The sequence below is a fragment of the Marmota flaviventris genome, chromosome X, assembly GCF_047511675.1.
Source record: "Marmota flaviventris isolate mMarFla1 chromosome X, mMarFla1.hap1, whole genome shotgun sequence".
NCBI lineage: Eukaryota > Metazoa > Chordata > Mammalia > Rodentia > Sciuridae > Marmota > Marmota flaviventris.
In genome coordinates, this window is record NC_092518.1 from 47,211,472 (window position 1) to 47,355,650 (window position 144,179).

The following is a 144,179-nucleotide window of genomic DNA, read 5'->3' on the forward strand; positions in this document are numbered from 1 at the left end:
TTAGCAAACTTACTGTTTATACTATAGACAATATTTGAACACATCATTTCTCTTTATTGTGACAAAACTTTAGACACCTTAATAGGAGCTATTTGGTTTAAGGTTGTATATTGTTTGCACTGGGTGCTGTTAATATTGGTTTCCCCCTTTAAAGGTGAGGTACTGGAAGCATTCAGGGACACTATAAGACTACAGGGTAGAAACTATACTGCCTCAGATCCATACCACTAGATGGAAAGACAGACAAATAACATGAAAAAACAAGGGAATGAAGCACTTCAAACAAACCAAGATATTCCAAGAATAGAATCCATAGACAAGACAGTAGAAGAAATGTCAGAGAAGGAGTTTAGAAGGTACACAGTTAAACTAATCTTCAAAATAAAGGATGGTATCAGAGAGAAGATAGAGGAAGTGAAAGATCACTTCAATAAAGAAGCAAAGATTTTTGAAGAGGCAGATCTTCAATAAAGATTCCAAAAAGGAATCAAGGAGAAATCCTCAAAATGAAGGAAACAATAAACTAAAGTAAAAATCCAATGGAAATTATCACCAACAGACTAAACCACTTAGAAGACAGAACCTCAGGCAATTAAGACAAAATATATACTCTTGAAAACAAAGTCAACCACACAGACAACTTGGTAAGAAACCATGAATAGAACTTTCAAGAAATATGGGATAACATGAAAATACCAAATTTAAGATTTATTGGAATAGACAAAGCTGTGGAGATACAAACAAAAGGAATGAACAATCTTTTAAATAACATAATATCAGAAAATTTCCCAAACTTAAAGAATGAAATGGAAAATCAATTACAATAATCTTATTGAACTCCAAATGTACAAAATTACAGCATACCAACACCAAGACACATTATAATGAGAATGACTGACATACACAATAAGGATAGAATTTTAAAGGCTGTGAAAGAAAAAAAACATATTACATATGGGGGAAAAAACCAACTCGGAATTCAGCTGATTTCTCAACCCAGACTCTCAAAGGCAGGAGGTCCTGGAATAATATGTACAAAGGTCTGAAAGAAAATGGATGCCAACCAAGAATTTTATATCCAACAAAATTAAGCTTTGGACTTTAAGATGAAATAAAAACCTTCCATGATAAACAAAAGTTAAAAGACTTCACTGTTAGAAAGCCTGCACTACAGAACATACTCAGCAAAATATACCATAAGGAGGAAATAATAATAATAAAAAACAGCAAAGGGAGGAACTACACTAAAGGAAAGGACAATCAAAGGAGAAACTAAGTCAAGTTAAAAAACAAAAATAAACCAAAATGAACAGGAATACAAATCATATCTCAATAATAATCCTGAATGTTAATGGCCTAAACTCATCAATCAAAAGACATAGACTGGCAGACTGAATTTTTAAAAAGACCCAACAATATGCTGTCTTCAAGAGACTCATCTCCTAGTTAAAGATATCCACAGACTGAAGGTGAAAGGTTGGGAGAAAACATCACTCACGTGAACTGCATAAACAAGCAGGGATTTTTATCCTCATATCAGATAAAGTGGACTTCAAGCCAACGTTATTCAGAAAAAATAAAGAAGGACATTTCATACGCTTAAGGGAATCAATTGTACATCAACAAGACATAACAATCATAAATATATATGCCCCACACAATGGAGTATCTACATACATCAAACAACCCTTCTCAATTTCAAGAATCAAACAGACCACAACACAATAATATTGGGTGATTTTAACACACCTCTCTCACCACTAGATAGATTTTCCAAACAAAGAAACTATAGAACTAAATAGTATAATCAATGACTTAGATTTAACAGACATATATAAAATATTTCATTCATCATCAAGCAAATACACTTTCTTCTCAGCAGCACATGGATCCTTCTCTAAAATAAACTATATGTTTGCCACAAAGCAACACTCAACAAATACAAAAAAAAAATAGAAATTCTACCCTGCATTCTATCAGATCACAACAGAATGAAACTAGAAATCAATGATAAAATAAAAAATAGAAGCTACTCCAAAAATTGGAGACTAAAAAGCATGGTATTGAGTGACAAATGGATAGCAAATGAAATCAAGGAGGAAATAAAAAAATACTTAGGGGTAAATGACAACATCGATACAAAATATCAAAACCTCTGGGACACTATCAAGGCAGTGCTAAGAGGAAATTTCATTGCATTGAGTTCAGACTTTAAAAGAATAAAAAAGTCAACAAATCAATGACCTAATATTACATCTGAAAGCCCTAGAAAAAGAACAAATCAACACTAAATGCAGTTAGAAAACAGGAAATAATTAAAATCAGAGATGAAATCAATGAAATTGAAACAGAAGAAACAATTCAAAAAATTGACAAAACAAAAAGTTGGTTCTTCAAAAAAATAAATAAAATTGATAAACTGCTACAATAACAAAGAGAAACAGAGAAAAACCTCAAATTATTAAAAATTGTAATGAAAAAAGTAATATCATGATGGACACTACTGAAATACAGAAGATAATTAGAAAATATTTTGAAAATTTATACTCAAATAAAATGGAAAATCTCAAAGAAATCGATAAATTTCTGGACATATGATCTTCCCAAACTGAATCAGGAGGACAAACACAATTTAAACAAAACCATTTTCAAGCAGTGAAATAGAAGACTCCATCAAGTACCTACCAACTAAGCAATGCTCATGACCAAATGGCTTCTCAACCAAGTTCTACAAGATCTTCAAAAAAGAATTAACACCAATACTCCTCAAATTATTCCATGAAATAGAAAGGGAAGGAACCCTTCCAAACTCAAGCTATGAGGCCAATATTACCCTGATACCAAAATCAGACAAAAACACATCAAGGAAAAAAAAACTTCAGACCAATATCCCTGATGAACATAGTTGCAAAAATTCTCAATAAAATTCTGGAAAACTGTATACAAAACATACTTAAAAGCTAGTGCAGGGTGGGATTGTAGCTCAGTGGTAGAGTGCTTGTCTAGCATGTGTGAGGCACTGAGTTCAATCCTCAACACCATATAAGAATAAATTTTAAAAAAAAGTATTGTGTCCATCTATAATTTAAAAGTATTTTTTAAAAATTTAGTGCACTATAATCAAGTCGTGTTCATCCCAGGGATACAAGGTTGGTTCAACATACGGAAATCAATAAACATAATACATCACATCAATAAACTTAAAGACAAGAATCATATGATTATCTCAATAGATACAAAGAAAGCATTTGACAAAATACAGCACCTCTTCATGTTCAAAACACTAGAGGTCTGGGGATATAGTTCAGTGGGTAGAATGCTTGCCTCACATGCACAAGGCCATGGGTTCAATCCCCAGCACCACAAAACAAAAAACAAACAAAAAAAACACTAGAAAAAAAATCGATATTAGGAACATACCTCAACATGGTAAAAGCTATCTATGCTAAGCCCAAGGAGAACATCATTCTAAATGGAGAAAATATGAAAGCATTCCCTCTAAAAACTGGAACAAGACAAGGATGCCCTCTTTCACCACTTCTATTTAACATAGTCCTTGAAACTCTAGCCAGAGCAATTAGACAGATGAAAAAAATTAAAGGGATATGAATATGAAAAGAAGAACTCAAACTATCACTATTTGCTGATAACATGATTCTATATTTAGAAGATCCAAAAAATTCCATCAGAAAACTTCTAAAACTAATAATGAATTCAGTAAAGTAGCAGGATATAAAATCAATACTCACAAATCAAATGCATTTCTATACATAAGCAATGAGTCCACTGCAAGAGAAATTAGAAAAACCACCCCTTTCAAAGTAGTCTCCAAAAAATGAAATAAAATACTTGGGAATCAATCTATCAAAAGAGATGAAAGACCTCTACAATGAAAACTACAGTACAATAAGGAAAGAAATTGAAGGACATCTTAGATGATGGAAGAATCTCCCATACTCTTGGATAGGCAGAATTAATATTATCAAAATGGCCATACTACCAAAACAATTATACAGATTTAACGCAACTCCTATTGAAATCCCAATGACATTCCTCATAGAACTAGAAAAAGCAATCATGCAATTCATTTGGAAAAATAAGAGACCAAGAATAGCCAAAGCAATCCTTAGCAAGAAGAGTGAAGCAGGAGGCATCACAATACCAGAACTTAAATTATACTACAGAGCAATAGTAACAAAAATGGCATGGTATTGGTACCAAAATTATTAAGAATACAAGCAATAATAGATGTTGGCAAGGATATGTGGAAAATGGTACACTCATACATTGCTGGTAGGACTAAAAGTTGGTACAACCACTATGGAAAACAGTATGGAGATTCCTTAGAAAACTTAAAATGTAACCACCATTTGATCCAGCTATCCCACTCCTCGGTTTATATCCAAAGGACTTTAAATGAGCATACTATAGTGACACAACTCCATCAATGTTTATAGCAGCTATGGAACCAACCTAGATTCCCTTCAATAGATGAATGGATAAAGAAAATGTGGTACATATACACAATGAAATATTACTTGGCCTTAAAGAAGAATGAAATTATGCCATTTGCAGGTAAATGGATGGAACTAGAGAGTATTTCGCTAAGTGAAATAAGCCAATCCCCAAAAACCAAAGGCCAAATGTTTTCTCTGATAAGTGGATGTTATTCCATAGTGTGTGTGTGTGTGGGGGGGGGGAGTGAGTAGGGAAGAATAAAGGAATTTTGGATTATGCAGAGGTGAGTGAGGAGGGGGTGGGACTGTGGGGATGGGAAGGATGATAGAATGAGACAGACATTATTACCCTATATAAATGTATGATTACAATACTAGTGTGACTCTGCACCATGTACAGCCAGAGGAATGAGAAGTTGTGCTCCATTTGTGTACAATGTGTCAAAATACATTCTACTGTCACATATAACTAATTAGAACAAATTTCAAATTTTTAAAAAATAAAAAAGAAACTGTAGCCAGGGCAACCAGGCAGGAGAAGGAAATTAAAATGAAAAAGGAGTCAAATTATCTGTTAGCAAATGACAGTATTTTATACTTGGAAGATCCAGAATTCTATAAGCAAAAGACTTCTAGATCTGATAAATTCAGAAATATAACAGAATATAAGATCAGCATAAAAAGTTATGCTCTATTTGTGTACAATGTGTCAAAATGCATTCTACCATCATGTATAACTAATTGGAACAAATATAGAAAAGGTCAATGAGATCTAAAAACAACTTACAAACTGTTAAATGAAATTAAAAGATAATACATGTTATGAATGAGAAACTCAGCAGAGACAGAGATTTTGAAAAAAGAACAAAAGAGAAATTGGGGGAATGAAGAGCTCAATAACTCAAATAAAAATACAGTTGATAGCCTCAACAACACAGTAGATCAAGCAGAAGAAAAATACCTGAACTTGAAGACAGGTCGTTTGAAATATCCCAGTCAGAGAAAAAAAATAAGAAAGAATGAAGAGAGAATTCAAGCCCTTTGGACACCATTGACTGAACAAGTATTTGCATTTTTAGAATAGGTGAAGGTGAGGATGAAAAGGACATAGAAAAATTATTTAATGAAATAATAGCAGAAAACTTACTTATTCTTGGAAAAGACATGGATGTCCAAGTACAGGAGACTTATAGGAACTCAAAACATGACAAAGAATGATATTCACAATGACATATTAAAGTCAAACTGTCAAAATTGCAAGATGAAGAAAGAATTATAAATTTTGAAAGAGAAAGTTGCCAAGTCACATTTAAGACCATCCCTATTAGACTAATAGAATATTTCTCATCAGAAATCCTATAGCTAGGATGGAATGTAATGGTATATTCTAGGCCCTGAAACAAAATAATTTTCATCCCAGAATACTATATCAACTATAGCTATCCTTTAGAAATGAAAGAGAAATAAAATTCTTCCAAGACAGCAAAAACTGAGGAATCTCACAACAGAACAGCATTACAAAAGATGCTTAAGGGGATCCTACATTCAGAAATGAAAAAATTTTGTTCCCATCATAGAAGTATGTTAAAGTATAATTTCCACTAGAAAAGAAGATACACAAAAGATAAATAGAATAATATCAAATATTGTAAATATAGTAAACCATCACACCACAAAAATTAACAGGAAGAACAAAGATTATTCAAAACAAGTAGAAAAAAACTAACAAAATGACAGGAAATAAGTCCATATTTTTCAATACTAACACTGAATATATATGGAACAGATTCTCAAATTAAAGAACAGAGACTAGCTAAATGGATTTAATAAAAAAAAAAAAGAAAGAAAACATGACCAAATAATATACTGCCTACAAGAAACACCACCTGGGCTGGGGTTGTGGCTCAGCAGTAGAGTGCTTGCCTAGCATGCGTGAGGCACTGGGTGCAAATCTCAGCACCACATAAAAATAAAACAAAGGTTATTGTGTCCACCTATAACTAAAACAAATATTTTTTTAAAAAAAAAGAAATACCACCAATAAAGATATATATACTGAAAGTGAAAGTATGGAAAATGATAATGTAAGTAAATGGAAAACTAAGGAGAACACGAGAAGCTATATTTATATTCGAGAAATTGACTTTAAGAGGAGACAAAGAAGGTCACTGTGTAATGATCAAGAATCAATTCATCAACAGATATAACAATTGAAATCTATATGCACCTAATGTTAGCACCTAACTTTATATTTAGAAAAACACACACTATTAGACCTAAGGGGAAAGGTTCTAATACAACAGTAGTGGTGGACTTCAACACTACCACTTTCATCAATGTGTACATTATCCAGACAAACAATCAAAAAAAGGAACATGAATGTTAAGCTCTATTATAGATCAAATTAATCTAACAGATATTTACAGAACATACAACAATTGCACCATAACACTCTATTCATTAGGACATCGAATTTTCTTTAGAATAGATTATATATTAATGGCTTAATATATGAGGCCACAAAAACGTAATAAAAATGCTTACATAATTGAAATCATATCTTGCATTTTATTATCACAATGTAATCAAACTAGAAGTTGACAACAAAAGAAATCTTAGAAATTATACAAATACATGGAGATAAAACAAAAACATGTTTGCATGAACAATAACTCACAATGGAAAAAAGCATACTAAAACTTATGAGATACAGCAAAAGCAGTACTAAGTGGGAAGTTTATAGTAACACATGTTTACATTAAAAAATGGAAAGATTTCAAATAAAATTTTGATGTATCTCAAAGACTTAACAAAAATAAGAACAAACCAAAGCCAAAACTAGAATAATGAAGATTAAAGCATAAATGACCAAAATAGACAACAAAAAATACAAAAGGACAATGAAACAAGGAATTGGATTTTTTAAAAAACATTAAAAAATTAACCAAACTTTATCTAGACTACCTAAGAAAGAGAGAGAAAGAAGAACCAAATAAATAAAATCAAAGGGGAATATGGAAACCTTACAACCAAAACCACAGAAATACAAATGATCATTTGGGATTAATATGAAAAAATATATGCTAACATATTGGGAAACCTGGAAGAAATGGAAAATTTTCTAAACACATATGACCTGCCAATATTGAATCCTGAAAAGAAAACAAAACAAATCTGTGTCCCGTCCGGCAGGACACATCAACGTGGGCAGCGAACCTAGATGGGGAGGAATGAAGGGACAAGAGACACAGAAGGATGACAGCAAGACAGGAGTTCTGATCAAGCTGCAAACTTTTATTGTTCACACAGGGGTATTTATATGCTGGGGATGGGGAAGCTCTCTTATCGGCAGTTGCTGGATGTCTGCACAAGGTGAGATAACCGCAGGATGTTTCAGGAAGATAGGTTTCAGGAAGATAGGTGGCCGCAGGATGTCTCAGGGAGATAGATGGCTGCAGGGTGTCTCCCAGGCAGGATGTCTCCCAGGGGGCTGTTTCTTGTAAGTGTCAGGCTATTCTTTGAAGGAGAATTTCCTTCTAGCCCCTGACAAATCTGAATAGACCAAAACAAATAATGATATGGGATTAGTATTTAAAAGATTCTCAAGGGAGATCAAAGATGGTAGATAAGAAGAGCCCCCAATATCATAGCTATTCTATGATTGTGAATTGAAACAGCAGTCCTGCAGCAGCAAAACTTCAGGAAAATGTGGTAGGTGAAAACAAAGGTTTCTAGAGTAGAAAGAGAATAAATAAAAACAACAGATGGCAGCAGTGTCCAGCAAGTGGTAGCTCGGTGGTGAAGAGAAACTCCCCTCCAAGGAGACAAAAGAAATTCTCCCATCAAGTTTAAAAAAAAAGAATCTCTCGGTCCTTCACAGTCACAATCTGAGCAGAAAATAAGCTCAGAAAAAGCAAGCTGAATTGGTGTGGAAGAAAGCCCCAGCAATCCCCAGAGGAGACAGTTAAAGGGGTGGGGAGGAGCCAGGACAGCTTTAAAAGACTGCTTGTACTTCCTAAATGGTAGACTAGAAATCCCAGTTAACCTTTGTTTCTCATATTACCCTCCCTATTTCTCCTCCCCTACCCCATGTTATAGTTTAGCTATGAGGTGTCCCCAAAAAAACTCATGTGTGAAACAATGCAGGAAAGTTTAGAGGTGGTGAATTGTTGGGTTAAAAGCCTTAACCTAATCAATACATTAATCCACTTGAATGTATTAACTGAGTGGGGTTTATATTTTGTCCCTGGTGAGTGGAGTTCTCTCTCTGGGAGTCCTTGAGCTACTTTCCTGCTCTGCACTCTTCTGCCATAATGTTCTGCCTCACCCTGGGCCCAGAGCAAAAATCCTCAATAAACTATCAGCAAACAGCATTCAAAAACATATTAAGAAGATAATACACCATGACACACTGGGCTTCATCCCAGGGATGTGAGATTGTTTGAACATCCACAAGTCAGTAAACAAAATTCACCACTCAATGGAATTAAGAATCATGCAATCGTTTCAATAGACACAGAAAAAGCCTTCAAGAAAATCTAGCATCAATTAATGTTAAAAACACTCAAGAAATGAGGGATAGAAGAATCTTATCTAAACATTATAAAGCTGTATTATTCATCCATGAAAAGGAATTCAATCAAGTCATTTGAAAGAAAATGGATAGAACTGGAAATCATTATGTTAAACAAAATAAGCCAGACTCAAAAGATGAGTAATGTATGCTTTCTTTCCTGCATACTGGCAAGGGGGTGAGAAAAATGGATGATATGAAGTAGACCTGTAATGTAGAAAAAGGGGATCAGGTTTTAGAGGAGGTAAGGGTAAGTATCAGGGAGTGAGATTGATCAAATTAGTTATATGCATGAGATTGATCAGATTATGTTATATCCATATAAATTATGTTATATGGATATGCCATAATGCAAACCACTGTGTTCTGAAACAGGTAGGCTCTTGGGGGAGAGAAAAAGAGATCCTTACTAGGTGGAGACCAAAGTCTATGTGCATGACCAGCCATACTTGTCTTTTTAGTTAGAATGAACAAAACCTCTAGTGTATGCTTGTACCAGATCAACTAGAACAAAACATAATCAATTTATGTCACCAGATTCAAAGATCTACATAATGTACCCTCAACTGATTTATGGCTACACTGCTTAACCAAGGAGAAACATTCTGAATACCAAATAGCAAATTATTAACACAGGATTTGATTTTCAAAAAAGCTTGCCTGGGAACCTTCGTTTTTCTTCCCAGGAAAATCCTAATATATAGTTAGAGAGCTCAACCCAGTTTGCATCTCTCCCTTCCCTCCCCTCCCCTCCCCTTCCTTTCTCTTCCCGTCTCTCTCTTCTCTTTTCTCTGATATTGGGGTATATACCTTTACTTTGCTGTCTTTTAATAAATCTTTGCTTGTGTCTTGCTTTCAACTTTTAAATTCTTTTCTGCAAAATAATTCAAGAACTCACTTGGACCAAGTTGAGGTCCCACTGCTGCCTTGGAGGGACCTCTCAGATCCCTGTCTGGTGACAGTTAATATGCATGAAAAGAATAAATAAATAAAGTACTACAGTGGTAATGTAAAATTAGTCTTATATATGGTAATTTGGGGCTGAGGTTGTAACTCAGTAGTAGAGTGTTTGCCTACTATGTGTGAGGCTCCAAGTTCAATCCCCCAGCATCAAAAAAAAAAAAAAAGAAAAAGAAAATGTTAGGCGGGGTTGTGACTCAGTGGTAGAGAACTTGCCCAGCAGGTATGATACACTGAGTTCCTTCCTCAGCACCAGGTAAAAAAATAAACAAGGGGCTGGGGTTATGGCTCAGTGGTAGAGTGCTCACCTAGCATGCTCGATCCTCAGCACCACATAAATGTAAAATAAGATACTGTGTCTACCTATAACTTAAGAATAAATATTTAAAAATAAATAAAGTTTTAAAAAAGAAAGAAAATGTATATGTATTTATATATAGAAAGTTAGGACTACATGATATACTAGCATCTGATTAGTTTGGTTAGCATTATTTGAAAATAGACCAGCAGCTATTACTGACTTTGTCAGTAATGTGAACATATTTGTTTAAAAACCACATTTATTGTTATAGCTAAAAGGTAAATGAGGAAATAAACTTATTAACTTGGAATTTTAAATTTGGTAAGAATTTTACATAAATTTGTTTACTACACTAAAAATAATTTGGAAAAATTTAAAAATTGGCATTTTTGCAAAATTAATTTAAACATTATCTATAAATAAATGTTTTCATATGTAAATGTACATATACACACTTTACATACATACAAATGTATTTTGTACATAAAGGAGTTACTATTTATTCTATTTTATGGATAATGACACTGATAATTAGAAAGGCAGCTTAGCCATTTGAAAGCAAGCCACATGTGTCCTATATGAGTGATTATTCCATTATATCCCAAATGGCACTCTTTCATTCTTCAGGTAGAAATGAGCATCTACTGTGTTCTAGACTTTGCATTCAGCACTCTAAGATTCAAAAATAAATGATTTCACTCATCTTTCAAGGAGCATATAATTAATCCAGTAAGGGACACAAACAGGGAAATAGATGATTAAAATACAAAGAAGTACCATGTAATTTCAAGGATGTAAGAGCACCAGGAAGGGAGCGCACCTGACTGAAAAGAGTGGTTATCATCAAAATGAAAACAAAATTTAAAACTTTTCATAGAACTCTTTGGGACCCAAGTATATGTCTGTAGAGCACTAGGTGTCCTCAAATTCTTTTAAGTAACGAACCTAGACAATAGGAAGTATAGTATGAAACCCTGAGGGATTAACACCAGTAAATTTTCATACTAGTAAAGAAAAAGGGAGGCCAGAAACAAGGCTTGACTGATTTGTATCTCAGGATCAGACTACAGCAGGCCTCAAGGTATATGTAGAGGTAAATGTAGAAGTATTTAGTACAAAGGCCATTAGCCCAAGTTTCATATTCATAAAGGGCTTCAAGTTTTGACATTTCACATGATCTACAAAGGTTATTGTTACAGATACAGAAATAAAGAGATATCAAACATTTAAAATATACCAAAATTTTTATAAACTTGTTTGACACTCCTTTTCCCTTTTTTCTTCCATTAAATATAATAAACAGAAGACTTGAGTTTCTCTTCAACTCTAAAAAGCCTTGCATGCTTGCATGAATTAATTTCTTCATTTAACAAACACTTAATCACACTCTTCATATGATTTAGTATACTTGATTTTGTAAATTAGACAAAGCATTTACATTTATTTTTATTTGTTTATTTTTTTCCAAAATATTTATTTTTTAGTTGTAGTTGGACACAATAGCTTTATTTTATTTATTTCTTTTTATGTGGTGCTGAGGATTGAACCTAGGACCCCACATGTGCTAGGTGAGAGCTCTACCACTGAGCCACAACCCCAGCTATATTTATTTTTAGATATAAAACATGGCACCAGAGACTTCTTTTCAGTAACGTGGAGTAGGTATGCTCTATCACTATTCTAGGGCTATTGTAATAAATTCCCACAAAATTGCTGGCTTAAAACAATAGAAACTTATTCTCTCAAGAATCTGGAGACTAAGAGTCTGAAATAAAGTTGTTGGTAGGTCAAATCTCTTTCTGAAGTTTGTAGGAAAAAAATCCTTCCTTGTTTCTTCCTAGCTTCTTGTTGGCCCCAAATATTTCTTTGGCTTGTGGCAGTAGGACTGAATCTCTACCTTCATCATCACATAGCCTTCTTCAATGTGTCTATGTTTGTCTGTGTTTCCTTCTCTTTCTATAGCATCATCAATTATATTGGATTTAAGGCTCACCTTAATTCAGTACAATCTCATCTAAACTAATTACATTTACAAAGACCCTCTTTCCAGACAAGGTCACACTCTGAGGTTGCAGATAGACATGAATTTTAGTTGTATATTACTCAACTCAGTAGACATACTTTCCCCCATCAATCCCATTAAATATGACTATAAACCCTGTACTCTAAAAAACAAATATGACCAGACTCTGAAAGGAAGAGAAGGCAGGCTGGCTAAGATTAGGCAAAGAGTCCTTAGATTTGATACCAAAAACAAAAGCCAAAGAAGGAAATACTGCAATTGAACCTCATTGAAATTTAAAACAAACAAACAAAAAAAAAAGCAAAAAAAACTTTTGCTATCTGAAATTCCCCATCTGAAGAGGATGAAAAGACAAATTACAGACTTGGAGAAAATATTTGCAAATTATGTATCTGATAAAGAGCTTATTGTGTATCTGATAAAGAGCTTGTGGTGGTGGTGTTGTTAGTTAGTGGAATTACCACTGATACATTCCAAGCCCATTTTTAGTTTTTATTTTGGGATAGGGCCTCACTAAGTTGCTGAGGCTAGCCTAGAACTTGTAATCCTTCTGTTTCAGCCTTCTGAGTAGCTGGGATTATAGTTGTGTGCCACCATGCCTTGCTATAAAAGTTATTTTTTTAAAGAGAGAGAGAGAATATTTTTAATATTTATTTTTCAGTTTTTGGTGGACACAACATCTTTATTTTATTTTTATGTGGTGCTGAGGATTGAACCCAGCGCCCCGCGCATGCCAGGCGAGCGTGTTACTGCTTGAGCCACATCCCCAGCCCAAAGTTATTTTTTTAAATGGCACTGTAGCTCATGGATAACTTAATTTAGTATTCTCCCTGGATCTGAACAGAATGTGTGACCAAGGAAATAAAAGGTGTAGCTTCATTTAAAGTTCTTTATTAGGGGTTTGTTTGAATTTGGCGGTGTGGTCTTCCCTATACTAGGTCTTAATATTATCATTAATAAACCTTATTTTTAGAGAAGCTTTAGATTCATAGCAAAATTGAGCAGAAAGTACAAAAAAGTTCTAGAATGCCCTCAATTTCCACACATGGAAAACTTCCTCCACTATTCATATCCCCCATCACTGTAGTACATTTACTAAAATCAATGAACATATGACATATCAATGAACATATCATTATTACCCAAAGTCCATAGTTTACCTTACAGTTTGCTCTTGGAGTTATACACTTTATAGCTTTTGACAAATATATAATGATATGTACCCACCATCATTGTAACATACAAAATAGTTTTAGAGCCCTAAAAATCGTTAGTGTTCTGCTATTCATCCCTCCCTACTTGGTAACCACTGAACTTTTTACTGACTCCATAATTTTTACTTCTCCAGAATGTCATATAATTGGAGTCATACAGTATGAAGCCTTTTCATGTTGGGTATTTTCACTTTGTAATGTGCATTTAAGGTTCTTCTTTTCATAGTCTGCTAGCTTATTTCTTTTTATCACTGAAAAAATTCCAGTGTCTGCATGCATGACAGTTTATTTATCCATTTACTTACTGAAGGACATCTTGGTTGCTTCCAAGTTTGGTAATTATGAACAAAGCTGCTATAAACATCTATGCAAAGGGGTTTCTGCAGAAATAAGTTTTTGACTCATTTGGATAAAGACCAAGGAGTGTGATTGCTGGATCATATGGTAAGAGTATATTCAGTTTTGCAAGAAACTGTCAGAGGCTGGGAATGAAGATGGTGTTGAATGGGGAGATTATAATCAAGGGTACAAATCTTGAAGAGATAGGAGGAGTGCTTTTGAAAAAAAAAATATGAGATATATATTGCAAAATAAAGTGATCATATTAAATAGTGAAGTCTTGTACATTTCCCAATATGTAAAAGAGTAAATTTCAAATAGAACTGGCAAAGTGTCCAAAAAAGTAGCTATGCTATGGTGGCATGCTCATCAGAAGTGAATGAGAGCTCCCATTGCTCAACATTCTCATGATCATTTAGGATTGTCTGGGTATTAGATTTTGTCCATTCTGGAAGATGGGATGTGATGCCTCATTGTTTTTTTCATTTTCAATTCCCTAATTACATGTGCTGTTGAACGTATTTTCAAATACTTACTTGTCATCTGCATATCTTCTTTGGTGAGGTGTCTATTTAGGTCTTTTGCTCATCTTTTAATTAGGTGTTCATTTTCTTATTGTTAAGCTGTAAGATATATTCTTTGCTTTAGATATCAGTGTTTACCAGATGTGTCTTTTGCAAATATTTCATCACAGTGTATGTCTTGTATTCATTCTCTTGACAGTGTCTTTCTTAGAACAGAAGTTTTTATTATTTAATTTTTCCTGGCAAAAATTATTTTATTTTTTTCCATATTTTTATTGGTGTATCACTGTTAAACATAATAGTGGGATTTGTTGTCAAATATTCGTACATGCACAAAATATAACAATATAATTTGGTGAACCTCATTCCCCAGTATTTCCCTTTCCTTTCTTTTCTCACACTGGTCCCTTTCCTCTACTCTACTGATCTCCCTTCGATTTTCATGAGGTCTCCCCAATCCACATTTCTTTCCATTTTTTCTAATGTCCACATACAGGAGAAAACCTTCTGAGTTTGGCTTAATTGACTTAATATAATGTTCTCAAGTCCCATCCATTTTCTGGCAAATGACATAATTTCATTTTTATTTATGTCTGAATAAAACTCCATTGTGTGTGTGTGTGTGTGTGTGTGTGTGTGTGTGCCGCAGTCTGGCTGGGCACAAAATAACCGAGCCACCACACAGCCTTGTAGATTCAAACAGCAACTCTTTATTCCCGAACTCTCACTGACACTCTACCCACACTTCCCAGGAATACACTGCCTCTACCTGGCTCCGCGCACCAATTCTCTCAGAACCCCACGGGAACTCCAAAGGAGCAGGTGCCTGAGGCAGCAGGATACACCCTAATCCCAGCAGGATCTGCCCTAAACACGGAGCCACCCTAATCCCTGAGCAGGGTCACCTTTCAAACCAAAATGCCATGCGTCATTCCTACTTGGCTATGGCTCTCAGCATGTGTGTGTGTGTGTGTGTGTGTGTGTGTGTGTGTGTGTGTTTTCTTTATTCATGCATCCATTGATGGATACCTAGACTGGTTCCATAGTTTTAGTTTGGCTATTGTGACTGTACTGCTATAAACATGGGTACGCATGTATCACTGTAGTATGACTTAATTCTTTATTTAATATTTTGTTTTTATTTCTTTAGTTGTCAATGGACCTTTGTTTTATTCATTTGTATGTGGTGTTGAGAATAGAACCCATGGTAGGCCTCACACATGAGCCACAACCCCAGCCCGATGCCTTAATTCTTTAGGATGAATACCAAGGAGTAGTACAGCTGGGTCATCCGGTGGTTCCATTCCTGGTCTTTGAGGAAACTACATACTGACTTCCATAGTGGTTGTACTAATTTACAATTCATTGTAAATGTAAATGTTTTCCCTTTTCTCCAGATCTGCTCAGAAGTTTATTTTTAATGAAGTCCAGCTTATCAATTATGTCTCTGGTGGATTGTGCATTTTTGTTGTATCAAAAAGTTAACATAATATGTAAGGAAGGTCCTCTAGGTTTTCTCCTCTGTTCTTTTCTAGGAGTTTTATAGTTTTGCATTTTATATTTAGGTTTATAATCCATTTGAGTTGCTTGTAGTGACGGGTGTAAAGTTCCTGTCTAGATTCTATTAATTGATTGCATGTGGATATCCAGTTGTTCCAGCACCATTTACTGAAAAAACCATCTTTGCGCCATTGTGTCTACTTTTTTCTTTTGTGAGGTATCAGCTCAAGAGAGTCTTTCTAGGCCCTCTGTCCTATCCCATTAATTGTCTCCTTTTTCACCAGTACCACATTGTCTTAATTACTGTTGCTTTATAGTTAGTCTTGAAGTTGAGCAGTGTCAGTTCTCTAACATTGTTATTATCCTTCAATAGCAAGTTAGATATTCAGGGAATTTTGCATTTCCATATAAACTTTAGAATAATTTGGTCAGTATTCACAAAACATTTTGCTGGGATTTGGATTGGGATTGCAGTGAATTTGTAGATCAATTTGGGAAAAACTGACATCCTGGAAATATTGTCTTCTTATCTGTGAACATGGAATAGATCTCAACTTATTTAGTTTTTCTTTGATATCTTTTATCAGAGTTTTATAGTTTACTCATATAGGTCTTGCACATAATTTTGTAAATTAATGCCTAAGTATTTCATTTTGGTGGGGTAGTAATATACTTGACAATGTGTGTGTGTGTGTGTGTTTTAATTTCAACTTCCATTTATTGATTCCTGGAATATAACAAAGTAATTGACTTTTTTAATATTTTATTTTTTAGTTGTAGTTGGACACATACCTTTATTTTATTTATTTATTTTATATGGTGCTGAATATTGAACCCAGGGCCTCACAAGTACAAGGCAAGTGCTCTACTGCTGAGCCACAAACCCAGCCCCAAAGTAATTGACTTTTATAGATTAACCTTGTATCCTGCAATATTTTTTATAATCACTTATTAGTTTTAGGAAGTTTTTTTTTTGTTGTTGTTGAACTTTTCTCAATTTTTTTACATTGGGAATATTCTATCTGTGAAAAAAATAGTTTTATTTCTTCTTTCATAATCAATGTCAATTTATTTCTTTCCTTGCTTGCTGTCTTAGAAATTCCAGTATGTTGTTGAAAAGCAGTGGTAGGAGGGAACATCCTTGCCTTGTTCTTGATCCTAGTGGGAAAACTTTTATTTTCTCCCTGCTCCATATTATATTAACTCTAGGATTTTTTGTTTGTTTTTGTTTTCATTTGTAGGTGTTCTTTGTCAAAATGAGGAAGTTTCCTGCTATTCCCAATTTGCTCAGAACTTTTATCATGAATGCATGTTGGATTTCATCAAATGATTTTCTACATCTATTGATATGATTATATGCTTTTTCATTGTTAGCCTTTTAATGAGATGAATTATATTATTTAATTTTCAAATATTGAGCCAACTTTGCATACCTGGGATAATCCCACTTATTTGTGGTATGTAATCCCTTTTATACATTGATGGATTTGATTTGCTAATATTTTTGAGGATTTTTAAATTTTATCTTTGTTATTGAGAGATAAAGATCTGTAGTTTTCTTATAATGTCTTTGTCTACTTTTGCCACAAGAGTTAGGAAGTATTCCTTGTACTTCAATCTTCCATAAAAGAATGTAGAAACATGGTATGATTTCTTTTTTAAATGCTTGATAGAATTGACCAATGAATCCATTTGAGATTGATGCTTTCTTTTTGGGAAGGTTAGTAATTGAATTTCTTCACTTATCAAATTGGATATACAACCTGTGTGCCCTTTAAAAGATGAATGGATTAAAAAAATGTGGTGTATATATACACAATGGAATGTTACTCAGCCATCAAAAAGAATGACTTTATGACTTTTTCCAGTAAATGGATGGATCTGGAGACTATTATGCTAAGCAAAATAAGTCAATCCCCCAAACCATTTTTGTGGATATGTGGATGCTAACACACAAAAAGGAGTGGGGGAGAAGATTAGAAATTAGATAGATTAGATTAGAGAAAAGGGAATAAAGGGAAAGGAGGGCGTCAGAAACAGGAAAGACAGTGGAATGAATCTGACTTAACTTTTCTATGTATATATATATGAATACACCACAGTGAATCACCACATCATGTACAATCACAAGACTGGGATCCCAATTAGAATAAAATGTACTCCATGTTTGTATAAATACGTCAAAATATACTATGCTGACATGTATAACTAAAAAGACCAAATAAATAGCCAGGCATGGTGGCACAGGCCTGTAATCCCAGTGGTTTTAGAGGCTAAGGTAGGAGGATCGCAAGTTCAAAGCCAGCCTCAGTAAAAAGCAAGGTGCTAATCAACTCAGTGAGACCCTGCCTCTAAATAAAATACAAAATACGGTTGAGGATGTGGTTCAGTGGTTGAGTTACCCTGAGTTCAAACCCTAGTATCCCTTCCCCCAAAAAAGACAAAAAAAAATCGTGGGTATAGAGCTGTTCGTATTATTCATATTGTTCATACTATTATTCATTTCACACTAGAATTTCATACTAGAATTTTTATCTACTCTTTTTTTCTTAGAATGAGTAGAGTTTACTTGATTTCATTGATATTTTGAAAGGATCCACTTTTATTTCATTGATATCTTCTATTAATTTCCTTTTTACAATTTTGCCACAGTCTGGCTGGGCACAAATGCCGCAGTCTGGCTGGGCACACAATCACGAGCCACCACACAGCATGTAGATTCAAACAGCAACTCTTTATTCCCGAACTCACACCAGCCGTCTACAATCACGTTCTAGGGAAATCCACGTTCTCTGCCCAAATCCATGTTCTCTGCCCAAATTCCTCCACTGGGCATCTATCTCTCAAAAAATACTCTGAATCCCGTGAGAACTCAAGGGGAACTCAGGCAGCAGGATACGCCCTATTCCCAGCAGGAATAATCTTAAACCTTAAACCTGGAACCTAAACCGGGAACGCCCTAAACACGATTATCTTAAAACCCGGAACACCCTAATCTGCCTTGGTCCTTGAGCAAGGTCACCTACATTCAATGTCGCTGCAACATGTCAGCAACATGGGATACACTGGCAAGGAAATTGTCATACCTACTTGGCTAATGGCTCCCAGCACAATTTTATTTATTTATGTGATAATTTTTATTATGTTTTTGCTTCTGCTAAATTTTATGTTACTCTTGTTTTATTCTTTTTTACTAGTATATGCATTCAATGTTATAAATTTTGTCCCACGAAATAATTTTGCTACATGTCACAAATTTTAAAAAGTTTTATTTCACTTTTATTCAGTTCAAAATATTTTAAAATTTCCCCTGAGTTCCTTCTTAAATTCATGTGCTATTTAATCTCCACACATTTTGGAATTTGCCAGCTATCTTTATATAATTGATTTCCACTTTATTTCATTGTAGTCTTGAGAACATATATTGCATGATTTCTATTTTTTTACATTTGTTAAATGTGCTTTATGGGCCAAATATGTTCTATCTTGGTGAATGGTCTATGTGAGTTTGAAAAGCTTTTGTAATCGGTTGTTAGATAACAGTCTATGGATATAAATTATGTTCAGTTAATTGATGGCTCCCCTGAATTCAACTAAATCCTTATTGATTTGCTACTTATTGACTTCTTTCATTACTTTAAAAATATTAGTGATGTATGATTAACAAATAAAAATCTGTGCATATTTAATGCATAAATTTAATGAGTTTGGAGACAAAGATGCACCAATAGAATCATGACCACAATCTATTTCATAAACATGACTATTTCTTCAAAAAGTTTCCTCTCAACCATTTATTTTTTAATTAAATTATTTATTTATTTTAATTTGTTATACATGATGGCAGAGTGGAATTCATTTCATATTACACATATAGAGCACAATATTTCAAGTCACTAATTGTACACAAAGTATTTTCACACCATTCGTGGCTTCATACATGTACTTAGGGTAATGATGTCTAACTTATTCCACCATCATCCCTACCCACTTGCTTCCTCCCTTCCCCTCCCTCCCCTTTGAACCTTTTATTTTTTGCATCAGTAATTTTGCATTCTTACTAGAGTAGGTTAGTTATGCATAATTGGGGGGTCATTTTTACATCACATAAGCATGGAATATAATTTGTTCCAACTCAGCCACCAGTATTTCTCCTTTCAATTCCTACCTCCTTCTCCCTGTTCCTCCTGCTGGGAGCCATTAGCCAAGTAGGTATGACAATTTCCTTGCCAGCGTACCCCATGTTGCTGACATGTTGCAGTGACATTGAATGTAGGTGACCTTGCTCAAGGACCAAGGCAGATTAGGGTGTTCCCGGTTTTAAGATAATCGTGTTTAGGGCGTTCCGGTTTAGGTTCCAGGTTTAAGGTTTAAGATTATTCCTGCTGGGAATAGGGCGTATCCTGCTGCCTGAGTTCCCCTTGAGTTCTCACGGGATTCAGACAGTATATTTTGGAGATAGAAGCCCAGTGGAGGTGGATTTGGGCAGAGAACGTGGATTTGGGCAGAGAACGTGGATTTCCCCAGAACGTGATTGTAGACGGCTGGTGTGAGTTCGGGAATAAAGAGTTGCTGTTTGAATCTACAAGCTGTGTGGTGGCTCGTGATTGTGTGCCCAGCCAGACTGCGGCATTTGTGCCCAGCCAGACTGTGGCATTTGGCGGCTCCTACGGGGAACTTCTGAAGCTTGGAGGTAAGTGAAATTGCTCGCCCCTGAGGAAGAGCGAAAGAATGGGTGACCAATTCAAAAAACAATGTGTTATTGTTTTGATTTATCTTGTTTTTGTTTCAAGCTGCCTATCCCTAGAAATTTCTCAGGCAAACTGGAAAAAATGGTTGACTAAAGGTTTGAAGTTTGTCGGCCCTGAGGAAGAGAAAATTGATACAATGATTTTTTATTCCGTTTTTGTTTCATTCAATTTCGGCTTTGTTTTGTGCTATCTTATTGGGTTGCGTTATCTTTATAGTAGATTAGAAATAAGTAAAAAACAAACCGAAAAGATGTTAAGTAAATTGTTAGAGGTTCAGACCATGGAGAAAGACATTTTAGATCAAACAAAAGAGAAGGTCTCTCGAGCTAGTCAGACAGAGGAAGAAAATTTAAAGGAAAAGGGGTTGTTAGGAAAAAGGCCACAACAGGAGGCTGTTACTAACTCCATTTTATCACAAGAGGGCGTAATTCAACCAACAGCCCCACCGATGGAGACAGCTGAGTGGCCCTCAAACCCCGTAGTTGATAAATGGGATCCTGAGACAGGACCTCAAAGATTAGCATGCCCTGTACTTGAACAGGCAGGAGGGCAGCGAATTCACCGTGCATTAGATTTTAAAACAGTGAAGCAGTTAAAGGAGGCTGTAACAACCTATGGTCCCCAAGCTCCCTTCACGGTAAGCATGGTTGAGTCCATTACTAACTTGGACATGACGCCAGCAGATTGGGCTAGCATGTGTAAATCTGTACTAAATGGAGGACAATATTTGTTATGGAAGGTTGCCAATGAGGAATTTTGCACGGAGACAGCTAGGCGAAATGCAGCAGCTGGTTACCCTCAAAGAAATCTAGATATGTTGTTAGGAAAAGGACCTTATGAGGGTCAACGGCAACAAATTGAATATGATCCTGCTATATATGCACAAATAGCTGCAGACGCAGTAAGGGCATGGAAGACTTTACAAGGACATGGAGATTTACAAGGTCAGCTATCTAAGGTAATACAGAGAGCTAATGAACCTTACGCTGACTTTGTAGATAGGCTAATTCAAACGGCTGCCAAAATTTTGGGGGATACAGAACAAGCAATGCCATTAATAAAACAACTGGCTTATGACCAAGCAAATCGTTGCTGCAGAGAGGTTATTAGACCATGGAGACATGAAGATTTAAACACATATATTAAATTATGTAGAGATATTAATGAACAAGGGCAAGTCTTGGCAGCTGCAGTACAACAGGCTTTAGATGCCAGGCCAAAAACATGCTATGATTGTGAACAAACAGGACATTTTAAAAGGAATTGCCCCATAGGAGGAGGGTTTAACAAAAGTAGGTATCAAAGGAATAGAATACCGGGTATTTGCCCACGATGCCGTAGAGGGAGACATTGGGCTAATGAATGCCGTTCTCAAACCACCACAGAAGGTACTCCCTTATCAAAAAACGGACAAAGACCAGGTATTTATCCAAGATATCGTGGAGAAAGGCATCAGGCTCCATTGCCAAAAAACGGACAGGGGGGCCCAATGCTCCGGGGCCCACAACCACAAATATACGGGGCAGTGGAGGATCCCAGCAACACCATCAGGGTAGTGCCCAGGACACATTGTCCATTAAATCCCTCATCAGACAAACCCGAGGGAGTGCAGGGTTGGACATCTGCGCCTCTGCCAGAGCAGTATTAACTCCAGAGATGGGAGTTCAAATCATTCCCACAGGAGTAAAAGGACCTCTTCCCCAAGGAACAGTAGGCTTATTACTGGGACGTAGTTCATCTACATTAAAAGGACTTATGATAAGTCCTGGGGTAATTGATCCCGATTATGTAGGTGAAATAAAAATTATAGCTAGTTCTCCAAGAGGTATATCAGTAATTTCACCTGGAGATAGAATAGCACAGTTGTTAATAATACCCAGCCTACATAATAAATTTCCTAGTCATAGTGTAGAAAGAGGTTCCAGGGGATTAGGCTCCACAGGTGTAGATTGGGCTATGTTGTCTTTAAATTTAGATTCTCGCCCAATGCTAAAACTAAATATTCAAGGTCATGAGTTTAATGGGATACTGGACACAGGAGCTGACCTTAGCATCATATCTCGTCAAGAATGGCCAAAACATTGGCCATTACAACAAGCCACTCAAACGCTTCGAGGCCTAGGAGTGGCGACTAATCCCCATAGAAGTTCTATGATATTAGATTGGAAAGATCCTGAAGGATGTTAAGGAACTATACAGCCATATGTATTGGATCATCTTCCTATAAATTTATGGGGACGAGATGTCCTAGATCAATTAGGTTTGACGTTAACAAATAACATCAATCCTAATGCGCCCACTACTAGGGCTAGACAAGGCTTTAGGAAAGAAAAAAGATTAGGAAAACAAGGTCAAGGTATAGCAGCACCAGTACAAATAGATCAAGGAACAGACAGACATGGGTTGGATTTTCAGAAAGGGCCACTGAGACAATCAAAATTACTTGGAAATCAGAAAGACCAGTGTGGGTTCCTCAGTGGCCCCTGACTAAAGAAAAGACACAAGTAGCCCATGATCTGGTCAAACAACAATTAGCGGAAGGACATATACAACCTTCCATATCTCCCCATAATACTCCCATTTTTGTCATCAAAAAGAAATCTGGTAAATGGAGATTATTGCAAGATTTAAGAGCCATTAATAATGAGATGGTTATTATGGGACCTGCTCAATCAGGGATTCCTCAATTGTCTGCTTTGCCAAAAACCTGGCATGTTTTAGCTATAGATATTAAAGATTGTTTTTTTTCAATTCCAATTCATCCCGAGGATAGTCCACGTTTTGCATTTACTATCCCTGCATTAAATCATGAAGGTCCTGATCAGAGATATGAATGGAAAGTACTCCCTCAAGGGATGGCTAACAGTCCAACTATGTGCCAAATATATGTTAACAAAGCAATCCAGCCACTTAGAAATCAAAATCCTGAACTACAAATATTTCACTATATGGATGATGTATTATTGGCACATAAAGATAAAAACATATTGCTGGAATGTTATGCCACACTACAAACTTATTAAAAAATTATAATCTAGAGATAGCAATAGATAAAGTACAATTAAATTTTCCAATTAATTATTTAGGAGTTCTATTATCCTCAACCATGGTCCGTCCACCAAAAATTCAAATACGAGTAGATCAACTCAAATCACTTAACGACTTTCAAAAGTTATTGGGAGACATAAATTGGATAAGGCCTTATCTAGGTATACCAACAGGAGAGTTGGGACCTTTATTTGATATTCTAAAAGGTCCATCAGATCCAAATTCACCCCGCATGTTAACTCCTAAAGCAAGAAAGGCATTAAAAATTATTGAAACATATATGGAAAATATGCATTTGGATAGAATTGATATAAGTTTGCCTTTATTATTTATTGTACTACCAACAAAAAATATTCCTACAGGAGTATTTTGGCAAGAAGGTCCATTATTATGGATACATTTATCTTATTCTCCTAACACTATTCTTACTAGGTATCCTGAGGCTGTAGGACAATTAATACTCAAAGGAATAAAAGCAGCGAAGGGAGTGTTTGGAATTTCTCCCAATAAAATTATTACTCCATATACTATGGATCAAATTGATGAGTTAGCTAATGAGTTAAATACTTGGGCAATAATCATGTGTAAATCTAATGTTTCATTTGATAATCATTTACCATCTAATCCTTTGTTGTCTTTTTGGTCTAAGCATCCTGTAGTTTTTCCTAAAATGACAAGAAAAACACCTATCATGAATGCTCCAAATATTTTCACTGATGGGTCAAATAATGGTACAGCAGCAGTAGTTACCCCTGATCAAACTTTTACATTTTTAGTACCCAAACAATCAGCTCAAAAGGTAGAGCTTAATGCAGTTTTACAAGCTTTTTTGATGTTTAAAGATTCTGTATTTAATTTATTTTCTGATAGTCAGTATGTAGTTAATGCTATAGTATCTCTTGAAGATGCTGGTAGGATTTCCCCTTCTTCTACTGTTTTCTCTTTGTTTTCCACTATACAAAGTCTAATCTGGGACAGAAAAGATCCATTCTTCATAGGACATATTAGGGCACATACAGGATTGCCTGGAGCCCTTAGTTTAGGCAATGATTTAGCAGATAAAACTACACATGACATACATATTTTCTCTACATTTGAAGAAGCTACAAATTTTCATAAAAGGTTTCATGTTAATGCTAATACTTTACAAAAGCGTTTTAAAATAACTAAGGAAGAAGCCAGACATATAATAAAACAATGTCAAAATTGTGTGACATTTTTACCACAAGTTAATCTTGGAGTCAATCCTAGAGGACTGATACCTAACCATATTTGGCAGATGGACGTCACACACTTGCCAGAATTTGGAAAATTAAAATATTTACACGTTACAGTTGATACTTCTTCTGGATTTTTGATGGGCTCCCTTCATGCCGGAGAAAAAACTAAAGATGTTATAGCTCATTGCTTACAAAATTTTGCCACTGTGGGCGTTCCTAAACAGTTAAAAACCGATAATGGTCCTGGCTATACCTCTACCTCTTTTAAACAATTTTGCTCATCATTTGGTATTACTCATATAACAGGAATCCCATACAATCCACAGGGACAAGGCATAGTTGAAAGAGCTCATCAAACTATTAAAACATACTTATTAAAGCAAAAAGAGGGAATTGGGAAGGGGTATATATCCCCCAAAGATAAACTTAAAATAACGCTTTTTACTCTAAACTTTTTAAATTTGGATTCATCAGGACTTAGTGCTGCAGAAAGACATATGTATCCAAAAAATGTACATAAGCCTAAAGTACTTTGGAAAGATATTCTAACAGGACAATGGAAAGGTCCTGACCCAGTGATTGTCTGGAGTCGGGGGTCTGTTTGTGTTTTTCCACAGGGAGAACAGCAGCCCATTTGGATTCCAGAGAGATTAACTAAAACAGTCTCTACAGATCGAAAAGAAGATGATTTGACTCAAATCCATAACAGCTGATATCCAGAACTCCAGCTTGGCCATTCTTACATCTGCGACAGTGATTAACCAGGATGCTTTTTTCAATAGCTATTTTATTATTGCATTTTTCCACATCATAAGGTTCTATTTTTATTTTTTGAGCTCATACAAACCTAGGTTAATGTTTTTCTGATCAGTTTTATTTTTTGACTGTGGAGTTTTTAAACATTGCAATGGAGATTTCACCTAGGTAAAGCTACAAGGCCTTTACTATTTTCTTATATGTTGTACGTTTGTGTACACTCTTGTGTTTTGTGTTGTATGTCTGTATGTGCGTATGTCCATATTTCTTATATGAGGAGCGCTCATGAAAAAATGGATCCGAATTATTATTATTTTTATTCACGTGATTTAAATGGTTTAATTTAAATTAGGTAAACAGCTGTTAAGGATTGTTTTTAAAGGTGGTTAACAGATCTGTTTGTTTACTAGTTTAAATTAGGTAAAAGGCTGTTAAGGATTGTTTTTAAAGTAGGTTAACAGATCTGTTTGTTTACTTTCACCTTTCCTTTTCATTATATTTAATAATTCTTTTCAGGATAATGTCTCTTTAGCATCATTGCCAGAATTCCTATCTCCATCCCAGTGCCGGTGAAGAACTCAACAAGTAATGCTCAATCAAAGAGTCAACTTACTTTGGGAGGAAACGGATTTGGGGAGGAAATGGACATATTGATAGATTCCTCTGCTTTGAACTGCTTGCAGAACTTGCCTGGACTATGTAACTATCGTTTGGTGCAGCAAATTGTGGTAATGCTGGCATATCTTTGCTGATGGTGTCACTAGTGATGCAATTTTTATTTCCTTGCCAGCGCACCCCATGTTAATTGTGGTAGTGCTGACATATCTTTGCTGATGGTGTCACCAGTGATGCAATTTTTTCCCAAGGAGCCGTCAATTGGCTTGGTGTCGTGGCATTTCTGGATCCTCCTCCCTTCTGCTAGTGATGGTCTAAAATTTGGGGGCCAATGGCTTATGCTGGACCGGTAGTCAGTGACGGGTATGATCCAATTGCAGTGGTATCAACCTAAGACAGGAGGCTGACGCCTAAAGGTCAGTTTTCCGATGACGGGTAAGAACCATATGTTGAATTGGACAACCTACCAGGCACGGTCCATAAGCCACATTAACCTCACTCCCCCACTGGCACCAAGGCCAAATTTGGGGGCCAACAGAGGTGAGGCAAAGAACCTCACCCCCCCACTGGTGCATAGACCTATCCACAAGTATGGCTGTATGCTGGACCGGTAGTCAGTGACGGGTATGATTCAATTGCAGTGGTATCAACCTAAGACAGGAGGCTGATGCCTAAAGGTCAGTTTTCCGATGACGGGTAAGAACCATATATTGAATTGGACAACCTACCAGGCACGGTCCTTAAGCCACATTGCTTGTTGTTTAATTAATCAGAAGGGGGGAGATGCTGGGAGCCATTAGCCAAGTAGGTATGACAATTTCCTTGCCAGCGTACCCCATGTTGCTGACATGTTGCAGGGACATTGAATGTAGGTGACCTTGCTCAAGGACCAAGGCAGATTAGGGTGTTCCCGGTTTTAAGATAATCGTGTTTAGGGCGTTCCCAGTTTAGGTTCCAGGTTTAAGGTTTAAGATTATTCCTGCTGGGAATAGGGCGTATCCTGCTGCCTGAGTTCCCCTTGAGTTCTCACGGGATTCAGACAGTATATTTTGGAGATAGAAGCCCAGTGGAGGTGGATTTGGGCAGAGAACGTGGATTTCCCCAGAACGTGATTGTAGACGGCTGGTGTGAGTTCAGGAATAAAGAGTTGCTGTTTGAATCTACAAGCTGTGTGGTGGCTCGTGATTGTGTGCCCAGCCAGACTGCGGCATTTGTGCCCAGCCAGACTGTGGCACCTCCACTCTGCTGATATTCCTTCTATTTATTTACAGTTTTTTTAATTAGTGGTTTTTTTTTTTGAAAGAGTGAGAGAGAGTGAGAAAGAGGGAGAGAGAGAGAGAGAGAATTTTAATATTTATTTTTTAGTATTTGGCGGACACAACATCTTTGTTTGTATGTGGTGCTGAGGATCGAACCCGGGCCGCACGCATGCCAGGCAAGAGTGCTACCGCTTGAGCCACATCTCCAGCCCCTTAATTAGTGTTTTCTAGATATACAATAAGTTGAAATTCACTGTGGTATATTTATATATGTATCTAGCATAGTTTGGTCAATTTCATTTCACCATTTCTCTCTTTTCCCATCCCTCCCTCCCCACACCTATTCAATCCCTGTCTCTGCTCCATTGATTTCCCTTCTATTTTCATGGGATTCCTGCCTCCTCCTGCTTTTTTCCCTTATTTTAGTCAGCTTCCAGAGATGAGAGGAAACCTTTGACTCTTGACATTTTTATTTATTATCATTACTTTGTGATAAGACTACTTAACCTAAGGTCTACAATCTTGGAAAAATTATGTCTTCAAAACAGGTTGTTACTACAAGCATTATGTTCGAGTTTGTTTTCATGAGTTTGATTATTTTAGATTCATCATGTTATTGATATTATGTAGTATTTGTCTTTTTTCTGGTTTATTTAATACATACTATCTACCAGGTTCATCCATATTGTCACAAATGACAGTATTTTCTTTTAAATCTGAATAATATTCCATTGTATGTTTATATCTTTTTTACCTTTGAAATTCATTATGTTCTTTCTTATTTTAAAAAATGTATTCTAATTTGTTATATATGATGGCAGAATGCATTACAATTCATATTACACATATAGAGCACAATTTTTCATATCTCTGGTTGTATACAAAGTATATCCACACCATTCGTGTGTGTTCATACATGTACTTAGAGTAATGATGTCCATCTCATTCCAATATGTTTCTTACCTCCATGCCCCCTCCTTTTCCCTTCCACCCCTTTGCCCTATCTAGAGTTCATCTAATCCTCCCTTGCTCCCCCTCCCAACCCCATTATGAATCAGCCTCCTTATATCAAAGAAAACATTTGGCATTTGGTTTACTAGGATTGGCTAACTTCATTTAGCATTATATTCTCTAACTTCATCCATTTACCTGCAAATGCCATGATTTTATTCTCTTTTATTGCTGAGTAATATTCCGTTGTGTATATATGCCACATTTTCTTTATCCATCTACTGAAGGGCATCTAGGTTGGTTCCACAGTTTGGCTATTGTGAATTGTGCTGCTATAAACATTGATGTGGCTGTGTCCCTGTAGTATGCTGTTTTTAAGTCCTTTGGATATAGACCGAGGAGAGGGATAGCTGGGTCAAATGGTGGCTCCATTCCCAGCTATCCAAGGAATCTGCATTCTGCTTTCCATATTGGCTGCACCAATTTGCAGTCCTACCAGCAATGTATGAGTATATCTTTTCCCCAAAATCCTTGTCACACTTATTGTTGTTTGTATTCTTAATGGCTGCCATTCTGGCTGGAGTGAGACGAAGTCTTAGAGTAGCTTTGATTTGCATTTTTCAAATTGCTAGAGATGTTGAACATTTTTTCATATATTTGTTGAATTGTAATATCATCTTATGGGAGGTGTCTGTTAAGGTCCTTGGCCCATTCATTGATTGGGCTATTTGGTTTTTTTTTTTTTTTTTTTTTTTTTTTTTGGTGTTTAGCTTTTTGAGTTCTTCATATACCCTAGAGATTAGTGCTCTATCTGATGTGCGAGTGGTAAAAATTTGCTCCCAAGACATAGGCTCTCTATTCACCTCACTGATTGTCTCTTTTGCTGAGAAGAAGCTTTTTAGTTTGCATCCATCCCATTTATTGATTCTTGATTTTTAATTCGTGTGCTATAGGAGTCTTATTAAGGAAGTTGGGGTCTAATCCCACATGATGGAGATTTGGGCCTACTTTTACTTCTAATAGGTGCCGTGTCTCTGGTTTAATTGCTAGGTCCACTTTGAGTTGATTTTTATGCATGGTGAGAAACAGGGGTTTAATTTCATTTTGTTGCACATGGGTTTCCAGTTTTCTCGGCACCATTTGTTGAAGAGGCTATCTTTTCTCCAATGTATGTTTTTGGTGCCTTTGTCTAATATGAGATAATTGTAATTTTGTGGGTTAGTCTCTGTGTCCTCTGTTCTGTACCATTGGTCTACCAGTCTGTTTTGGTGCCAATACCATGCTGTTTTTGTTACTATTGCTCTGTAGTTTAGTTTAAGGTCTGATATAGTGATGCCACCTACTTCACTCTTCCTGCTAGGAATTGCTTTAGCTATTCTGGGTCTCTTATTTTTCCAGATGAATTCCATGGCTGTTTTTTTTTCTATTTCTATGAGGAATATCATTGGGATTTTGATTGGAATTGCATTAAATCTGTATAGTGCTTTTGGTAGTATGGTCATTTTGACAATATTAATTCTGCTTATCCAAGAACAAAGGAGATCTTTCCATCTTCTAAGTTTTTCTTCAATTTCTTTCTTTAGCATTCTGTAGTTTTTGTTGTAGAGGTCTTTTACCTCTTTCTTAGGTTTATTACCAAGTATTTTTTTGTTTGAGACTATTGCAAATGGGGTAATTTCCCTTGTTTCCCTTTCAGAGAATTTGTCACTGATATACAGAAATGCCTTTGATTTGTGGGTATTTATTTTGTATCCTGCTACTTTGCTGAATTCATTTACTAGTTCTAGAAGTTTTATGGTGGAATTTTTTGGGTCTTTTAGGTATAGAATCATATCTTCAGCAATAGTACTAATTTAAGTTCTTCTTTTCCTATCTGTCTCCCTTTAATTTCTTTCATCTGTCTAATTGCTCTGGCCAGTGTTTCAAGAACTATGTTAAATAGAAGTGGTGAAAGAGGGCATCCCTGTCTTGTTCCAGTTTTTAGAGGGAATGTCTTCAATTTTTCTCGATTTAGAATGATGTTGGCCTGGGCTTAGCGTACATAGCCTTTATGATGTTGAGATATATTCCTGTTAACCCTAGTTTTTCTAGTGTTTTGAATATGAATGGGTGCTGTATTTTGCCAAATGCTTTTTCTGCATCTATTAAGATGATCATATAATTCTTATCTTTAAATCTATTGATGTGAAAAATTACATTTATTGATTTCCATATGTTGAACCAACCTTGCATCCCTGGGATGAACCCCACTTGTTCATGGTGCACGATATTTTTGATATGTTTTCGTATTCGATCTGCCAGAATTTTGAGAATTTTTGCATCCTCGTTCATTAGAGATATTGGTCTGAAGTTTTCTTTCTTTGATTTGCCTTTGCCTGGTTTTTGAATCAGGGTGATATTGACCTCATAGAATGAGTTTGAAAGTGCTTCCTCTTTTTTCTTTTTCATGAAATAAATTGAAGAGTATTGGTATTAGTTCTTCTTTAAAGGTCTTGTTGAACTTGGCTGTGTATCCATTCGGTCCTGGGCTTTTCTTGGTTGGTAGACTTCTGATGGCATTTTTTATTTTATTGCTTGAAATTGATCTGTTTAAATTGTGTATATCATCCTGATTCAATTTGGGCAAACCAAGTGACTCTAGAAATTTGTCAATGACTTCAATATTTTCTACTTTTTTAAAGGGGAGAGAGAGAGAGAGAGAGAGAGAGAGAGAGAGAGAGAGAGAGAGAGAGAATCTTTTTTTTTTGTAGATGGACACAACACATTGCCTTTATTTTTATGTGGTGCTGAGAATCAAACCCGAGTCCCACCCGTGCTAAGCAAGTGCTCTATCCCAGCCCTCGATATTTTCTATTTTATTGGAGTACAAACTTTCAAAATAATTTCTAATTATTTTCTGTATTTCTGTAGTGTCTGTTGTGATATTTCCTTTTTCATCACGCATGTTAGTAATTTGAGTTCTCTCTCTCCTTCTCTTTGTTAGCATGGCTAAGGGTTTGTCAATTTTATTTTATTTTTTCAAAGAACTAACTTTTTGTTTTGTCGATTTTTTCAATTGTTTCTTTTGTTTCAATTTCATTGATTTCAGCTCAATATTTTTAAATTATTTCTTGTGTTCTACTGCTTTTGGTGTTGATTGTTCCTTCTTTTTCTAGGGCTTTGAGATGTAATGTTAGGTGATTTATTTGTTGACTTTTTCCTCTTTTAAGGAATGAACTCCATGCAATGAACTTTGTTCTTAGTACTTGCCTTCATAGTGTCCCAGAGATTTTGATATGTTGTATCAGTGTTCTCATTTACCTTGCCCTAAGAATTTTTTTAATCTCCTCCTTGATGTCTTTTTTACCTGTTGTTCATTCAGTAGCATATTATTTAGTTTCCAGGTGTTGGAGTAGTTTTTATTTTTGATTTTACCATTGATTTCTAATTTCACTCCATTGTGATCTGATAGAATGCACAGTAGTATCTCTACTTTTTTTGTATTCATTAAGAGTTGCTTTGTGGCATATTTTATGGTCTATTTTAGAGAAAGATCCATGTGCTGCTGAGAAGAAAGTGTATTCTCTTGTTGAAGGATGAGATTTCCATATATGTCAGTTAAGTCTGAATTATTAATTGTATTATTGAGTTCTATATTTTCTTTGCTCAGCTTTTGTTTGGAAAAAGTGGTGAAAGAGGTATGTTAAAGTCACCCAGAATTATTGTATTATTGTCAATTTGACTTTTGAACATGAGAAGTGTTTGTTTGATGAACATAGATGCTCCATTGTTTGGGGCATATATATTTATAATTGTGATGGCTTATTGTTGTATGTTTCCCTTAAGCAGTATGAAATATCCTTCTTTATCTCTTTTGATTAACTTTGGCTTGAAGTGTACTTTATTTGATATGAGGATGGAAACCCCTGCTTGTTTCCACAGTTCATGTGAGTGGTATGATTTTCTAAACCTTTCACCTTCAGTCTGTGGATGACTTTTCCTATGAGATGAGTCTCTTGGAGGCAGCATATTTTTGGGTATTTTTAATCCAATCAGCTAGCCTATGTCTTTTGATTGGTGAGTTTAGGCCATTAACATTCAGTGTTATTATTGAGACACAATTTTTATTCCCAGCCATTTTTGTTATTTAACTTGACTTGGTTTCTCCTTTGCTTAGTTTTTTTCCTTTAGTGTAATACCTCCCTCTGCTGATTTTCACTGTTGTTTTTCATTTCCTCTTCATATAATATTTTGCCAAGGATGTTCCCTAGTGCAGGTTTTCTTTTTCTTTTTTTAATATTTATTTTTTATTTTTAGGTGGACACAATATCTTTATTTTATTTTTATGTGGTATTGAGGATTGAACCCAGTGCCTTGCGCATGCCAGGCGAGCGCACTACCACTTGAGCCACATCTCCAGCCTAGTGCAGGTTGTATAACTGTAAATTCTTTTAACTTTTGTTTATCATGGGAGGACTTTATTTTATCATCAAAAAGCTTAATTTTGTTGGATACGAAATTCTTGGTTGACATCCATTTTCTTTCAAAGCTTGATATATATTGTTCCAGGATCTTCTAGCTTTCAGGGTCTGGGTTGAAAAATAGGCACATAAACTAATTGGTTCCCCCCATATGTAATGTGATTCCTTTCTCTCATGGTTTTTAATATTCTCTCCTTATTCTGTATGTTAGCCATTTTCATTATAATGTGCCTTGGTGTGGATCTATTGTGATTTTGTACATTTGGCATCCTGTAAGCCTCTTGAATTTGGTTTTCCAATTCGATCTTTGGTTTTGGAAATTTTTCTGATATTATTTCATTAAATAGATTGTCCATTCCTTTGGTTTGGAACTCTGCCTTCCGCTATCCCAATAACTTTTAAATTTGTTCTTTTTATGTTATCTCATACTTCTTGAATGTTCTGCTCATGGTTTCTTACCATTTTCACTGTAGGGTCTAGATTCTTTTCAAGATTATATATTTTTGTGATCATTGTCTGAGGTCCTGTCTTCAAAGTGGTCTAATATGTTGGTGGTGCTTTCAATTTTTTTAAAACTTTTAATTTGGTTTATTGTTTCTTTCATTTCAAGGATTTCTCTTTGGTTTTTCTTTAGAACTTCTATCTTCCTATTGAAGCGATCTTTTGCTTCCTATATTTGCTTATGTAGCTCTTTGTCAAAATGATGTTTTGATGCCTATATTTGCTCTCTTATATCATCCTTTAGTTCACAGAACATTTTAATTATGTCCATCCTGACCATCTTCTCTGTAATTTCTTTTGCTGTGCTGGCCATGGATTCTAATAATGTAGTATCTTGATTTGTTTGGGGCACTTTCTTTATTCGTCTTTTCATGTTGTTCACGTGTCTTCCCTTTTTAGCACTGTGGATCTGAGGCATTACCGTTTTTACCCTATAGGCTTATCGTGTCCCTGTAGGTTTCCAATACCTCTGTTTTGAGGGTTAGCAGATCCCAATATAAACAATATATCACCTAAAAACAAATAGTTGCTAATAGATGTTTACAGTTTGGTCACAATGTACAGAAATGGTGAATTCAATTATTATCTATAATATAATCAGTAGATTTGTAAAAGTGGTTATAGTTTCTGATGGTGGACAAATAACAGGGGGTGAGGAGTAGGATGATATGCTGAGGAGGTAGGAAATGAGGATATAGAGTTATTATATCTTAAGAAGTATGAAAGAGAAATCTAAAGAAGAAGGTTAGTAGCAGGAGAATAGAGAGGAAGTAATTTTGGGTGGACAAGTAAGATGGAAGACAGTAGAGTATAGAAAACAAACATATATATTAGGAAAAATAAAAAAGGTTGAAATAGTAGAAATTGGTGGGGGAAAAACAAAGAAAAAAAGAATATATATACAACATACCTGTAATATACTATTCAGTTGTCTCAGACCTTAATATCCTAATTCGTGCAAAGTACTGGTTTCACGTATCTTGGGGATGTGAGGGCGGGGAATAGAGAGGGAGAAGAAAGAAAAAAATCTCAAAGGAAGAAACAAGGATTGTTTTGATTGGAGATCAATATTTTTCCCCCTTCCCTTCTCATTCAATAGGTGGAGTCATCTATTGTTAGCTGGTATCCACATCCTCAGGGTGGTGAAGGTAACCAGGGAGGGAGGGTTGTTCCTGGGTGGAGGACACCTGGAAGTTGGGTGTGGCACCCGCCAGTGCCCAAGGGAGATCCTCAGGGGTTCCTTTTTTGGCCTGCTCCTGTGTTGTGAGCACGTGGCCTTAGCTCCTTATCTCACTTAAAGACCTCCCAGTTCCTGATGTCTGTTAGTCTCTAAACTTTATTACTCACACCCTCTCCCTTACTGCTTCCTAATAAGGGACCTTTCTCTCCAGGGCTCTTGCCTGTGGCACTTTGGGCACACTCAGCACTGACCCACTGAGAGCTGCTTTTTGGTTGGGCAGCTACTGTGGCGGGTTAGTGGCTGCTGGGGATGGCGATGGGGTTAGAAACTGGGTACCTGTCCTGGCGGAGTTCCAAAGTGGGAGTTGCCCCCAATAAAGATGGTGATGAAGGTGACCCAAGATGAAGGCGTTTGCTTTCAGCAATTGGGTGTCGGGTCAGGTGGGGGGAGCTGTGCCATGGTGTTGGACAATGAGGTCAGAGACTGAGTCTGTGGCATGCCAGGTGTGGCTGGCTATGTCTGTCTTCAGAGCCGGTGTGTTCCCCAGTGCAGGCTGGCTGCGGCAACTAGAGGAGTATCTCCGTTGCTGCAGAGTCCCAAGATAGAGGTGACTGGGGGAGCCCCATGTTTGTTGATGGGAGTCTGCACAGGAGCGGCGGCTGGAGATCATGTGCATGGGTAGCTGCCAGGTATCCTGTGGGGGATCTGCATCCGGGATTTCTGCTCAGGTGGGTGGCGGAAAGTTTTGCATGGGTACAGGTGCTGTTGGCCCCACAGTAGTCCTGCTTGGGCGAGTAGTCGGGAGACCTAATCCGACACTGAGCCCTGGAGCCCTGCATGGGCACGGAAGTATTCTCACTTCTTGAATCCCAGGTCATGGAGCAACACAGAATGCTGCCTCCCTCTGGCCCACCATCTTGGATCTCCTAGATCACATTTTAAAAATTTATTCATTAATGAATGAACATTTATGGGGCTTTCATGCCTTGGCTTTTGTGAATAATGCTGCAATAAACATGAAAGTGCACAGATTTCCATTTTCCTCACATCCTTGCTAACAGTTATCTGATGATAGCCATCTTAAGAGGTGTGTGGTAATATCTCATTGTGGTTTTGATTTGCATGTCCCTAGTGCCTAGTTGATGGGAGGCACCTTTTCACATACTTGTTGTGCATTTGCATATTATTTTTGGACAAATGTCTATTCAAGTACTTTGCCATTTTAAAAATGGTTTTTGTTTATTTGTATTGTTATTGAGTTATAACATTGAGTTAACATACATATTTTGGATGTTAACCCTTTATTAGACATGATGTGCAAATATTCTCTACCATTATGTTAGCTACTTTTTCATATTGTTGATTGTCTCTGTGCTATGCAGAAACTGTTTAGTTTTATGTAAACCCACTTTGTTATTTTAAATTTTGTTGTCTGAGGTTTTTGGTGTCATATCCCAACAGTCATAGCCAAGGTCAATGTTGAGAAGTTTTTTCCATGTGTTTTTATTATAATTGGATCTGAAATGTCCACCAAAAATTCATGTATTGAATGCTTGTTCCATAGCTTATGGTGCTATTGGGAGATGGAAGAAACTTTAGGAAGTGAGGCTTAGTTGGGAACAGTATGTCACTGGGGAATGCCTTTGAAGGGTTATTTTGTCCTGAGTCCCTGGCTTTCTCTCTTTTCTTCTGCTTCCTGTCCATCATGAGGTAAAGCCACATTGTTCCACTGCATGCTCCCTGCCATGAAGCCAGGTGACTATTGACAGAAACATCTGAAACCATGAGCCAAAACTAGACAGAAACATCTGAAACCATGAGCCAAAACTAATGTTTCCTCCTTTAAGTTGTTATTTTTTCAGGTATTTAGTCACAATGATGAAAAGCTGACTAAAAGTTTTCTTCTAGGAGTTTTATGATTTCAAATTTTATAATTAAGTCTTTAACCCATTTTCAGATGATTTTTGTATATGTTGTGAGATAAAGATCCAATTTCCTTCTTTTGTATGTGGATATTCAGTTTACCCAATACCATTTACCAAAGAGACTATTTTTCTCTGATGTGTATTCTTGGCACCCTTATTGAAGATAAATTGATCACATATGCATGAGTTTATTTCTGGGCTCTCTATTTTGTTCCATTGGTCAATGTGTTTCTTTTTATGCAACTACCACATTGTTTTGAGTACTATAACTTTTCATTATATTTTAAAGTCAGGAAGTATGATGTCTCTAGGTATATTCTCATTGCTTAAAATTATTTTGTGTGAGTCTTTTGTGGTTCCATATAAATTTTGGCAGTTTTTCTATTTCCACAAAATGCCACATGGATTTTGTTAGAAATACCAAGGTGCTGCAAGAAATTAAATGTGCTCAGAAATGGGTTGGCAAGGTGAAAAAAATGTATAATGTATTCTTCTGAAGAATGGTGTGCCCTCAGAGGGAATCTGGTGAGCAAGCACACTAGGCAGGCAGTCTGTCTGCTTTTATCCATAATGAAGCATTGCCCCTTGCTCTGATAGGAAGAGTTCAGGGGTACAATCTATACAATTAGCTAATTTAAAATTGGGGAAAGTATGGAGAAGAGCTACAGTTGTGATTGAATACCTGTTAGGGAATTTTGAAATGGCTCCATTCTAACCACATGATTTCCCCACTTAAAATGGTTCCATTACATACATGAAATTTAAATTACAGTAAACATGTTTGTATTGCATTAGAAGTTTAACTTTGATAGAAAAGAAAACATAAATCTTTCTGATTTGATGGGGATTTCATTAAATTTGCAGATTAATTTGGGTAGTTCATAGACTATAACAGTATTAATTCTTTCAATCTTTGAAACTCAGGTATCTTTCCATTTGTTGGTGTCTGCTAATTTCTTTCACCAACATTTTACAATTTTCAGTGTACTGATCTTTCATTTCCTTGGTTAAATTTTGTCCTTAGTATTTTATTCTGTTTTAATAATACTGTGACTGGGATTATTTTCATAATTTCATTTTTGGAAAAATGATTTTTAGTATATAAAATGGAACTGATTTTTATACACTGATTTTGTATCTTTCAATATTTGCAATTTATTAATTCTAACAATCTTTTTTCATGAACTCTTTAGTTTTTTTAAAAAATATTTTTGTAGTTGTAGATGGACACAATACCTTTATTTTGTTTGTTTATTGTATGGGGTACCAGGGATTAAACCCAGTGCCTCACCCATGCTAGGCAAGTGCTCTACCACTGAGTCACAACCCCGGCCCTAGTTTTTTTTTTTAACATATAAAATCATATCATATGAAAACCAAATTTTCCTTCTTCCTTTATAATTTGGAGGGCTTTTATGTTGTGTTTTTTTTCTTTTTTCCTAATTGCTCTTGCTAGAAATTTCTGTACATGTTGAATCTCTCCATTTATCATGGAGATGTGTTAATGTCTCAACTATAATAGTAGGTTTGTCTATTTCTTTTTGCAGTTTTATCAGTTTTTACACCAGATATTTTGATTTGACACTCTATTCTTACATTCACAGAAATAAAGGATTGTTAGGTCACCTTGGGAGTATTGATCCTTTTATAATTAAGTAATTCCTCTCTTTATCCCTGATAAATTTGCTTACTCTGAAATCTACACTGTTGAAATTAATATAGCAATTACATGTCATTTTGATTAGTGCTTGCATGGTAAATCTTCCCCTATTCCCTGTGTCTTTGTGTTTAAAGCGAGTTTATTATAGATAATAAGTAGTTGGATCTATTTATTTAATCTGCTCTGACAATCTCTTTTAGTTTATTTATACCATTGACAATTAAATTGATTACTGAGAGGGTTTGGGGGGCTAGGTCAGTGGTAGAGTGCTTCCCTAACATGTGTGAAGCCCTGGGTTGGATTACCAGCACTGCAATAAATAAATAAATAAAGTTGGACTAATACATACCACATTTGTTACTGTTATTTATTTCTTGTCCTGTTTTCTTTTTTCCAATTTTTGTCTTCATACTTTGTTTTTATTATTTGTGGTTTCAATTGAACATTTTATGATTCCATCTTCTTTTTTTTAGCATATGATGATATATATATATATATATATATATATATATATATATATATATATTTTTTTTTTTTTTTTTTTTCCTTCTTTTCCTTTTTCAATTGTTCTAGAGTTTGTGGTATACATTTTAATGATTTGGATATGGTTTGAGTTTGATACCTAAGACTTCACATGTAGGAATTTGGTCCTCAGTGTGGCAATGCTGAGAGGTGGTGTGGAGTCTTTAATACCTGGTCCTGCAAGATGGTATGGCCCAAGCGTGTAATCACATAAAATAAAAAGAGCTTGTATTTTTTATTTTGAGATAGGGTCTTGCTAAGTTGCTTAGGGCCTCACTAAGTTGCTGAGGCTGGCTTTGAAGCAGCAATCCTCCTGCTTCAGCCTCTTGAGCCACTGGGATTATAGACCTGTATCACTGCACCCATCTATCTTACTGTTTTTGACCTATAGCATTTTAAATTCTTTTTTAGAACTTCATATCCCTGTTTATATTATCCATCTTTTCCATTAAATGCTGTCTATTTTTTTCCATTAAAGGTTTGTGTTTGTGGATTTCTACTCTGAAAAGCTCTCATTCTGTATATCTGCTTATGTGCCTCTCCCATTTGGGGCTGGATAGTGTTTTTTGTCCTGTGAGTTTCCTTCTCTGAAGGATCTAAGAATAATTGTTGATTTTTTTGTTTGTTGAGCTTTTTAACTTACTGTTAGCATGAAGAGTGAGTTTTAAGTTTTTTACATGCAGAACTGGAAACCAAAAATCCCTCCACCAGATTTTCATTCATCAAAGCTTTAAGTCTAATTAACTTGAGAAACATTTTATTATATTTCAAGCCAAGGGATGGGAATATGGAGGGAAAAGCTACCAGCAGGGTGTAGGGATGAAATTGTGAGGCTCTGGGAAATAGTAGTGAACAATGAAAAAAGAAGAAGAGTAGGGTGGAGAAGGAAAATGGTAGGCAGGTTATGAATAGCAATTTGAGTACTGGAGACCTAAGACTGGGTTTAAGGGTAAACATAACTAGATTTAATTTAGAGATTATAAGGAAACTGAGATCTTAGTGGAATCTTTGTTAAAGGTCCTAGTATGTTTCTACCTGAGATGTATGACTGAAAAAAATATTCCATATTGGGATTTGGACAAACGGAAGACTGATTGTCTGTATGTGTATGTATCTGTGTGTGTATAGAGTAGAGCTAAGGTGTTAAGACAGGAACACTTGACAAATATTGGGTACAAAATAGAGTGATGTTTGTAACCCTGTCATCCATCAAAGTTCCTGGCAATGAATGGTTGTTCTCCATAAGTGCTTGTTGGAAGAATAAAAGACCTTAATCAACATTTTCTGAAAATAATCTATAATAAAAATTTTAAAAAGTTATTTTGACAATAATAAAAAGTGAACTTCATCCCCTGTTTATGAAAAGTTTCTTAATGAAAGTGTAAAAATAAAGCAGCCAAAGGCACCTAGTAGAAACCAGTATCTTAACAGCTAGACAATACAGGAATGCATTATACCAATAGTCTTATTCACCATTCTTTGGAATCAACCCTTAATTTAATTTCATTCCTAAATCTTTTGCATTCTCTTTCTTCAACTCCCTTTCTCTAATCCCAATTTCTCCTCCTTCCTCTTCTCCTTTCCCCTCTCTTCCTTACCTCTTTCCATCTCCCCACTTCTCTCTCTTTTCTACTTCATACATTCTCTCCCCTTCTTTGTTAGATGTTGTCTCCTCTTTCTTCTTGCCTCTTGGCACATTGAGAAAACACTAGCAATTCCTTAAGAAGCTTGACGGAGGTGGTGAGAGTGGGTGGAGAAATGCAGTTGGTAAAGTTGATATAAGCTGGGTCTTGAAATTCCTTGTGTTGACACACTTTCCCCCTAAGTTATACAAGAGTTTTAAAGCAGAAAAATAGCCTTCACTGATTTGAACTTAAAAGGTCACTCAAGCAGTCGGTAGAAAGAATGGATGGTTGGAGAGAGGAGGAAATGGAAAACTGAAGTAGCTGGGAGACATTAAATTTCTATAAACAGTAGTTTAAGGGAGCAATTTAGCAGGTAAAACGGCGGGGGGATGTGTTGGGGGTTGAAAGATGTTTGAAAGCTGATTTTACAAAACAAGCACATATTTCATGTTGGGGTATATGAGATGACTTGATAAAAAAGTATTCCTCCCACCTCCAACCCATTTAGAGTTGCCACTGTAGGAAAACCACTTTGGAGGCTATTTCAATGATTCAGACTAAGGAGGTGTACACACATTGTAGAAATCTAACTAAAAATGACGTGGTCTCAATGACTTGCATGGTGAGCAGCAAATCTAAAGTGATATCCTGGTTTTGTATTTAAGGTCTTTCACCAGACAGGAAAAGCTAGAATAGGAATGTGTGTGGCATAGCTGATGGAAGGAGAGAGATTAGCAAGTGATAAGGCTAAGAAATGGGATTTCAGAAAAAAATATTTTTGTTGTTCTTGTTGTTAAGCCAGAATTAGACAGGCAGTCAGTATAGATGGTAAATTGAGTCAGGTCGGACCAGGGAGGTCAATTTTGAGTGAGTCTGGGAAGTTGGAGTCTTGTTCCCCGAGGGATTGAAATGTTAATTCCTACAGAGCCCTTCCTCCACCCTTATCAAGAACCTGCGCCTGCTGCAACCTGTTGCCAAGGTAACCTGTAGCAGGAATTGTCCCTCTCTACAGGGAGCTAAAAGGTTGTTAATGTGCCCTTTGTTAATCAGTGTTGCCCTTCCCCCTCAGCTCACCTGTTTCCCACCTTGGGGCCATCCCAGCAAGCATTCCTGGGTCTAGACCGGTAGGCAGGAAGGAGAAAGATAAGGGGGAAAAGTCAGGAGAACAAAGGAAGCCTAGGACTTATAAAAAGGGCAGAACACCTGGCTTCTTGGGATACCAGGATACCAGCTATGGCCCCCTTCTCCCTTCCAGAAGTCTATGTTACCCCTTTTTGAATAAACTCTGCTTTATATGCTTGCCTCAGCCTGCTTCTCTAATGTTCAAACTTGAACATGTGGGGAAGCAGGACTCATCACTGATAACCGGCAGTATCAGTGGCATGCCAATTACGGGGACAAAAAATCATTTAGGAACTCAAATGGGAAAATATGGGAGCACCTTTTTGTGTGCTGTTTCTCTTCCTTCATCTTCTTATCAAAGTAATATATGCACACGGTAATATATAATATATAAATGTATATAACTTCTTACTATAGTAATATGATAACTTATTTCCCACACTGTACCCCATAAATATGTACAAATATTACATATTAATCAAAATTTTTTAAATTGCCAAATTATTTTTTTAAAAGTGGGGAGATGAATGTGAAATCTAACTAAAAATGACTTGGTCTCAATGACTTGCATGGTGGGCAGCATAAATCTCTGCTCCCAGCAATAATAATTTATTGAGAGCTTTCGATGGGAAAGTCTCAGTTTTAAGAGCTTTAGATATTTAATGCACCTAAATGCAAGGTCGGTTACTGGGACTAACAACAAAAGACAGGAAGTTAAAAAACGCTTGGCCTTCTCTGCCAAGATCCCTTAAGGGTAACTAGCAGTAAAAATGGCTAGCCTGGAGACATGGAAATGCAATCATCTCCTTTAATTCTCCTCAGCGGTTGGGGGCAGGGGAGCGGGTCAGCACACTCTTAAAGAGCCTGCAGGCTCACAGAGCCCTGTGGGGCTGGTGGCGCGGAAGTTAAGAGCTAATGCCACGTGATGGCGACAAGCGACACTCTGGCTTTCCCGGAGTAGTCTCTATGGTATTCTTCCCAGCCCACCCGCCCCTTGGGCAGCGGCAGTCACGTGTCAGGCTCTGGGTTTACGACAGGTGCTCACGTGATCCTGGCCTGCAGTCGGGTGGCTGCGGTGAGGTACCTGGGATCCTGAAGGGCGGGCGGTTAGGTCGTTACCGCCGCCGCCGCTGGCGGACTAAAGCGGGCTGCCAGGAGCCAGAAACCTGGCGGCTGAGGCGTTCACCGCATAGTGCCTACCGCACCGGGTCATCTCTTTCTGCGACCTCCGCCTTCGCGGTCCCCACCTTTTTGAGGGCGAAATCACTTTTGGGTTTCGAGACCTTGCGGCGTGAGGCCCCAAATCGGGGAGACTCCCCAATTTACCTGTCTTTTCCTCTATTCCTCCATCTCTTCCTTTGCACCACTGAATCACTTGGTTTTTGGCTGGCCTGCTTGGCGGTTCCTTGAGGCCAAGTTCGGGGCGGTAAAGGTAACGGTGGGGAAAGCGGCCCCCCAGTGGACAAAGGCAGAGGCAAGAATAGAGCAGGCCTGAGGGCCGCAGTCAATGAGAATTGGCAGTTGAGGGGGTGAACGAGAAAAAAAGAGTACTGCGGATTTAGAAGGGACTGGAAAGGACTTGTTGCACGATGGAAGAATCTGACTCTGAGAAAAAGATGGAGAAAGAGAATCTGGGGCCGCGAATGGATCCTCCACTAGGGGAACCGGAAGGCTCGCTTGGGTGGGTGAAGGGTATTGTGTCAAACCTGGAAGGGAGGGTGTTTGAACTGAAGAGTATTGTGAATTAGAACACCCCACCCCCATGATAAATTGCATGATAAACTGCTTTGGTTTATCAGTAGGGTTGATTGATATACTTTTGACAACATAATAAACTGAAAAAGGGACTGGTGCTAATTGGGCCGTCAGCCCTTGGGATGGGGCATGTGGGTGTTCTAATTGAGACGGTTCCACGTTGCTTTGAATTATCAATAAAAGGCGATTAGATCTCACCATGTAAGAGATAAAAGGACTAGCATTTCTTAGAGACCAGTGGCTTACAGTGTTTTCTGTGCCAATTTGTACCTGAATTATATGTATTTTGTGCCATTAATGAGTGACATACATCTTGGAAGACTGCCAAGGTCCACGGATGCTTCCAGATTTTAAAAATAGAAAGTCGAATTTTAAAAAATATAAGATTTGATATATAATATTTAAATATGAAAATGTTCTTTGACTTATTACACCACCTATATATGTTGTTGATCATTTTTTTAAGATGAGGAAAAGTCAAATTTTAATAACTCATTTATATTCCTAAATATATTCTCCTAGGAGCTGTCGCCAGAGCTTGTAGTTAGGGGACAAGAGCATGAACCCAGTTTTGTAGTTTATGAGGGCTGTTACTCTACTGAGGTTCCCTACACAGCTGCATTCACCTGTTGTATTAAACATGTTCTTTTGCTCCTGCACATTTATTTATATTTCTTTAATTTCAGTTTCTTAGGCAATTGGATCATGGGAACTCTTGTCTTTTGGTTTATATCTACAGGTGGGTGCTACCAAATACAGCCATGAAGAAAAAGGTAAGATGTGTTAGGTACATCAGAAACATGATGGTAAAGGTAAGAAATAGTCATTCAGGAACCATAGAGTGGATCTATACCATCTTTCCTGGACTATTGGAGGAACCTTCCTGATTCTTATTCACTGTGCTATTAGATTTTTTATTTTTCTAAAATATATAAATCTGAATGGGTGAATCCACATATACACCCACTATATAGGAGTCTGCCTGCACATTTATTTTCAACCCAAATCAAAATGTTACACTATAAGATCTTACATCAGTTCTCCAACTGGAATCGTCCACTCTTCCTTTTATGTTGTTATGGCTCTATGCCTCACATTGGGGTTTAGGCAGAATTCTTAAGAGTGCAACTCTAGAGCATATTTCTTAAACTTCGAGGCTTCAGTATCGTTTATGAAATGGTGATTTTACAAATCACCCATCTCATAGGTAGTTGTGAAATTTAAATGAATAAAATGCCTGTAGAGCACTTAGGGTCTAACATGGTTTAGCCTTATCAACAAGGATGCCTAAAAATACCAGAATTTTTTACATGATTAAAAACAAAATTTAGCTTAATTTAATCACTCCATGGTATATAAATGTAGCAAAATATCATGTTGTGCCCCAGAAATATATACAGTTAACTGTTTCTCAGTTAAAATATTTTTTTAAATAACAGAAAAGCCCTTTTTTGTATAGATTTTTGGCTGGCTCAGTAGTGAAATTTTCTTAATTAGATAAAGTTACACAGAGAATGTGTTAGATTGAGTGTAGTGCAAACCTGAGTGCAGTACATTTTCATTAATACTCCTTACATTTGTAATCAGAAATTTTTATAAAATATCTGTGATTGAAAGTAAAATGTGTATCCATTACATTTGAAAAGCAAGGTAATTGGAACAGTATTTTATAAATTTTAGATTTGAAAGGACTCTAAAAAGTCATTTTATCCAATTCCCTTCAAATGCAAGAATATATGACATTCTTGACAGGTATTTTTCTCTCTCTGTTAATGCTAACATTGATAACAAAGTTATTTACCTTCATAAGGCCACAATTTCCACTGGAAACTTCTTCATTGTTAGAAGCTCTCCTTTTTATCTTTGTTTTTGAAGCTTGTTTATTCTTTGAAGAACATCATTTGAGCATTTATCATGTTAGGCACTGGAGATATAAATGGGACTCTCCCTGCCCTTTGGGAACTTAGAGTCTTGTGAGAATCAGGCTGAAAAGTGAGTAACTGCAATACATTATGTCCTTTGCAATGATAAAACAGTTTAATTGGGAGACTGAGATATGACACCTAAGTCAGCCTAGGGCTTTAGGGTCAGAGAATCTTCTTGAGCAGATGATTACTAAACCAAGTGACATTTAGTCGAAAGAAGAACAAAGAATGGAACATTGCTGGGAGAGAGTACAGTATAAAACAGAGACATAGAAGCAAGACTTCGTGGAGGGCTGGTAACAGAGACTATAAGCTGTTCTCAGTTCAGTTTGGCTGGTTGCTAAAAGTTCTAGCTCAGATGGACAGGAGATGAAGATAGTATAGTAGATAGGCTAGAGCTTATATATAGTTTAAAGCCTTAATCCTGTAGGTCATGGGAAATTTATAAAAAGAAGAGACAGAGGGCTGGGGTAGAGCACTTGCCTAGCATGTGTGAGGCACTGGATTGAATCCTCAGTATCACATAAAAATAAAATAAAGATATTGTGTCCACCTATAACTAAAAAATAAATATTAAAAAAAAGAGAGAGTAATTAGTAAAACAAAATCATAGAGGGAAGTAGAAGGGAAAAGTTCAAGTGCTCCAGAGAGGTAGAAGAATTGACCTTGAGCTGGAGGAGGAAGAAATTTTAATTATGCTAAATCCCCTGCTAAGTAGTTCAGTGCATAAAACATTAGATTATAGGAGAATCGGGTTTAATTTCCTCTCGAGATGGTATTTTTCTAACCTAGTTCTAAGAATATTATATATTAATAACATAAATTCAGCTGGGTGCTTTGGCCCACACCTGTAATTAGTGACTTGGGAAGCTGAGGCAAAAGGATCACATGTTTGAAGTCAGCCTGGGCAACTTAATGAGACCCTGTCTCAAAACATAAATTTTAAAAAGGGACAGAATGGGGGCTGGGGCTGTGACTCAGTGGTAGAGCACTCGCCTAGCATGTGCGAGGCACTGAGTTTGATCCTCAGCACCACATAAAAATAAATAAATAAAAGTATAAAAAAGGGACAGAATGTAAAGTGGTAAAGAACCCTTTGGGTTTGATCCCCATTACCACAGAACAAACAAAAAACATAAAATCACTGTAGTTCTGTAGCCCAAAGGATGTGTGACCCGTGACAGATAAGCACCTGGCTTCTGGAATGCTAGATATATCTGCATTCACCATTGGTTGGGGAACAGATTTGTTAGTTACAAGTATTTACACCATATTGTTGGTACTGTTATTTCATTAAAATGCCAAATACAGGAGAGAAATAGGTCCTGTTACACTAGATTTACTCCAGATTGTTAACATTTTTCTTTCTTTTTTAGGTGCTGTTGATGGGTAAAAGTGGGTCTGGTAAGACCAGCATGAGGTCTATTATCTTTGCAAATTATATTGCCAGAGACACACGTCGGCTTGGTGCAACAAGTAAGATGTTTTATCTTATTGTAAAGTGAGGTGATCTTAACTATTAATCTGCATAACACACTTGGTTGCATAGCTTGGGAATGCAGAGGTTGAAGGATTTTTGGAGCATGTTCCCCTTTTTGCATTTCTCCTCAGAGAAATGTGGCCTAATTCTGACTCTTACTGCTCACTCTCTTGGAAGGCTTTTTTTGCTTTCTAGTTTGCTTATAAAGTGGGATGCCCTCTTCCAACTTCTTGCTTATCCTGCTATTTCTTAACCAGCATAGGGTCCTTTGTGTTTGTTTGTTTTGGGGGAAGAGTGTTTGTTTTTAATTGTTATTGTACAAAGGGAAATTGTTAGGTATTAAGAAGCATAATTAAAATCCAAAATTTTTTGAAGCTGTAGTTAGTCCTTGTCCTCATTCAAAGGTAAACTACAGGGATGGGAAGAATGGAAATTAACCTGATATTCTCTTCCTAGATACACATAGATGGTCTCACTGGAGTTTTCTATTCTGACATGGGAAATATCTTATTGCTCTTTATGGTTTAAATGTTAGTATAGACTTGCTGGGTTGCCATGGCTACCAGGCCAGTGTATCTAGGATCCTAGGAGAGCCCTTCTGTCTGTGAGCTGCAATGTCAGTTCATTCTGTGGCATCCAAGCATTTCTGGATTCTTCCTTCCTTGGTCTTTGACTTCCAAATGAAGGAGGCATTACATACCTGACCTTTAAATATTCCTGATCTGTGTTTCTAGCATCTTGAATGCTTTTAGGGATAAGCCACCCATAAGAATAGTGTCTCACTCTGGTTTCAAGAATAGTAAACATCTTTTAAACACATTATTGTCCAGATTCTGAGATACAAAGGAGAAGAAAACCTTATTTCTGTACTTATAGGGCTTGGAGTATAGTATTCACTTTCATAATTGGGGCAGGTTTGATGACTACAAAGCTGTCTCTTAAGCAGACATCCAAATCTATTTTCCCTCATTTCCATTAGCTGGTTTTCTTTCTGTTCTTGTAAGCTTTACAAATGTTTGAAAATGTTCAGTGTCTCAGTTTATCCTAGTCATCCCCTGCCTCCCAAATATTGTCTTTCTTAAGTTAAACACTCTAGTTCCTCCATCTATTCCTCATTTGACATAATTTGGAAGTATTTTTAAGGATTTGTTCAAACTTATTTACATTTTTCTTATGCAGTTGCGGTCTGATCAGGGCAGAGTAGGCCTATTACATCTCTTATTCTGGATATTACATTGCTATTAGTTACAGAGTAACCCCCATCTTCTTTTATGGAATGACCTTCATTACACCGAGTCATACTAAAAAGCCCCAGTTCCTCTTCAGACATATTGTTATTAAAACAGATCATTCTGGGTCTTGTGCAGTTAATATTTTGAACCTAAGTATAAATGCTTATTACTAAATTTTGCTTTATCCCATGATATATTTCTGCACCCTGTGTATGTTAACTGTAAAATTCAAAACAAGTTACTGTCTTTCTGATCTGTGTTCTTCGTTTCCTTATCTATAGTAAAGGGTTTGGATCCTATGTTCATTGTTACTCTCTCGTATATTATCTATCCTTCCAGCCTTATGCAGTTTGTACATTTGATGAGTATGTCATTTGGTTTCGGTATTGGTCAAAAATTTTGGACAAGATATTGTTCAATGGCCTGTTGTACCTATATCTGGCTTCTGGAAAATCTGTCTGTCCATCCACATTTCTTTCTATCTTGATTTGATAGATTTTGAAATTTTTCTTTTCTTCCAAGTTATATCTAGGCCTGGAACCTATATGATTTCAGTAGATTAAAGGAAGCAAATGTTTATTGAACAACTGTTATTTGCCAGGCTTTTGTATTCTATTTTATTTGTGTTAGTCCTCATATTAACTTTATTCTAATAGATAACAAAAGTACAACTTAAAAATTAATTTCACTTAGCTAGTAAACATTAGAGCTGGAATACCAATCTGTGCTCAACTTCTGTTTATTATATCACAATCTATGAACACTACTCTGAACAATTCCTGGCAGACTCCTTTTTCTTTGTGTTTAAAATTCTGCACAGTTTGTTGAAGAACCCCTTTCTAGTCCCAGTGATGTTTCTAATTTTAACTGATCAGCAGAGTTGATTTATTATTGAATCCAATGAACAGACTCACAACCAAAATTTTGGAACTACTCAAACTGCTAAAGTAATTTCAACATAATCTAACAGCATTATTATGAACAGAATGTTGCAAATTGTGTGGATCCTATTCACTAAAGTAGGCCATTTATTAAATGGGTAATTTTCTGAAACTTCCCTGTGTGTTAGGCACTGTGAATGGTCTCTTGTCCTTAAGGATATCTCAAGTGGGAGCTTTTATTAATATACTTTGTTAGCAATTACTGTATCTCCTTAAAGGTAGTAAAAGTATACTTAAAAATATGTTGGCTTTAATGCTTTAGCATATCATCATTAGCTAGTTTGTTATTATTGAAGAAAGGTCTGTTTTATTGCTAAATATATAGACTAGTTCAAGATTCCTATAGTGCATTGCTTTTTACTTGATGTTCCTTTTATGCAGTTGCTAATTTCTTTAAAAGTAGCAAAAGAGTACATCTTTTAAAATTTACATTGACTTTAATGTTTTAGTGTTTTCCTAGTTTGTCATTTCTTGAAAAAGTCCAGTTTTATTTTGTTAAGTTTAGAGCCTACTGTGTTTGGAAATTTGAAGTAAGGATACAGAATGATGATGTTATTAATTTATTAAGGGGGATGTTAAAATGTGTTTGTTGGAATAGTAAATTTGTCAATAAAAATATGATTATGAAGTATTTTAGTCTCAAACACTGTTGACAGCTCCAAGATTTCCTACCTTCTCAAAATTCTCTTTTCTCTGGGCTTTTATTTAATGCTTTATTACCCTGGTTTTCTTCTTTTATCTTTAACCATTCCTCCCTACTTTTAAAAAAGATAATCTTTATCATAATATTTTCTTCTTTCTGCCCCGTAAGTGTATGCAATTCCCCAAAGCTCTGTTTTTGCTTCTTTTCGGTTTCTCATAACATCAGGACAGGAAGATTAGCAGAGCCAAAGGGCCAAGAACGTAAGAGGGAAGCAGAAAATGGGGGTTAGATCATCCTGAGGTTATCCTCTGGCCCCTTTTTTTCGGGTGTATGCAATCATGCATACTCAGAATGACATGTTCTTTTTCTTTTAAAAGAATGAAATAAAATATACATTTTGGAGAGATTGCTCTATCTATAATATGGAATGTAGATCAGAGGGAGGCAAGGATAGAAACAAATTGACTAGTTAGGAAACTATTTTAGTAAACTAGGTAAGAGATGACTGCTTGATTTGGGTGTTGGTAGTGGATACGTTGAGAAGCTAATGGATTTGGGGTATATTAAAGAGGTGGAGTCAAGAGGACTTGTTGGTAGACCTGGGGAGAATGGTGAGGGAATGAGTGAACTGAAAGATGAAACTAAGGTTTTGTGATAGGCAACTGATTGAATTTACTGAGAGATAAAAGACTGAAAAAAGAATTGATGGGGGGAAGACAGGGGACATGACTTAATCTGGATATGTTGAGTTTGGGATACTTGTGGTTTATTCAAATGGAAATGCACTGTGTGAGTCAGAAAGGTAGGAGAGAAATCTGTACTGAAGCTTCTTTTTTATGAATTATCAATATCCAAATTGTATACAAAATAATATGAATATATTAACTTACTTTGGGGAAGAATACATAGATGAGAAAGGTGACCAAGAATGGAGACCTGAAGAAATCCAACATTTAAGGGACAGAAAGAAGAATAGGAGCCTGTGAGGGAGGATCTTTCAGAGAGTTTGTAGGTATATCAGAGACCAAGAAAAGAGATTTTTTTTTGAGAAGAAGAGTAGTCAACAGTGTCATGCTGCAGAAAGTAAGACAAGGACTAAAAAGTCCACTGGATTTGGTAATGGGGCCATTGGTCACTTGATGAGAACAAATTCTATCATATGGGAGTAGAAACTAGATTTCTTTCCCATTTGCCCCATATCTTAAAAGTCACTGAATCCTGTCACTTCTTTTGTTATTGTCTTTCCCTTTCTCAGTAGCACTTCTTTCCATTTTTTTTTAGTACTAGACCGTATACATAGTCTTCAAATTAATAGCAGTTTGAGCACCTACTCTCTCGTAGACTCTGTTGGAAATACAAAGACATGTAAGATATGATTCCTTTTCCAAGGAGGGGGAAGTAAAGGGGAGAAGGGAAGTAGTTTGAGCACTTACTATGTGCCAGGCACTTCATATATGATAACCCGTTGAATCCTCACAGCTATTCTGTGAGGTCAGTACTATGCCCCTTCTTTCTTTTTAAATAGAAATGGAAGCTAATACTCAGAACTTAAGTGACTTGCCCAAAGTCACAGAGTTGTAGAGCTGGTATTTGAACTCAGATCTGTTTGGCTCCAAAGCTTATATGCTTTACCTTTTAATGCTTTGCTATCTATGATCTAGTTTATGAGAACGTAAAATTGCCCAAAAGTTAGATAATACTCAATTTAAGCAACAGCTTTGAGATAGTCAAAGAAGAAATGCCATAATAACATTTGACTATCATATAAATTATATAGATAATAATTTCTAGACTTAGAGTACTTTCCAGTATAAATATTTTCATTATTCCTCCTTGGGATTTTTAGTGCCTGGCAGAGAGTAGATGCTTAATAAATGTTTGAATGAATTTAGCGGGAGAAATGACGGTAAGTGGGGTGAGCTAGGCAGGGCTTTTAGAGGAGTGGGATTTAGTTTGGGTCTTGAAAGATGAATATAACTTTGAAAGAAAGATGGGGTGGACTTTCCAGGCAGAAGGACAGAGTAGGTGAAGGATAGCGGGGAGGGAAGTGTAAGGCAGAGGTCGCAAACAGGCAGCCTGTGTGCTAGATAAGGCCTATAGACAAATTTTGTTTGGCTTGTCTATTGTTTTAGAAAAAATTGGAATTAGTTATCACATGTCAAAGTTTTCATAAAAATCTGAATTTCCCACTGCTATTGAAAAATTGAAAGATCTGGCAAACCTGAGCCAACATTCTTGCAAGAGCTCAGTAACTGCTGCCCATTCTACTGGGTGGATGTTTATCCTCTATATGTGGCCAACTTTGATTGTATGTTTACTGGCCTGGCCCCTATTAGCAAGTTTGCGACCCCTGATGTAAGGTGTGTTGGGGTTGGGGAGGTAGTGGGGTTTGGGAGGACTGTGAATAAGCCAAATTGGGCTGGAATGAAAGGTTTTATTAATGTGAATTATTGGGGAATATATAGGTAGATTGGAAGCCAAATTGTGAAGGACCTTGACTGTCCCCCTTTAGGGACGGAGGAGCCATTGAAAGTATTTGAATGGGGAGTGACATGTTCAAAGTAGTGTTAAGAAGATGAGCCTGACAGTAGCCTATAGGACGATGTAAAATGGGTAAGGTTTTTCTGGTAGGGAGTTCAGTTATGGATCTCTTGTAGCAGTGTTCGCATGAGATGATAATGGAATTTAGAGATTACAAAGAACTAGCAATGAATTGAATGAGAACCTAGGAGACACAATAGGGGGAAAAGTAGAGTCATTAACTGAAAAGGAATCAAGATAGGAGTTAGTTTGGTTATGTTTTATGTTTGTTTTGTGTTCCGTTTTTGTTATTGTTGTTTTACTTTTTCATGGGGGAAGTTGGTGAGGGCAGGTGGGACAGGGAAGATCTATTAAATGGTATATGTCGCTGTCTTATATGTGGAAATTTAACATTGGTAGTATAATTGGAGATTGTTTCTACTCTGAGTACTAAACTACTAAAAAGTAAAATGACTTACATAAGAGCCAATTCTGTAGCTCAGGGTAGTTTAGGTGCCCACCTTGCCACTAAACCACATTACTAAGCTGAAAATCACCTTCTTGTTGTGGCTTTGAGCATTTCACTCCACTTTGGTCCTTCTAAATTCCATGGGTTAGTGCTTTGCTTATTTTGAATTTCACCTTGCATGCTGCAATTATTAGATTTGTCATACTTGTCTTCCAGTTGATGTAGAACATTCTCATGTTCGATTTCTGGGAAACCTGGTATTGAACCTGTGGGATTGTGGTGGGTAAGTACCATCATCTACTTACTTTTTTGTAAAGCCAATGGCAGTAACCATGGCTTCTAGTATAATCAGTATGACAAATATACCTACAATAACTGTTATTTATAATAGATACATTGGATAGAATTATTTCATACTTGGTACTTGATTAAATAAAGATCTCTGATTTTTGTTAATTGTGGACGTGCCTTCTGTATGTGACATGTTTAAGTATCTCTAACACAAACTTCACCTAGATATGTGTAGTATAGGTTAAGCATTCTCTATTTTGCAGGGGCATAAATTGGGTTTCTTTTGAGGTGGACACAAATTAGATGATTTGACACAAGTGCCAAGCTTTTAGCTACCACACCATAATAATTTGTTCTTAATAATTTAAAAAATTATCTCCAGGCAATCTAAGCACTATAGATCAAACTCTGAGCATGTACAATCTGGCTGAGTTACACACTGTTGGAAAGTAGGAGACAGCTCTTCTCATGACCAACGCACTCACCAAAAAAAAAAAAATTTTTTTTCATCACAAATTCACACACTCACTGTGCTTCTATGCCAATGTTCAGTGCTACTCTTTGGCCATTTATATCTCTGATATGAAGCAGCAGTATGTAGTGCACAGTGGTTAGGAATATAGGTACTGGAGTTAGGTTGGGGTTTATATTTCAGCTTTGTTAGCTGTTTTAACTTGGGTAAATCATTTAAACTCTGAGCCACAGTTTCTGGTACAAAATTAATAGTAATGGTACCAACTCAGGGTTATTTTGATAATTGAGATTTTATATAAAAATACATACCACAGTGTCTCACAAAATAAGTAGATATTATTGTCAGCTCTGTTTCACAGGCCTTAGTATAAAACCAAATAAAGAATAGGAGCTTAGTGAATATTTGTTGAAAGGGTAATGTGATAGCCAAATACTATCTAAGAAAATGATTTCATTCCTGTTAGCAAATGGATCACTTAACATCCTAGCAGCTCTCTCCATATAATCCTTACTCATTGTCATTATTTCCAGTTCTCTAGTCTGTGTAAAGATATTAGTCCAAGTCCCTTGCTTTAAGATATAATCTTCCATGGTCAAGTAGCTTATTAATAGCAAGATGCAGAACTAGAACCTAGATTCATATCCCACTCCCACATCCCCTGCTACACAATGGTACTATTTTCTGCTGTCTAGCTATTGACTGAGGACTTCTTGGGAAGTGGCATACAGCGTAAGAAGCAAAGACCAACATTCTTCTTAAAAATTATCATTACAGTTATTTTCATATAGTTTAGAATATTTGACTATTGAGTTCTTCATTCAGAACAATTTCATTGAGCATCTGACACTCCTTTAAAATCTGAGAAACTGAGGAATAGTACCAAACATGGTTCTTGTCTTGCTGTCTAAGGAAATGAATGTCATTAATTAAAGACCCATATAAGTATGTATAATGTCATACTTGTAAATGTTGGCAATGAGAGTGATGTATTGGTAAATGAGCCTATGGTAAGTACATTGGCTCAAATCAGGGATGTCAGGGAAAGTCATACTTTGTATGAGGAAATATGGATTGAATTGAAACCTAAAAGAACAAGCAAGAATTAATTAGATGAAAAAGCATGGGAGTAGTATCAGAGACAGAGTGAGCAGCATGTATAAAGGCCCCATGGTGGATAAACCATGGCCCACTTGAACTGGGAAAGGGTCTATGTGTATAGAGCACCAAAAGAGGAGCAGAGGGTCATGCAAGTTGTGTCTCAAGAGGTAAGGTAAAGGGACTGGGGATATAGCTCAGTTGGTAGAGTGCTTGCCTTGCATGTACAAGGCCCTGGATTCAATCCCTAGCACCACACACACACACACACAAAAAGAGGTAAGGTAAGACCAGAATTATTTGCTATTGTTTGCCCTATAAATTGTAGCCTTAAGATTATCTTTTGCATTGATGAAGCTTGAACTGAGGACTTGCTTACTATCTATTTTTCCTACCAGACAAGACACCTTCATGGAAAATTATTTCACTAGCCAACGGGACAACATCTTCCGAAATGTGGAGGTTCTGATTTATGTCTTTGACGTGGAGAGCCGCGAACTTGAAAAGGACATGCACTATTATCAGTCATGCCTGGAAGCCATTCTCCAGAACTCTCCAGATGCCAAAATTTTTTGCTTGGTTCACAAAATGGATCTGGTACAGGAGGATCAACGGGACCTGGTAAGAAATGGAACGGGTGCTACACAAATTTGTACCATACTCTTTTCAGCAAAAAAGTTCTCAGAATTAAGCTTTCAAACTAAAATCTTATCATTTGTTTTAAGAAAACATTCTTAAAACATTTTTTCATGGTAAGAGAAATGTGATATTCAATTAGCAAATAAATTTTAGAATTAGGTAAGGAATCTGACCATGTGACATCACTAAGCAGCCTTTATTTTTAAAATGTTTATTGCTCCATGGTTTACTGTCAAGCCTAGAGACCCACCAAGAATGAGAGGAAGAAAGGTTGCTGCTGTCACTGGGTTGACATAGAAACTGGTAGTTACCAGTTCAGGTGTCAACCATACTGTTAGGCTCTATGCCAGGTTCTTCATAATTGCACTGACATAGTATGTTTCTCTTCTTTTCTAGTACAAATGACTTAGTACTAGAGAAGACACGGTAGGAGGTGAAGTCACCAAGATGGTATAGTAGGAAATATCAGCCTTCATCCCCTCATGTTAAAAAAATGTAGGTAACTACCTATAAACTAGTATAGCCTAGAGAGGGATCAAAGACCCATCAGAGAAAAAAAAATTAAGTAGAAGGCATAAAATCCTACATAGTTTTGAGACTCCAGGACTGGCAGATCAAAAACATAGTCTAGTTCTAGTTCACTTAATATAGAAGAATTAGATTTGTAAGGTCTGAAGTGAAAGAGAAGATCCCCCTCTATTTCTTAAGGTATAACTAAGGAAAGCAGTTTTAGAATATACTAGTCATATAGAAGAATACAATTCTTCCTTAGGTTGTAATGTTAGAGTTTAAGTCTAAAGGAGTTTGGGTAATAGCTATGGCAAGGAATACTTTTTTCCATGACTATTTACAGGATTACCTCTACTATTCAAATGTTTCTAGATTATTTTGCAGGCTTTCAAAAGCCATTTGACAAGGTTCTGCCTTTGACTCAGAACTGTACTTTTGAATATCCAGTAGTTTTTTAAACTCTTTCCCCTTCTCCATCTCCCAGAAAACTATGTGTATAAGTATGGGTCCTGCCAGGCACAGTGGCACTCACTTGTAATCCCAGCAACTCTGAAAGCTAGGGCAGAAAGATTGCAAGTTTGATACTAGCCTCAACAACTTAGCAAGACCCTACAAAACTTAGCAATACCCTGTCTCAAAATTTAAAAAATGAAAAGGGCTGGGAATGCGACTCAGTGGTTGTTTTAGTCAGCTTTTTCACTGCTGTGACTAAAAGATCTGACCAGAAAAATTTTAGAGGAGGAAAAGTTTATTTGAGGGCTCACAGTTTCAGAAATCTTAGTTTATAGAAGGCCGGCTCCATTCTTTGGGGCTTGAGGTGAGGCTGAACATTCATGGCAGAGTGTGTGGCATAGGGAAGCAGCTCATATGAGGACAGGAAGACTCCACTTTTCAGATACAGATATATACACCAAAGCTATGCCCTAATTCCCACCTCCTACAGCCATACCCTACCATTTCAGTTACCACTCAGTGAATTCCTATCAGGGGATTAAATCACTGATTGGGTTAAGACTATTATAACCCAATCATTTCTCCTCTAAGCCTTCTTGCATTGTCTCACACATGAGCTTTTGGGGGACACCTCACATGCAAACCATAACAGTGGTAAAGCACCCCTGGCTTAAATCCCCAGTACAAAAAAAAGTATGGGTCCTGAGTTGGTGAAGCTTTAAAAATAATTTCAATCCTTAGCCAAAATTACAATTAAATCTAGAACATTTCAATAAATGAGCTCCTTATGAATGTTTCAATCTCTTATAATTTTGAATTAGATTTTTTCATATGACTATCCCCTAAAGATATATTAATATTCTTTAGTGGATTTTAAGCTTAATATCTTTAATTTCATTAAAGATTTAAAATTGGAAGTTTTAAAGTACAAATAATTAAGTGCTTCTCAAAATACAAAGTTCCATTAAGATTTATTTCCCTGCATGTGTGTGAATGTTGTGGTTTTCCAGAGAAACAGAGGCAATGAGATATGTTTGTATATAAAGAGACAGAAAGAGATGAGGGAAGTATTTATTTAAGTAATAGGCTCCAGTGAATGTGGAGGCTGGCAGTTCTGAAATCTTGAGAGCAGGTCCTTAGACTAGAGACCCAGGAAAAACAGTCAATGTTGCAGTTTAAGGCAGAAGGCAATGTGAGGGTAGGTTCCCCTCTTCCTTATAATATCAGTCTTTTTCTCTAAATGTCTTATAGATAAGGCCCACCCGCATTATGGAGGGTAATCTGTTTTACCCAAAGTCTACTGAATTAAATGATAATCTCATCTAAAAGTACTTTCACAGTGACATCTAGGCTGCTGTTTTACCCAGTGTTGAGTACTATGGCCTAGTCATGTTAACAAAAAAAAAAAAAAAAAACTAACCATTATATTCCACCCTTTTCAACTAGGCACTCACACATTTTCTAAAAGCATAATTAATTTCCAAATAAATATAATAAAACGATTATAATTCCACATAACTTGATACAACTTTTCTACATACAACTAGAAATATACTCTTTCCAGATAAGTCCTTGGGTAATGTTTATTCTTCTACTTTCTATCCTATAACTTAAATATTACAATGTAAATAGTACTTAAAATAATATTGATATAAAGTTTATACATCATATGTTCATGATAAACGGATAAAAGAGAAAGACATGCTTAGTATATATCCACTTATATATATTCATAACAAAATCAAGGAAGAAATACTCATGACAGTTATAATTCTCATTTACAATGTACTCACATGATCTTGGCTGGTATTTATAACTGCCTTCTTCAATTCTGGATTGCCTTTGCACCTCAGCTGGTTGTATTTCTTCACTGGTAGGATGACCCTAAAACCATTAGTAGACCTAATGGTCTAGGCAATTAGTAGACCTGCCTGAATTGGGTAGTTGTGGTTTTCCATTACTTTAATTACAAGGTGTGATATTGTTAATAGATACCCTGAGGGATCTCTTTTATTTTTGACATACTTTTCCCAAACTCCATTGTGAAATATAGTCCAGTTTCCCCTATGATAGTTAGGATCAGTCACCCCAGAGAGCACAGGAAGTCCCTTTTTTGCCAATTCATTTAGAGGCATGAGGACCCCAAAGTAGATGGTGGCAGTTTTAATCTCTAGTTCAGTTGAATTATTGTTATATTTCCTGGCATACTCATTCCTGCCTTTGGAACTGAGACCTTTAGGCCAGCAGAGTATAAAGTCATAGAGACAAGAAACAAAAACTTTGTCCTTTACCCTTAGTAATGGCTAGTGCATTACTATGGGTGATAATAAGTGGTGCCACTCCCATTACCACTCTGAATCCTGGAGCCATGAATCCTCACTGTGGTAGAAAAAGCAGCAAACATTGGATGCTGAATGAGAGCATATAGCCTCCCAGACAGCCTTGTCCCAGCCCTATAAATTTTTGCCACCTAACTGAGCTTTCAAAAGCCCACTCTATCATTCTGTCAAGCCAGCTGCATTAGGATGGTTGGGAACATGATAAGAACAATAAAGTCTGGGCCCATTGCTTTATTTTATTTGCTGTGGAGGAAGTTCCTTGATTAGAAGCAATATCATGTGCCATACCATGATAGTGGATGAAGCATTCTAAATTCACAGATAGTAGTTTTGGTAGAAGTACTATATAAAGGGAAGGTGAATCAATATCCAGAATTAAGTGTCTATTCCAATAAGTGTAGAATGCTGCCCCTTGCATGATGGAAGCAGACCATTATAATCAAGTCATCATCATATAATTACCTGTTCACCTGGAGGACTGGTGTGTATTTTGGATTCAGTGTTGGTCTCTGCTGATGACAGATTGGGCACCCATCAGTGGCCACAGCCAGGACAGCCTTGGTGAGTGAAAGTCTATGTTGCTGAGCCCACATATTACTTTTAACCCTTTCACCATGTCCATTTAGTTTCCTGAACTCATTGAGGTGGATAAAGATACATACTAACTGGTATCCACAGAACAGGTCATCCTATCCACTTGAACATTAAAATCCTCTTTTTTTGAGGTTACCCTTTGGTGGGTATTCACCTGAGACACAGATATCTTCACAATTTTTTTTCTATTGGAAGAGATTTATCTATATACCTCTTCCATTTTTCCAGATATGTTCCTTCTAAGTCCCTGACCATCCAGCAAACCAATGGCTACAGCTCATGAGTCATAGCTGTATATCTGGCCATTTCTCCTTCCAAGCAGTGTGAACAACCAGTTGCTCAAGGTTCTTTCCACTGGGAGGATTTCACCTTCAACACTTTCTTTTAGGGATGTTCCAGAAATGGGATACAGAGCTACAGCTGTTCACTTCTAGGTGGTGCCCATGTATCATGCAGAACCATCTATAGACCAGGCCCTAGTCTTCTCTTCCTCAAATGATTATATGGAATGCTCCATGAAGTCTTAGGTGCGGGCTGTAAGAAAAAGCAATGTAGCAGCAAAGGAGGACTTAAAATGTAACTTACTTATGCCCTCAAGACTTTCATGGGCTCAGTCTCACAAATATATGACTTTAACTTGGTGATGGAGAGCTGCTATACATGTCTGACATTATGGTTTGGTAGATTAAATAAATAACAACCAGTTTGTGATGAACAGCACAGTTCCCATGGTAACTTGGTAGCCTGTGGGACATGTTCAGTTTGTATGTACTATGGCCTAGTAATTGGCCAAGAGCTGTTTCTTGAAAGGAAAGTAATTATCTGTGGAGAATAGTAGGGCTTTGTTTCAGTACCCTAAATAGGCGCATTGCAGTTCACCAATAGTGGCCTGTAAAAGGCTCCAAACAGCTTCCCTATGTGCTCCTGACACTTAAAGCATCGTTGAATTTGTTGGACAATATGGTCTAAGAGCAGCTTGCACAGCTGCCTGGACCTGTCGCAGAGCCTTCATTGGTGCTGGGCCCCACTCAAAAGTAGCAGCTTATTTGGGTCACTCAGTAAATAAGCTAGAGTAATGCATCTAGAGTAATATTTTGCCTTCACAATCTACATAGGCCTATTAGATTATGTCCATTTCTCTTTTGTCCTTAAAAAGTAAAGGTAACAGACTTGGGTTGTGGCTCAGTGGTAGAGCGCTGCCTAGCATGTGTGAGGCACTGGGTTCAATCCTATGTACCACATAAAAATAAATAAATAAAATAAAGGTATAGTGTTGTACATCTACAACTAAACATTTTTTTTTTTAAAGTTAGCATACTCCTGAATTTTTGTCACATTGCTTTTCAGCCTTCTGACATTCAAATGTCTTTCCAATAAGTCTGGTGTAACTACTTGCTCGCTGGGTTTGATCAGCATAATGTTATTAATGTGATGGACCAGTGTAGTATCTTGTAAAAGGAAAAGGTGACCAAGAGCCCTGTAAATTAAATTATAACATAGGACTAGAGAGTTGGTATCTCCCTCAGTAAGTCAGTGAAGGTGTTTTGCTGGCCTTGCTACCTAAGAGCAAATTGCTTCTGATGGATTTTATGGGCAAGTCTGGAGAAAAAGGCATTTGTCAGAAAAATAGTTGCATATAGGTACCAGGGGATGTGTGAGTTTGCTCAAGGAATTGGGCCACATCTTTTACAACAGTTGAAATTATAATCACCTCCTGAGTAAGCTTATGGAAATCCATGTCCAAGAGCTAGCAGCCTTCTGTAGAGCCTGAAGAGGCAAAATGAGTTGGGATGTGGTGGGAATTGGTAACCTTGTATCTTTTAAGTCTTTTATGGTGGCAGTAATTTCCACAATCCCTTCAGGAATTCAGTATTGCTTTTGGTTTATTATTTTCCTAGGAAAAAGCAGTTCTAGTGGTTTTCACTTGACTTTTCCTGCCATAATAGCCATCACACCACAGATAAGGGAACCAATGTGGAGATTCAGTCAGTTGCTGAGTATGTCTGTTCCAAATATGTACTCTGGAATTGGGATATAACCACAGTATGGTTTGGGGAACCATGGGCCCACTGTGAGACAAATCTGAACTAAAACTTTATTGACCACTGTATTAGCATTCTCTATAGGAACAGAATCAACAGGAAGTATAATTATAAAAAAGGATTTATTAGGTTATCTTATGCCACCAGAAGCTGGATAGTCCACAATGGCCATCTGCAGGCTGGAGAGCTGGAAGAACCAGTAGCTGCACAGTCCATAGGCTGAGCCCCAGAACAATCACTGACAGAGTCCACTTTGGAAGAGTGAAGAAAATAGAGTCCCATATCCTCAGATGATCATAGCAGTAGTCAAGAACCCGTTTCAGAAGAATTGAGCTTGCATCTGCTGCTGCTTCCTTGTTCTTCCAACTTTTATTCCATCCAAGCCATCATCCTATTCGTTGGTGCTGCCCACATTTAGGGACGGTCTCCATTTCAGTTGGCTATACCACATGTCAATCCTTCCTAGACACATCCTCACTGACACACCCATAAACCCCTTAATCCTCAGCATCTCTTAATCCAAATATCCACCCCCTTGTCAACTTGATATCCAAATATGACTCTTTACATCATACTTAATCTCCAAATAAACACCAAAAGGTTATAATTCCACCTAACATAACTATCCTTCCTACAACCGAATACACTAGTTCTTTCCCCAGAATAGAAGAATAAACAAAAACACTACTAATGTTAAGTTAATCGATATTACTTTACAGAATGAATAACAGGAGAGTAACAATTATTTCCTCTTAATGCATTTGTAAGTATGCCCAAACATATTCTTAGTGGAATAGGGAAGAATTGTCAATGGCAATTAAAATCTTCATTTCTGTAACTGGTCATGTGGCCATAGTTGGTATTTATGACTACATTCTTCTACTACCCATTCTGTATTTCCTCTACCTTCAGCAACTACCTCAGCGGTCTTGGTTCTTTACCTAGAGGTGTGACCCACACCTTCATTCCTGAAGGGTCTAAGACATTTGTCATCTTGTCTGGATTGGGTTGTTGTAGTTTCCCATTGATCTTAATAAGGGGACAGAGTAATACCAAGAGACACCCTAAGGGATCTCCTGCACTCCAGGAGTATGCTTCCTTATCTCCATTGTGGAATAACAGTCCAATGTCCCCTTGATAATCTGGATCAATCATCCCCACCAGTACCATAACTCCTTTCATAGTCTGTTGACTCAGAGGCATGAGGAGCCCAAGTGTCCATGGTGAAGTCTTAACTTCCAGTTTAATGAAATCATTGTTGTATCTCCAGGCAGAAGCATTTCTCCTGAAAGTAAGACTTCTAAGCCTACACAACATAAGGTTGCAGGGAAGAAGCAAAAACTTTCCTTGTGGGTTACTAGGAGTAATGATGAATGAGTAGTACCATTCCTGTCTCACCCCTTGATTCCTGGACCTGTGAATTCTAGCAATAGGAGAGACAGTAACATATAATGGATGCTGATTCAGAGTGTTCTGAAGGTTCTGAAGAACCTTGCCCTAGCCCTGCAATGTATTACCACCTAACTGGTGCTGTAACTGCAACTTCAAGAGTCCGTTCCATCATTCTTTGAAACCAGCTGCTTCAGGATGGTGGGGAATATGGTAAGACCAGTGAATCCCATGAGCATGAGCCCATTGCCTCACTTCTTTGGCTGTGAAGTGAGTTCCTTGGTCCAAAGCAATGATGTACAGAATTGCTGTACCAGCCACGTGTACTTAGGCATGAATGGCTTGATCTTTGAGACAAGCATATGCTACTGGCATGAAGAACCAGGTAGTATGATTATAAAAAGGGATTTATTAGGTTGGCTCATGTGACCAGAAGCTGGATAGTCCACAGTGGCCATCTGCAGGCTGGAGAGCTGGAAGAACCAGTAGCTGCACAGTCCAAGAGGCCAAAGCCTCAGAATAGGAGGGATCAACAGTGTAATCCTAGTCTGAGACTGAAGGCTTCTGGAGAATCACTGGCAGAGTCCACTTTGGAGGAGTGAAGAAGCTAGAGTCCCATATCCTCAGATGATCACAGCAGCAGTCAAAAACCCGTTCCAGAAGAATTGAGCTTGCATCTGCTGCTGCTTCCTTGTTCTTCCAACTTTTATTCCATCCAAGCCATCATCCTATTGGTTGGTGCTGCCCATGCTGTTTTGGTTGGCTCTCTCACATGTCAGTCATTCTCTGACAGACCCATAAACTCCTTAATCCTCATCATCTCTTAATCCTATCAAGTTGACCACTACAACTACCAACTTTCCTACTCTTGACTAGTGGACTATAGTAATGTTTTGTGTCTCCTGGAATTTCAGAGCCAGTGCTCAGTCGTCCCCCAAAGGTTGGATCCTTTCCTTTTCCCCAAAGCACAGTTACCCTTGTAGAAGGTCTTAGGTTCATTTGGAGGAGGCAGGGAGGAAAAATAATAGTATAAACTTTGGGCAGTATAGTGGGGTCCTTCCTTACCTGGACCCACCCTTCTCTTTATTCAAGATGCTCTAGGTCTGTAAACTAATACAAGTCTATTGAGGGGTCCTGACTCTGTTCTTATGGTTCAAGTTAGATTTTGGACCACTTGACTTAGACTCTTCTACTTATATAGAAGAAGTGGGAATTTAGTAGATATCCCATCTATTTCACTTCTAAGTACCACCATGATCAACTAGCAAACACCATAGGTCTCAGTCAGATTACTCTGTCAGATTAGACCTACCTTGCATTTGGTGAGTGTCTCCACCTTGCTCCTACCACTTCAGGATCCAACTGCCACCATTGCATTTAGGTTCCCAAATTCAGTGGCAGCAGTTCCCACTGTCAGGTCTGGCCTACAGAGAAGAGTGATCAGAGCAGGGAAGGAAGCTGGGCTCCTCTCACAAATTTATTTCTCACAGTCATGGTGAAAGGTCTCTTCTGGCACCTCCCAAGATTGGTAAGTAGGTCTTCAATGACAAATCCATTTGAACATTCCAGTCTCCCTAAGCCTTTGGATACCTTCCCTTATATACTAATGCAGGTCAGGTATTTCAGCTTCACTTAGCATAGGCCATTTGGGGTTCATGTTTCAGCCAAGCAACCAAACCATTAGAACCCTAAGAGAGATGGTGATGGTAAGTCAGGTCTGTTGTAAGACAGCTACCTCAGGGGATATCATTACATTCCCCTGAGGCAAAGTAGGGTTAATTTTAAATCTCAATGTAGTGGCTGCTTCTATTTGCAAAGACTCATGAGAAGTTAGGAATTCAGTGTCCTAGTCTTCATTGAGATCTTCCCATATGACTCTTATTCCAATTTCTAGAATCCCATTCTTTCAGTCAGCACCCTAACAGATGATACCCTGTTTAATTAGGAATTAAATATGCATTGTGATTTATCCACTCACAGGATGAGATTCCAAGTTTAGTTTTCAGCTATCTCAGTTCTGCATCTATAGAGGGTATGGGTTTCTTCTAGGGTGAATATAGATAATTTGGGGTTATTTATATGGTGCTTAAACTGGGGATTGAAATTTATGAGCTCATTTTTTTTCTTTCTCTATTTGGTCCAGCACAATTAGTGTAAGTCAGCCAATCTCATTACACACTCATTGTTTTGACAAAAAATATTCAAAGTTATATACATGGTCACCCTTGTACATATTTGATTAGAAGTATTCAGTGGTAGTATTTTATGTATCACTGTGAACTATTCACTGCTATCTTTACTACTGGAAATAGTTATTAACACCTTTAACTCTAATCATATTAAAGAAATGATTCCAGAAACCTCAAAAACCAATTGAGGAGACTCATCCTTAAAATTCTCTTCTAGAACCTATCAATGCTAAAATCTGAATTTTGGTTCTCCGGAATTACAGGACCAATAGAATGTGTGTTGGTGGGAAGGGTTATGGAAGTAGAGATATTTGAGAAAGGGAAGAAAGAAGAGTGATTTATTTTAAGGAGTTAGCTCACTCAATTTTAGAGACTATCCATGGAAAAGTTGATGTTGTACTTAAAGAGTTTGAAGGCATCCTGTAGGTAGAGCTCCATTTTTCTCAGTAGTGAAACTTTTTCTTTTACATTATGGAGGGCAATCTGCTTTACTCAAAGTCAACTTATTTAAAACTTCACCTCTTAAAAAAATACCATCACAACAACATCTGGATTGACGTTTGACCAAATACCTGGGTACTGCAGCCTAGTCACGTTGACACAAAAATTAACCATCATACACTTGCTCCCAATCCATCCACTCATGGAAAAATGGTTGTGTATAACAATTTTTTCCAATGTACATATGGGCATATATACATAGAAATATATCCAAGATTGGTAGATGTTTGTGGGGGGTTATATCTATATGTTGAAATACATACAGTGCATATGTAAATAATACATATAAATAGACATTTGAGAGAAATGTATATCAAAAGGTTAAATATTTTGATTTACAAAATCTTGATATGGGTATAACTCTTGAAATGCCCAGATTTAATGATTTGGAGTGTTAGATATTTTTTAAGATTCCTCTATATAATGAATTTTATTTTCTAATACAGTGCTCTCAACGTGTATAGAGCACACACAGTATAAGTCTAAATAATTATAGTAACCAGTAGCACTTTTACACGTGTCCTGAGATAATTTCTGCCATTCTAGCTTGTGAAATAAGGTACATATTCCAAATTCCTCTTAAGGAGCAAAAGCTTTTGATTAAAACATGTTGAAATAGTTACATCTTAGATTTTGCAATCAAAGAGGAGAACTGTTATATGCTGATCAGTATGTTGGACTGTTTAATTCAGATTTTTAAAGAGCGAGAAGAAGATCTGAGGCGTTTGTCTCGCCCATTGGAATGTTCTTGTTTCCGAACATCTATCTGGGATGAAACTCTCTATAAGGTGTGTATGTTTCCTGGGTTCTCTCATTTTAAGAGCATGAAAAAGAGCTAGAAGAATATTAACAAAATTGAAATATTTTAAACAATTTCATGATTTGTTGTACTAAAAAATGAAATAATCTGCAACAAATTGAAGAATACCAAACTTAACATTAACAGATTTTGGTTTTAATCCTACATTGGGTCGACATTGTTACCAAATCATATTGGATGAGCCAGTTTGGGTATGATTAATTTGATACTGACTTTGTGAAAGCAGAAACTTTACTCACTGGCCATCATATATTTTGAACTGTCATGGTCTCAATTCTAATTGGAGTTGTATCTTGTATACAGGTACCTCTATATGATATAAACTAGTCTACCTAAGTTTGGGTAGTAGTAGAAGAAAAATACTTAGTGGAGAGATTGGAGAAGGGAATCTTAGGACGAGACATGTTATTCCTAGAGTATAGTAGCTTCAACTTTCATGCCAGATTGGAGACCAACATTCTTTCAACCAGGATTGTTCCCCTTGCTGGAATGGATACCACACTGCTTGAAGTAATTATAGAGATTATAACAATAATTCTGTACGGATGAAGCTGAAATTACCTATTGGCACATAGGCTCCTGCTTCCTCCCTTTTTTCTACTGATCTATTGATTTAAGGACTGTCTCCTTTTGGATCCTCCTGTGGTCAGACCTTTCCTTCAGACTGCTTCTGGTATCCATTGACAAGTCTGACTCTTGAGTGGCAAAGGATCCTTCTCTGTCATTGATAGCTAGAGCCTCAGTATCAACTGCATCTGACAAGTGTCTACAACCAGAAGCACAGAAACCTGACTTGCCAAGGAGAAAAGCCATTGGACTTTAAAAATAGCCATTTTTTTAAACTAATTCACTTTTTTTCCCCAATATTATGTTGACCCAGCCTCACTCTAATAACATCATTTTGAGATACCTGTCTAGGAAGTACTGTTCTAGATTAATATGGGCCGAATTTCTCTCAAAGCCTTATTCCCATAGAACAGGTAACCGTGAATAAGGATGGACATGACGCACTGATAAGAACCAACTGCGGTGTGAAGGATGACAATACATAACACGACCAAAGACAATTGGCTAATCACAACACTGCTGTGAGTGACAATGTCTCTGCTGTGGTTAGCTTTGGTGCCTTCTCCAAGGTAAATTCAGCAGTGACATTAACACCGACCTGGGAATTTGGAACCTGAACCCCTATGCCTAAGTAATAAAACTAAATGGATCAGAGACATGGCACTACTATCTCTTACATCAATGTTGCATAGAACTGACTTAAATTTTTATATTAAGTTTTATTCAACAAGCGCTCATTGCCTATCTACTTGATGCTGTTGCATACCCAGATGACTAAGATCAGATTCCTGCCGTCTAGTAGGGGAGAGAAGAAGAAAATACACCTAACCAGACAAATTGGAGTGAAAGTAAAGGAAGTATTATAATGGAAATACAAATAAAAGGGCTTTAAGAGACTAGAGGGAGGTTGTGGATAATTTCAACTGCTTACATTAGTCATACTCCTCTGGATGAAGTCAGTTTTAGGCAAACACAACGGACCTTTTGAAATTCTGTTGGATCAATAATTTTACACATGACAACAACCTTTGGGAATGATAATACCACTGGTTCTCTTGTAATGGTATATTACACCACTGAGGGGAGGAGCCATTTGTCCATGTGGCTCTGATATTTTCACAAAATTGATTCTTGGATATATGTTTTATATAGCATTATTAGGTTCTTATCTTTAAAGAAATTTGCACTGTTGGATTTAAATATTTGTCAAAGGTCTAGATTAGAAGCTTTTTAACACAGTAGTTCATATTTTGCTACTTTTTTTCCTAAGGCAACATAATGGCATTAAATCACCTGTTTAATTTTAATTATCAATGGAAAGAAGTTTCTCCAGCATTTCAAAAAAGTGTTTGAACTTAAAACTATTCAATTCAAGGATAAAAATCAAATATAGCTTCATTTTCTCATTTCATTTGTGTTATATTTAATGTCAGTATTTGTTTGGGATTTAATTGTCATCATGTTTTGCTGTTTATATGTGATGGTTTATAGTTTATTTACTCTTTTCAAAGGTCTGGGACTGGCTAACTGTTAGTAATATTACATTATGCTTCTGTTCTGTTAGGCTTGGTCCAGCATTGTTTATCAACTGATTCCCAATGTTCAGCAGCTGGAAATGAACTTAAGGAATTTTGCTGAAATTATTGAGGCTGATGAAGTACTTCTGTTTGAGAGAGCTACTTTTCTGGTAAGAACTTTTTGTTCTGAAGATATATTTCACACAGTACCTTCTATTCAGGAACAGAGAACAGCATGTTTCCCTTTTAGGAAGAACCTTTTTCTCTTGTGTCATTACTTCTGCATACTCAGCCCTATTTGTAAAGTAATATTGTTGACAAGTGATCTGAAAGAAGTCCTTTGGTGTTTAGCTCCTTTGTAACTAGTAAACCATAGGTTTTTGCAGGTATACCCTATTAGAGGGTTTAGATTATTTCTGCTAATAACTATTTATTTGTGATGAAGTATTCCTATTTTCTCTTGAATTTTATTATGAAATTTATTGTATTGTCCTTTTGAGATAACTCTCTTCCCTCCCTTTTCTCCAAAAGGCTAAGGTGAAAACTGGAAGAGAAGTAAGGGTCAACTCAGTGATATAGCTAAGAGCAGATGGAGAATTAAAGGGGAAAAGATGCATGTTGATACTGTTACTTTTTGTATAAATTGAACTTAGCAACTATATTAGACCCTACTGTTTTTTGTATAGCCCTGAATAGAGGATGCCAAAGCTAGTATTATCTTTATAAATAAAATATTTAAATACCAGTGATAGAAAATAATTTGAGATGTCCCAACACACTGCATAAAAAAGTAATTGTTAACTAGCTTAGGAAATATAATTCTTAAGAGCAGCTCCCAGTAAATAATTTGTTTCTGAGTTCTACCACTGCTTGGTAATTTTAGACATTTCTTAATCTCTCTGAGCTTGTTTCCCCTTTTTTAAAATGGAGATAATACTATCTGTATCATAGGTTTATCATGTTCATTAAAATGGGGCATAGTAACATTAAGCATCTATCACAAGCTTTGACATAAAATAGGTGAACTATTAAATGTTGGTTCCCTTTGCTGCTGTGTCAACTGAGGGCAGAAAATATAAAGTACAATTCCTCTTTTCCTTTGTAGAAACATTACTTATAGCCATAGCAGCACTGTGGAGCCATTCTTCCTGCTAGCTGATATAGCTGAGGCAAGGAGTCGTAACTAGAGTGACTTTCTGCCTCAGTCCAGTGGCATGTGTTACGTGCCTGAAATTACTTCTCCGAACCAGTTTTTTTTTCCTGCTAGTATGAATGGCAACAAGCAAGTAAACCATTCCATCTGTCTCAGTGTGCATGGCACAACAGGACTCTGCTTCAGCAGTATTACCATGCTATATCTACTACACAAGGTCTTAGAAGATAATGTTAGTAAGCTCTCTATTATTCACTGACAGTAACAGGTAGCTTTTGTTTCTCTTGATGACCAAGTTTAAATGTGATTGGGCTGGGGATGTGGCTCAGTGGTAGAGCACTTGCTTAGCATGTATGAGGCACTGGGTTTGGTTCTCATCACCACATATAAACAAATAAAGGTCCATCAACAGTTAAAAAAAAGTTTAAATGTAATTGACCATTTTTACTGAGGGGAGTAAGTCAAGCAATGTGGATCTGTCCTGCTCTTTATATACAAATTAAATGTTGAAAGTTTCGTGTTACCTCAGGGTATTTCCCTGAGAATTTTCTTTTGGCAATTGACTCAGTTTTGCTTCCTATTATAAACTTTGCATTTGGCCTGTAGGATACTTGTATGATTTACTAAAATCTCAAAGTGTTAGGAAAAGTATTTTCAGCTGGTGTTGGTGTTTATCCTGAATAGATTCATTTAAAAATAGTCAGTTCTCAATGGTTAGAATTATCTAGTTAAGCTTTTAAAATATAATTCCCAAAACTACTTGATTATAGACTTCATTAAATTTAAATATAGTAATTAAACCTCAAGAGTTGTTATGTATTTTATTTTCCTTGTTTTGTATGTTTTTAAAATAAAAAATCATCCAGTGAAACATTGAAATAAGGTGAATATTTAATGATTAAATATTGATAGTTAAAAATTAAATTAAAAATTGAGAATGAATATCAGTAAACCAAAATACAGATGCACCTTGACTTGGGATGGGTTTGTGTCCTGATAAACCCACCATAAGTTGAAAATGCATTTAATGCACCTAACGTACCAAACATCATAGCCTAGCAACACAAGTAACACTGAGAAGTATCTGTTGTTTACCCTTATAATCTATCTCATGGTTAACTGAGAGTTATGGCTCTCTGCTGCTGCCCAGCCTCACAAGAGTTTGTCAGTATCACATATCCCTAGTATGGGAAAATTTGAGATATTGTTTCTACTGAATTCCTATCATTTTAACACCATTATAAAGTCAAAAGTTGAACCATGATAAGTCAAAGACTGTATGTAGAATACTTAAATGATCTAATAAAGTTATAACCAAACAATACTGAATAGACCATCTGGATGGATATTGAAATCACATGTAGTCTTAACAAAGATATGATACAGACAGGAGAAGATGGTAAACCAGGTGGTCAAGAAACTAACAGATGTCTACTTCAAGTAGCAGCAGAGGGTTATATGAATATTTTGCATGGATTCAAAGAACAATGTTCATTTTCACAGGTGATTTCTCATTATCAGTGTAAAGAGCAGCGTGATGCTCATAGATTTGAGAAAATCAGCAACATTATTAAGCAATTCAAGCTGAGCTGCAGGTAAGAGATCTTATAGGAATGATGCATTAATTTCTGGGAAAATTATCATTTTTGAGAAATACAAATAACTATAGTTGTTAACTAAACTTCTGTGTTCACAATGGTTGCTTTAATCAAAAAGAAAATTGACTCTGAGGGAGCCTACAGTTGACTAAAATACAGATCCTTGTCCTTTCATGCAAACTCAACTAATCCAGAAGCATCTGAGAAATATTCAAGCAAAATACCCTTTCAACGTGTTTAGTATTATTTGGGAAGAAATAAACTGAGAATATCCAAGAGAGTTTTGAAAAGAAAGAAAGAGAATTTGCCGTACTAAATAACAGAATTGACTATAAAACAATAGTAAGTAAAATAGATACTGATTCAGAAATGATAACAGAAGAGAGTTTAGAAATGTCAAATTATGATGTATCTGGTTTGATTAAATAAGATTTGAGTCTTGGGTATTACAAATAGAGGGAAAATGAATGGCTAAATATCATAAATAAGTAAAGATTTAAAAATCAAATTGTTACCTGATAAAAACTTGATGCTTGGAGAGCGGGGATCAGTTTACCCACTTTACATCTTAGTATACTTTGAGACTTTCTAGAGTGTTTACGCTAACATTTTGAAGAAGAAATAGCAAATAACAAGCAAATAGAGTTGCCTTGTTTGTTTTCAAAGAAATGGGGTAATTTCTTGAATATAAATGTAACATCAAACAGATATAAGTATTAATTGCCAAGAGAGGGAAATTTCAAATAAGGATGCTTCTTAAATATTAAAGAAGTCATTTGTAACATGATTTTTCAACATAGATCTAGGTCTAAACCTATTTTCATTTCTCAGTCAATATGAAGTCCTAGCCTAATTTTCATTCCAGTCACTCTGAAACATGTTAAATTCAATTTTAGACTTTCCTTATAAACTCTCAAGGGATAAATTAAGGTATAATAATACTATAAAAATGTTTAACCTAAAAGATAAGAACTTCTTATATTGTTATTATTTTATTCCTTTCTTCTGTAGCAAGCTGGCTGCCTCTTTCCAGAGTATGGAAGTCAGAAACTCTAACTTTGCTGCTTTCATTGACATCTTTACATCTAACACTTATGTGATGGTTGTGATGTCTGATCCATCCATTCGTAAGTTTAAACTTAAGATGACATAATTTCAAATCTACATATTCTCTAAACAATTGCCCTAGAGGTATTATTGTACAAGATATTTTAAAATTATTTTACAGTGGGGTTGGTCATACAACAATATGAAAGTGCTTAATTGCATTCAGCCATACACTTAAAATGGTTAATGTGGCTGATATGGTGGCACATACCTGAAATCCCAGTGGCTTGGAAGGCTGAGGCAGGATTCTGAGTTCAAAACCAGCCTCAGCAAAAGCAAGGTGCTAAGCAATTCAGTGAGACCCTGTCTCTAAATAAAATACAAAAGAGGGCTGGATGTGGCTCAGTGGTTGAGTGCTCCTAAATTCAGTCCCTGGTACCCCCGCCAAAAAAAAATGGTTAACATTGTAAATTTCATGTCATGTATATTTTAACACACTGAAAAAAAAACAAGTAACAGTGGTAGACACATTTTGAAGCTGAAAAACAATTTTGCCTCTAGGGTATTGTGTTTTTCTTCATGGGAACTTTAGAAAACAAGTGACTAAATCAAGGAATTTTAAAGAGAACCAAAATCCATGATTTATGCTTCATATGTATAGATTTTATTTATTTATTGGTTCTTTTTAGTTACACATGATAGCAGAATCCATTTTGACATAATTATATAAGCATGGAATATATCTTATTCTAGTTAGGATCCCATTCTTATTGATGTACATGATGGTGATATTCACTGTGTTATTTTCATATATGTACATGGGAAAATTATGTCAGATTCATTCCTTTCCTTTTTCTATCCCTCCTCCCTTCCCTCCATTCTTCATTGTCTAATTTACTGAAATTCTTTTCTTCCCCTCACTTCCCCCCATTATTGTGGGTTAGCTTCTACATACCAGAGAAAACATTCAACCTTTAGCTTTTTGGGACTGGCTAATTGAATTTAGCATGAGAGTCTCCAGATCCATCCAGTTTTTGGCAAATGTCATAAAGTAATTCTTCTTTATGGTTGAGTAATATTCCATTGTGTATATATACTACATCTTCTTTATTCATTCATCTGTTATAGGGCAACAAGGCTGGCTCTATAGCTTAGCTATTGTGAATTGAGCTGCTATAAATAGTGATGTGGCTGTATCAGTGTAGTATGCTGATTTTAAATTCTTTGAATATGTAATGAGGAATGGGTCAAATGATGGTTTCATTCCAAGTTTTCTGAGGAATCTCCATATTGCCTTCCAGAGTCGTTGCACAAATTTTCAGTCTTACCAGCAATGTTTATCCATATCCTCAGCAACATTTATTTTTACTTCTATTCTTGATAGTTGCCATTCTGACTGGAGTGAGATGAAATCTCAGTGTAGTTTTAATTTGCATTTCTCTAATTACTAGTGATGTTGCACATTTTTCATATATTTGTTGACCATTCGTATTTCTTCTGTAAAGTATCTGTTTGGTTCCTTTGCCCATTTACTGATTGAGTTTTTTTTTTTTATGTTAAGTTTTTTTGAGTTGTTTATATATATATTCAGGAAATTAATGTTCTAACTGAGGTACAGGGGCAAAGAGTTTCTCCCATTCTGTAGGCTCTCATTTGTTTCCTTTGTTATAAAGAAGCTTTTTTGTTTGATGCCATCCTGTTTAGATTATTGATTTTACTTCTGTGCTTTAGGAGTCTTGTTAAAGAAGTCAGTTCCTGAGTTGATAAGTTGGAGTGTTGGACCTATATTTTTTCTAATATGTGCAGGGTCTCTGGTCTAGGTTCTTGATCCACTTTGAGGTGAGTTTTATACAGGGTGAGAGATAGGGGTTAAATTTTTTTCTACTACATATGAATTTCCAGTTTTCCCAGCACCATTTGTTGAATAGGCTATTGTTTCTCCAATGTATGTTTTTGGTGCCTTTGTCTGGTATGAGGTAACTGAATTTTGGGGGGTTTGTTTCTGCATCTTCTATTCTGTTCCATTATGGTCTTCATGTCTGTTTTGGTATGAATACCATATTGTTTTTGTTACTATATCTTTATAGAATAATTTTAGGTCTGGTATTATGATGCCTCCTAATTTGCTTTTCTCGCTAAGAATTGCTTTGGCTATTCTGGGCTTTTTATTTTTCCAAAAGAATTTCATGACTGCTTTTTCTATTTCCATGAAGAATGTCATTGAAATTTTGATGGGAATTGAATCTGTATAGTTCTTTCAGTAGTATGGCCATTTTGACAATATTCTGCCTATCCAAGAACATGGGAAGTCCTTCCACATTCTAAGGTCTTCTTAAATTTCTTTCTTTAGAGACTTTAGAGTTGTGTTATAGATTTTTCAAAGGATGGTCCACATAACCTCTAAACTTTCAAATGCTGGACAATTTTATGTCATTGTGTATTACTTTATGCTACATTCCCATCTTTCTGTTATGGGCATGAAGGGAAGTGTAATAGCCTTATCTGTTTCAAACATTGAGATAAAGCTTTCTGCAATATTTCTAGAAATTTAAATTATTTATTACCTACTGGCTTTTCCTACATTAGGCTAATATTAAAACATAAAATAATGGGTTTTATTGTTTAGTCCCAAACCAAAATTTTAGAAATTTTGTGTTTAGAATATGAGCCGATCTTCAGAAAAATTAAACCTTGATAACCTGGAAGTTCCTTTTCCTATATGTTCTCTGTGACATACATTGAAGGATTTGGCTCTCTTTTGTCTGTTTTGTTTTTACTAGTGTTTACTAGTTAAACACTCCTTTGGTTCCCCATATTTATTCTGTTATGTATCTCCCCACTCCTTCCTTCAGCTTCTGCAGCTACTCTGATCAACATCCGCAATGCCAGGAAACATTTTGAAAAGCTGGAAAGAGTGGACGGACCAAAGCAGTGTCTTCTCATGCGCTAAACATTGCTGAATACTATTTCACACAAAAATGAAAACACTGTTTATTAATTAATCTTAATGTTGTATTAATATGTGTAGGCCCTGAAATGTTGTAATGTGTACCACTTCTGTATTCCTTCTCTATTCCCCAGTCTTAATGTTTAACCTTGAATGCTATTTACTCAAATAGCCAGTGAGGAGTTAGGTGAACTGTCTATGAAGTTGGTGTGACTTAAAAGTAGTATATATGTAAGTGTTCTGATCACCTGGTTCTAATAGTGTTTAAGTGTCTTATAACCTGGTTCCAATAGTTGTGTATGCCAAAGCCTTTCCCAGCATCCTCTTGTATTCCGTATTAGATAGTAACCTATAAGTTTGAAATATTACTGTTTTCCTCAGCATGCATTAAAATATTCCTTAACTTCAACTGTAAATAAACTTTTGCTGTTAGGGATTTCAGTGTCTGTTTTTTTTTCCCTTGTTTCTTTACCTCTATCCTAAGAGCAAAGGAATTTCATACTTATCCTAGCCTTGAAGGTGACAATGATGGATGGAAGAATGGAGCCAAATTTTAACCTTAAAGCTAGACAGAAGAGTTTAGATATACAATATCTAAATGCATTCAGAACTAGGAAACCATTGTGGACAATTGAGCAGGAGAATTATGTGAAAGCAATTTTGAAAGAAAATTTGTCAAGATTATATGGACTAACAACAGTTGGGGAAGCTGTTAGTAATCTGGGTCCATAGTATCTGGATTGAAAGTCTGTTGCAGAATACAACTCAAGAAGGAATAAATAATAAGTGGAGGGGAAATAGATGAGGATTTAGGAGATGAAATCTTTCTTCAAGGTCCAGCAGTGGTTAATTTTATATATTCCATAGCCCCTCTTGGGATTTAACTTCATTATTCTAGTCAAACTTTATAAAACCTTTTATAAGCTGGGAGTTTGTTATGGTTTGGATGTGAGGCATCCCCCAAAAGCTCATGTGTGAGACAATGCAAGATTCAGAGAAGAAATGAATGGGTTATGAGAGCCTTAACCCAATCAGTGAATTAATCACCTGATGGGATTGAGTGGTAATTGAAGGCTGGGGTATGGCTGGAGGAGGTTGGGCATTAGGGGCATGGCTTTGGTGTATTTGTATCTGTAGAGTGGAGTCTCTCTTTCTCTCCGCATTCTTATCATCATGTGAGCTGCTTCTCTCCACTATACTCTTCCACCATGATGTCCTGCCTCACCTTGAGCCCCAAGGAAAGGAGCCTGCTCTCTATGGACTGAAACCTATGGAACTGTTAGCTCCCAAATGAACTTATCCTGCTCTATAATTGTGCTGGTTGGGTCTTTTAGTCAGAGTGGCAAAAAAGCTGACTAATACAGAAATTGGTACCAAGAAGTGGTGTTGTTGCTGTGACTAACCTGAATGTGGTTCAAAGATTGTTGAGCTTTTGGAATTGTTGAGAGAAATTTTGAGATGTTTAGCAGTGCTAGCTGAAAATGCTTTAGGTTGTCGTAAGCAGAGCTTAATGGCAAATTCTGGTGGGAGCTCAGAAAATCAAAATGCCAGTAGGACTGTGGACAGTGAAAACAGTGCTCAAGAGGATCTATAGGAAAAGTTAATTGGACTAGAGGCCATTCATGTTATGTTCTGGCTGAGAAGTTGTCTGTATTTTGCCTGTATCCTGAGACTTTTTTTTTTTTTTTTTGAGGCTGACTTAAAAGTGATGGATTTCTTAATCTGGCAGAAGAAATTTCTAGATAGCTTAGCATTCGGGCCATGGCATGGATATTGCTGACACCTTTTAGTCAAATTAATTGTGATATTCAGGAGAAGAATGTGGAGCAGAAATATTTTAAAACTTGGACTGGAAAGGTGGGAGTAAAACTGTGGCTAAGGAATTTGCAGTTGTTAAAGACATTACTACCTCTAAAAAAATGCTAAAGACTTTTTCCAGAGACTAGGAGAAAGATGGCTTGAGGGCACCTCAGGAACTGGCAAGATCACACCCACCTCAGGCTCAAGGGAGTAAAAGTGAAAATTCTCATGAGACCAAAGGAGTAACCTTCTTCCACAAGGGGACCTAGGAAGTTTCTTCAACATGCTCAACTACTCAGGCCCTCAGAGGCTTCTGGCCCAGGGTCCCAGAAGGCTTGGCTGTGGCTTGAGATGGCAGCAGACTTTGGCATCAAAAACAATGGTGCTGGTTCTGCAGGAATGTAGGAAGCTGGAGTTAGGGGTTCATGGAGGCTTCCACCAAGATTTCAAAAGAAGGCCTGGGAGGCCAGGCAAAGTATAGGAGGGTCAGAGTTCGTGCAGGCAACCCCTGAGAGGGTGATACATGGAGATGTGAGGAGAAAACCAAAACTGCAGTGGAGACCCCAAAGTTTAAGAAATGCCAGTGCTATGGAATTCCCGCTAAGGAAGGCTGCAGGAATTGAGCGAAGTTAAGCCAACAGAAAGGCTACTTGGGCTGCAACTAATAAGGCTGTGGCAGAGATACCCAAGTGCTTTGGAGAGTACATTAAGATGTACTCTAGATGCCAGACACAGAACACTAGAATTTATTTGCCCAGCTGAATTTCAGTCTCACTTTGGTCTTATCCCTTCTTTCTAATGCCCCTATTTTGCTGAATGGAAATGTTTACTCTATATCATTATATATTGGATATTTGTAAATTGCTTTGAATTTTACAGGAGCTTACAATGTGAGATTGCCTTGAGCCTCAGAGAAGACTTTGAACTTGAACTTTGAGCAATCTCGGAACTGTTGACTATGGGGCTCTTGGGAATGGATTAAATATATTTTACATTATCAGGTAAGTGTGAACTTTTGGGGGCCAGAGATAGAATGCTATAGTTTGGATGTGAGGTATCACCCAAAAGCTTATATGTGAGACCTTGCAAGAAGATTCAGAGAATAAATGACAGGGCCACAAAAGACTTAATCCAATCAGTGAATTGATCACCTGATGGTATTAATTGAGTGGGAATTGGAAGCTAGGGTATGGCTGGAGGAGGTGGGGTATTAGGGGCGTGGCTCTGGGGTATATATTTGTATCTGGTGAGTGGAGTCTCTGCTTTCTGATAATCATGTGAGCTGCTTCCTTCTGCCACAGTCTTCCACCATGATGTCCTGCCTCACCTTGAGCCCTGAGGAATAGAGCCTGCTGTCTATGGCCTGAGACCTCTGAAACTGTGAGCCCCGCCCAAATAAACTTTTCCTCCTCATAATTTTGCTGATTGGATCTTTTAGTTACAATAGTGAAAAGCTAATACAGAGTTTCATTTAACTTTAGTCCCCTAAAGAAAAAATGAAGCACTGTGGACTGCAAGAAATGGAGTGTGAGAACACTGACTACATTTACTTAAAGCCCTAACCAATTCAGTTTCCATTAATGAGATAACAAAACTCTCTCTCTCTCTCTCTCTCTCTCTCTCTCTCTCTCACACACACACACACACACACACACACACACACGGAATCTATAGCACAGTAAACTCATTTCTCCTGTTAGGTCATAAGAAAACTTTTTCATGACTACCAATCTCTCACCTTTCCCTGTCTTAGTTTATTATTTCCAATAGAAGGATAATTAGAGTTTTCACTGAGCAGCAAGGAACATGTTTTTCAGGTAGCCTACATGAGCAGCAAGGAACATGTTTTTCAGGTAGCCTACATTATATAGTCTAAGAATCTCAAGTCTTAAAAGAACTCATGGGACTAATTTTATCAATAGCTATGTTCATAAAATTCTGCAGGAGAGTTTTAAGTAGATTTTCTAGATTCTTTAACCTCTTAGCATTAAGGAATATGAAAACAGCAAATGAATAGTGCTCTGTTCTGTGACTAATATGATTCATGATTTGGCATGTTCATATCATCTTTAGTATCCAGGGTGAGATTTAGAAGGAGCCACTTACGTCTTTTTTTTTTTTTTTTTAAAGTTAGATGAGTAGAAAAGTCATAAACATATCATTTCCGTATTTACCACTCCTTGCTCAGATTCTACGTATAACTTCGACTGGCAGATGTATTGCTAGGATGAAAGGCTAGAAAATAAGTTCATGGTTTGACTTAATACTTATTTTTGCGATTGCCAGCTGACTTTCTTTGTCATTGAAGACAAAACATTTCAAGATATAAATTTGTTCAACGCCACATAGAGACTGAAGCAAATGTAGGTAGGTAGTAAAGGCATGTGCACAGAAACATGGAGCCAAGAAACCAAAATTATGATTAGTGACACAACAAAGTGATTCTTTTTAATAGACCCTGTTAGCCATGTGAGTAGTACAGGGCAGTGGTTCTCAAAACTAATCAGAATCACTTGGAGAGGGCTTTATTTAAACAGGTGCCATACCCTTACCCTAAGAGGCTTAGATCTTAGTAGTTCTGAGGCAGGCATTTCTATTAGGTCAGGTTCCTAAGTGATGCTGATGCTGATCTTACTGGTCCAAAGATTATACTTCGGAAGTCACTGTTTTAAGGGGAAAAGAAGAAAATGTAGATGTGGGAGCAGGTGTGAGAAAACATGTTCACCAGATAAGTTGAATGTATATAATTATATCAAGAAAATTTTGTTTTATATTATTGGTTCTCAAAATGATCTAAAAATTTGAGATTGAGGAACATTGTTTTAAACAAAAGCAATAACTTGAAAGTTTGGTTTCACAAGTAATATGTTGCAAATGAAAATTTTTGCTAGTTAAAGGAGGGTATGGATACTGATTTGTATAGAGACTTAGCTTTTTCCAATGTCACCCAGCTTTATCTGATGACTCAGTACGGTAACAAGAAAGTTGGGCAGGGCTGGGGATGTGGCTCAAGCGGTAGCGCACTTGCCTGGCATGCGTGCGGCCCGGGTTCGATCCTCAGCACCACATACAACAAAGATGTTGTGTCCGCCGATAACTAAAAAATAAATATTAAAATTCTCTCTCTCTCTCTCTCTCTCTCTCTCTCTCTCACTCTCTCTTTAAAAAAAAAAAAAAGAAAGTTGGGCAGGTTGCCAAATAAAAATAGTGTTTCCTTTAGTAGAGTTCTTACTCAGTCTCAGGTTATAAGTACATTATGAGGATTATATCATTTAATCAACACAAGAACCCCATTTTGCAAATGAGCAGACTGGGTTCCAGAAAGGATAAGAAATTTCCCTATAGTTATGCAATACTGGTGAAGCTGGGATTTGAACTCAGGTAAACTAACTCTAGAGCTTGTGCACTTAACCTGAAGTTATATGGTCTTCCTGAACTTCATAGCCTACTTAGGATGCAGTGGAGAGTATGAGGTGCACTCAGGTGTGGTAGTTGACTGTGAGACTATCTCAGTGTTAGCTACTATATGAATAGTGAAACAAACTTGCAAATAAATTTTAACTCCTGTTTTCACTGGGGGTCTACCACATGCATTAGGAACTTTGCTACAATAGGCATTGCAAAGCAAAGTCATCAGGAAAAACAAAATAAAACAAACAAAAAACCTAGCTTGAAGAATTTAGGTCAAATTTAATCAGTTTTTCAGTATTCACAGATTTTCCACATGAATTGGGCTACTGTGAGGAATTATAGATGCTATTTCTCTAGAGCCCTTTAAAAAGAGCAGGGAGAAAGTGTTACTTTTTCAGGTATCAGAGTGCATTACAAAGTCAAGTTTATGATTTTCCACTTAGATTCCTAACCTTCCTTAAAAAGCGGGAAGGTCATCAGGACCTCCCAGTCTTTAGGCCTCACTAATGAAATTGTTTGCCTCATTAATGTAGTAAAAAAATATTTTGTCCACTCCTGTTGTGTTTCTGATACTATTTTCAGAGTCCAGGATATAGGAATGAATGAAACAGCCCATGGAGCCTGTATTCTAGTAAGAGGAGACAGACAAAAGCCAAGTAAGTAAACATACTATACATTAGAAGAGGTAAGTAATATAAAGAAAATTAAAACAGCAATAGAAGAAGGTGTTGGGGTAGGCTAGCCACCCATATATATCCAAATTCTGATCCCTGGAACCTATGAAGATGTTATGTTGTGAAGCAAGGAGAAATTATGGTTGCAAATGGAATTAAGGCTACTAATAAGCTGTTCCTAAAGTAAGAAAATAATCCTGGATTATCCAAGTAGCCCAACATAAAACAAGGGCCTTTAAATATAGATAGGGAGCTGGAGAGTCAATGTCAAAGTAACTCTGTGAGAAAGGTTCAACTCCTTGTTCATGACTTTGAAGATAGAGGCAGAGAGCCATAAACCAAGAAATTTGAACAGTCACTAGAAAGTGGAAAAGGCAAGGAAATATCCATTCTCTTCTCCAGCCTCAGGAAGGAAACAGGCCTGCTGACACCTGCATTTTAATCTAGTGAAATCCACATTAGACTTTAACCTCCATAACTATAAGATAATAAATTAAGATTGTTTTAAACCACTAAATTTCTGGTAATTTATTAGAGCATCAATAGGAAACTGTACTAGGATTCTGCAGAGAAAGAAAGTCAATAGGATATGAATGTGTAAAGATTTATTATAAGGACTTGGCTCACATGATTGGAGGCTAAGAATTCCCAAGGTCTGCAGTTGAGAAGCTGGGGAACCCACAGGAGCTAGTAGTGTTCCAATATGAGTCTAAAGACCAGAGAAGCAGGAAAACTGATGGTATAACATCCAGTCCAAACATTGGTAGCTTCAAGACCCAAGAAGAGCCAGTATTTTTTTTTTTTTTTTCACATCCGAAGGCAGGGAAATGCTGGCGTTTCAGCTTACAGCAGTCAAGCAGGAGGAGTTCCCTCTTATGAACAAGGTCACCCTTTCTGTTCTATGCGTGTCTTCAGCTGTTTGGATGAGGCCCAGCCACATTAGGGAAGACAATCTGCTTTTCTCAGTCTACCAATTAAAACATTATTCTCATCCACAAACATCCTTACAGACACACCTAAAATGATGTTTGAACAAATATTTGAGCACCTTGTGACCCAACCACTTTGAAACATAAAATTAATCATCACAGAAACTTTTATTAAGGAGATCAGAGGTACCTTCCATGATAGGATCAAATTTGAACAAATACTGGAATAAATGAGAGAAGGAGCCATGTATATATCCAGGGAAAATTTTCTAGGTAGAAGAGAGAGCAACTACAAGGCTCTAAGTTGGGAGAGTTTTGAAGTATTAGAGGAGGAGCAACAGCAAAGTTAGCATAACTAGACTGTAACCAAAAGTAGTGAGAGAAATAAGAGGTAAGGTGGAGTGATGAGGTAAAGAAGTAGTGGAAGGGAAAGACTGGGGCCCGTTAGCCAATTGTAAAGATGTTGATGTAGTTTCCAGTAAGATGGGAAAGCAGAGTTTGAAGCAGTGGAATGATGTGATCAGACTTACTTTTTGAAAAAGATCAAAGCCAAAGAATAGAGTATTTGTAGATAAGAGTAAATGTTGGGTGACCAGTGAGGAGGTTATTATGGTAATAAGTGAGAAATGATGGTGGCTTGGAAGCAGTGGAGATTATGAGAAGTGGTAGGTTTCTGGCTAAGTTTCTAAGAGCCATCATATTTTCTTTTTGAAGAGTATAAGGAATCAGATAACACCAAGGTTTTGGGCTTAAGCAACTGGGTTAATAGAGGTGCCAGAGAGTTGAGAATGCTGAGGGAGAACGTAGCTTGAGAAAGAGTTGGGAATTTTGGTATCTCGCAGCAAGCTTGAGATGCCTATGAATACAATTGTGTCTGCATATTCAGTATTAATCTTGAATTCAGGAAGGATTGATCGAGCCTAGATATTCAAGTTTAGTCTTAACATTGGATGAGAACAATTTAAGAGTACAGGTAGACAAAATAATTAGGCTGTTATTTTAAAAAGTATTTGAAAGCCAGCTATTGCAGGGAGGAAATGATTTGCCAAAGTATTATAATAAATAGCTGTAGTTGTGGAATTTTAGACCCCTGTAAGGAAAAATGTATTCTCATTTCTGTAAAAGTGTGAAGGGCAGAGTTTCCTTAAGTCTACTTTCAGCCCCATGTATGTCTGTAATGCTGAATGCCTACAACAATAATCACAGCTAATATTTACAGATCTGTTAATATGTATCAGGCACAGGACCTAAATATTACTTACATATACTAATTTACTTAAATGTCATAGCAGCCCTATGAAGTAGGTAATGTTATCACCATTTTGCATGAAAAATGGAATAATTTGCACAATAATCAAACATTATAAATGTATTTTATAATTTTCAAATATATATTTTTTATTCTCAACAGTCTTGTGAGATGGATAGGGAAGGTAGTAGTACAATTTTATAGATAAGATCAATGAGTGACAATGAGGTTGTGTTATATCCAAAGTCACAAAGCTAGTGAAGAGTGTAGCTGGAACTCACACCCAATTCTACTGATTTCAAGCCAACTTTGTTTAATTTGCACTGTCCAATAGAATTTCCTGTGATGATAGAAATGTTCTATATCTGTTCTCTTCAATATGGTAGTCACTTAACACGTGGCTATGGAATACTTGAAATGTGGCTAGTGAAACTAAGCAACTGCTTGTTTGTCATTAAATTTGAATGTATATATAGCCATTGTGACAAGTAAATAATATATTGGACCATACAGCTTAAAAATATTTATAAATCATTAACAAAGTAAGATTATAGGAAATATTACTAGGGTATCCCTTTATCACTACATCAAAGATGGACCCTGATGACTTTTTCCATCTGTATCAAAAATGGTTAATCTTATATTGTACTATATCAAAATATAGAAAAAGATGGTATACTCTCCAGTTTGATGAGATAAAATAAAGTCTTTATCCTGAAACCCCAAAATAACTTCATAACAAATTAAAATTTCAGGCTGATCATAATTTATGAATATTAGCCATTCTTGGCAAACCACATATTGAAAGGATTCAACACAATCATCAAATAAAATTATCAGCTTGAAATTATTACAACAGAATGGTTATTTGAATACACAAAATAATCTTTGGTATATAGAAAAAAAATTGAAAACTAAAAGTACAATATATGATATACACAGAATTTATATAAACCACCAGTGTTTACTCTAGCCCTATTAAGCATTTGCATGGCCTCCTCCCCTCAAGTTTAGAATGGTTCTAGCAACTTTCTTTTAACAAATACAATTTGGCAAAAATTACAGGATGTTACTTCTGAGATTAAGATACAAAAACTGACTTCTGCCTTGTTCTCTTTCTCACATGTTTATACTGAAGAACTGAGGGTGACTTCTGGTCAACAGCTAGGAAGAACCTGAGACCTCACAAAGTTGTCAAGTCCTTCCAACAACCACATGAGTGAGCTTGGAAGCAGATCCTTTCTTAGCATAGCTTTCAAATGAAACTACAGCCCCAGCCAACATCATGATTTCCAGCTTATAAGATACCTGAAGGCAGAGACATTCAGCTAAGCCATAATTAGTTTCTTTACCTACAGAAACTGTGAGATAATAAATACTTATTGTTTTAAGCCCTTAAGTTTTAGTGTAACTTTTATTCAGCAATAAATAATGAATATTTATTTATTTATTTATTTATTTTTTAAATACACGACAACAGTGGAATGCATTACAATCCTTATTACACATATAGACCACAATTTTTCATATCTCTGTATATAAAATATGTTCACGCCAACTTATGCCATTATATGTGTACTCTTTTTTGCATTACAATTTTAATACACATATATGCCACAATTTTTCATATCTCTGTTTGTATATAAGGTATATTGGCCCCAAATTCAAATATTTGAACATGTATTTTGTATAATGATGACTATCACATTCCACCATCCATGCTAATCCCCTTCTCCCTCCCTTTCCCTCCCACTCCTCTTCCCTATCTAGAATTAATCTAATCCTCCCATGCTCTCCCTCCCTACTCCACTATGAGTCACCCCCTTATATCAGAGAAAACATTCAGCATTTGTTTATTTGGGATTGGCTAACTTCACTTAGCATTATCTTCTCCAATGCCATCCATATACCTGCAAATGCCATGATTTTGTTCTTTTTTAGTGCTGAGTAATATTCCAATGTGTATAAATGCCACATTTTTTTTATCCATTCATCCATTGAAGGACATCTAGGTTGACTCCACAGTTTAGCTATTGTGAATTGTGCTGCTATAACATACATTGATGTGGCTGTGTCCCTGTAGTATGCTGTTTCTAAGTCCTTTGCGTATAGTCCAAGAAGAGGAATAGCTGGATCAAATGGTGGTTCCATTCCCAGCTTTCAAAGGAACCTCCATACTACTTTCCAAATTGGCTGCACCAATTTGCAGTCCCACCAGCAATGTATGAGTGTACCTTTTCCCCCACATCCTCGCCAACACTTGTTGTTGCTTGTCTTCATAATAGCTGCCATTCTGACTGAAGTGAGATGATATCTTAGAATAGTTTCGATTTGCATTTCTCTGATTGCTAGAGATGATGAGCATTTTTTTCATATATTTGTTGATTGATTATATATCCTTTTATGAGAAGTGTTTATTCAGGTCCTTGGCCCATTTATTGATTGGATTATTTGGGTTTTTTTTTTTTTTTTTTTGGTGCTTAGCTTGTTGAGTTCTTTATATATATCCTAGAGATTAGTGCTATATCTGATATGTAAGGGGTAAAAATTTGCTCCCAGGATGTAGGCTCCCTGTTCACCTCACAGATTATTGCATTTGCTGAGAAAAAAATTTTTAGTTTGAATCCATCCCATTTGTTGATTCTTGCTTTTAATTCTTGTGCTATAGGAGTCTTATTAAGGAAGTTGGGGGCCTAATCCCACATGATGAAGATTAGGGCCTACTTTTTCTTCTATTAGACGCAGGGTCTCTTGTTTAATTCCTAGTTCCTTGATCCATTTTGAGTTAACTTTTGTACATGGTGAGAGATAGGGGTTCAATTTCATTTTGTTGCATATGGATTTCCAGTTTTCCCAGCACCATTTGTTGAAGAGGCTATCTTTTCTCTAATGCATGTTTTTGGCACCTTTGTCTAATATAAGATAATTGTAGTTTTGTGGGTTGGTCTCTGTGTCCTCTATTCTGTACCATTGGTCTACCAGTCTGTTTTGGTGCCAATACCATGCTATTTTTGTTACTATTGCTCTGTAGTTTAGTTTAAGGTCTGGTATAGTGATACCACCTGTTTTACTCTTCCTGCTTAGAATTGCTTTAGCTATTCTGGGTCTCTTATTTTTCCAGATGAATTTCATGATTGCTTTCTCTATTTCTATGAGGAATGCCATTGGAATTTTGATCAGAATTGCATTAAATCTGAATAGTCCTTTTGGTAATATGGTCATTTTGATAATATTAATTCTGCCTATCCAAGAGCAAGGTAGATCTTTACATCTTCTAAGGTCTTCTTTGATTTCTCTCTTTAGGATTCTGTAGTTTTCATTGTATAGATCCTTCACCTCTTTTGTTAAGTTGATTCCCAAGTATCTTTTTTTTTTGAGGATATTGTAAATGGGGTACATTTCCTCATTTCCCTTTCAGAGGATTTGTCACTGATATACAGAAATGCCTTTGATTTATGGGTGTTGATTTTATATCATGCCTCTTTGCTGAATTCACTTACTAGTTCTAGAAGTTTTCTGGTAGAGTTTTTTGAGTGGTGAGATAGGGCATTCCTCTCTTGTTCCAGATTTTAGAGGGAATGCCTTCAATTTTTCTCCATTTAGAATGATGTTGGCCTGGAACTTAGCATAGATAGCCTTTATGATGTTGAAATATGTTCCTGTTGTCCCTAGTTTTTCTAGTGTTCTGAACATGAATGGGTGCTGTATTTTGTCAAATGCTTTTTCTGCGTCTATTGATGATCATATCATTCTTATCTTTAAGTCTATTGATGTGATGAATTATATTTATTGATTTCCATATGTTGAACCAACCTTTCATCCCTGGGATGAATCCCACTTGATGATGGTGCACAATTTTTTTGATATGTTTTTATATTTGATTTGCCAGAATTTTATTGAGGATTTTTGCATCTATGTTCATTAGAGATATTTGTCTGAAGTTTTCTTTCTTTGAAGTGTCTTTCTGATTTTGGAATCAGGGTGATATTGGCCTCATAGAATGAGTTTGGAAGTACTCCCTCTTTTTCTATTTCCTAAAATAAATTGAAGAGTATTGATATTAGTTCTTCTTTAAAAGTCTTGTAAAACTTGGCTGTATATCCTTCTGCTCCTGGGATTTTCTTGGTTGGTAGTCTTTTGATGGCTTCTTCTATTTCCATAAATAATGAATATACTGAGGAAATCAAAGGTGTATTAGGTTTAGCTCTGCACCATTAAGGGAGCTTCTTTTCTACTGGGAGATAATTCATGAGGCAATATACAAAGTAGATTATTTTGCAGAAAAAAAAATGCACTGCATATCTAACCATCAAAAATTTAAAGCCAGGTGCAGTGGAGCATACCTGTAATCCCAGCAATTTGGGAGGCTGAGGCAAGAGGATCACATGTTCCAGGGTAGTCTGGGCAACTTAGTGAGACCCTCTCTTAAAATAAAATAGAAAGGGGTTGAAGATATAGCCCATTGGTAGAGCACCTCTGGGTTCAATCCTTAGCCCGGGGGGGAAAAAAAAAAAAAGCATTCCACGTGTCATTATGCACCTTTTGAAATTCAAAGAAAAACATGACAAAGTTGTTGTATACATACATATTAATGAAAGCCCCAAATTTGTTCTTTACACCATTTTTCCAACCCTTCAATATGATGATAATTACTTTTGGGGGGAAAATATCCTTTAAGATACCCAAGTCAAGTTTATAGGTGGAGGGATGATTTTTTCAATGACTAATGCTGCACAACAAATAATACTAAACAATGGGAACATTTCAAATACTTAACAGTTGATTAACGATGTTCATCTGATGCTGCAACCTAATGTGATAACAATACAATATCATATTGACTAGGATTAGGTTTGACTACAGATAACAGAAAAACACAAAAAGAGAATAACTTAAATATGACTTTTTTTTCCATAGTAGCCAGAGACTCAGTCACCGATCTTGTTTGTGCCGCAGTCTGGCTGGGCACAAAATCACGAGCCACTCAAGCAGGAACAAACTTTATTTTTTGAAACTGCCACCAATGTCCAGTACAAGCCCGGGAAGATTTTTCTTTTTTTTTTTTTTTTAATTTTTTATTGGCTGTTCAAAACATTACATAGTTCTTGATATATCATATTTCACACTTTGATTCAAGTGGGTTATGAGCTCCCATTTTTACCCCATATACAGATTGCAGAATCACATCAGTTACACATCCATTGATTTACATATTGCCATACTAGTGTCTGTTGTGTTCTCCTGCCTTTCCTATCCTCTACTATCCCCCCTCCCCTCCCCTCCCCTCCCCTCTTCTCTCTCTGCCCCCTCTACTGACATTCATTTGTCCCCCTTGTATTATTTTTCCCTTTCCCCTCACTTCCTCTTGTATGTACTATTGTATAACTCTGAGGGTCTCCTTCCATTTCCATGCAATTTCCCTTCTCTCTCCCTTTCCCTCCCACCTCTCATCCCTGTTTAATTTTAATCTTCTTCTCGTGCTCTTCGATCCTACTCTGTTCTTAGTTACTCTCCTTATATCAAAGAAGACATTTGGCATTTGTTTTTTAGGGATTGGCTAGCTTCACTTAGCATAATCTGTTCTAGTGCCATCCATTTCCCTGTAAATTCTATGATTTTGTCATTTTTTAATGTAGAGTAATACTCCATTGTGTATAAATGCCACATTTTTTTTATCCATTCATCTATTGAAGGGCATCTAGGTTGGTTCCACAGTCTTGCTACTGTGAATTGTGCTACTATGAACATCGATGTAGCAGTGTCCCTGTAGCATGTTCTTTTTAGGTCTTCAGGGAATAGACCGAGAAGGGGAATAGCTGGGTCAAATGGTGGCTCCATTCCCAGCTTTCCAAGAAATCTCCATACTGCTTTCCAAATTGGCTGCACCAATTTGCAGTCCCACCAGCAATGTACAAGTGTACCCTTTTCCCCCACATCCTCGCCAGCACTTGTTGTTGTTTGACTTCATCATGGCTGCCAATCTAACTGGAGTGAGATGGTATCTTAGGGTGGTTTTGATTTGCATTTCTCTGACTGCTAGAGATGGTTAGCATTTTTTCATGTACTTGTTGATTGATTGTATGTCCTCCTCTGAGAAGTGTCTGTTCAGGTCCTTGGCCCATTTGTTGATTGGGTTGTTTGTTATTTTATTGTCTAATTTTTTGAGTTCTTTGTACACTCTGGATATTAGGGCTCTATCTGAAGTGTGAGGAGTAAAAATTTGTTCCCAGGATGTAGGCTCTCTATTTACCTCTCTTATTGTTTCTTTTGCTGAGAAAAATCTTTTTAGTTTGAGTAAGTCCCATTTGTTGATTCTAATTATTAACTTTTGTGCTATGGGTGTCCTATTGAGGAATTTGGAGCCCGACCCCACAGTATGTAGATCGTAGCCAACTTTTTCTTCTATCAGACGGCGTGTCTCTGATTTGATATCAAGCTCCTTGATCCATTTTGAGTTAACTTTTGTGCATGGCAAGAGAAAGGGATTCAGTTTCATTTTGTTGCATATGGATTTCCAGTTTTCCCAGCACCATTTGTTGAAGATGCTATCCTTCCTCCATTGCATGCTTTTAGCCCCTTTATCAAATATAAGGTAGTTGTAGTTTTGTGGATTGGTTTCTGTGTCCCCTATTCTGTACCATTGGTCCACCCGCCTGTTTTGGTACCAGTACCATGCTGTTTTTGTTACTATTGCTCTGTAGTATAGTTTGAAGTCTGGTATCGCTATACCGCCTGATTCACACTTCCTGCTTAGAGTTGTTTTTGCTATTCTGGGTAGTTTATTTTTCCGTATGAATTTCATGATTGCTTTCTCTATTTCTACAAGAAATGCCGTTGGGATTTTGATTGGCATTGCATTAAACCTATAGAGAACTTTTGGTAATATCGCCATTTTGATGATGTTAGTTCTGCCTATCCATGAACAGGGTATATTTTTCCATCTTCTAAGATCTTCTTCTATTTCTCTCTTTAGGGTTCTGTAGTTTTCATTGTATAAGTCTTTCACCTCTTTTGTTAGGTTGATTCCCAAGTATTTTATTTTTTTTGAGGATATTGTGAATGGAGTGGTTGTCCTCATTTCCATTTCAGAGGATTTGTCGCTGATATACAGGAATGCCTTTGATTTATGCGTGTTGATTTTATATCCTGCCACTTTGCTGAATTCATTTATTAGCTCTAATAGTTTCTTTGTAGACCCTTTTGGGTCTGCTAGGTATAGAATCATGTCACCTGCAAATAGTGATAATTTAAGTTCTTCTTTTCCTATTTTTATGCCTTTAATTTCTTTCGTCTGTCTAATTGCTCTGGCCAGTGTTTCGAGAACTATGTTGAACAGAAGTGGTGAGAGAGGGCATCCCTGTCTTGTTCCAGATTTTAGAGGGAATGCCTTCAATTTTTCTCCATTCAGAATGATGCTAGCCTGAGGCTTAGCATAGATTGCTTTTACAATATTGAGGTATGTTCCTGTTATCCCTAGTTTTTCTAGAGTTTTGAACATAAAGGGATGCTGTACTTTGTCGAATGCTTTTTCCGCATCTATCGAGATTATCATATGGTTCTTATTTTTAAGTCTATTGATGTGGTGAATAACATTTATTGATTTCCGTATATTGAACCAGCCTTGCATCCCAGGGATGAATCCTACTTGATCATGGTGCACAATTTTTTTGATATGTTTTTGTATCCGATTCGCCAGAATTTTATTGAGGATTTTTGCATCTAGGTTCATTAGAGATATTGGTCTGTAGTTTTCTTTCTTTGAAGTGTCTTTGTCTGGTTTAGGTATCAGGGTGATGTTGGCCTCGTAGAATGAATTTGGAAGTTCTCCCTCTTTTTCTATTTCCTGAAGTAGCTTGAAAAGTATTGGTATTAGTTCCTCTTTAAAGGTTTTGTAAAACTCTGCTGTATACGCATCCGGTCCTGGGCTTTTCTTAGTTGGTAGTCTTTTGATGGTTTCTTCTATTTCCTCAATTGATATTGGTCTGTTTAGGTTATCCTTGGCAAAACATTACAGGAAGAGGAAATGGAAAATAACAATGAAAACCAACAGTGGGAGGTAGGACAGTAAAGGGGGGAAAAATAATCAAAGAGGAAAACAAACCATGTTTAGTAACATAAATAAACAAATATGGCTGGAAGAACAACCCATATCTCAATAATAACCCTAAATGTTAATGGCTTAAACTCACCAATCAAGAGACACAGGCTAGTAGAATGGATCACAAAACAAGACCCAACAATATGCTGCCTACAGGAGACGCATTTGATAGGAAAAGACATACATAGGCTGAAGGTGAAAGGTTGGGAAAAATCATATCACTCATATGGACTTCGGAAACAAGCAGGAGTGTCCATACTCATATCAAATAAAATAGATTTCAAGCCAAAGTTAATCAAAAGGGATAAAGAGGGACACTACATACTGCTTAAGGGAACCATACACCAACAAGACATAACAATCATAAATATATATGCCCCAAACAATGGTGCAGCTATGTTCATCAAACAAACTCTTCTCAAGTTCAAGAGTCTAATAGACCACCATACAATAATCATGGGAGACTTCAACACACCTCTCTCGCCACTGGACTGATCTTCCAAACAAAAGTTGAATAAGGAAACTATAGAACTCAATAACACAATTAATAACCTAGACTTAATTGACATATATAGAATATACCACCCAACATCAAGCAGTTACACTTTTTTCTCAGCAGCACATGGATCCTTCTCAAAAATAGATCATATATTATGTCCCAGGGCAACTCTTAGACAATATAAAGGAGTAGAGATAATACCATGCATCTTATCTGATCATAATGGAATGAAACTGAAAATCAACGATAAAAGAAGGAAGGAAAAAGCATACATCACTTGGAGAATGAACAATAGGTTACTGAATGATCAATGGGTTATAGAAGACATCAAGGAGGAAATTAAAAAATTCTTAGAGATAAATGAAAACACAGACACAACATATCGGAATCTATGGGACACATTGAAAGCAGTTCTAAGAGGAAAATTCATTGCTTGGAGTTCATTCCTTAAAAAAAGAGAAAACCAACAAATAAATGATCTCATACTTCATCTCAAAATCCTAGAAAAAGAAGAGCAAAACAACAGCAAAAGAAGTAGAAGGCAAGACATAATTAAAATCAGAGCTGAAATTAATGAAATTGAAACAAAAGAAACAATTGAAAAAATTGACAAAACTAAAAGTTGGTTCTTTGAAAAAATAAACAAAATCAACAGACCCTTAGCCATGCTAGCGAAGAGAAGAAGAGAGAGAACTCAAATTACTAGCATACGGGATGAAAAAGGCAATATCACAACAGACACTTCAGATATACAGAAGATAATCAAAAATTATTTTGAATCCTTATACTCCAATAAATTAGAAGATAGTGAAGGCATCAATAAATTTCTTAAGTCATATGATCTGCCCAGATTGAGCCGGGAAGATTTTTCGATCCACCCACGTGGCCTCCTCCCGGAACCGGCAGAGAGCGCTCCTCCCCAGGTACTCCCTCCTAGTGTACTTCCCCAACCAATGGGAACTCTCCAGGAGTCCCGTAGCAGGCCTAGGTGAACAGGAGGAGTCCAATATCCATATGAATGCAAATCTTAACATAATCATATCATCTTAATGGCTAGCTGGTGTCACCTTTCAACCAAAAATGCCATGCATCATATACTTGGCTTTTAGCAGTTTTGTTATCCTAAAAATGTCATCTCATGGTCCAAGATAACTATTTAACCTATAGCCATTACATTTATAGTTCAACCAGCATGTTTTAGAAGACTTCCAGAAATTCATGTATGACACTCCCATTCATATCTCACTGGTTAGAATCTGGTCATGTGGCTAGGGGATGTTGAAAAATGTCAACTTTTATTTAGGTGCATGGCTTCCCGAAATAAAATAATATTTTGTCATTAAGGAGCACAGGAAGAATGGATGTTAGAGTAGGAAATTCATAGATTTTGTCACAAGCTCATACTTATTAAGTCTATGTACTGAGTTGATAAATGGATGTTAGAGTAGGAAATTCATAGATTTTGTCACAAGCTCGTACTTATTAAGTCTATGTACTGGGTTGATAAATGGAGAGATGCTAGAATTTATGAGTGGGATATCTTCAGAGATTATAAATATCTTAAATATAAAAATAAAAATGTTAATTTTAATGGATCTCTTTTCTGAAAATCATCTTCAAATATTTTGAGCTACAGATGAGACAGAATAAATCAAATAAAAAGAAACATTTTAGGAAGGAGACTACCCATACATAAGGCCTTTGATAAAAATTTTTTACCAATTTTTTTTTTTTTGGTAACTGGTATTGAACCCAGGGGTGCTTAATCACTGAGCCATCATATAATTTTTATTTTTGAGACAGGGTCTCACTAAGTTTCTCAAGGCCTTGCTAAGTTGCTTAGGCTGGCTTTGAACTTGTGATCCTTATGCCTCAGCCTCCCAAGTATCTGGGATTACAGGTGTCTGCCAGTGTACCTGATATTTTAAACTTTTAAAAACTTTTTTTTATTTTCAGCAGTTTTGGGTTTATAGAAAAATGAGCAGAAGGTACAGTATGCCTATATATTCCTGTACCCCTTCTCCCCTATTATAACATCTTGAATTAGTATGATACATTTGTTATAATTAATGAGCCAATATTGATACATTATTATTAGCTAAAGTTCATAGTTTACATTAGGATTTACTCTATGTTGTACATTCTATAAGCTTTGACAAATAATGATATGTTCCTACTAGCATCATACAGAATAGTTTGACTGCTCTAAAAATCACCCGTGTTCCATCTATTTATCCCTCCTTCTCTCCCTCCAATCCAATTCCCAGACAGTCACTGTTATTTTTACTGTCTTCATAGTTTTGCCTTTTATAGAGTGCTATATAGTTGGGATCATATGGTAGAATAAAGTTTCTACGTTGTGGGCCTAGACAGAAAGAGGCTTAATCCTTGGTGTAAAACAAGCTCTTTTCATCCCTGGAATGCCTACCTAACTCTTTCCTATTTGGGAAAAAAAGAGAAAACCTCCTCTTCTAGATTACACATACTCCCTCAAGTAACATCCTATCTATCTTCTTTGAATAGCCAAATTTTTTATTCTGTTTTCTCCACCCCCATTTACTTCTCAACACACTCCAATCTGTTTCTGTCTTCTCTGTTACAACAAAACAGCTCTTGTTAAGATCATCAGTGCCACTCAGACATCCATGTTATGAAATCCAATACACACATTTCAGTGTTCATCTTACTTGACTATTAAAACAATATCCAGCACCATTAATCACTCACTTTTATTTGGAACACTTTCTTTCCTCCCTTATCTTTCCTGATAGCACAAATGTCCCCAACTCTTTGGCTGCTCTTCTCAATATCCTTTTCAAAAAAGAAGAGGCTTATTTTCTTTTCATTCTATAATATCTAGACAAATTTAAAGGCTTTGAATTCCATCATATGCCAAGCCTTCCAACTGCCTATGTAATGGATTCAAATGCTCATATCACGTCTCTATTAGGATCATTTTCAAGGCATTTTATATTTACCAAGTCTAAAAAAAACCAATCATATCCCTAATTCTTGATATCAGAGAATCACACCGGTTTGCACACTTGATCATACAGGTTTACCATTATGAACCAGAGTTTGGGGTGGGGGATGGGAATGCTTAATAAATGTTTTACAATTCTGTGAAGTGTTGGGTTAGCAAGTCAGAGGTGAAATGTGGTTGAGGTGCCTTACTAATGTGTTATATTGGGCTGGGGATATAGCTTAGTTGGTAGAGTGCTTGCCTTGCATACACAAGGCCCTGAGTTCAATCCCCAGCACCACACGCACAAAAAAATCACTAATGTGTTCTATTGATTTTCCTGTAGTCGGACAGGATGGGGCATGGGTGGGAGTGCTTAGAATCACACTATACATTATAAACTTTTCATAGTCTACTTAGACTCATATTTTACCACTTTAAGTTGAATGGAGAAACTTAATCACTTTATAGATCCCCCTATTTCTATTGTTTTTACCACTAACATTTCTGACACAAAATATGTGGTTTATTTTTAATTTAAGGAAAATCAAGAAACATGAAATTTCTTACATATCTAATATGATTTTGTAGAATAGGGTTTGTAGAATGGGATTCATGCTTGCCATATAATTACATATTCATTAGTATGATTATTTGATTAAAATGGATTTCTTGCACTTATCTGTATGCTTCATGAGTGCAGAAATTATGCCTGTTTGCTTGTTATTGTATCTTCAGGCTAGTGTAGTGCCTGGCGAGTAGTAGGTTCTTAATTCATATTTGTTTCATGAATGGATGAGTGTTCTGAACCTCCTATTGTATGTAATAGTATGCACTAAAAACTAGTCTGTAACACCCTTATTCTTTTTTTTTTTTTTTTTAGTTTCTTGAACTTTATTTTTTTTATTTTTTATTGTTGGTTGTTCAAAAGATTACATAGTTCTTGATATATCATATTTCACACTTTGATTCAAGTGGGTTATGAGCTCCCATTTTTACCCCATATACAGATTGCAGAATCACATCAGTTACACATCCATTGATTTACATATTGCCATACTAGTGTCTGTTGTGTTCTCCTGCCTTTCCTATCCTCTACTATCCCCCCTCCCCTCCCCTCCCCTCTTCTCTCTCTGCCCCCTCTACTGTCATTCATTTGTCCCCCTTGTATTATTTTTTCCCTTTCCCCTCACTTCCTCTTGTATGTACTTTTGTATAACCCTGAGGGTCTCCTTCCATTTCCATGCAATTTCCCTTCTCTCTCCCTTTCCCTCCCACCTCTCATCCGTGTTTAATGTTAATCTTCTTCTCATGCTCTTCGACCCTACTCTGTTCTTAGTTACTCTCCTTATATCAAAGAAGACATTTGGCATTTGTTTTTTAGGGATTGGCTAGCTTCACTTAGCATAATCTGCTCTAGTGCCATCCATTTCCCTGTAAATTCTATGATTTTGTCATTTTTTAATGCAGAGTAATACTCCATTGTGTATAAATGCCACATTTTTTTTATCCATTCGTCTATTGAAGGGCATCTAGGTTGGTTCCACAGTCTTGCTATTGTGAATTGTGCTGCTATGAACATCGATGTAGCAGTGTCCCTGTAGCATGCTCTTTTTAGGTCTTCAGGGAATAGACCGAGAAGGGGAATAGCTGGGTCAAATGGTGGCTCCATTCCCAGCTTTCCAAGAAATCTCCATACTGCTTTCCAAATTGGCTGCACCAATTTGCAGTCCCACCAGCAATGTACAAGTGTACCCTTTTCCCCACATCCTTGCCAGCACTTGTTGTTGTTTGACTTCATCATGGCTGCCAATCTTACTGGAGTGAGATGGTATCTTAGGGTGGTTTTGATTTGCATTTCTCTGACTGCTAGAGATGGTTAGCATTTTTTCATGTACTTGTTGATTGATTGTATGTCCTCCTCTGAGAAGTGTCTGTTCAGGTCCTTGGCCCATTTGTTGATTGGGTTGTTTGTTATTTTATTGTCTAATAAATTTGAGTTCTTTGTATACTCTGGATATTAGGGCTCTATCTGAAGTGTGAGGAGTAAAGATTTGTTCCCAGGATGTAGGCTCCCTATTTACCTCTCTTATTGTTTCTTTTGCTGAGAAAAAACTTTTTAGTTTGAGTAAGTCCCATTTGTTGATTCTAGTTATTAACTCTTGTGCTATGGGTGTCCTATTGAGGAATTTGGAGCCCGACCCCACAGTATGTAGATCGTAGCCAACTTTTTCTTCTATCAGACACCGTGTCTCTGATTTGATATCAAGCTCCTTGATCCATTTTGAGTTAACTTTAGTGCATGGCGAGAGAAAGGGATTCAGTTTCATTTTGTTGCATATGGATTTCCAGTTTTCCCAGCACCATTTGTTGAAGATGCTATCCTTCCTCCATTGCATGCTTTTAGCCCCTTTATCAAATATAAGATAGTTGTAGTTTTGTGGATTGGTTTCTGTGTCCCCTATTCTGTACCATTGGTCCACCCGCCTGTTTTGGTACCAGTACCATGCTGTTTTTGTTACTATTGCTCTGTAGTATAGTTTGAAGTCTGGTATCGCTATACCGCCTGATTCACACTTCCTGCTTAGCATTGTTTTTGCTATTCTGGGTCTTTTATTTTTCCATATGAATTTCATGATTGCTTTCTCTATTTCTACAAGAAATGCCGTTGGGATTTTGATTGGCATTGCATTAAACCTATAGAGAACTTTTGGTAATATCGCCATTTTGATGATGTTAGTTCTGCCTATCCATGAACAGGGTATATTTTTCCATCTTCTAAGATCTTCTTCTATTTCTCTCTTTAGGGTTCTGTAGTTTTCATTGTTCACCATGTTGGTTTAGGAACTGACTTCTTTAATAAGACCCCTAAAGCACAAGAAGTAAAATCAAGAATCAAGACATGGGGTGGAATCAAACTAAAAAACTTCACAGCAAAGGAAACAATAACATGAAGAGAGAGGCTACAGAATGGGAGAAAATCTTTACTACATGCACCTCAGACAGAGCATTAATATCCAGGATATAGAAAGAACTCAAAAACCTTAATACCAAAACACCAAATGACTCAATCAATACGTGGGCTAAGGAACTGAACAGACACTTCACAGAAGAAGAAATACATTCGATAAACAAACATCTGAAAAAAAATGTTCAACATCTCAAGCAATTAGAGAAATGCAAATTAAAACTATACTGAGATTCCATCTTACTCTCATTAGAATGGCAATTATCAAGAATACAAGCAACAATTAATGTTGGTGAGGATGTGGGGAAAAAGGTACACTCATATATTACTAGTGGGGCTGAAAATTGGTAACAACCACTACAGAAAGTGGTATAGAGATTCCTCAGAAAATTTGGAATGGAACCACCATTTGACTTGGATATCCCACTCCTCAGTGTATATCCAAGGGACTTAAAATCAGCATACTACAGTGGTGCAGCCACATCAATGTTTATAGCAACTCAATTCACAATAGCTAAACTATGGGACCAACCTAGGTGCCCTATAACAGATGAACAGATAAAGAAAATGTGGTATATATACACAATGGAATATTACTCAGTAGAATATTACTTTAAAGTAGAATGAAATTATAGCATTTGCCAGTGAATGGATGAAGCTGGAGAATATTATGCTAAGCAAAATAAGCCAATCCCAAAGAACCAAAGATCAAATGTGTTCTCTTTCTTCTGAGTGGAGTGAAAGGAGGTGAGGGGGTATGGGAGTAGGAAGCATAGAAGAATGAATCAGACATTTTGCCCTATGTGCATATATGGTTACACAACCAGTGTAACTCTGCATCACATACAACTAGAAGAATAAGAAGTTATACTCCATTTATGTATGATGTGTCAAAATGCATTCTACTGTCATGTGTAACTAATTAGAACAGATTTTTTAAAAAAGGACTAGCAGTGGATTCACCATATGACCCAGTCCTTGTTATATACCCAAGAACTTAAATCAGCATACTAGAATGATACAGACATATCAATGTTTATAGCAGCACAATTCACAATAGCCAAGTTAAGGAACCAGCCCATTTGCCTATCAGAAGATGAATGGATAAAGAAAATATGGCATATATACACAGTGGAGGTTTGCTCAGCCATAAATAAGAATAAAAATATGGCCTTTTGCTGGTAAATGGATGGAACTAGAAAATATGCTAAGTGAAACAAGACAGACTCAGAAAGTCAAGGGTCAAATGTTTTCTCATATGTGGAAGCTACAGAGAAATAATATAATTTTTAAAAAGGGGGAATTCCATGAAAATAGAAGAAATATTAATGGAATAGAGGAAGAGGTTCAAGGGGGAGGGAGGGAGGAGGAATGGAAAAGAGGAGCAACTGCAGGATGAAATTGACCAAATTATGCTACACACATATATAAATATATGATAGAATTCCACATTCACTTATATCTTAAAGCACCAATTTAAATAAATAAATAAATGAAATACCAGTAGATTAGAGAAAGGGGAACAGAGAGAGGAAGGCGGGGATGGTAAGTGGGAGTACTATGAATAATTTTTCCTATTGGGTATGCATCCAAAAAAGTCACAGGCAGTTGTTGAATACTAAGCTGCCTGAAGCATTGGATGACAGTTGGGATAAATAATAAGCTAATCAAAAAAACTTTAAAAAGAAAATCTGGGGACTGAGGTGCCCATGGTTGGCTTTGAAAATCTCTAATATATTCTGGGAATCTAAAAGTCCACATGCTCGCTTATAGTTGTGCACATGCTTAGAAAAGACCTGAGATGACCCTAAATTCTCATCTCCCACTCACCTTGAAGATCAGTTAAATCAGGATGTCAAGACTTAAACTGCCTTAGTTTAAAGCATGCCCCAATATACACTGGGAACAACTTGAAAAAAATGGAAGATTGTTGTTTATATAATTTAAGGAAATCCTTGTCTAAATATTTGCTGACAATTAAATTAATAGGACAGAGAATTTAGGGGGAACACATGATATAAAATATTGGCTTTATAGAATTAATTCAGTAAAATTACTAAGTAAACAACAAATTGTAGAGGCACCCCCCTTTCTCCACAGAAAATCTTAACTGGGTTTCTCCAGAAATCTTCACCATGGCTGATTTTAGTACTGTCAACAAAAGAGTCTTTGCAAAAGAGTTCAATGTAGATAAACTTCCAATTTTCGTGTTGCCCTATTTTATTTGGCCACTGGCTGGGAAGATACCACACTCCAGGTGCTGGACACCCGCTTACTAGTTTTTCACCCCCTTACTAGTTTTTCACCCCCTTACTAGTTTTTCCAGTATAGTAGTTTGTGGAAATGTGTAAACAAGGCCGCTGGCCTTGAGCTAGGGCTTCATAGAGATGTCTGCATTTCTAAGATAAGAGAAGTTACCAATTGGGCTCCATGGTAACAGCTGGCAGGGGGAGGAAAGAAAAGGGAGAAGAAGCTCTTCCCTTCTCAGGTGTCGTCCTTGAAGGGTTAACTTGCCCAGAACAGTGAAAGAAAAAATCTGCTTTATATGAATTTCTGCAGACTGTGAACTTCTGAGCCCTTCTCCTTACATGCTGGGTATAAAATTCTGAAACTACCTAAACTTGGGGTTCAGGGGTTTGATTGATTATAGCAAAAGCTGTGCCCTCTGAACCTGGCTGTTTCCTGCTATCTTCTGTGCCTTGCCTCGTCTGTCCCTACAACAAAATGGCAACAACAAATTCTGCAGATGTGTAAAGAATCTGATTTCCAGATTTGTTATATTATTTAAAATGTCCCCTTTTTGACAAAAATATAAGACACGCAAATTGAATAAGAAAGTCTAACCTAAATACAGAAAAAAAATGCAGTCCATACAAATGGTCATACGATGAGTTTAAAACAGCTATTCAAATTATGTTAAAAAATAAAGAAAACCATGCTTTAAAAAGTAAAGTATGAAAACTTTTGTCTCATCAAAGAGAGAATATCAGTAGAGATAGAAATTATAACAAAAAAAACCAGAAAGTATGGAATACAATAAGTAATGTAAAATTCACTTAAGATTGGCTCAAAAGCAGATTTGAGCACACAGTAGAACGAAAACATCAATGAACTTGAAGACATGTCAATTGAAATTATTCAATCTGATAAACAGAAAGAAAAAGAAGAAGAAAAGAAACCAACACAGTCTTAGATACCAGTAAGATATCAATATGCATATTGGAAGGAAAGAAGATTCAAAGAAATAATGACTGAAAAAATTTCCAGTTTGATGATTGACAATAATATAATCATCTTAGTTAAATAAACTTCAAGTAAAAAAAAAAGTCTTAGAGATTCTCATATAATAAACTCAAAATCCAAAGACAGATGACCTTGAAAGCAGGGAGAAAAGGGATACTTATAAGGTTAACAATTGATTTGCCTCAAAAACCATGGAAATTAGAATTTAATGGGTAACAAACTCAATGCAGAAAGAAAAAGACAAGTGATCTATATCTTGCAAGACTCTTCTTCAAATATGAAGGAGAAATTAAGACATTCTCAGACTAATGAAAACTGGGAGAATTCTTCAGTAGTATACCTGTTTTACAAGAAATATCTTAGGGAGGGCTGGGGTTGTGGCTTAGCAGTAGAGTGCTCGCCTTGCACGTTCAAGACCCTTGTTTGATCCTCAGCACCACATAAAAATAAAATAAACAAAGGTATTGTGTCCAACTATAACTAAAAAATAAAATATATATATAAAAGAAATATCTTAGGGAATCCTTCAGGCTGAAATGAAAGGATACTAGATACACATTTGTTTGAAACATAAAAAATAATAGACCATAAGGAGGCCACCACATAAGCTTCAATGTTACTTAGTATTTGTGAAGTCATGAGGAAAAGATGGGGCTGAGCAGAAAGGAAAATGGGACCCTGGGTTACTTCCTGGGCCCTAGAACTCAATCAGCAGCTCCAGGCTTTTGCTGAGAAATTTGGGAAAAGTTATTTTTAAATCAGGACATATGTGACCCAGGGTCCACAACCTCTCCAAAGAAGAAAAATCAATATTTTGATTGGACTAAATGCTACATGAATACTTATGGATGCTGAGTGCTTTACCCAGGATTGGGCAGGGGGCTGACTTCCTTAAACCTACAGATCCATATAAACATATAGACATCTGCTGGCATCCCTCTCTTGGGACTCCTCCATCTTTGGGAGCTCTGCTTGCTTGCTTTCAATTACTCTAATAAATCTTGTTACTTTGCTCTCACCCTTGGGTCCATAGATTTCATTCTTTGAATTTACGAGACAAAAACCCACCTAACATTCATGCTTCTCTATTGCACTTGTCCCCAATACCAATTCAAGAATAAAGACAAAGATTTGATAAAAAGGTAAAAGAAGTTTTATTGCTTTGATAGCAAAGGAGAAACACAGGGCCTCCTGTCCCATAGGCTATCCCCATCAGGGGGAACAGAGGGTTTGTAAAGAGGTGATTCAAAGGCTATATTACAGGTGTGCCCAGGAAATTCACTTGCTAATTTGGGAGAGTGAGATAGCCATTTCTTAGATCTTCTGGTGCCATCCCCTAAGTCTGAATTACTTCATTCCTGTGGTGTATATTGCTTGAGAACAGATAACTGGTCCTAGGATGGGAAGGAGGGTAATCTTGCCTCCCCAAACATTAGGGAAGGGGAGAAGGATAAGAGAAAAAAGAATAAAAACCTTTCCACTTTAAAATAAGCCTCAGTGGGACATCAGTAAGAGCTATATTCAAAGTATTAAGTGGACCACTGTTATATCAATACATTTAAAAGAATTGTTTAGAGTGATATTTATAGTTTTAGAAGCCTTTATTAAAGAAGAAGAAATTCAAATCAATAACCTAATCTTACACCTTAAGAACTTAGAAAAAATGTAAATGGAATAATGTTATGCTCGAATTCAGGACCCCCAAAAGACCACCAGAGACCAGGGTCAATGTAAGCAGCAAAGAGGTGTTTATTGCGAGCTAGCTCAGTCCTCCACGCGTGCACACAGCAACTGGTGATGCTGAGAGGCCCCGAGCCCAGGGTTTTCAGCAGTTTTATACAGTCTTTGGGGAAGGCAGGGACTTCACATACATCATAGCATCTCTTAGCAAATCATCATACACTGCGGGAAAATCAAACAACAACTCTAAAACATGATAAACACATTCACTGGTGGGAACAAGTTGGGTAGGGGTGATTGGTCAGTACAAAAGGGGTATTCATTTGAACTGATTGGTTTAAGCCAAGAGGGGTGTACACGCTGAAATACATGGGTTCCCAACACGTTATCAACCACCATAAACTACTGGTAGGGTCATCTGGCATCCCAGGTATTTCCCTGTCTCATGCTGATTGGTGGCTGCTAGGGGGTTGCTATGGGTCCCCACCTAGCCTGACTGAGTCAGGGACACCTGGTGCAGCAGATCTCTCCTGATATTTGTAGATAAACAACTTAGCAGGGTGGGAATGTGCCTAGGAGTGCTCTGTGGGTCTTTCCAAGGACAAAGGTCATGTCCCTTCCTTGGACAGGCTTTGCTCTGAGGTAGAGGCTGGTTTTTCAATATAAAGCAAGTAGATGAAGTAAAATAAAAGTCAAGGCAGAAAGGAATGAAATAAACAATAAAGCAAGAATAGAAAAGGATCAAGGAAACAAAAATCTTTCTCTTTGAAATGATCAATAAAATTGACAAACATTTAACAAAAAAAAGATACAAGTTGCTAAAATCAGAAATGTAAGGACATCCTTACTATTAAACTTACATAAAAAAGAGAATTGTAAGATAATACTATGAATAATTTTATGCCAATATATCAGAAAAACCATATTAAATTAACAAATGCACAAACTATCAAAATTGACTCATGAAAAAGTAGAAAATCTCACTAGACTTATAACAAGTAAAGGTGTTTATTAAATAATCAAAACCTCCCAATAAAGGAAAACACAGGTCCAGATAACTTCATTGGTGAATTCTACCAAACATTCAAAGAATAAATGCCAGTCTTTCCAACTCTTCCAAAAATAGAAGAGGAGGGAATACTTCTAAACACATTCCTTAAGGCCAGCATTACTATGATACCAAAGCCAAAGACCCCACAAGTAAATCACAGACCAATAACCCTTGTTAATATAGATGAAAAAATCATTAACAAAATAGTAGCAAGCTGACCTTGGGGGTATATTAAAATGATTACATGCCATAACCAAATCTGATTTATTCCAGGAATGCGAGGACGAAAATCAATCATTGTGATACATCACATTAATACAATGAAATGAAAATAAGCATATGATAATACTGAGGATTGACGTGGAAAAATATGTTATATGCATTATGAACATAGCAAAAGGAACCCCACTATTACATATAAGTACAGAGAACCTAATGGTGAGATTGAGGCTTAAAAGTGTAGAAAATATTTAAATAGCCATCATTGAGAATGGGAGAAAGCCATTTTTGGGAAAAGTACAAGGTTTACTGGACATAATCTTCACTAAATTGTTAAAAATATTACTACAACAGTTATCTTTCCTTGATGTTCTCTTCCTATAAAGCTCTTCTACACAACATGTTAGCAATTCACCTCACATGTTTGGAAAAAATGTGAATTATTCATTCAGCAAATGTTTATTCAACATACCAGGTACTGGTACATATACACTGACATGCTAAATGGAAATAAAAAGCCACCATGAGGGTAGTGTGTAGATACACAATGGAATATTACTTAGCAATAAAATATAATAAAATCATGGCATTTGCAGGTAAATGGATGGAGTTGGAGAAGATAATGCTAAGTGAAATTAGCCGGGGAAATGGATGGGGCAGGGGATTAGCAAGGATGGTGGAATGTGATGGACATCATTATCCAAAATACGTGCATGAAGACACAAATTGGGTGTCAACATACTTTATATACAAAGATATGAAAAATTGTGGTATGTATGCGTAATAAGAATTGTAATGCATTCTGCTGTCATTTTTTTAAAAAATCAATTAAAAAAGAAGAGAAGTCTGTTGGAAATAACCAAGGAGCACTTCTCCATTTACTTAAAGTGTCTGCTGCATTAGGATAGGGGCTTTGGTGAGCAGATCAGAAACAGAATTTGTTAAAGTGACAGAGATCAGTGTTCTTATAGAGGAGGAACAGCCTTTCCTTATCATCTGAGGTCCCAGTCATACTCTCTGGGAAGTGGGTAACCACCTATTTCGAGTCTTCTCTGTGTTGGTAGTCTGTGCTTATGTGCATTGTGTCTACCAGAAGAAAATAGAATGTGAGAAAGGCATTCAAAACCTCAGTCTGGTAGCTACATTTACTTCCCAGTTTAAAATGGTAATAGTTAATGTTTATTAAATATTCATTCTGAGACAGGCATTTGGTTGAGTATGTAATATGGATTGCCAGGTTAGGGATTTAGCTCAGTGTCAGCTTGCCTAGAATGTGCAAGGCTCTGAGTTTAGTCCTCGACCCTGGAAAAAAATATGGACTGCCATTTATTCTGCCAAGAAAACCTATGATATTGATTCTATTAAAACAAATCTCTATTTATAGGAAGTGGTTGTGGCTCACTTGGTAGAGTGCTTCCCTTGCATGCACAAGGCCCTGGGTTCTAACCCCCAGCACCACAAAAATAAATAGATAAATAAATAAAACAAAGGTGTTGTGTCTGTAAGGAACGGTGGAAAATGCTCCGCAAACTCAACAAGCCCAAACAACCCTTTACCTGTCCAAGATTTTATTAGCAGGACCGTAGTGGCCAGTCGCAGAAGAGAAGGGAGAGAGAGAGAGAGAGAGAGAGAGAGAGAGAGAGAGAGAGAGAGAAGAGAGAGAGGAAGAGAGGGGGAGAGGAAGAGAGGTAAAGTAAGAGAGAGAAGGGAGAGTAAGAGAGTAAGAGGGGGAGAGTAAGAGAGGAGAGAGAGAGAGGGTAAGAGGAGGAGAGAGAGAGTAAGAGAGCGAGCATGAACAGGGTGTTGATATTTATGGGCTTAATGCAGGATGAGGAGGAGCAAGGCGATTGGGCTGCTACTTCTTCATTGGCTGAGAGTTCCCGCCACTTCAGGGATTGGAGGTGCGCCATTCAAAGTTCGCGCCTTTCATAGGGATTGGAGGTGAAGATTCGCTGGCCATTCAGTGCGTCATGGACCTGAGCTCCTGGAAGTGAAGTGCTCCGGGTGCCATCTTTACCAACAGTGTCCATCTCCAACTAATTTTTTTTTTTTAAGAAAAATCTATTTACATATGAGTTACAAAGAAGTTAGGCTACCTTTGTTGATAGCTAATGAAAAGACAGAGGTAGAATTTGAACTAAGCAATCTATATTAAAACCTGCCTGCAAACCCACAGATGTTTTACCCTCATACTTAACATTTATTCTCCTCACCAGGGCCTGCAAGGTCCTATATGATCTGGCCTGTGTCTACTTCTTTTCCTACTACTTTCTTCTATATTCCTTCTGCTCCTGCATTCCTACTCTAGCTATTGTAACAGTGATCCCTTCACCTTCTGAATATAGCCCTTATTGCTCTAAGGCTTACTTTTTTAAATGTTTTTTTTTTTTTTCTCTCTCTCTTCTTCCCTCTTCCCCTTCCTAACAAGATTTGTGTTATCTTTTCTTCCCCTAGTTAACTGCCCTTGAACACACGTGCTACAGGAAGAAGATGCCTGCTGAGTATCTGGGAAGTGAATATCTCCCAAATTAACAAGTGAATCCTAACACTCCCTAAGGGCACCCTGGGACTCCCTATCAGAGCACACCTGGAATGTAATCCTCGAATAGTTCCTTTAAACACCCGCCATGTCCTGATCAGGAGAGTCAAGGGACTCCTCTGTGTTTCTCCTTTGCTAGCAAAGCAATAAACCTTCTTTTTCCTAAAACTGTGTCCTCATTATTAAATTGGCATTGATTGGCCTTGGGGACAGGGACTGAGCTTTCAGTTACACATTTTTTTTTTTTTTTTTGGTACCAGGGATTGAACCCAGGGGTGTTTAGCCACTGAGCTACATCCCAAGCTCTTTGTATATTTTATTTTGAGACAAGGTCTTCCCAAGTTGCTGAGGGTAGCCTTGAATTTATTTTTTTAGTTTTTTAAATTTATTTTTTATTAGCTACACATGACATTACAATGATCTTGGCAATTCATATATTTGAATCAATTGGGGTATAGTTTCTCATTTTTTTGATTGTACAGATTGCAGAATCACAACTGGTCATACAGTCACCTATATATACACAGCAACAATAATGTCTATTTTATTCTGCTGCCCTTCCTATCCCCCCTTCTCCTCCCCTCCCCTCCCATCACCACTCTTTCTATCCAACCTAATGTGACACACTTTTTTTTCTTCCCGCTCACATCATCATACATGTATTCTGTATAACGATGAGGGTGTCCTTCCATCTTCCATGCAACTCCCCTTCTCCCTCCTTTTCCCTCCCACCTCTCTTCCCTATTTAGTGGTAATCTTCTTCTCATGCTCTAGCCTTGAATTTATGATCCTCCTGCCTTACCGTCTCCCTGCTATTTTTTAACATATTCTGATTTCAAGGTCCTTTGCTCTAGCTGTTCCCTCTACTTGAACTGTTCTTCACATGCCTTATTCTTTCTCATTATTTAAGTCTCTATTGACATGTTATCACCTCAGAGATGGTCTCCATGAACACCTTACCATAGCTACTTCTATTTCACCCTGGTAACTCTCTTATAGAATCCTGTTTTATTATCTGTTGTAGGACTTGTCATTATTTGAAATTATTATTGTATTCACTAATTGTCTATTAACTCTTATAAGATTTGTAAGTCCCTGTGGGCAGAGACCTTGTTCACTGTTCTGTCCCCAGTACCTAGCGTCAGATCAGGCGAGTTGGGCAGCGATCAAAGGAGGCAGATTTAAAAGGCCTCTGAATGAGGCTTTATTGAGATATCACTCCCGGGCGGAACTCGATCAGATCCACAGAGTGGACAGGAGAAGGGTCTGAGGAGAAACTGCATGGAAGCTCGACCAGACTGGACTTTTATGGGGCTTACTGCAGGAAGGGAAGGGCTTGGGACAGGGAAAGGTGTTTTTCGGGTCCCTTGTCCCAGTGGAGTTGGTCAGGGGAGTTGGCTGAACTCCAGGATTGGCCAGGGGGTCCTGCTGATTGACAGGCGTTAGTCAGGAGATCTGGCTGATTGACGGGCGTTTCCACTGGCATCTGATTGAAGTTCTTTTCCCGCGCTCAGGCTGCTTTGTTCTGAGTCGCCACCAAGTCGCCACCAAGTCACCACCACCGACCTTACACCTAGAAAAAAAAAAACCTGGCATATAGAAAACAACTCAGTAAATGCTTGTTTAATGAGTGAACAAGCCTTACAAATATTTATTGAATGCCTTGAAAATGTCAGACCAGAAATTTGCTATTGAAATTATTATAGTTTTATGAGAATGGCAGACTTTACAGCACAGAATGAGCAGCATTGTGCAAGAAGGAAATAAGGACTCAGATGAGGGAAACTTAATGTAGCCCGGAAGCATCAAGGAAGGTCTAAGAGAGAAGGGGATCTTTGAGTCATGTGTTGGAGACTAGGTCAGTGACACCTAGAAAAATGAGGAAATGGGGGCATTCCTAGCAGAGAGAGACCAGCATGCCAGTAAGAGTAGTTCTGGAGTTGTGAGACATGCTTTAAGAGACACAGCATGCCTGAAGCAGTGTGAGAGAGTAAAAGGAGATGCTCCCCCAATTGCTGCCGGACTCCTTCCTACTGTTGTTTATGACACAGCATGAATGGCACTGCCAGTGAAGCTGCTTTGCTCCTGCTGTTTCTTTAACATGAACCCTAGCTCACATTATTAAAAAGACTTTTTTTTCACTTTAATCTTTCCCACTAGAGTGGGAACTCCTTGAGGGAGTGGTATGTGTGCCCTTTTACACTCCTTGAGTGGTATTTTTGTGCCCTTTTACACTCAATGCCCAAATGGCGCTGTTTGAGCTAACGAACGTGAAGCTAATAATGGTCATTTATTCAGCAGTTAAGGGTAAGATTGTCACTAAATAAAAATTTTTCTGATGACAAAAAAGGGAAAAAAGAATTGGAAAAAACACTCCACTAGAGCCAACTTCCTCTCCAAAGGTGATTTTTTCTGGAGTTTTTGCTAGCTTTGCTAACTACCCAGGAAAAGTGTGCAAACTATTGATTACAATCATAGGATTTGCATAAAATAGATATCAATTTTTCAAATCCTGACTCTGATTTTAGGCAAGTTATTTCCCCCTGTAGACATCTCAGATTTCTTTTTCTGCTGAATTGAGGGCTACTAATAGGACCTATCTCATAGGATTATTATAAGAATTAAATAGGATGAGGCTTGTAAAAATGTTAACAGCAGCATTTGGCATATAGTAAATGTGCTTATTTTGTTATTATCATTCAAATGCTCATCATTTATGGCACAGCAAAGTGTCTTGCATTGAATCTTAGGTCTTATAGAGAAGAACTATTTCCCATGGAAATATTTGGAAACAGTTTTTCTCTGAGTCTTGGTTATAATTTCTTTTCACTTCACTAAGGGGGCTTTGATTGATGCAATAACCAGAAACTGACCTAGCAAGATCACAAGGTGTAAGGAGTGAGGAAGAGACAGACAATGGAATAGGTTGGGAGAATATGCATATATTTGATGGAAATACTGGAGTATTTTATATAAGGAACTGAGCATTTGCAGATTTGGGTATCTGCAGGGGTTCCTGGAACCAATCCCCTGTGAATACCAAAACACAATTGTATATATATGTAAAAATAGTGTGGATGGATACCAAATAAATATTGAATCAGTGTAGATATGTATCAACAGATGAATGAATAAAGAAAAGTTGGTATATATACACAATGGAGTACTATTCAGTCATAAAGTAAAATAAAATCGTGTAATTGGCAGGAAAATTGATAGATCTGGAGATCATTATGTTAAAGTGAAATAATCCAGGCTCAGTTAAGCAAGAAAGTGTCACACGTTTTCTCTCATATGTGGAATCTAGGAGGAAAGAAAAAAGACAACATGAAAGTAGAACAGGAACTATTAGGAAAGGGAAAGAGAACTGAAGAAGGGGATATAAGAGTATAATAGGCAAGGTAGATACAATCAAAGCAGGTTATATGCATGTATGAAAATGTCACTATGAAACACATTATTTGTACAATTAATATGCACTGATAATTACAATAAAAATAAAGGTATTTATTCATGGTTGTGTCATTATGATTGTTGTTTTCTCTAACATTTATACTTACTTTATATTTCTCTAAATTAATATGTATTAATAGTGTAATAAATATTTTTACTAAGTTACCATTTATGTTTGCCAGACACAACATATATTCTTTAATTCTCACAATTATCGTATGAAGTAGATATTATCCATCCCTTCAATCCCATATATTATATGGATGATGAAAAAGAGGCATTTAAATCACCTGATGAAACCCTAAACTTTAGTGAAATAATATAATTTAAAAATACTTATTAAAGTTTTGTAACATTACATTATGATATTGTTAACATTAATTAAAAAACAGTTTGTGAAGTTATAGGCATGATATGATTATAACATTTAAGCATAAAATGGTGGGGAAAAATTAAAAAGTGCTTAAAAAAAAGAAAAAGAGGCTTACAGTAACCTACCCAAGATCATATACCTAGGATGACTTTAAACTATCATCAGATAGTTGTATCTATGCATTTACCCACAGCTATGTTGCCTTTACTGGTTAGCTTATAAACAATGTCAAAATTTAATGGAAATAGGCAATGGAACTCTAAAATTATTATAATGAAATGGTTTATACATTACCCATTCTTGTTTTGCAAAAGACATTCTTCAAATGAAATCTTATCAATAAATGCTTATTCCTCTCAAAAAAAGTGCTTTTCTGGACTGGAGATACAGCTCAGTTGGCAGAGTGCTTGCCTTGCAGGTACAAGGCCTTGGGTTCAATCTCCAGTACCACAAAATAAATAAATAAATAAATAAATAAATAAATGCTTTGCTCATTTTCCTCTGAGATACTCCTACTCTGTTTTCTTCAACACATTAGTTCATGTGCCTCCCCTGAGCTGCCATATAAGTGTGAGTCTCACATTACTTTTTTTTCACACATCTCCTAAAATATGTTGCCTAACCCACTAGGTAAGGTCTTGAACTTGAAGCTGATGGAAAAGTCTAGTTTAGCACTTCAAGAAACTCTTCTATCTCCACAGGAACTACTATTATCTTTGAAAGGATCTCCCATGTAGACGAGGATTCAGTCTCCTGATGATTTTCTACATTTTATACTTTAGTTTAAACAATTAGAAATTCCCTTTTATGAATATTACAAAGATATTCACATATTTGTTCAGTTGATATTTATTAAACTCCCATTATGTTCCAGGTGTTAATAGATACATGGAGTAATTTTAACCACTTCTTGATCTCTAGAAACTTACCATCTAGAACAGAAAAGATTCCTAATGAATTAAGGAAAGGATGCTATTGATGCATTACTTTTTTTTTAACATTACTTTACATTACATTACTTTACATGTGTTAAGGCAACAAACAAAACAGAACATTTAAGAAATTGAGGGTGTGTGTTTTTTTATCATTATTGATAGAAATGCATTATCATAAGTTGCCAGCTTATTAATCCCTAAAAAAAAAAAAAAAAAAAAAAAAAAAAAAAACTTCCCATGTAGATTTCTCACTTTGGCAGCACATATACTAATAAGAATCTCCCAAGTAGACAGAAGAAGCTTTGATATTCCAGATGACGTCACCAGATTGCTAGGCCTTATGAAAAATGAACTTTGCCTTTGGGTCTGTGAATTTCTTCTTTGCCTTATTATATTTCTCTATGCCTTTCTATGTTTCAATTTGACATACTATAAATGATTTGAATTAACTATCCCTGTACTGGAAGGAATTGAATGTGTCATAATTGAAGAGGAAACATCATGGAATGCTCAATTGTTGCTAATCATTAGATGCTTTCCCAATCAGCTTGGCTCAAACCCTGTGATTATGTCATCTATATGACACTTAATAATTATGACAAATTAAAAATGAAATAAAATTAATATTTAAAATGGGTGGGTTTTATAAGTTATACCTAAATAAAGCTATTTTTTTATTGTTGGTTGTTCAAAACATTACATAGTTCTTGATATATCATATTTCACACTTTGATTCAAGTGGGTTATGAACTCCCATTTTACTCCGTATACAGATTGCAGAATCACATCAGTTACACATCCATTGATTTACATATTGCCATACTAGTGTCTGTTGTATTCTGCTGCCTTTCCTATCCTCTACTATCCCCCCTCCCCTCACCTGCCCTCCCCTCTTCTCTCTCTGCCCCCTCTACTGTCATTCATTTCTCCCCCTTGTATTTTGTTTCCCTTTCCCTTCATTTCCTCTTGTATTTAATTTTCTATAACCCTGAGTGTCTCCTTCCATTTCCATGTAATTTCCCTTCTCTCTCCCTTTCCCTCCCACCTCTCATCCCTGTTTAATGTTAATCTTTGTCTCATGCTCTTCGTCCCTACTCTGTTCTTAGTTACTCTCCTTATATCAAAGAAGACATTTGGCATTTGTTTTTTAGGGATTGGCTAGCTTCACTTAGCATAATCTGCTTTAATGCCATCCATTTCCCTGCAAATTCTATGATTTTGTCATTTTTCAATGCAGAGTAATACTCCATTGTGTATAAATGCCACAATTTTTTTTATCCATTCGTCTATTGAAAGGCATCTAGGTTGGTTCCACAGTCTTGCTATTGTGAAATGTGCTGCTATGAACATCGATGTAGCAGTGTCCCTGTAGCATGCTCTTTTTAGGTCTTTAGGGAATAGACCGAGAAGGGGAATAGCTGGGTCAAATGGTGGTTCCATTCCCAGCTTTCCAAGAAATCTCCATACTGCTTTCCAAATTGGCTGCACCAATTTGCAGTCCCACCAGCAATGTACAAGTGTACCCTTTTCCCCACAACCTCGCCAGCTCTTGTTGCTGTTTGACTTCATAATGGCTGCCAATCTTACTGGAGTGAGATGGTATCTTAGGGTGGTTTTGATTTGCATTTCTCTGACTGCTAGAGATGGTGAGCATTTTTTCATGTACTTGTTGATTGATTGTATGTCCTCCTCTGAGAAGTGTCTGTTCAGGTCCTTGGCCCATTTGTTGATTGGATTATTTGTTATCTTATTGACTAATTTTTTGAGTTCTTTGTATACTCTGGATATTAGGGCTCTATCTGAAGTGTGAGGAGTAAAGATTTGTTCCCAGGATGTAGGCTCCCTATTTACCTCTCTTATTGTTTCTTTTGCTGAGAAAAAACTTTTTAGTTTGAGTAAGTCCCATTTGTTGATTCTAGTTATTAACTTTTGTGCTATGGGTGTCCTATTGAGGAATTTGGAGCCCGACCCCACAGTATGTAGATCGTAGCCAACTTTTTCTTCTATCAGACACCGTGTCTCTGATTTGATATCAAGCTCCTTGATCCATTTTGAATTAAATTTTGTGCATGGCGAGAGAAAGGGATTCAGTTTCATTTTGTTGCATATGGATTTCCAGTTTTCCCAGCACCATTTGTTGAAGATGCTATCCTTCCTCCATTGCATGCTTTTAGCCCCTTTATCAAATATAAGGTAGTTGTAGTTTTGTGGATTGGTTTCTGTGTCCCCTATTCTGTACCATTGGTCCACCCGCCTGTTTTGGTACCAGTACCATGCTGTTTTTGTTACTATTGCTCTGTAGTATAGTTTGAAGTCTGGTATCGCTATACTGCCTGATTCACACTTCCTGCTTAGCATTGTTTTTGCTATTCTGGGTCTTTTATTTTTCCATATGAATTTCATGATTGCTTTCTCTATTTCTACAAGAAATGCCGTTGGGATTTTGATTGGCATTGCATTAAACCTATAGAGAACTTTTGGTAATATCGCCATTTTGATGATATTAGTTCTGCCTATCCATGAACAGGGTATATTTTTCCATCTTCTAAGATCTTCTTCTCTTTCTCTCTTTAGGGTTCTGTAGTTTTCATTATATAAGTCTTTCACCTCTTTTGTTAGGTTGATTCCCAAGTATTTTATTTTTTTTTAAGGATATTGTGAATGGAGTGGTTGTCCTCATTTCCATTTCAGAGGATTTGTCGCTGATATACAGGAATGCCTTTGATTTATGCGTGTTGATTTTATATCCTGCCACTTTGCTGAATTCATTTATTAGCTCTAATAGTTTCTTTGTAGACCCTTTTGGGTCTGCTAGGTATAGAATCAAGTCACCTGCAAATAGTGATAATTTAAGTTCTTCTTTTCCTATTTTTATGCCTTTAATTTCTTTCGTCTGTCTAATTGCTCTGGCCAGTGTTTCGAGAACTATGTTGAACAGAAGTGGTGAGAGAGGGCGTCCCTGTCTTGTTCCAGATTTTAGAGGGAATGCCTTCAATTTTTCTCCATTCAGAATTATGCTAGCCTGAGGCTTAGCATAGATTGCTTTTACAATATTGAGGTATGTTCCTGTTATCCCTAGTTTTTCTAGAGTTTTGAACATAAATGGATGCTGTACTTTGTCGAATGCTTTTTCCGCATCTATCAAGATGATCATATGGTTCTTATTTTTAAGTCTATTGATGTGGTGAATAACATTTATTTATTTCTGTATATTGAACCAGCCTTGCATCCCAGGGATGAATCCTATTTGATCATGGTGCACAATTTTTCTGATATGTTTTTGTATCCGATTCACCAGAATGTTATTGAGGATTTTTTCATCTAGGTTCATTAGAGATATTGGTCTGTAGTTTTCTTTCTTTGAAGTGTCTTTTTCTGGTTTAGGTATCAGGGTGATGTTGGCCTCATAGAATGAATTTGGAAGTTCTCCCTCTTTTTCTATTTCCTGAAGTAGCTTGAAAAGTATTGGTATTAGTTCCTCTTTAAAGGTTTTGTAAAACTCTGCTGTATACCCATCTGGTCCTGGGCTTTTCTTTGTTGGTAGTCTTTTGATGGTTTCTTCTATTTCCTCAATTGATATTGGTCTGTTTAGGTGGTCTATATCCTCCTGACTCAATCTGGGCAGATCATATGACTTAAGAAATTTATCGATGCCTTCACTATCTTCTAATTTATTGGAGTATAAGGATTCAAAATAATTTTTGATTATCGTCTGTATTTCTGAAGTGTCTGTTGTGATATTGCCTTTTTCATCCCGTATGCTAGTAATTTGAGTTCTCTCTCTTCTTCTCTTCGCTAGCATGGCTAAGGGTCTGTCGATTTTGTTTATTTTTTCAAAGAACCAACTTTTAGTTTTGTCAATTTTTTCAATTGTTTCTTTTGTTTCAATTTCATTAATTTCAGCTCTGATTTTAATTATGTCTTGCCTTCTACTTCTTTTGCTGTTGTTTTGCTCTTCTTTTTCTAGGATTTTGAGATGAAGTATGAGATCATTTATTTGTTGGTTTTCTCTTTTTTTAAGGAATGAACTCCAAGCAATGAATTTTCCTCTTAGAACTGCTTTCAATGTGTCCCATAGATTCCGATATGTTGTGTCTGTGTTTTCATTTATCTCTAAGAATTTTTTAATTTCCTCCTTGATGTCTTCTATAACCCATTGATCATTCAGTAACCTATTGTTCATTCTCCAAGTGATGTATGCTTTTTCCTTCCTTCTTTTATCGTTGATTTTCAGTTTCATTCCATTATGATCAGATAAGATGCATGGTATTATCTCTACTCCTTTATATTGTCTAAGAGTTGCCCTGGGACATAATATATGATCTATTTTTGAGAAGGATCCATGTGCTGCTGAGAAAAAAGTGTAACTGCTTGATGTTGGGTGGTATATTCTATATATGTCAATTAAGTCTAGGTTATTAATTGTGTTATTGAGTTCTATAGTTTCCTTATTCAACTTTTGTTTGGAAGATCTGTCCAGTGGTGAGAGAGGTGTGTTGAAGTCTCCCATGATTATTGTATGATGGTCTATTAGATTCTTGAACTTGAGAAGAGTTTGTTTGATGAACATAGCTGCACCATTGTTTGGGGCATATATATTTATGATTGTTATGTCTTGTTGGTGTATGGTTCCCTTAAGCAGTATGTAGTGTCCCTCTTATCCTTTTTGATTAACTTTGGCTTGAAATCTATTTTATTTGATATGATTATGGACACTCCTGTTTGTTTCCGAAGTCCATATGAGTGATATGATTTTTCCCAACCTTTCACCTTCAGTCTATGTATGTTTTTTCCTATCAAATGCGTCTCCTGTAGGCAGCATATTGTTGGGTCTTGTTTTGTGATCCATTCTACTAGCCTGTGTCTCTTGATTGGTGAGTTTAAGCCATTAACATTTAGGGTTATTATTGAGATATGGGTTGTTCTTCCAGCCATATTTGTTTATTTATGTTACTAAACATGGTTTGTTTTCCTCTTTGATTATTTTCCCCCCTTTACTGTCCTACCTCCCACTGTTGGTTTTCATTGTTATTTTCCATTTCCTCTTCCTGTAATGTTTTGCTGAGGATGTTTTGAAGAGATGGTTTTCCAGCTGCAAATTCTTTTAACTTTTGTTTATCGTGGAAGGTTTTAATTTCATCTTCCATCCTGAAGCTTAATTTCGCTGGATACACAATTCTTGGTTGGAACCCATTTTCTTTCAGTGTTTGAAATATGTTATTCCAGGATCTTCTAGCTTTCAGAGTCTGTGTTGAAAGATCAGCTGTTATCCTGATTGGCTTACCCCTAAATGTAATCTGCTTCCTTTCTATTGTAGCTTTTAAAATTCTCTCCTTATTCTGTATGTTGGGCATCTTCATTATAATGTGTCTAGGGGTGGATCTCTTATGATTTTGCACATTCGGTGTCCTGTAGGCTTCTAGGATTTTGGATTTTGTCTCATTCTTCAAGTCTGGGAAGTTTTCTCGTATTATTTCATTGAATAGATTGCTCATTCCATTGGTTTGGACCTCTGTACCTTCCTGTATCCCAATGACTCTTAAGTTTGGTCTCTTTATGTTATCCCATATTTCTTGGATGTTGTGCTCATGGTTTCTTAACAGTCTTGCTGAGCTGTCTATGTTCTTTTCAAGTTGAAATACTTTGTCCTCATTGTCTGATGTTCTATCTTCTAAGTGTTCTACTCTGCTGGTAGTATTCTCAATTGAGTTTTTAAGTTGGTTTATTGCTTCCTGCATTTCTAGGATTTCTGTTTGTTTGTTTTTTATAACCTCTATCTCCCTGTATAGTTGATCCTTTGCTTCCTGGATTTGTTTGTGTAATTCATTGTCGAAGTGATCTTTCATTGTCTGATTTTGCTGTCTAATGTCTTCCTTGAGACTCCAGATCATCTGAAGCATGTATATCCTGAATTCTTTATCTGACATTCCATCTGCTGCAGCTATTACCTCTTCTAAAGTTGAGTTGACCTGCATTGCTTGTGGTCCTTTCTTTCCTTGTCTTTTCATACTGCTCGCGTTTCTTTCTGCTTGGTGAAACTGTTGTGTTATTGAAATTTTCCCCCTATATATTTATATTGCTCTTGTATAGTTGAAAAGTCTCTCTTGCAGGGGCAGGCGGCGGCTGTGCTCCTCCTCCAATTGGGGTGATCTGTCTACCACGCTGACGGCCCGCTGGGCCTGTTCTGCCGGTCGGTCGCAAGTCTGCCTACCTTGCAGGCATGGGTGGCGGCTCTGCTCTGCCCTTACTCCAATTGGGGTGACGTGTCTACCACGCCGGCGGGTCGCAGGGCTTATTCCGGGCGGGAGAGGCGGTTCTGCTCTGCCCCTACTCCAATTGGGGTGACGTGTCTACCACGCCGGCGGGTTGCAGGGCTTATTCCGGGCACGGGCGGTGGCTCTGCTCTGCCCCTACTCCACTTGGGGTGACGTGACTACCATGCCGGCAGGCCGCTGGGCCTGTTCCGGGCGCGGGTGGCGGCTCTGCTCTGCCCCTACTCCAATTGGGGTGACGTGTCTACCATGCCGGCAGGCCGCTGGGCCTGTTCCGCCGGTCGGTCGCAGGTCTGCCTACCTTGCAAGCGCGGGCGGCGGCTCTGCTCTGCCCCTACGCGAATTGGGGTGACGTGACTACCATGCCGGCGGGTCGCTGGGCCTGTTCCAGGCGCGGGCGGTGGCTCTGCTCTGCCCCTACTCCAATTGGGGTGACATGACTACAATGCCGGCGGGTCGCTGGGCCTGTTCCTAAATAAAGCTATTTTTAATGAAGAGGAAGACCTGATATATGGAAAGATACACCACATTCATGACTAAGACACCAAAAAAATGTATTTCTTCAAATCACTTCCACATTCAATGAAATTTCAATTAAAATTTTTATGGATAATGGATGAAGGGAAAACTATATCTAAAATTTGCACAGAAGAATAAAGATCTATGAATGAACAGCTGATAGTTTTAAAAATAAAATCAAAGAGACCAATTCCGTTAGTTATTAAGGCATATTTTAAACATGTAGTAAAATAACACAAAATAAAAATAAGTGAGTCATTGTTACAGGAACATGCAAACAGATGAAGAAACAGAATAGAGAGCTCAGAAATAAGCCATGACTGGACTAGGGATATAGCTCAGTTGGTAGAGTGTTTGCCTCACATGTACAAGGCCCTGGGTTCAATCCCCAGCACTGCTAAATAAATAAATAAATAAACAAACAAACCATGGCATATTATAAATATGATATTGTAAATTAGTGATGAAAGATTAAATTATTTACTACAGCTTTTTGGAAAAGCTGATTTCAATATATAAAGAAAATAAAGCTGTCTTATACCACATTAAATAAATGAAACACAAATAACTTAGAAATTAAATATAAAAGGTAAATTTTAAATCTAAACTGAAAAAATATGGTAGCATTTTTCTATGACCTCAGGGCACAGAACAGAATTATTTTAAAAATAAAATCCCAAAATGCCGCAGTCTGGCTGGGCACAATCAGGAGCCACTTGTCAAAAGAAACTAACTTTATTTTTAGAACCACACACGCCAAACAAAACAGCCTCTCAGGAAAAACCCTCAGAGCCTCAACTGCCACCACCGGCTTTCCACAAGCCTCTCTCTCCCACACAAGCTTCTCCCCACCTCCCACAATCCTCCTGCTCTTGAGGCCGATTGGCTGGGTCACGTGGGCGGAGCCAAAAAAGTCCCCCAATGAGCAGCTCCGTGGTCTGAAAGGGCAGGGAAACAGCCCAATGAGCATCACCGCAGAGGAGCCAATCAGCTAGATGTTGCTGGGGCCGCTGTGAGCCAATCATCAGCCGGCAGCTGGAAGTTTGCTGGGGCCCCTTCGGCTGTGGCTCTCAACATCTCCCCCTCTCTGTTTAAACAAAAAGCATGTGGCTTAGGGACCGTGCCTGCCTTAGGTTGTCCAATAGTACATATGGTCCTTACCCTTTAGGTTGGTACCATTGCAATTGGATCTTACCCGTCATTGACTACCGGTCCAATATACAGCCACACCTGTGGAGAGGTCTTTGTACCAGCGGGGGGGTGAGGTTCTTTGCCTCACCTCTGTTGGCCCCCAAATTTCAGCTGGACAATCATGACAAGCAGAAGGGAGGAAGATACACCAAGCCAATTGACGGCTCCTTTTGGAAAAATTGTACCACCGATGACATCATCAGCAAAAATACCCCAACACTACCACAAGTCGCTGCACCAACAGATAGTTCACAATGCATACAGGTGAGTTCACAATGTGTCCAGGCAAGTTCTGCAAGCAGTTCAGTGATGGCTATTGCAGAAGCTGTAGATTGGTTTTATCTTTGACTTCACCAGCACTGGGATGAAGATAGGAATTCTGGCAATAATGGCTAAAGAAAAAATTATGTAACATTACAGAAGGCACTAAAAGAAAACAATTTTCTTTACAATTTACATTGTCTTCACCGGCACTGGGATGAAGATAGGAATTCTGGCAATAATGGCTAAAGAAAAAATTATGTAACATTACAGAAGGCACTAAAAGAAAACAATTTTCTTAACAATTTACATTATCTTTAAGAGAATTATTAAATATAATGAAAAGGAAAGGTGAAAGTAAACAAACAGATCTGTTAACCTTCTTTTTTGTTTACATATTAAAACAATCCTCAACAGTTGTTTACCCAATTTAAATTAAATCATATAAATCACGTGAAAAAAATATTTGGATCCATTTTATCATGAGCGCTCATCATATATGATATATGGACATACATACATTCAAACATATAACACAAAACACAAGTGTGCACACATAATATAATACATACAACACATAACATTATAGTAAAGGCCTTATAACTTTTTACAGGTGAAATCTCCATTGCAATGTTTAAAAACTCTATAGTCAAAAAATAGAACTGATCAGCAAAACATTAACCTAGGTCTGTATGAGCTCAAAAAACAAAATAGAACTTCATGATATGGCAAAGGGCAATAATAAAATAGATATTGAAAAAAGCATCCTGGTTCTGTTGCAGATGTAAGAATAGCCAAACTGGAGTTTTGGATATCAGTTGTTATGGATTTGAGCCAAATCATCTTCTTTTTTGTCTGTAGAAATCGCTTTAGTTAATCTTTCTGGAATCCAAATCGGCTGCTGTTCTCCCTGTGGAAACACATAAACAGACCCCCGACTCCAGATAATCACTGGGTCAGGACCTTAGTTAATCTCTCTGGAATCCAAATCGGCTGCTGTTCTCCCTGTGGAAACACACAAACAGACCCCCGACTCCAGACAATTACTGGGTCAGGACCTTTCCATTGTCCTGTTAGAATATCCTTCCAAAGTACCTTGGGCTTATGTACATTTTTTGGACACATATGCCTTTCCGCAGCACTAAGTCCTGATGAATCCAAATTTAAAAAGTTTAGAGTAAAAAGGGTTATTTTAAGTTTATCTTTGGGGAATATATACCCCTTCCCAATTCCTTGTTTTTGCTTTAATAAGTACATTTTAATAGTTTGATGAGCTCTTTCAACTATGCCTTGTCCCTGTGGATTGTATGGGATTCCTGTTATATGAGTAATGCCAAATGTTGAGCAAAATTGTTTAAAAGAGGTAGAAGTATAACCAGGGGCATTATCTGTTTTTAACTGTTTTGGAACACCCACAGTGGCAAAATTTTGTAAGCAATGAGCTATAACATCTTTAGTTTTTTCTCCGGCATGAAGGGAGCCCATCAAAAATCCAGAAGAAGTATCAACTGTAACATGCAAATATTTTAATTTTCCAAATTCTGGCAAGTGTGTGACGTCCATTTGCCAAATATGGTTAGGTATCAATCCTCTAGGATTGACTCCAAGATTAACTTGTGGTAAAAAGGTCACACAATTTTGACATTGTTTTATTATTTGTCTAGCTTGTTCCTTAGTTATTTTAAAACGCTTTTGTAAAGTATTAGCATTGACATGGAACTTTTTATGAAAATTTATAGCTTCTTCTAGTGTAGAGAAAATATGTATGTCATGTGTAGTTTTATCTGCTAAATCATTGCCCAAACTAAGGGCTCCAGGCAATCCTGTATGTGCCCTGATATGTCCTATAAAGAATGGATCTTTTCTGTCCCAGATTAGACTTTGTATAGTGGAAAGCAAAGAGAAAACAGTAGAAGAAGGGGAAATCCTACCAGCATCTTCAAGAGATACTATAGCATTAACTACATACTGACTATCAGAAAATAAATTAAATACAGAATCTTTAAACATCACAAAAGCTTGTAAAACTGCATTAAGCTCTACCTTTTGAGCTGATTGTTTGGGTACTAAAAATGTAAAAGTTTGATCAGGGGTAACTACTGCTGCTGTACCATTATTTGACCCATCAGTGAATATATTTGGAGCATTCATGATAGGTGTTTTTCTTGTCATTTTTGGAAAAATTACAGGATGCAATGACCAAAAAGACAATAAAGGATTAGATGGTAAGTGGTTATCAAATGAAACATTAGATTTGCACATGATTATTGCCCAAGTATTTAACTCATTAGCTAACTCATCAATTTGATTCATAGTATATGGAGTAATAATTTTATTGGGAGAAATTCCAAACACTCCCTTTGCTGCTTTTATTCCTTTGAGTATTAATTGTCCTACAGCCTCAGGATACCTAGTAAGAATAGTGTTAGGAGAATAAGATAAATGTATCCATAATAATGGACCTTCTTGCCAAAATACTCCTGTAGGAATATTTTTTGTTGGTAGTACAATAAATAATAAAGGTAAACTTATATCAATTCTATCCAAATGCATATTTTCCATATATGTTTCAATGATTTTTAATGCCTTTCTTGTTTCAGGCGTTAACATTCGGGGTGAATTTGGATCTGATGGACCTTTTAGGATATCAAATAAAGGTCCCAACTCTCCTGTTGGTATACCTAAATAAGGCCTTATCCAATTTATGTCTCCTAATAACTTTTGAAAGTCATTAAGTGATTTGAGTTGATCTACTCGTATTTGAATTTTTGGTGGACGGACCATGGTTGAGGATAATAGAACTCCTAAATAATTAATTTGAAAATTTAATTGTACTTTATCTATTGCTATCTCTAGATTATAATTTTTTAATAAGTTTGTAAGTGTGGCATAACATTCTAGCAATGTGTTTTTATCTTTGTGTGTTAATAATACATCATCCATATAGTGAAATATTTGTAGTTCAGGATTTTGATTTCTAAGTGGCTGGATTACTTTGTTAACATAAATTTGACACATAGTTGGGCTGTTAGCCATCCCTTGAGGGAGTACTTTCCATTCATATCTCTGATCAGGACCTTCATGATTCAGTGCAGGGATAGTAAATGCAAAACGTGGACTATCCTCAGGATGAATTGGAATTGAAAAAAAACAATCTTTAATATCTATAACTAAAACATACCAGGTTTTTGGCAAAGCAGACAATTGAGGAATCCCTGATTGAGCAGGTCCCATAATAACCATCTCATTATTAATGGCTCTTAAATCTTGCAATAATCTCCATTTACCAGATTTCTTTTTGATGACAAAAATGGGAGTATTATGGGGAGATACAGAAGGTTGTATATGTCCTTCTGCTAATTGTTGTTTGACCAGGTCATGGGCTGCTTGTATCTTTTCTTTAGTCAGGGGCCACTGAGGAACCCATACTGGTCTTTCTGATTTCCGAGTAATTTTTATTGTCTCAGTGGCCCTTTCTGAAAATCCAACCCATGTCTGTCTGTTCCTTGATCTATTTGTATTGGTGCTGCTATACCTTGTTCTTGTTTTTCTAATCTTTTTCCTTTCCTAAAACCTTGTCTAGTCATAATAGTGGGTGCATTTTGGTTGATGTTATTAGTTAATGTCAAACCTAATTGATCTAGGACATCTCGTCCCCATAAATTTACGGGAAGATGATCCAATACATATGGCTGTATAGTTCCTTCACATCCTTCAGGATCCTTCCAATCTAATACCATTGCACTTCTATGGGGATTAGTTGCCACTCCTAGGCCTCGAAGCGTTTGAGTGGCTTGTTGTAATGGCCAATGTTTTGGCCATTCTTGACGAGAGATGATGCTAAGGTCTGCACCTGTATCCAGTAGCCCATTAAATTCATGTCCTTGAATATTTAGTTTTAGCATGGGGCGAGAATCTAAATTTAAAGAAAGCATAGCCCAGTCTACACCTGTGGAGCCTAATCCCTTGGAACCTCTTTCTACAGTACAACTGGAAAATTTATCATGTAGGCTGGGTATTATTAGTAACTGTGCTATTCTATCTCCTGGTGAAATTACTGATATACCCTTTGGAGAACTGGCTATAATTTTTATTTCACCTTCATAATCGGGATCAATTACCCCAGGACTTATCATAAGTCCTTTTAGAGTAGAAGAGCTGCGTCCCAATAATAAGCCTACTGTTCCTTTGGGAAGAGGTCCTTTCACCCCTGTGGGAATGATTTGAACTCCCATCTCTGGAGTTAGTACTGCTCTGGCAGAGGCGCAGATGTCCAACCCTGCGCTCCCTCTGGTTTGTCTGATGAGGGATCTGATGGACAATGTGTCCTGGGCACTACCCTGATGGGGTTGCTGGGTTCCTCCAGTGCTCCGTATATTTGTGGTTTTGGGCCCCGGAGCATTGGGCCCCCCTGTCCATTTTTTGGCAATGGAGCCCGATGCCTTTCTCCACGATATCGTGGATAAACACCTGGTCCTTGTTCGTTTTTTGATAAAGGAGTACCCTCTATGGTGGTTTGAGAACGGCATTCATTAGCCCAATGTCTCCCTCTGCGGCATCGTGGGCAAATACCTGGTATTCTACTCCTTTGATACCTAGTTTTGTTAAACCCTCCTCCAATGGGGCAATTCCTTTTAAAATGTCCTGTTTGTTCACAATTGTAGCATGTTCTTGGCCTGGCATCTAAAGCCTGTTTTACTGCAGCTGCCACAATTTGCCCTTGTTCATTAATGTCTCTGGCATCTAAAGCCTGTTTTACTGCAGCTGCCACGACTTGCTCTTGTTCATTAATGTCTCTACATAATTTAATATATGTGTTTAAATCTTCATGTTTCCATGGTCTAATGATATCTCTGCACCAACGATTCGCTTGCTCATAAGCCAGGTGTTTTAGTAATGGCATTGCTTGTTCTGTATTCCCAAAAACTCTGGTAGCTGTTTGAATAAGCCTATCTACAAATTCAGCATAAGGTTCATTAGCTCCTTGTATTACCTTAGATAATTGACCTTGTAAACCTCCATGTCCTTGTAAAGTCTTCCATGCCTTAATTGCATCTACAGCAATTTGTGCGTATACGCCAGGATCATATGCAATTTGTTGCTGCTGATCCTCATAAGGTCCCTTTCCTAACAACATATCTAGATTTCTCTGAGGATAACCAGCTGCTGCATTTCGCCTAGCCGTCTCCTTGCAAAATTCCTCATTGGCAACCTTCCATAACAGGTATTGTCCTCCATTTAGCACAGCTTTACACATATTAGCCCAATCTGCTGGCGTCATGTTCAAGTTGTTAATGGATTCGACCATGCTTACAGTGAAGGGTGCTTGAGGACCATAGGTTGTTACAGCCTCTTTTAGCTGCTCCACTGTTTTGAAATTTAAAACTTGGTAAAATCGCTGCCCTCCTGCCTCAAATACAGGGCATGTTAATATTTGAGATCTTGTCTCAGGATCCCAACTATCAACTGCGGGGGTTGGGGACCTCCCAGCATATGGAGGTGGCCTTGTTAGTTGGACACTTACGTCCTCTGGTGATAGAAAGGTGTTAGTAGCAGTCTCCTGTTGTAACTTTCCCCCTGATGGCTTTTTCTGTTTTACACTTTCTTTCTCTGTCTGACTAACTTGAGAGGCCTTCTCTTTTACTTGAATCTTTTCCTCTGTCTGACTAGCTTGAGAGGCCTTCTCTTTTACTTGAATCTTTTCCTCTGTCTGACTAGTTTGAGAGGCCTTCTCTTTTACTTGAATCATTATGTCTTCTCCTTCCTCTACCATTGTCTGAACTGAAGGCTTTGGACTAAGCAAACAAGATATGAACGTCCACAATGGCAATGTGCCAACTGGCAGAGTCCCTGGGCTTTTCTTTTCTATTCTTTTTAAATCTTCACCATGATGGTTCCATTGTGATATATTTAACAACTCCTCCTTAAAAAGCCATGGGCTACATTTTTGTATTGTATCAATGTATGCCCTGATTGTTCTTGATTTTACTGAGATGCCTCCTTCCTCTAACAATTTACTTAACACTCTTTCAGTTTGTTTTTTACTAATTTCTGATCCCGTATTTCTACTATAATACAACCCAACAAGATAACGCCTAACAAAACTGAAACAGAGTGAAACAAAATTGGAACAACACAAAATCATTATAATAGCCTCCTGAAATGTCCATCTGTCCTTTCTCCCTATCTGTTCCTCAGATGTGAGCGGTTTTTCTTCCATCTTACACATCTCCAGGGACAGGCAACTTAAAACAAAAGTGAAACAAAATAACAAAAGAGGAATCTTAAAATGGCTACCCATCCTCTTGCCCTGCCCTCAGGGGCGAGCAGTTTCACTTACCCTCAGTCGCTCCCCGTGCGGCCCACCAAATGCCGCAGTCTGGCTGGGCACAATCAGGAGCCACTTGTCAAAAGAAACTAACTTTATTTTTAGAACCACACACGCCAAACAAAACAGCCTCTCAGGAAAAAACCCTCAGAGCCTCAACTGCCACCACCGGCTTTCCACAAGCCTCTCTGTCCCACACAAGCTTCTCCCCACCTCCCACAATCCTCCTGCTCTTGAGGCCGATTGGCTGGGTCACGTGGGCGGAGCCAGAAAAGTCCCCCAATGAGCAGCTCCATGGTCTGAAAGGGCAGGGAAACAGCCCAATGAGCATCACCGCAGAGGAGCCAATCAGCTAGATGTTGCTGGGGCCGCTGTGAGCCAATCATCAGCCGGCAGCTGGAAGTTTGCTGGGGCCCCTTCGGCTGTGGCTCTCAACATCAAAATATATTAAAAAATTAATATCTCTATTCAGCAAAAAAATGCTGCAGGGCTGGGGATGTGGCTCAGTGGTAGAGCACTCATCTAGCATGTGTGAGGCCCAGCACCACATAAAAATAAATAAATAAAGGTATTGTGTCCAACTACAACTAAAACAAAATAATATTAAAAAAACAACACTGCAGAAGTTAGCAACAGGTATGTAGTAAATTTGGGGAAGACATTTTTAACATGCTTAAGCTGACAAGAAATTAAGATCTAGATTATGTAAATAACTCATGAAACAAACCCAACCCAACCCAATCAAAATGAAGTCCAGGAAACCCAATAGAAGATATTTGTTTCTTTTGTTTTAGTGCCAGGGATTGAAGCTAAGGGTGCTTAACTACTGATCCACATCCCCACCCTTTTTGTTTTTTATTTTGAAACATGATCTCACTAGGTTGCTTAGGGTCTCAATAGGTGGCTGAAGCTGGCTTTGAACCTACAATCCTCTTGTCTCAGTCTCCCAAGCTGCTAGGATTATGTGTGCCACCATGCCTGGTCCAATAGAAGATATTTGTAGGCAGTTCACATAAGGTGAAACCCAGATGGCTAATAAGTTATGAAGAGATATTCAAACTCATTATAACCAGAAAAAAAAATGTAAATTAAAACTACATGAAGAAACTCCTTTAGCGGAACTGAATAGGGACTTCACAGAAGAAGAAATATGATCGTTCAACAAATATATGAAAAAAACATTCAATATCTCTAGCAATTAGAGAAATGCAAATCAAAACTACACTGAAATTTTATCTCATTCTAGTCAGAATGGCAATTATCAAGAAAACAAGTAACAATAAATGTTGGCAAGGATGTTGGGGAAAAGGTACATTCATAGATTGCTGGTGCAATTGCAAATTGGTGCAACCACTCTGGAAATCAGTATGGAAATTCCTCAGAAAAATTGGAATGGAACAACCATTTGACCCAGTTATACTACTCCTTGGTATATACCCAAAGGACTTAAAATCAGCATACTATAGTGATGAAGCCATATCAACGTTTATAGCAGCTCAATTCACAGTAACTAAGCTATGGAACCAACCTACTTGCCTTTCAACAGATGAATGGATAAAGAAAATGTGGTATATATACACAATGGAATATTACTCTGGCATAAGGAATAATTAAATCATGGCATTTGCTGGTAAATGGATGGAACTGGAGACTATCATGCTTAGTGAAACAAGCCAGTCTCCCAAAATCAAAGGCCTAATGTTCTCTTTGATATGTGGATTCTAACAGGCACTGGGGGGTGGGGGGAATAAAAGTACATTGGATTAGACAAAGGAGAATGAAGGGAAGGAGCGTATAAGAATAGGAAAGATAGTGGAGTAAATCAGACATAACTTTCCTATGTTCATATATGAATACACAGCCAGTGTAACTTCACATGATGTACAACCACTAACATGGGAAGTTATACTCCATGTATATATGGTACGTCACATTACATTCTACTGTCATGTATAACTAAAAAGAACAAATAAGAAAATAAAAAAGAAACTCCTTTAGGGCATAAATTTTCTCCTGCAACATAGAACAATGCCTGTCATGCCATAGCATTCAATACATTGCTGATGAATGTATGAGAAGAAACTTCTTCTCTAGATGGTTTCTATTCTAGATAGGAGGAGTCAGAAAGACTAGTTGTATTAATTGAGATGACAATAAATATTGCTGTAGTTAATAGCTTTTAGATCACTGTATAGTCACTTAGATTTTCAGAATCAGGTAGTTAAAATGTCTGAGCTAGAAGCTTGATTTCTTTTAGTTAGATTGCTGAAGTACTTCCTGAAACTTTGAGCAAGATGAAGGCATTGTATAGCTGTGGGCTTTGATGATATCATCAGTTACTTCATGCTTTGTGATATATTCTGTGGCAGGAAACATTGTCTTATAGAAGCAGTTCTCTCATTGGTAAAGAAAAGGATGGCCAAGGTTATGCATGCTTCAGTTTTCCACTCCATACACTTTATCTGCCTCCAGCTATGCTTTCTTTAGCAGAGCTCTCAGGCACTTGAACTTGAAATCCCTGAATCTGGTCTTAATTTCTTATCCAGTGAAGTAAGTGGGTGACTTATTCAGCTTTGTCACCACTGTGACTAAAAGACCTGACAAGATCAATTTTAGAGGAGGAAAATTTTATTTGGCTCACATTTTCAGAGCTCTCAGTTCATAGACAGCCTACTTTGTTGCTCTGGGCCTAAGGTGAGGTAGAACATCATGGCAGAAGGGAAATCAGCTCAGAACATGACAATTAGGATGGAGAGAGAGAGAAAGAGAGAGAGAAGAGACTGACTCCTCACCAGGAACAAAGTATGTACCACAAAGGCATACCCCCAGTGACCTACCTCCTCTAGCCACACACTACCTGCCTATAGTTAATCCCTATCAGTGGATTAACACACTGATTATTTTAAGGATCTCATAACCCAATCATTTCACACATGAGTTTTGAAGTACACCTTATATCTAAACCATAACAGTGGGATATAAATTTTAGTGGACCAAGTTGCTAATAGCTACCTAGATGTCCAAATATGTAAAAGATAGTGATGTGTATCTAAAGTAGCATAGTATAGAAGTAAAAATAATGAACACACATCAGGTTTACACTCTTTAGCTAACTTATCTTGAATGTCTCTTAAGCTCTCCCAGTCTCAATTTCCCCAGCAATAAGTGTTAAGAATGCTACCACACCAAGTTTGCAAGGTTATATGAAGAATGAGATGAAGTGAGATAATCTCTCTGACAATGCCAAGCAGTATTTGATATTCAACAATGGTAGATCATAATAATAGCAACAATGAAAAGTTCACCCAATTTTAGATCTGTGGTGGGATGTAGCTAGAATATCTAATTCAGGGTGATATAAAGGGGGTGATGCCTTAATTGACTCTCCAGAAACTGAAACTCTGGAAGGATTATATATATAAATGCCGCAGTCTGGCTGGGCACAAAATCACAGCCACTCACAGCCTTGTAGATTCAAACAGCAATTCTTTATTCCCGAACTCTCACCGGCACTCTACACGCACGTTCTGGGGAAAATCCACTGGCACTCTACACCCCAAATACTCTCTGAATCCCCCGAGAACTCAACGGGAACTCAAGGAGCGGGCGGGCGCCTGAGGCAGCAGGATACGCCCTATTCCCAGCAGGGTCCACCTTAAACCTGGAACCGCCCTAAACCCAATTTGCGGGCACTTGAGGCAGCAGGATACTCCCTATTCCCAGCAGGATACACCCTAAACCTGGACCCACCCTAATCCAGCAGGATCCTCCCTAAACCCGGATCCACCCTGGTCCTAGAGCAGGGTCACCTTTCTCAAACATTCATACAATGTCACTGCAAATGACCTGGGTCCAAGGCAAGCCCATTTCCACAATGGAGAGTCCTTCCTCTAAGCAACATGGGGTAGGCTGACAAATAAATTGCCATGCGTCATTCCTACTTGGCTATGGCTCTCAGCATCTCCCCCCTTCTGATTAATTAAACAACAAGCAATGTGGCTTAAGGACCATGCCTGTTAGGTTGTCCAATTCAACATATGGTTCTTACCCGTCATCAGATGAACTGACCTCTAGGCGTCAGCCTCCTGTCTTAGGTTGATACCACTGCAATTGGATCATACCCGTCACTGACTACCGGTCCAGCATACAGCCATAGTTGTGGATAGGCCTATGCACCAGTGGGGGGGTGAGTTTCTTTGCCTCACCTCTGTTGGCCCCCAAATTTGGCCTTGGTGCCAGTGGGGGGGGGGTTCTTTGCCTCACCTCTGTTGGCCCCCAAACTTGGCCTTGGTGCCAGTGTGGGGGGGGTGAGGTTCTTTGCCTCACCTCTGTTGGCCCCCAAACTTGGCCTTGGTGCCAGTGGGGGGGTGAGGTTCTTTGCCTCACCTCTGTTGGCCCCCAAATTTTAGACCATCACTAGCAGAAGGGAGGAGGATACAGAAATGCCACGACACCAAGCCAATTGACGGCTCCTTTGGAAAAATTACATCACTGGTGATACCATCAGCAAACATATGCCAGCACTACCACAATTAACATGGGGTGCGCTGGCAAGGAAATAAAAATTGCATCACTGGTGATACCATCAACAAAGATACGCCAGCACTACCACAATTCGCTGCACCAAATGATAGTTCACAATGTATACAAGTGATACATAGTCCAGGCAAGTTCTGCAAACAGTTCAAAGCGGAGGAGTCTATCAATATGTCCATTTCCTCCCAAAGTAAATCGACTCCTTGATTGAGCATTACTTGTTGAGTTATATTCATTGATGCATCAGTTTATACAGTTTACTGTGATAGCTATCATAGAAGCTGTAGTTTGGTTTTATCTTTGTCTTCACTGGCACTGGGATGAAGATAGGAATTCTGGCAATGATGCTAAAGAGACATTATCCTCAACAGAATTATTAAATATAATGAAAAGGAAAGGTGAAAGTAAACAAACAGATCTGTTAACTTCCTTTAAAAACAATCCTTAACAGCTGTTTACCTAATTTAAATTAAACCATTTAAATCACGTGAATAAAAAAAAAATTCAGATCCATTTTTTCATGAGCGCTCCTCATATATGAAATATGGACATACGCACATACAGACATACAACACAAAACAGAAGTGTGCACACATAACATACAACACATAAGACAATAGTAAAGGCCTTGTAGCTTTACCTAGGTGAAATCTCCATTGCAATGTTTAAAAACTCCACAGTCAAAAAATAAAACTGATCAGAAAACATTAACCTAGGTCTGTATGAGCTCAAAAATAAAATAGAACTTTATGATGTGGGAAAAGGCAATAATAAAATAGATATTGAAAAAAGCATCCTGGTTAATCACTGTTGTAGATGTAAGAATAGTCAAGCTGGAGCTCTGGATATCAGCTGTTATGGATTTGAGTCAAATCATCTTCCTTTTGGTCTGTAGAAATTGTTTTGGTTAATCTCTCTGGAATCCAAATCGGCTGCTGTTCTCCCTGTGGAAACACACAAACAGAACCCCGACTCCAGACAATCACTGGGTCCAGGACCTTTCCATTGTCCTGTTAGAATATCCTTCCAAAGTACCTTAGGCTTATGTACATTTTTTGGATACAAATGTCTTTCCGCAGCACTAAGCCCTGATGAATCCAAATTTAAAAAGTTTAGAGTAAAAGGGGTTATTTTAAGTTTATCTTTGTGGGATATATACCCCTTTCCAATTCCCTCCTTTTGTATCCTCCCCTTCTGCTTGTAGCAGATTATTTATGGTGTTTGTGTAAAAACCACTATGGTCGTTATTTATATTAAACAAAAGGGGGAAATGTTAGAGTCTGTAAACAAGTCTGGATGGCGCCTGGCAAAATGCCAGAGGGAGTGGTTTGTGAAGTAATGCCATCGAGCCATTAAGTGTGGAGATTCCTTATTGGTTGACCGATGTATCTAGTTTATGTTAATTAAGATAAGCTGTGTGGAATGTATAAATACCTCTGTTGTCCTACAATAAACGGCTCCTACTCCTGCTGTATCAACGTACACAAGTTGTTCGTCACCCCCCAGCTAGTTTGCTGCAGCCGGACTACGATATATATATATATATATATATATATATATATATATATATATATATATATCACCAACTTTAAAAAACAATAAATAAATAGAAGGAAGACCAGTAGAATACAGGAAGAGAGCAGGCGGAGAGAGAAAGGTAGGGAAAGAGAGGTACTAAAGACTAAAATGAAGCAAATATTATTCCATGCATGTATGATTATGTCAAAACAAATCTCACTATTATGTATAACTATAATGCACTAATAAAAACAAAAAACACAAACATTAAAAAAGAGTCCCTGTAATATAATGGTACTCAAATATTAGTCATTGAATAATTTAATTATATTGTAAGTAATTGTAATGGGATATTTTTCATTTACTATTAAAACTATTAACTCATATTAATTATACAAATTAATAGGTTTCACTGTGACAGTTCAATAAATGCATATATTGAGTTTTAATCACATCCACCCTTCCTACTACTCTCTCTTGCCCTGCCATTTCTCCCCATTTCTCATAGTCCCCTCTCCCTTTCCTAATAGTTCCACTTCTAACTTTAGATTACCTTATTTGTCTATTTAAAATTTTTTCTTTGGTTTCCATATGGGAGAGAAAACATGGCTTTCTCTGTCTGGCTAATTTTCTTTAACTTAATGACCTTTCGTTCCATCCATTTTCCTATAAATGACATTATTTCATAATTCTTTGTGACTGAATCATTTACCACTGTGTATATGTACCATATTTTCTTTATTCATTCATCCAATTGATGGCCACCTTGGCTGATTACATAACCTGGCTTTTGTGCATAAATGCCACAATAAAGAAAAGTAGCAAGTTATCTCTCTCTCTTTTGATAATAGCAATTATAACTCAGTAAGATGAAATGTCAATATAGTTCTGATTTGCATTTCTCTGATAGATAATGACGTTGAACATTTTTTCATATAGTTATTTTCATATAGTTATTGCCCATTTTCACTTCTTTAGAAAGAAACGAAGCATTCAGCTCATTTGCCCATTTATTAATTGGATCATTTGATCTTTTTTGTGTTAATTTTAGTTTTTTTTATGTATATCCTGGATATTAATCCTATATCAAATGAACAGCTGGCAAAGATTTTCTCCCATTCTATAGGTTTTGTCTCTGTTGAGTGTTTTCTTTGCTGTGCAGAGCTTTTTAATTTGATATAGTTCATTTGTTGATTCTTGCTATTCCCAAGCCATTTGAATCCTGTTCAGGAAGTTGTTGTCTGTGCATATATCCTGAAGTGTTTTCCCCATGTTTGAGTTGAGTTTTAAAATTCTTCTAGCAGTTTCAAAATTTCAGGTCTTACATTGAAGTTTTTTTTTTTTTTTTTTTTTTTTTTTTAACTTATTTAGAGTTGTTTTGTGTACAGGGTGAGAGATAGGGATTTAGATTATTTGATTTGGAATTTAATATAAAGCTCTTAGGTAGTTTAAATCTCCTGGGTAATATAGAAATCACAGATATCTGTCATTTTTCTTGTTGGCATATATGGATATATTTTTGTTTCTATTTAGAGAAAGATATGAAAGAATGCATGTTGATTTGAATTTTTGAGATAAACTGATGGTATAGTAAGGTCAGCAAAGGGTGAGCTGGCTAGGAAAACAAGAAGTTCAAATTTCCTGGATGGCCTTCCCTACAGAGCACATAAAGCCAAGAATTAAGCAAACAAGAGAATTACTAACCTAAGGAAGGGTCTTCATAGATTTACAGTCTGTTTCTCAGGAGAAAGACTATGATACTTAGAATAGTGCCTAGCAAATTAAATAGCTATCAATTGGGAGCATTAGTGATATTGATAATGATTTTTATATTGATATTGATGATGATGATTTCCTATTTTATTGATTTTTGTCTGGTTCTTGCTTTGAGTTTTATCATTGCGACTTATGTTGTGATGTTCTCTGCCTTTATTACTATCTGCTCTCCATTGCTTAGTTTGGAAATATTGAATATTTAGTTTTGGGTATTTTATAACCAAAATCTCTTAGTTTTTATATTTGCATTTCAGGGATCCCAGTTTGAGTTTAAACTGTGAGTAACACTTCAGCATTTAGAAATAGCAGAAAGAGTAGCTCCTTCAGGGACTATTTACATATGGAAATTCATCCGGTAAAGAACTCACTCTAAGAAATAGAGAATCTACATGAACAGATTTGATTCAAGTACCTCTGTTAGAGAGCAAAGATAAGTACACTGTGTTCACTCACATTTTCTTCCGACCCAACACTAAGAGACTGTAGCTAAGTCACCTAAAGTAACTGGGTTGAAGCAACAGAGAAAAACAATTAAAAGAACTAGTTTAAAGAAGGTGTTAAGTAGAGTGTTAAAATGAGGTGTTATATCTTTAAGTCTTTAGAACAATAGTTTATTGAGAAAATTTGAGTACTATATACTTGTTCCTTTGCATAGAATCATAATTGCTTAGAATTATCAGAATCACACGAGAACTCAAGATCATAGTATGGCTCCTATTGTATTCTCACATACACAAGGGATATGGTGGCATAGGAAGGATACAGGCTTAAAAAAAACAGTCCCCCCAAACTATACATTACTCATGTAACATGACTAACTTTGTTATGATCCACTCCACTATTCCAGAATTGAATCTGAATGACTAAGGGAGGGAAGGAGTGTATAATAAAACCTCAAAGTAGATTTGGAAGTGGTATTATACTTTAAGAATCCCCTAAAATAGGAATCACCACTTGTGTAACAGAGCTAATCAAAATGACTGGAGCTTTAGGGAAAACATTTATTTAAGGAAACTATTAACTCTTTTGAATTTCTAATAGATGGTATGTACTGAGGATCAAAGAATAATTAGACATGGTATGGGAGAAGGGGAGAAACTAAACTGAATTTCATGCAACTCTTTCATAGTATTTCCTACAAAAGTTATAGAATTGGCTTTCATTGGCCAGCTGGTACCATATATCCATTTCTATATGAATCACTGAGGCCACGGGAACAAATGTGAACTTGATCTCTTCAGCTGGGAGGCAAGTGTTAGAGTCAGCAGAATGACTGGAAAGAGGGGCAATTCCTTAGACTAAAATCAGGATACTGTTATCAGTGGAAGGTGGAAGAGATGCTGGGCAGAAAAATAATGCCAGCTATCCACTAGAAAAGCTTAACTTGAAAAAGAATGGGAGCTACTAGAATAGGAATGGGAATGTTTACTAAAGCATAGAAGAACTTTAGCCCCAAGGAATAAACTAATAACAGCAAATTAAGCCTGAACTAAGTGCAGGGAACTCATCCACACCCTGACTTAGCCTCAAGTATGCAAAGGCAAATTTATTTAAAGAAGATTGGGGTAAGAATAAGTACAGAGGTGTGGAAACAGAAAAAGGCCCATTATAAGCTGGACTATTTTAGAGATTTTAGGAAAACAAGTTGAAGGAGGAGAGGGTACTCAGTCTCTTGGAAATGATAACTCACTGGCAGAAACCACAAGACTCTATTTTGTAGGGCTAATTCTCTTGAAGAAGGCAGAAAAACCAAACTAATTAAATAGACTAAATATTGAAGTACACCTCAAATTTAGAAAGGAGGCAGAAACATTTTTTTTCTCTATAATAAAGTTTTAAAGTTATACCTGCACATATACCTGTATGTAATGTGGTGGGCTACTGGCCCCAAGTTCATATATGGAAGATGAGTTTAATATAAAGTCCAGAGTTAGTTCACTGTGTATTCAAGGGGTAAAACTGTGTTCAGTTTCTCCCTACATCATCAACTGTGTGACTTCAGATAAATTTGTTCACCTTTCTATTCTCGGTTTCCTTTGCTTTAAGACAGGATAATTAAGAGTAGTTGCCTCATGAGGTTATCCTGAGTTAACATGTTAATAGTTATAAAATTTAGAGAATAGCTCTTGACATATACTCAAAAAAAGTAACACAACACTTGATTTTCCACTCAACCTATATGTTTTGGATACTTTTACTGGGAGCATGAAAGAAAACTGATGGAAATTTCTTTTTTGTTGTTGTTTCTGTGTGTTTACTCAAGTGGTTGGATAGTAGATCTGCTATGTGTACTAAAGTCAACAAACAGGCACATGACATGCCTTCAGTGAAGAACATGTGGGTAAGAAGCTATCAAGGTGATTGCCAAGCCAAACCAAATAATAAGCCTGATTCTCCTAATTGTTTTCTGCCTCTGAAAAGAACTATTCTGATACTCCCAGCCAACCAACGGTGAAGTACCTGATACCTGGGTTACATATGCAATAAGTTGTGTCACAGGGGGTGGTGTTATTATATCTGATGTAGTAAGGGTATAAAGAATGGTTTTTAATTTTTTAAATTTTATTTATTTATTATGTGGTGCTGACGATCGAACTCAGTGCCTCACACATGTGAGGCAAGGGTTCTACCACTGAGCTACAACCCCAGCCCTAAAGAAGGTTTTAATGTGGGAAAACATATGTACATGTACAGTTGGGAAGAGATTCACAGAGGATATGATTCTTAAGCCAAATCCAAGCAGGGATTTTAAAGCCCTCTGAAAAGTGTATGCAAATCTGTGTGTGAGTATATTTTTATTAAGACAGTTCCTTTATCTTTAGCCAAAATCTCACAGAAATCTGTGTTCCATAAAGAATCATCATTCCAGGGCATTTATGCTAAAAGTCTCAAACAGCAGGCTGATTCCTGTGGCCCTGATTCTCTTCTGGCCCCAGAGACATCATTTTACTCATTTAATTTTTTTTCATAGTAGTTAGAGAGATAAGAGAAAGGGAGGGAGGATTGGAGGGGGAGAGAGAGAGAGAGAGAGAGAGAGAGAGAGAGAGAGAACACGAGTGAGCACGGTTTCATCACTAAAAATCAGGGAATTTCATAAAAGATATAGATTTTTAACTTTTCTTAAAACTTCAAAAGTGAGTCATATTGGACCCACTCATCTTCATGACAGTCATTGCTAGAGTTGAAAAGCAATAGTTCCCCTTCAGAAAGAGCACTTAATCTGCAGTTTGACAAAATCCCCATTCAGTCCTTTTCACACATATGTTATTTATCTGGCCTCTGTAGACACTTGCATTGTGACTTCTGAATTTATGTCATTGATGGAGTTCAGGAATTTCCCTGAATCCTTGGAGTTGTCATCCTAGAACTCCCCAAGGGTTTTATTTTCAGGTTTTCTTATGCCCTAACAGGTTAGTTTAGGGACTTCCTTGGGTAGTTTTACTGGGAATAGAGTCAGGCTAAGTAGGTTTATCTGCATCTAGTTCAAGACACTCTTGTTATGACAGGGTTTTGACAAAGTGTTTCCATAATATGTTTCTATTTTTATTTCTCATCAGGGGAAATCAGCTGAGAAAATCAAGCAGTTTGCTTCTTTTGGTTTTCCTCATCTTATTTGTAAGCCAAGAATATGGCAGAAGCCAAGGAATAACTGATTGCTCACTGACAGACTGATATGGTACTTTTGGCTTCCAATAAAGTTATCTCAAGGTGCCTGGCAGAGGCCTGCATGAGATCTTTCCAAACTCAAAGCAAATGTCATTGCCTACTTATCAACTTAATAACCCCAAGGACTCTTCTCCTCCTCTTCTAACCTATCGCCAGTAGAATAAGGGGAGTCTCGATTACCACTAGGCCCTGAATGCCCCTTGTTATAGTCTGGATATGAATATCCTCCAAAAGTTCACATATAAGACAATAGAAGAATGTTAAGAGATGAAATGATTAAATTATCAGATCTGTGTGTGCCTAGAGGAAGTAGATCACTAGAGGTGTGACTTTGGGGTTTATATTTTGTCCCTGGCACCTCACTCTCTCTGCTTCCTGGTTGTCATGAACTGAGCAGATTTCCTCCATCACACCCTTCTGCCATAACGTTCTACCTCATCTTGGGCCCAAAGCTATGGAGTCAACTGACCAGGGTCTGAAACTCTGAAACCACGAGCCAAAATAAACTTATCCTTCTCTAGTTTGCCCTTGTTCGGTATGCTGGTCTCAGCAACACAAATCTGACTGAAACACCCACTCATACAAGGTTTTTTAGAGACATGACAACTTATTAGCACCTCTTTCTAGCACAGTAGAAGCAACAATTTTTAAAGTTTGTAGGAATAAGTGAGAACCTAAACTGAACTGTTACAAAAATTTTAATACTCTGCATGTTTGAAATGCCCACAGAGCAGAAGGAAGCCATCCTCCAAATGCCAAGACAGAGTTGGAAAAGCCAAAATTGTGTTTATTCTTCCTTTTCTCTTTCCCTTATCCATTTGGCAAAAGGGGGATTTATTGTGTATTGCAGCTGTGAAGTATACCACAGAATTCCTCTTTGTCCTCCTTTTCATACAACAAACAGTAGGTGCTAATATAATGTATAATTCTGGTGAAGGTGTGTATATTGTTATTTTTAGATGCATATTAGTAATGTACTCACAGAATAAATGAACATTACACTTTCCTTAGTCCTAGGGAAAGTTCTGGTTACTATGCTACCACCTCTTAAGAGATAGCCATCTGCTCTGTCTTCCAACATTGGTAGTGGGACACAGGGCAAAGTGAGAAAGAAAGCATTCTCTTCCTAACATGAGGACATGTTTTATTCTAGGCATGCGGACACTACAATGAACTAGACAGTCAAGGTTCCTTGATCTCATACATTATGACATTTTAGTGGAGACAGACAACAATGAACACATGAACAACAACAAAATATAATAAAACATCATAGTGAACTGGAGAGTTTTAGATGGTGGTCAGTATTAGAGGACCCTGATAAATTTCTCTTCCTAATTGCATGCCCTCACACACCATTCAAGGGATATATATATATATATATATATATATATATATATATATATGTCAAATACATATTGTTCACATGCTTGCAGGTTTAGGATAAGAGTTTTTAAAATCATTTTTCAGAATAAGTATGGTTTAGCATTTGCTATGAAAGAATTATCATTTGGAAAGCACAAGAGTAGTTTCCCTGAATTTGATATCCACACCTCTGAATTACTTAGGACATAGTTGGAGCTAGTGGCTGGCTGAAGAGGGTGTGTTGAAACTTACCTCTGTTCTGGGAGCTATCACTTTCCCAGAAACCATAGAAGAGCCTCAAAGGCTAAAGATAAATTAGTGAAATGGTATATTTAACTTTTTTAGCTCAAGAGAGTGTCAACTGTAATTTAAAGTATGCATAAGATAAATTAATAAGAATAATAAGTATAATTCCAGTAGGTCAGGGGGCTCTTTCTCACACTTGTGTGTGTGTACGTGTGTGTGCACGCATGTGCATATACATACCTTCACAGCTCAAGAGACTTTTGAAGAGGCCCTGGAGGATCTAAGATCTGTATTGAGCTATTTAGTGAGGTTTACTTAGCCAGTTTATTGATACTCGGGCAGATGCCCTCAATAACTGTCTAACAGGGATTCCTGACTATCCAGTCAGGGACAGGTATTTTCTATTTTCATGCATTCAACTTTCTGATGGTTGAAGATGGTAATGACAGTTTTGCTTATGTTGTCAGAAAGCTAGTCGAGAGATTATTCCTGAGAATTCAATGTTTCCTCAGTTGTCTGGATCTATGTGCTGTTTTTGGATCCAAGTAAAGAGCATGACCAACAGCCTACCTGGAAAGAGTGTCAGAAACAAGGTTCCAGTATGTTAGGGATGATAGAAATCATCCCAAGAGGATGGTAGCTACATCCTCCAATAGTCATTCATTTTTCATTCAACAAGTAGGTATTAGTCAACTACTCTGGGCTTTATTCTAGACATGAGAACACTACAATGAACAAGATAGTCAAGATTCCTTGATCTCATACATTATGACATTTTAGTGGAGACAGACAACAATGAACACATGAACAACAACAAAATATAATAAAACATCGTAGTGAACTGTAGAGTTTTAGGTGGTGGTCAGTATTAGAGGACCCTGATAAACTTGTCTGTTGTGTGAGACTACATTTGTCAGCCCTTGCCCTCAAGGTTCTGGCCCATTTTAACTTTGAAGTATGAGGTGCAATACTTTATTTCAAAGGTGTTTAACCAGGAACTGAAATGCCTATCTATTTATTTTTTTGTAGATGCCTTTTTCTTATTTGTTTGTTTTTATGTGGTGCAGAAGATTGAACCCAGTGCCTAACAGGCTAGGCAAGTGCTCTGCCACTGAGTTATAGCCACAACCCTAGTCTCCTATTTATTAATTTTTTTCATTTTTTAAAATTTTAGTTTATTATATGTGACAGAATGCATTACAATTCATATTACACATATAGAGCACAAGTTTTCGTATCTCTGGTTGTACATAAAGTTGAGTTACACCATTTGTGTCTTCATATATGTACTTAGGGTAATGATGTCCATCTCATTTCACTGGGTTTCCTACCCTCATGCCTTCCCCTCCCTCCCTTTCTCCCCTTTGCCCTATCTAGAGTTCCTCTAATCCTCCCATGTCCCCCCACCACCACATTATGAATCGGTATCCTTAAATCAAAGAAGACATTTGCCATTTGGTTTTTGGGGATTGGCTAACTTTACTTAGCATTATATTCTCAAACTCCATCCATGTACCTAAAAATGCCATGATTTTATTCTCTTTTAATGCTGAATAATATTCCATTGTGTATATATGCCACATTTTTTTATCCATTCATCTATTGAAGGGTATCTAGGTGGTTCCACAGTTTAGCTATTGTGAATTGTGCTGCTATAAACATTGATGTGGCTGTGTCCCTGTAGTAGGCTGTTTTTAAGTCCTTTGGCTATAGACCGAGGAATGGGATAGCTGGGTCAAATCTATTTATTAATATTGATGAAAAAAGTAAAGTGAGGGGCTGGGGATATAGTTCAGTTGGTAGAGTGCTTGCCTTGCATGCACAAGGCCCTGGGTTCAATTCCCATCACCACACCAAAAAAAAGTAAAGTGAAAAATGATCCAGGTTAACAGTATAGACTGTAGAGTGTACCAGTTAGGGATATGTGCATAGAAGACAAACAAAATGGCTAAGTTGGCTGCTCCATTTACTAATCCTGTAATGTTAAGCAAGTTACTTTATCTTTCTGTGCTTCAGTTTCTTCTTTTCTTAAATAGAAACAATGAATCCTGTTTTATAGGGCTGCTGCAAGGATTAAATGGGGTCCAGTCCCTGGCATGTAGAAAGTGCTAAGTGTGAGTTACTATCTGCTGGTCAAAATGTCTTCTCTTCCAAGTGGAATTAAATAATAATCAGAAGGTTATTTAGTGATCCAGACCCTGGAGCAAGGGGAACTGGTTGAATTGTCTTAATAATTCAAAACACTAGGATATTCTGAAGTACTCATCTACTTTATAAAATATCTGCCAACAGGGAAGATAGTCATATTTGTAGGTAAGGATACCCTTCCCTGGGCACTGTATGGAGCCAAAAGATGCATCTCAACTTTTGGGCTTCCCTTCCTAGATCCCATGAAAACCACCCTTCTATCTGCATTTAACTTAGTTTCATTTGTTAGCACCTGGAGTAACATTACAGCTATTTCAATAATGATATGTTGTCAACTCTTCTTTATGAGATAAAAATAATAGTATTAGGTAGTAGTAAGGAATGAGCAGTAAAATTTATGGCAAGGTCACAAGTGTTCTTTAAATTACTTTTAGAGTCTTATACTACTTTCGAAGTGGATGAGAAAGCAAATGGTGGCAGCTAATTTGTTGAACATAAAAAAAAGCAAGTCTTTAAAATACTTTCAAAGTGGATGAGAAAGCAAATGGTGGCAGTTTATTTGTAGAAAATAAACAAAAGCAAAAGGAGCTAATTGGGGAAATAATACATCAAAAGAAAAAGGTTAATGGGACAAACTTTTGACATGGCTCCTTGAAGTTGGTGTGAAGTTAGGATTTATGGCTATAGATGTCTCCTTATGTCTGGGAAGGAAAGTTCCTTTAGTAGGGCAAGTATAGTAAGGTAACTTCTGACCCTCCACTGACACAATGCCCACATTAATATGGAATTTACTTGTAGATGAAGCCTTCCTGTGTAGGATGGCCACCATGACAGTTCCAGAAAGGATCAATTATGGTAAAAAACTACCACCCAATATAAAGGAGGAGTTGAAAACCTTATCAATAAAGAGTGCAGAAGGCGGCCCACAGCTCTCAAGGCAAACATCAAACAGTAATAAATTTGGACACAGCATTGTTTCCTTTATCATTCTCTGCCTAGAGGCATCTCTTTCTCTCTCTCCCTCCCTCCCTCCTTCTCTCCCTCTCTCTCTCTCTCTCTCTCTCTCTCTCTCTCTCTCTCTCTCTCATCTTTGCTTGAGCCTCACATTACTTTCACTTATAACAAAGTTCTCTTGCATGGCTTTTGGTGTCTAACTTTGAGTTTTCTTTCATCACAACCCAAGAACTGAGGTTTGGAGTTTCAGTGCCCCACTCTCCTATGACAATAGCAATTAATAGCATATTTGTCATAGTAGAATATTGTAGTAGTAGAATTGTCATCACTCACCTGTGAGGCCTGATGTAAGTTCCTAGGAGGCAAGTTTGGAGATATAATGATCTGAAGTCTATTGGAATGAAGGCTGCAGAGAGACAGAGACAGGAAAAGAGTAGCTGGCCTCCAACAAGGAATAGACCAAAGCACCAAGTCACCAAGCACAAAGGAAATGCTATGAGTCCAGCAATAATCATTGTTCAAAGGCCCAAGTGTGTGTAAAATACCTTCCAATTGTTATTGACAAGTTTCAAAGTTATAGTTTAGGGTTAGTCAAAGTAGAGTTCAAGTCAGTCCTCCAAGCTAATTGGGTTGTTATTCATGGACCAGACTCTCTCCAGCCTTGGTGGGAAGCTATACTGGGGACTAGGAATCAATGAGATAAAATAATTGAAATAACCCACCTATACTCAACAAGAGGGAGGGAGGAACTGGAGGAGGATATATCTCCAACGTCATTCAGTCACCCACCAGGCCAAATTTTCCCAGGTATGCCACTGACAGAGGGATGGCAAGCCTCATGAAGGGATCTATGCCTCATCCTACCCACTGGCCAGGTACTTGCAAGAATTACTATGTTTAAAATCTTTTTGTTTCCCGCATGATATATTTATTGAGAAACACATTAAAATTATAGCTAATGTTTATTTAGGATTATGGTGTGCTTTGACCTAAGTCAAATCCTCACAACAACATTGTAAGGCTTGTACTGTCATTATACTCATTTTGGTAGGTGAAAAGTTTGAAGAATGAAAAGGTTCAGTAACTGGTCTATAGTTACATCGCTAATAAGTAAAAGAGATGAGGTTCAAATATATTTGTCTAGTTCCAGAGCCCATGGTGCTCTTTTATAATACTATAATTGAGAATGCTGGCACTTTGGTTGGATCCATTATGCTTGACTGACACAATGTTTTAAATGATGATTGTTTCAAAATGTCTATGCCTTTAGGTAAGGTATGACTCTGCACTTTGCCACAGAACTCACAGATTTAGAGGTGTGGTACTGGGGATTGAACCCAGGGGCATTTAACCACTGAGCCACATCCTAGCCTTTTTTTTTATTTTGAAATAGGATCTCACTAAGTTGTTCAGGGTCTTGTTAAGTTGCTGCAGCTGGTCTTGAATTTGAGATCCTCTTGCCTCAGCATCCTGAGCCACTGGGATTACAGCTGTGCACCACTGCACCCAGCTCCCTGTAATCTTATTCATAACCACTTCACACATTTTTTTATTACCTATTTATCCTGGGAAAGCATTCAATTGGAAAGCTCTGCAGACTGCCTTCTACATTCCTCACAGTCCTAAGCATTTATGCTTATTAAGTTGGCAATCACATTGGCCCCATGGTTAAAAATATATATGATATTAGTACTAGATTCATTCTATATACTACTGTAGTTTATGATTGTATAATCATTATAAATGACTTTGATAAGGATTTTTAAATTAGTTCTATGTCTTTATCCTGTAGAAAAATCCCCTGGAGAAGCAACTGCCCCAGTCATACTTTTCTACAGATGAAACTACTGCCAGTTTTGGTATCTGTATGGCAAATAGATAGGCAGATGCTATAAAGTTCTGAAGATTGTTTAACTGAAACTACTATCTGGGGAAATAAGTAAATACTTTAATAAAAGACAGGTTATATATTCTAAAGGGAGAGGACCATTTCATAGAACTGTTAGCTCAAAAGCTGCCTCTATTTTATTAATAATATTTGTGAGGCTAGCCCTCCCTTATCAGTACAGAAACTTTTATAAGAAGGCTGAGGAAAATACCTATAATTTAGACCATTAATAATTACCTACTACCTGTCCAACTCTATATGCTATCTATCTATCTATCATCTATCAATCATGCATACATTTCTCTATTCACACATATATAGTCTTTTAACAAATTTCTACAACAATTCTATGCATTGATGTTTTCAACATTTTATAGACAAGAAAAATAAAACTCAAAGAATTTATTTAAGTCACTTGTCCAATGTTATCCATCTATGAAATGATGCAACAAAAATTAATTTCTCCAAAGAGAGCATCACATTTGCCACATCTTTATTTTCTATTACTGATGAAAATTCATTATGATCCCCACCTACTCTACCTCCTAGAGATGATAGATAGGGAGGCAAGGGAGGCTTTAAATGTGATATTACAGTGGCCCACCTCATGCTTTTAATATAGCTCTTGCTGTTCTGCTACTGAGGCTTATTTTTAAATGGACATGTTATATTTCTTTTCCTCTTCTCCCTCTCCCCCTCCCCCTCCCTAACTTCAGCAGGAGGGGGGGAAGGGATTAGGAACAGGATCACCTTTTTCCAAACCTAGGCCAAGTTATCTGTCTTTGAGCACACACCCACCACAGGAACCAAG

The 144,179-nt window shown here is 37.0% G+C and overlaps 1 protein-coding gene across 4 annotated transcripts; it reads left to right on the forward strand.

Annotated features, from left to right (window-relative positions):
• Window positions 1–42,524: 42,524 nt before the first annotated feature.
• Rragb (Ras related GTP binding B) lies at window positions 42,525–84,122 on the forward strand. 4 transcript variants are annotated; one of them, XR_003581162.2, is made up of 13 exons: window positions 42,525–43,167; window positions 43,981–44,014; window positions 46,543–46,642; window positions 52,668–52,734; window positions 54,711–54,933; window positions 65,661–65,756; window positions 67,920–68,042; window positions 70,529–70,620; window positions 71,635–71,750; window positions 77,297–77,418; window positions 77,719–77,797; window positions 80,411–80,484; window positions 83,819–84,122. XR_003581162.2 is itself a non-coding variant. In XM_027924850.2 (11 exons), the coding sequence occupies exons 1-11, from the start codon at window positions 43,076–43,078 to the stop codon at window positions 74,618–74,620; spliced, it is 1,125 nt and encodes a 374-aa protein (XP_027780651.1). In that variant the 5' UTR covers window positions 42,526–43,075; the 3' UTR covers window positions 74,621–75,035. The 4 variants fall into 4 exon arrangements, 2 of the variants coding, with proteins under 2 accessions (XP_027780651.1, XP_027780647.1); XM_027924850.2 differs by lacking the exons at window positions 77,297–77,418; window positions 77,719–77,797; window positions 80,411–80,484; window positions 83,819–84,122 and adding exons at window positions 50,744–50,827; window positions 74,523–75,035 and having other exon boundaries at window positions 42,526–43,167; XR_003581163.2 differs by lacking the exons at window positions 77,297–77,418; window positions 77,719–77,797; window positions 80,411–80,484; window positions 83,819–84,122 and adding an exon at window positions 70,818–70,965 and having other exon boundaries at window positions 71,635–71,712.
• Window positions 84,123–144,179: the final 60,057 nt, after the last annotated feature.

Excerpts from the sequence above, each read along its gene's own strand:
- Rragb (XM_027924850.2), top strand. The coding sequence starts at position 43,076 with ATGGAAGAATCTGACTCTGAGAAAAAGATGGAGAAAGAGAATCTGGGG. Across the intron at positions 70,621-71,634 it reads CAATTCAAGCTGAGCTGCAG|CAAGCTGGCTGCCTCTTTCC; the intron begins GTAAGAGATCTT and ends TTTCTTCTGTAG. Across the intron at positions 71,751-74,522 it reads GATGTCTGATCCATCCATTC|CTTCTGCAGCTACTCTGATC; the intron begins GTAAGTTTAAAC and ends TCCTTCCTTCAG.